Source organism: Sesamum indicum, linkage group LG6, assembly GCF_026168435.1.
Source record: "Sesamum indicum cultivar Baizhima isolate 11 linkage group LG6, ASM2616843v1, whole genome shotgun sequence".
Classification (NCBI taxonomy): domain Eukaryota; kingdom Viridiplantae; phylum Streptophyta; class Magnoliopsida; order Lamiales; family Pedaliaceae; genus Sesamum; species Sesamum indicum.
The window spans coordinates 20,224,853-20,344,945 of NC_142662.1; the positions used below are offsets into that span (position 1 = coordinate 20,224,853).

The window sequence follows — 120,093 nt, forward strand, 5'->3', positions numbered from 1 at the left end:
TAGATCTCACAACCCATTGGATTTAAGCGTTCACCAAGTCTTCAACCGGAATGAGAGATTTAGCTAGACATGCTCATGGACGAACGCATGAAAAGCAAAATAATATAAAAACATAGAGAAATAAAAGAGTTCAAAAGTTGTCTCTTAAAGTGAATTACATCACCTATTTATAATAGCTAGATACCTAGTTCTACTAGGATTAGAAGTAGATTCCTAGTTGAACTAAAAGACTTATAGAGATAAAATTATAATCCTAGTTAAACTTTTCCTTCATCAGAGGTAGTCCAAGCAGTTCCAAACTCTTGCCAGAATTTGAGTTTGAGTCTTGTTTGAATTTCCATTTTGGTGCTTTTCTTCATTTTCCAATTCTTTTGTCCTAATGCTGCAAAATAATATTTAATTAGGAGTATTTGATCACAAAATAGGCTAAAATATTTTACGAAATAAGTACAAAATGCGATTCTATCATTAGTATTAACCTTAGAGGTGTCGGTCATTGGCCTAAGGCTAATCTCTCCCTCCTTAACCCCGGAGGTGCTGGGTTGACTTGAATCAATAGGAGTTTGCACTTCCTGAGACTCAATTGTTGCCGTTTCACCAGAGTCTGGTGATGGCCTTGTGCAATCGGTAGTTGAATCCGACACTACATGTCTAGAGCCCTGTACTCTAAAGGCATGTTTTGGGCCATGCTCCCTCAACTCGTGAGTCATCCTCGAAGGTGACGCCTTTCGAATTGGTTCTCGTAAGTCGTTCCATAGCGAGATGGATGCTAATAAGGAACTCCTTATTGCGATCTGGACAGTGTCTAGATCGGTTCTTTGAATTTGTCCGGCAACTTGGGCATTAACTGCTAGCTGTCCGAACTTTCTGTCAAGCTTCTCGAGGTTTTCTTGAAGGTGCCTGAGTCTCAACATGATGGAGTTTGCTTCAGATGCCTCCATCTCTCGTCAGGAAATCTGCAAGAATATTTTAATGAGATTTTATAACGACAATATTAAAACAAAATATTGGCATTCAGCTTGCCATCTGATAATACGAGCTTTCTCTAATTTTGATTTTAATTTATTCTTTAAGAAAGCTTTGACATTAGTATTATCAACTTGTTGATGTGCCGAACTTTGGCTTGTTGTTCTGAGAACAACCCTCCTGTATATCTACAAGGTTCTTCCCCTATAGTTGTCTTCTTCATGAGCATTGTTGCCCATCTGTAGTTATTGGCGTCTGTATAGACTACCAATTCATTCTCGTCCTATGGTATAACAAGCTTTGACAGGTTACTGCAAACCTGTTTCAGCTCACGAACCCTTTTCGTGTGGATTTCTTCCCATTTCTACTTTGAACTCTCCATTTCTTTTAAGAGTGGTCGAAAATCCTTTCTATATCTTGCAAGCTCCTTAATGAATATATATGCAAAATTAACAACACCCAAGAAGCTCTGCAAATGCTTCTTGTCTTTGAGCACGTCCGGGAAATTGCGGATTTTCTCCACAATATGCTCCTGTAACTCAATCCCTATTTCATCAATAAGAATTTCTAAAAATTCAATTTTATTGACAGCAAAGTAGCTTTCTTTTCAGAAAGTACTAAACCTTTTCTATGGCATGCATCGGAAAATATTGCAAAACGTTTAATATCTTCTTTCATATTTTTAGATGCAATTAGTATGTTGTCAATATAGACAAACATGAACTCAAAATAATCATTGAAAAGATTATCCATTTTTCTTTGAAATATCTGAGGTGCATTAGCTTAACCCATTGGAAGCACATTCCAGATATATTGTCCCTGTGGTGTGGAGATTGCAGTAAATTTCTTTGATTCACTCTCCATCTTAATTTGATAAAACCAAATTTGCAATCGAATTTAGAAAACACTTTTGCCCCTTTAATGCAATCGATTAAGTGTTCTCTACTAGGAATGTAATAACCATCAAATTCTACTATCTTATTAATACCTTGTGACGAAACTTAAGGTGTTTCTACCACTCAGGTGGGGGAGGGTGTCATGGGCTGCCCACGCACTCGGCACCTTTGACGCACACTTCGGCCACTCAACCGTTCTACATGGCCGACCAATCAACCTTCGCTGACAGACGCTGGACTTCTGCAACCTTAGAGTCTTAAGTGTTGGTCTGTATTTTGCTTTGTTACATTGTTTTGTTTTGCTTAGATTGCTTAGGGAACGTTAGGCCTCCTGATGTGCGTTTTTCAATCCTTTTAGTATCTACTGCTCTCACTAGGATTTATTTTTATTAAGCCTATTATAGGGGGAAATGAGTACAAGAAGCTTGGTTTAGTGACGTGTTAGAGTCCCACTCAAGGCGATCTCCTTGCTCTAGCATCGTTGTTTACTGTATACGCACTTTTCAGCATTAATAAAAGCTCCTTTCTGAAATCGCGTGGGCAATTTGTTGTTGTGTGATTGTTACTCCCTTTTGTGATTCCTGTCGGCGCGTTACGTTAGTGCCGAGCGGGAGTGTGTTGCGATTGACAAAAGTAGTCAGCGAACAACTAGCCACATGATGCGCGTTGTGGAAGGCGCCTCTTGAGAAGTGAAATCCATCCATATAATTCCATTACAAAATATAATCCAAAATAAGAGTCAAAGAATTTGAGATCTGTTATAATATTAAACTATCCAAACATATTTCTTTAAAAAGAACTATTATTAGTTAGTATCTGAAATCTCAGCCTTATCTATCGATTCTAATACAATCTGCATCATAATAATAAATCAAATTGCCTTATTTGTCCGGTTAGAGCCCCTAATTATAATCCTCCATATCTTATCTACTTTAATTACCCTCACATTCTTCTCAATCCTCATATACATATGCATCTAATAATTATTTAAATTCTTTCTTGTTCAGAAACAATCCATTTCATCACCAACCACAGAATTAAAAATATATCCATCAGCATATTGTGGAATTTACCAATTAAGATTATAGTAATAAATTTAAAACGATCTGATTACATATTAACTCTTTCTATAAGTATAAATATCTATACATCCACCCTACACATTGCACATAAAATCTTGTCTCACGGATAAAATTTTTGATTTACAAGCAAATTAAATTCAACAAGATTTGGAGATGAAGAATTTCTGTGTCCCCGTTGTTCTATTCATTCTTCTACTCAGTCTTGTTCTCGATTTTGTTGTTGCTACTCAGGGTAATTACGCATGCTTATGAGAATATTTTTAAATATTTGTACGTATGTAGATACATCGATTGTGTCGTATACTACTGGTTCTGATTATGTTCTTGTGTGTGCAGATCCAGGACAATCACCAAAGGGCGTGTGCACCATACAAAAACCGCTGCCTGGTTGTAAGGAGGATTATTGCCAGACGTATTGTTCACATGCCCTACCATACAAAGTAACTTCAAAATGTAACCCCCAACAGGACATTTGCTATTGTTCTTACACTTGTTATACTCCACCCTTCAAAATGTAAGTTTTTGGACTCGATTTGAACTTGATTCGATTAATGTAAAAACAATAAAATATACTTAAAAATATAAAATTATTTGAATTCAATTTCGTGTTTACTCCAATTAATGAGCTCGATTAGGTTAATAATCCGAACGCAATTTTTGATGCTCGATAATAATTCAATCAATCATAGAAACGGATATTGAGTGGCTTATAAATTCCAAAGCTTCTACTCTATAGCACAATGTACCTTTTCAATACAAAAAATCATAAAACTCATACAAAATTAGTATATATAATGCCTTATGAGACAAGAGTGCAATTGCGTCGTATAATCTTGAAAAAATATCCTACACTGGTAAAAATTCGTTTCAATTTGATTTGTCAAACTTGAACAAACTAAATTTGAATAAAATTGTCGATAACCTTTTGGGCTCGGTTTGAACTCAATTCGATTAATGCAAAAATAATAAAATATACTTAAATATATTAAATTATTTGAAATCAAATTCGTGTTTACTCCAATTATTAAGCTCGATTAGATTAATAATCAAATGAAATTCGAATACAATTTTTTATGCTCGATAATAATTCAAACAATCATAGAAAAGGATGTGTTTGGCTAGACTTTATAATGAGATCTCTTTTCTCAACTTATATACACAATAATTTACTTAACAAATGTTTTGCAACTTGTATACAACTTACACAGCTAAACTACTAACTCTAGCTCACGAATTCTATCCTGTGAGCCTAATGTTGTCCAACAACTTATTTCTTGTAGCTAAAACTTCAGAGAACAGCTTATTTGCTTGCTTTTGAATGCCCTGGATTGAATTTTCCAGCGTCTCCAATCTCGTCTTCAGTTTCTCCACGGCTTCGTTGTACCGTCCAGGAGAAATAGCCACACGCAGGCGCTCCATTGCTCTGTTTACCTCTTCCACTTCTTCCATAGTTCCCTGCTGGATTTCTGTCACCTCGTGGCAGAATCGTGCTTCCAGAACTGTTATCAGGGGATCATCAAACCCTCCACCGAATTTTCTTACTTCCATGTATGGTTTAGCGTCACCAGAACAACCTGATAAAACTAAACCAAGCGCCAAGAGCGCGATTTTCTTGGATACCATCAAAGCCTGGAGAACCACCAATTCCTTCTCACAAACAGGCCTTTCTCCCATCGTTACTGACCCTTCAAACCTCAAGTCCTTTCCAGTACTTCTTCCCGAGATGTTCTTCAGGCTCTTGGCTGTTTGGGAATTCCTGATCAGGTTCAGGGCATGAGAAATTGAAATCTTGGCCTGGCTGAGATGAGAAACGAAGGAGTTGATTGAGTTAAGCTGGTCCAGCAAGCTCAACGTGTAGTTTAGATACTCCTCGGTGGCTCTCCCACCCCATTGGCTCATCGGGTAGTCTATTTCCACCACCAGCTTCGCGAAAGCCCGGTTGCCGACATCTATCATCTCAAAGCATTCCTTGAACCCCGTCAGGGACAGGAACTTCCGCCCTGGATTTTCACGCTTGGACAATATTTGGTTGACAAAACCCGAAACTTTCGACCTGAAACCACTTAAAGAAGCCCATAAGGCCTCGGAATTCAGATGATGATCCTCCAGCCTGGATCCAAACTTGAGGGTTCTTCCAAGTTTCTATACTAAGAGTACCATTATATAGCAAACAAAACAAGAAATCAAACAAACATTTGGTAGGTGTTTTTGGTGTATGTGTGTGTGATCATTATATATATATATAGAAGAGAGAGATTGGAGTAGATGGTTTTTGTGGAACAAGTGGGGGTACTGAATGGAGCCAGACAAGTATCAGCTAAAGTATACATTCTGGTGCACTAGTTAAAGAGAGTTCCTCATTGTTTCAAGCTAACGATGAATTATTACACGTATTCAATTATATAAGTTGCTTGCTGTATTAATCTTTAGTTTTTGGGTGAGATAAGTTTGTTAGATGATTGTAGTATATTCAGCTTTTCTACCATCATTTCAATAACCCTGTCAATGAAATTGTTTTGTCATTACAAGTTGCTTGCATTTCTGACAGTAAAGTTCTCTGCTTGAGGCAAATGTTGATTTATTCCCTGATCCCTTGTTCTTACTTCTGCACTACATATATGTGCTTCTGTTGGTGCTTATGCATAATATAGTAGTATTGATCACATTCTCCATTTATCGATACTTGCATGTGGTCCCATATCGATAAACATATTAGTTTGCTTGATGGGAAATTTATATGCAGTCAACCTCTATTTCTTTTAATCTTGCAAAGCCATCGTTGCACTAATGTACCCTCAAGAAACGGAGAAATATTGTTAACATTTTATTTTTCCTTTCGGCTATTGTTCAGAAATCTTGCTTCATTGTGCTTGCCAAGCGCATTCTGCACAATTGAATGTTACGCTTGTGTGAAACTTGCCTTGTTGAGGACGCTTGAAATTTCAAGTTATCGCGGTTGGTGAAATATATTTTGGGTTGCATTCTTCTATCCATGTGTTGATCTACACAGCATTCTAACCGAACTCATACATATTCAGCATGCTGGTTGCACTTTAACTGTCAGGCATATTTGTCATATTTGTGGTGGTTCGTATTTTACACCGGGACGTAATTTCTTAATGTCTCAGATGAACTGAGATTCCATTATTAATCTTCTTCATGAATATTTTGAATATGAAGGTTGTTTAGTAGAATTACTGAAGAGCTCCCCTCGCTTGCTCTCATGTCTTTATTCACATCTTATCCACCCCACCCCACCCCACCGGTGGTTCATGTCAGTTAAGGAAACATCGCCATTGTCCAAATCCAAAGCCTCTGTTTTGACACAAGAATAAGACAGACAAACAGACAGGCAGGTACTTCATCTGGGGGACCATTTGGGATTTCATTCTATCACAAAAAATTCTGTTTTGCACTCATCTTCAGAGTATGGTAGTGGAGACCACCGAGACAGCACAAGATGCAAGGAAATGCACCTTTCGATCCCAGGTAGACATTTACTCCCTTATACGATAGAACTGTAACGATAAACTCACCCTTTAGACATTAGTTACGTCTCAAACAAATTATTTTACATTGATAGAAAAACCTTATAATATCGAGTTCAAAGAGATATACAATCAAAAAAGATTGTTACGCTGATCGTCTTGTCCCGTCAATCTATTGATTAAATCTGTATCAGATGTTGAAATAGGTCAACTTGAAGAAAAATTTAAGGTGTGACAAGCACAAAGCAAACAGGGCTGTCTTATTTGTCAACTGCATTGTTGCTTTCAGTACTAGAAACAAACGGAATAAGTTGGAGTTTGCTCCATTTTATATTTCAAAAAGAAAAAGGATTGATCATATTTGAAGGCAGCTTCTTACTTTCAAATGGCCAATAACTGGTAATTCCATCTGTAAACACTTGATCTCTCCCTTTCCCCTCAAAGGCCTGTAATCCTGTCAAGTTGCTATCGTCGGTAGAGTATTGATGAGGCAGAATTATCAAAAGACGAAAATATTCTTCATTAAGAGTAAAAATGGTATTCCAGCTGAGATATGCTATTATGACAAAAATCGTGCAGAAATTAGGGATTCCCGTGCAAGATCCATGGCTAGGATCCTGGAGGCTCATCCGCCGTGCGATCTGGAAGCAGGATTAACGTTGGACCATCTGATCTGAAGATGGAGCACAAGATCATGATACGTGTATACACCATATATTCAATGTCCATCTTATAAATATATTGTCTGATTCATTAAGAGTTAACTCACTTTCATACAATGAAAATAACTATTTAAGTTCGCATATTTCTATCTCAAGACGATAATTAACTTGGACGTCAGAAGGTCTTCGTAGGGGACGAATCCGACTGGCCTGATTATCTTCTGTGATCCTCAGATCCCGTTGATCCGTTTGGCGAACGTGATACGATCGAGATCGTTGTTCGAGGTCCAATCATCTGAGCCGGTTCAAATATCGTAAATTTTTATACTCAAAATATCGGGATTGGCAATTTTAATTCTGTATGAATTCATTATTTTGTCCCATAATTTAAAAAATTTGGCATACTGAGGATAAAAGCAATAGGAATTTGCTAAATGGTCGAAAAGTAAATTTAATTAAGTTGGCCACATACATGTCCTGTGCACACTTTTTCAGCCATTTTAGTGATCTTTGATCATTTTTATTCTTAATATGCCAGAAAATATAGGACAAAATTATCAAAATAAAAATAATAGAAAACTAAATTAATTGCCGCATTCCATATTATAGGGCTGACACTGTAATTTTTTCCCTTGGTCTGCAGTTATATAAGACAGACTTTGAATTGAAAATCCCATTCATATCTTTGTTTCTCCTTCAATAATCACAAGGAGAGAGGGTTTCCTTTAATATTGTATGGCTTATAAGTTCCAAAGCTTTTACTCCATAATACAATGTGTCTTTTTAATATAAAATCATAAAATTCATACAAAATTAGTATGAATAATACCTTATGAGACAAGACAGCAATCGCGTCGTATAATGCTGAAAAAAATATCTTACCCTGGTGGAATCCGTCCATATAATTTCATTACAAAATCTAATCCAAAATAAGAGTCAAAGGATTTGAGATCAATTCTAATTTTAAACTATCCAAACATATTCTTTAAAAAGAACTATTATTAATTAGGACCTGAAATCTCAGCCTTCAAAACTATCGATTCAAATACAATCTGCATCATAATAATAAATCAAATTGCCTTATTTGTCCGGTTAGAGCCCCTAATTATAATCCTCCATATCTTATCTACTTTAATTACCCTCACATTCTTCTCAATCCTCATATACATATGCATCTAATAATTATTTAAATTCTTTCTTGTTCAGAAACAATCCATTTCATCACCAACCACAGAATTAAAAATATATCCATCAGCATTTATTGTGGAGTTTACCAATTAAAATTATAGTAATAAATTTATAACCATCTGATTACATATTAACTCTTTCTGTAAGTATAAATATCTATACATCCACCCTACACGTTGCACAAAAATCTTCTCTATTTTTTCAATGTTTAGGGGAATTGGAAGGTGGTAAGGATACCCCTTTCGAGGGACAAAACAAAAGAAACCTTTCTCAGCTCGTTTAAGGCGATAACATTTGGCAAAAACACGTGCTATTATAGAGGAACCATGAAAGCGAAAAACCATAAAAAAAATTGGCCAAAATCCTAAAAGAGTTGGTGACAATTTGGTTTAGAGGAACCCAAAAAAGACGAGCAACCTTTGAATAAAAAAGTGAGATGAAAAATGCAAATCTGAACATAACAGGGCCGCAAGAAAACACAAACAATTTGGAGGAGGATGAAATGAATGACTTATAGGGGAAGGAGTATACACAATAAAGCAGGAAGGAACTTGAAACTCTTGGAGCAGCTGTTCAATGGAGGAGGTTTTCAGAGTAGAAGAGCTCCAGTCTATCAGTGACTGAAGCACCCTCTCCTCCTCTTCCTCCTCCTCCTGGTGTGAACTCTTCTCCTCCTCTCTATGAGAGGATCTAGACACCCTCTTCTTCTAGGAGGAGACCTATATACCCTATCCTTCTCAAAGGAAGATCCAGGTGTCCCCTCTTCCCTTTAAGGGGACTAAGGACCCTCCTTTCCTCAGGGGGAAGATCCCTCACCCTCATTTTTGAAAAACACAAGCAAGGTGCGAGTGGATCAGCCTGGGAATACGCAAGAGAAAGTTGCGATAATAAATTGCGTAAATTAAAACAAAAATACAATAGAACCATAATTCCAAGGGGTGTACCCTTGGAGTTCTCGGACGTTTGATGTAGTTAATAAAATTAACTGGGCTAATGATTGAATAAAATATAAGAGGTACTAGAACGTAAATCAAGAATTGCCTCTTTTGTATTATTTACTTTGAACCACCTACATTTGATGTGTTCACACAAGGCTTCAACATAGAAGCCTTCTAAAATTGTATCCACACCACACTGGAATTGGGATCTCTCAATTCTCTTTCCTAGAAGAAAATTGGGGAGAAAAATACACACTAACTGTGTATACAAGAGGGGTTCGACCGAGTAGAATATTAGGAAGTTGGAAATTATTTTTCTTACTTGGATATGCATTCATTAGTCATTCCAAATGACTAAAACACATATATATACCTTGAATGGATGCATTAAAATATGGCTAGGTTCATTTAACTATCCATAAGGTAATAAAATCCTTTATTCCAAATACTGTTATATAAGTTCAAGTGAATCCCCTTGACAGCCGGCTCATCAATCTCATTTCGCATCATAGCTCTTTTATTTCGCATCACAGCTCTTTTATATTGTACCATCGCTCTTTTCATATTACATCTTTTTCATATCGCAGCATCGCTCTTTTCATTTCATTTCTTTCTCATATCGCATCAAAGCTCTTTTCATTCTATTTCGCCTTATAGGCTTTTCAACACATCAAGGGGTATTCACGCCACAATTACATTCAATTTCCACAGATCACCACTCTTGTAAGCAACTAGTAATGTAAAGCAATATATCAACATATTCTCATTTTCAGACATCCATAACACATCAAACAACAAACATAATATTTCAATGTATTTTCTCATTCCACGTACACAATATCGTCAATCAAATCAAATTATTCACCACTCATATATTTTCAAATAAATCAATGTCAGCATGAACCACAAATTCATATAATAGTATACCACAAATAAAGAGGACATATATAGATAATACTAATTATTTACTTACCTCGACCTTACAATGCTTTTGTCTATCCAATAGGTAGTGGTTTGGTCTTTTCACTTTACTCCCGTATCCTATAATGAGTTATACCACACACAATTAATATATCGAGAATATCGTAATTTCTTTTAAATATAAGATTGAATATCATTTGTACAATTTCTAATAATTCTTTAATATTCTATTTCTATCGAAATATAAATCTTCGTATTTCCTCTTTATTAACAGATCATTTATTAAATATAATTTTTGAAATATTTCTATGAATTTTCTATCAATTTCTCGTTATTATACTCTTTAATCGAACAATAATTCATATAATTGCGTGTTTGGTTAACAATTCCGATGGAATTGTATAAATTAGCTGTAGTAATATTCAAATCTAATAAATTTAATAATCTAATTGACCAATGATATCATTTTTATATCTAATTTGATATTTAATTCGACACTATTTTAAATAGCCAAACTCGTAAAATATTCCAATTAAATAGTACACCGCTTAATATAAACAATATTTAATAAACGGACTAATTAAATAATATAATTATATAAATTTATAAAATTAAAATAAGAACTTTACCTTCTGCAGCGAACTATCGAACAGATATGAAAATTGCACAATTTGATAAATATCAAATTGTGAGTAATTGAACTCATATATATATATATATATATATATATATATATGTAGGGGGTGGGGCAGTGGGTGGTGGCCCACCCCCAAATCTTTTTCTCCCCTTAATTCATTCATATATATATATATATGTACATATGTTATTTTTACATATATATATATTATTTAGTACTATATATTATATATATAATAGTATTATTATTATTTTATTTATTTAATTAAACTTTTCACAAAATACCAGTTACGTCCTTCTTAATTTCTTAATTAATATAATTTGCTCTCAAATATTATAACGAGCTCCAATTTAGCCCGTTCAAGTTTTATTATATTCTAACTATGGAGCATAATTTATTTACTAATTAACTAAATTTCATAAAAAAATTACCAATTAATCCCCCAATTATATATTATAATCTTTGGGGCGTCACATTTACTACATCCATACCGACTTCTCAAATTTTCGAAAATTCAGTATATACACTTTCAAAAAAAAGAAAGTGTGCAATTAAATTAATAGATCAAGATATTTCAAGTAAAATTTATAGACCCAAATCCGCCTTTATTTTTTGCTTGATGCGGCATGTGGAACGTGGACTAAGTGGCACGTGCGACACAAATTCCAACAACCTTTGGTCGACTTTTGACCTGAATGGTGAGTGGCGATGGAGTCCGATGGAGTGTGTGGCGAGTTCATCCCAACGCCGTGGTGGTAGGAGTCCGGTGGGTGGTGATGGCGGTGCCGAGCGCTAGGGCTGTGCTGGCAGTGCTCAAATTGGCAAAGTGAATGGGTGGAGAGAGAACGGATTCAATTGTCGATGTCGATTGAGAGAGGAGAGGAAAATCTGTAATTGTAAAATTAGGGATAAACTTATGGGCTATAGGCCTATAACTTCTAAAAAAAAAACTAGATTCAGTCTATAAATTTGTGTTTTTACACAGATTCAAGGTGTAAAAGCTCATAACCAAACATTGAAATTTTTTTTGCCTATCTCGGGAACGGGCTAAAATACAAATCCAAACACAGTGTAAATCTTTTAAGTACACTACATCACCTTGGAAAGAACGGGCTCTTTCTCTCTCTTTTTGAAGCATAGGCCAAAAATTTTTATTCCACTTTTTCATGATTTTGTGTTCTCCTTGAATTAGATTCAAGTTGAGAATGAGGAGAAATCATTTGCACTAATTGATAGTGCTTAACGGTTTCAATTTCTTTCACCGAATCCAATTTTTTCTAGTAAGAGGGTCAGATCTATCTTTCGACGAGTTGGTGTGGCTTTACTTTATGTTCTAATCTTAAGTCCTCTAAGTAAATGGATCCGAAAAATAAGAGGAGTCAGTGCTTGTAGTTATACAAGAACAACGACGAGGGTAAATTTCTCATTATATTTCCACCACTTTGCTTTTCTTGTGTATCTATGGTCGTGGTTCGTTTTATTCTGTACATCGAATGCTTAGGAAAGATGAAAGGTACGCCTCTTGATCGAGATTTTATAGGGTTTAGTCATTAATTTTTCATATTTTTCGCTCTTCCGCCACGCTTCCCGGGTCGATCTGCTCCCTTCACCATCTCGAGGTCCTCAACTTAGAACGTTTCAAATCAACCTTTAGAAGTTGGTTTTACAGCTGCCAAACCTATACACAACTCAAGTCTACAGGTTTAACTTTTTAGTTTGTGTGCATTTTTTTATAATATTGAAATACCATTCAAAGTAAGTGGTAAGCACAATAAAACACAATGTCAGTTTAGTGAACTTTTATCATATTCATCAATTAAATGATATTTTGATATAGATTATCGAATAGAAAATAGCTTTTCTAATTGGCTTTTTGGTCACCTATTCCAATAACGTCAATCTTCCACACCCAAAATTTGTAGTAAAAATCTATTTGTTACGAATTTTGGGTTGTGGCTACTATTATGTACAGTAGCTAACTTTTTTTTTCCTATAGTGTCTTCTAGAGATTATCATAATATCTGAATATAGGAGATTACTATCATCTCATGATGGATGATGAATTTCTTCATATAATGCACCAATGTCATATATATGTTCTGAGTATATTAGTATATGACTAATGATTAGTGTTATTAGTCAATTAGTCTATTTTATAATAAATAGTTTATTTAGTAAATTCAATAAAAATATAAGTGCTATTAATCTTTTCTTTTTTAAATTTAGCTGATGATTGACAATGCACTATTGAGTTTTTAATGATTAATTCACGTGAGACATTATATTTTAATAATTATTCCACTCAGAATAAAAGAAAAAGGAAAAGGGTTGAGTTCACCTACTAAGCCATTTAACCTACTTTTTAATTATTAATATTAATATTAATATTATAATTATGATGAAGGAGAAGAAGAATAATCATCATTAGTCTCTATTTTAATAAGACAAACACCATAGTTGCACACAGCTTCAACTGATTATACAAACTCCAACCTCCTCTATTTAGCTTCACTCGATATTATTGAAACGGTCCAAACTCTGTCAAAAAACCTAACCTAATTACTTTGTCAATTTTAAGCCCATGATTGTGATTTCTTGCAGCAATTTATCATAAAAACACACGCAAACCGACTAGTTAGTCTACTCATGACGGAAGGAAAAACAATGAACGAAAAAACAAGTGCTCCAATTAGAAGGATTCGGCAAAAAGAAATAGGTACGTACTACGCCAGTGGTGGGGATGGGTGGCGGCGAAATGACGTAAAGTACTTTTAAGTGTGCAATCATGCAATAACCCAATTGGTATTTGAAAATCACATTTTGATTGCTGAATTATATACACTCCTGTTCTGTTCACCAAGTATACGAACGAATGATTCTTATATTCCTCAAATTTAAAAGGAAAAAATATTATTTTTGTCCGTTAAGTATACCTAGTTTTAATTTTAATTCGATAACTATGTTCATTTTTGTTTAGGTCCAATAACTTACGAAATTGCTTACTTTTAGTCATCTTGCAGATTTTCGGACAATTTTATCCCTATGACTGCATATGAACTAAAATTGTCTTTCAAAAGTTGCATAGGGGTAAAATTGTCCGAAAATCTGCCAGAGGACTGAAAGTAAGCAATTTCGTGAGTTACTGGATCTAAACAAAAATGAACATAATTATCGGTTTAAAATTAAAATTAGGCCTACTTTGTGGACTAAAATAATACTTTTCCCAATTTAAAAATAAAATACATATTGATCATCTATTCACTCGACATACTGTAAATCAAGATGTACCATTATACCTTAAGGCACTGTTATGTTCATATGATAAAATTAAATGTAATGGAATTTGGTAGGATGAGAAATTGAATGATAATTAATTTTATTTTTTATTATATATTGTTTGTTTGAGGTATTATATGTGTTATATGCCATATGATAATATAATATAGTATTTGGTTTAATGAGTTATAAAGTATGCTTCAATGTAAAAAACCTACTAAGGGCATCCTTTTCTAAAATTATTTTTATTTTTATATTGTATCTTGTGAATGATTAAAAAAAAATTTAAATTATTTATCAAAATAAAAATTAATTTGTTAAATATTTTATTTATTTTATTTTCATGAATACATATTCAATTTTGCAACTCATCAAAATTCAATTGTTTTTAAAAGTCCCAAAAAAATAAAATAGTATTTTCTTATTATATTTTATTATCTAATTGTGACAATTTAAAGTACAGAGAGTGGAAGGACAAATGGGGAAAGATAATTTTAGTATAGGATTATAATAATTGATGGACTGTGTATCCTATCTAAAGATGGAATTCATCATCCCATAAATCCTTATAAAATAATACCAACTAAATGCGTGATTATGCATGATAATTAATTTTATCATGTCTAATCACATAAACTAAACGTGATGTCAAGTTATTAACAATTTATATTGCATTTGTTTTACGGTATCATTTTTCTTCAGTAAACTTCTTTTACTATCCATAATTTATAGAAATACTAGAGTGCGGCCTATGCTATGTAAGAGTTTAATCTATTTATTATTAAAATTATATTTTATATGAAAATAATTTTTTGAAAGTTAATTGAAGAAAACTCTTAAACAAAATTAAAGTTTATTTTCGTAATATACTGCATCAATATTAATAAAATTTATAGAAATTTACAATTAGAAGAATATAAACAAACCCATGTAGTTGGGTTTCACATTGGATGGTGGCTACAAAATTAATTTTTTAGGGTTGGTATGTAACGTTTTAAGTCGAGGATCTCGAGACTAGGTATCAAGAGTTCTATAAGGACTTGCATTAATTATATTACTGTGTTTCATCAGCGACAGACATTTGACGTTTATGCAATTTTAGTGGTTGGTTCAGAAGGTCGCCAGCTGACTAAACTGACTCGGGAAAATTATCATATGAGCCTTGGAGGTTTGGTCGGTATCACTGGAATTTTCGGGTTCGATAGTACGGGAGTAGTTCTCAAATTTGAAAAAATCATGAAAGTCATGTGCACACGATACATGCATCTTGGATATGACGAGACATGATCATGTCGCAAACATGACTATTATAAGCATTGTCCAGCACGGTCAGAATGAATAGTAAGGACGATGGGTTTCAAGAAAGTATGTGATAGCAAACACAGTCTCGATTATTAAGCATAGATACCTAGTACAGGATGAGAACTGACACCCTTTTATGCAAAATAAATAGCAATTTACCTATCTATATTTTTAAAAATACTGTATTTTCAAAAATACAGTCCTCAAGCAAAATATGCAAAACCAAGTCTAAGCTAATTTCTTCAAATCTTTCTATCTGTTTTTTGTTCAGATTCAACACCACCTTATTCAGATGGCTACGAAGTTCCCACATGTAAAGTATGTAAACTTAAGAAATCATTATATGGTTTAAAACAAGCTTCAAGACAATGGAACCAACAATTCCCTAAGAAAATAACTGAATTTGGGTTTGTAATCTCCCCATGATCATTGCGTGTTTGTTAAACATACTCAGTCTTATTTGATTGCCCTTTTGGTGTATGTTGATGACATACTTGTGGGCTGCACCTAATGATGAACTCGTTATGGAGGTAAAGCAACATTTAAATGACTTATTCTGTATCAAAGACCTGGGAATTGCTACTTATTTTTCTGGGGCTTAAAATTACACATTCTGCACAAGGGTTGACAGTTTCACAAAATAAATATACATTAGACATTATTAGGGATACAGGGCACTTAAACTATAAAGCCACCACCACACCATTACCTGCAGGATGCAAACTATCTGTAAATGCAGGTGTTGCATTGGAGGATGCATCCAGATATAGGAGGCTCATTGGGAGACTCCTATACTTAGGAGTTACACGCCCTGACATATGTTATGCAGCCCAACAATTGAGCCAACACTTGTAATACCCATGCCATCATCATTGGGAAGCTGCAATGCACCTCATAAGATACTTGAAAGGGACAACTTCGACAGGTTTGTTTTTCCCAATTGATAGTAAACTTGATCTAAAGCTCTTATGCCAAGATACAAGAAAGTCTTTGACAGGCTACTGCATATTCATGGGAGAAAGTCCTGTGTCATGGAGAACTAAGAAGCAGACTACAGTGGCTAGGTCCTCTGCTGAGGCCGAATATCGAAGTATGGCTACTACAACTTGCGAAATAAATTGGATAATGTACCTCATCAAGGATTTTAAGGTTCCAGTCGCACCCCTGTGCCATTTTATTGTGACAACAAAGCAGCCTTTCACATTACCGCGAACCCTGTATTCCATGAGAGAACAAAGCACTTAGAGATTGACTATAATGTGGATTGAAATAAGTACAAGGAAGGGATCATCCAGCCTAGCTACATTGTCTCAAAACAACAAGTAGCTGATTTGTTCACTAAAGCTCTATCTGGAAGCCCCTTCCTCTATCTACGTTCCAAGCTAGGCATGGTTTCGCTAGACCCAAGCCTAGCCTGCGAGGGGAGTGTTGAAACTGCACAGAAAACAGATAGAAGATGTGAAGAAATTGGCTCAGACTTGGTTATGCAAATTTAGCTAAGGAAGAAAGAGAAAATGCAGTACTTGGCTGCTGTATGAGCGTTGCAATTTCACTTGTAAAAGTGTGTTTCTAAAGACATGTTTCTTTGTATACGTTGCTAGATAGTTAAATTAGTTAGACTGTTAAGTTAGGTAGGTTAATTAGTTCCTCATCTTCTTCCCCTTTCTTGATATGTATATATATATGCACAACTATACTGCTGCAAAAAGATACTCTGTAATTTCTCTTCCTTCAAACAAGAAAATGGAATTCTTCTTCCCCTCATACATTCTCTCGGTTCTCAACATGTCCTATATTTTGGATTTGGCTCTCTGAGTCTTTAAACCACATTCCATTGTCTTTGTCATAGTGTTGTATATTGGCCTGTAATATTATTTTAAGGAGTTGTGTACTCCATCTCTGTAATAGTTGAAATAGGAATCCTCATGCTTCTACTGAAGGATAAAAACCCAACAGTGGTATCAGAGCCTCGTCTTTGATTTTTCGCCTCGGTGGAGGTAATCTTCTCTAAACTCCTCCTTTACTTTTTTCGCAAAATATTATTGCTAATCTATTGACTGTTTTTGGGCGATTTCTTGCTTGCCGACGATATCTGTATTTGGCCGATATTTTTCGACTGCTATAATTATCGGATTTTTAGGCGATAATTATCTGAAAATTCTACCATGTTTTTTGTCGAAATTTATTGCTAGTTCTGACTGCACTTTGTGCAATTTTTTTTTTCTAAAAATATCCTCTATAATTGTGCGAAATTATTCTCTGCTTTGTGTTATTATCTTACTGAAATTTTATTATCGCTCTTAACTGTGGTTTAACTCCCCCTAATCTCCCACCTGGTCGGACTCCTGAGGTCATCGGGTATCTGGTCGGGAATTAGGATGGAAAAGGCCTTGGTGTAATCTGGTATTACTGTGATAATTTTTTGGACGTTTTTGCTAAATCTGCTGTTGAAATTGATTCCTGCATTTTTGTGTTTTTTGCTGCCATTATCACTAGAATCCTTGCCAAAATCTTTCTGTCTCATTCTGGTATATTTTCGTGCTTGACACACACACACACACACACACACACACACACACATATATATATATATATTTGTTTAATAAACTTTGAGTTGAAAAGGAAAATATCCTTTCTTCAAAAATTTTGAAGTTTCTTTTTAAAAACTTCTGAAAAACAGGAACTGTTGAAATTTTAAAATTTTAAAAAAAATAAAGTTTCTAAAATTATTACTAAGTTGTTTTTTAAATTATGGCCGATTATAATTTTCAACCTTTGGATGGTAAAAGTGATTTTTTGATTTGGGCAAAAAAAAAATGAAATGAATACTAATCCAACAAAAAGTTTTTAAAACAATTGACGGCAAATTTGCCGAAGGGGTTTCAGAAGAAAAGAAATTAAAAAATGACGAGTATGCATATTCATCTATTATTTTGAATTTGTTTGACACTGTTTTAAGAAAAGTTGGAAAACAAGTTTCGGCAAAAGATTTATGAAAAAGATTAGAGGAATTATATACAGAAATATCCTTACCAAGTAAATTATTTTTACTCGAAATGTTTTTCCATTATAAATTGCATTCGTCCAAAAATATATATGAAAATGTAGATGATTTTACAAAATTGATTCAAGACATTAAATTACAAAGTGATAAGAATATTGATGATTATTCTTGTTGAATGCAATCCCTGATGATTATAGCAAGGTTAAAGCTGCCATTAAATATGGTAGAGATAATATTAGTCTTGATACCGTTATCAACGGTATAAAGAGTAAGGAAATTGATTTAAGGATTAATAAACCGTATAAGAAACAAAATGAGGTAAATTTTGTTAAAGGAAAACCAAAATATAGAAATTCCTTTCATAAAAGACATAGCAAAGAAAGGAATAAAAATCACTGCAGTTCCGAGTGTAGTCATAACGAATAAGAATCTAGGGAAGAAAGAAATAAAGATAGGAGATGCTAAAATTGTGGCAAAAAGGATCACTTTATAAAAGATTGTAAAAGATCAAAACAATTTAATAAAAATAAAGAAGAAACAAACTTAGTACTTGAAGAAAAAGAATTAACTATTTATTGATTTTGCATCAATCCATAATTCTTCACCTTGTGATCGCTATGTGCTAGGTGCATTAAATTTTTCGTAGTAAATAATGCGTCTTTGTGACTTTACCTTAGTGGCAAATCTGTCTTTTGTGTCTTGCCTAAGTAGCTAAGTGTCCTTAAAAATGAGCCTATGTGGATGTTTAATTTTGCTTATGTGGTTGTGTGATTGTGCCTTAGTGGCCATATGTGTGTGCTTGAGTGGCTAATTGGGTCTTCGTGAAATATGCTTAAGTGATTGGTTGAATCTAGGTGGTTTGTGAACCTTTGTGGCTGAATGTGCCTCAATGGCAATATGCTATATTTTGATTTTTTACTTAGTATTAATTACTGTGTGCAAATTGTTAAAAGTTCTTAGTGTTAATTAAAAATTGAGTTGTGCGTTATACCTCATGATATCATGTTGCTAACACCTCTTTTGCAGATAAAAATGGCTGTGATGAATTGCCAGATCCAAAATGCTCCGGATCTTGTTTCCCTAACGAGTCTTGGCCCAAGGTGAAGCATGTAAGAATAAGGTGGCCCATGACCCATTAATTATTAGTAGGCCCAAAACCCGCACCCACTTGAAAGCCCACGACGCGACCCACCACCGACCCACCCCGACCCGATTACTACTTAACCTAACTCTTCTCTCTCTCATTTGTTTCAGTCGTCCATTTCTCCCTCTTTCTCACTCTTGACATTAACTCTCCCTCTTCTCCTTCTTCTTCCTCCACATCCCTCCTCACTACTTCAACCCCTTAAAAGGGGATCTTGGCCTCCAGCCATTCAACCGATCGAACACTCTCTCCTCACCTTCTTGAGTGTCTTACTAATAGTTCTAAGTGAACTATAAGTTGGGTCTCAGTGATCAGTTGATTTGTCGAGTCTCAGCGACCAAAATATTAGAGGTGGTAGATTACCTTAGTGGTGCAGCCGTGGGTGTGTTTGGGTGCGGTGTCTTGTGAACGTTGTCCCTATATTTTGGATTGGCTCTCTGAGCCTTTAATCCACATTCCAATGTCTTTGTGATATCTATTTTATTTTTCTGAATATTGTTGTATATTGGCCTGTAACATTATTTTAAGGAGTTGTGTATTCCATCTCTGTAAAAGTTGAAATAGGAATCCGCGGGCTTCCGCTGAATGAATAAAAACCCAATAATTATTATACACATAATATATATATATATTAAAGGGAATATAAAGATACATTTGGTATAACCAAATTCAATCCAAATAAAAATGGCTATAATTAACTAATTATTTTTCCGGCCAAAATTTGGAAAAGTGGAAACTGAGATCTAGTGAGCTAGTTGGTAATGGAAACATCACAGATAATCTTGCTTGTGTGCCTTTTGCTGTTCATCTGGCGGTGACTGTAAAATCTTCTAAAGTGGCGTCAAGTAATTAAGCTTTTCAAAATCGTAATATTATTCCATTAGCCTGTGAAGATTACAGCAAAAGAGAGCAAGAGATTGCGATTGCTTCGATTCACATCGACATATCATCTGCTTTTGTGAATTTAAATCATGAAAAAATATGAGTAAATGAGAATATAAATCAATAAGTTACCTGAATTTTTATCTGATTTGCGTAATTTCTACTCTTTTTTTGGGGGGGCGGGGGGTGATCGGCCAAATATTACACTTTTAAGATTGCAAAATTCAAACAGGTGCCAAAGAGTCATTCTTGAACGCGTTTGTTAGCACCAGCAGATTTCATTAGAAACAACACAATACAAGACAAACAACTACTTGTTTCTCACTTTTATGGTCACAATAAGTTTTGAGTTAAATTATAGGAGAAATTTTTACTCTCCTAAATTAAATTTATATCACTTTTGTCCTCATTCGTTATGAATTGGCACTTTAAGTCTTATAACTTACAAAAATTAGCACTTTTGGTTCTCATGCACTTTTTCATTTACAATTTAACGATGTAGGTTACGTGTCTAGCCTTTTTTTTCAATAATAGTATATGAGTGTTTCATATGACCTACTTGATTTACTTGTGGAAATATGATTTTTTTGTGTTGCTTCTACTTAGTTTCAACTTATAGATAAATGAGAAGAATATGATTCAATTTTTGTGAAAAAAGAGAGAAATCGCTATGTCTTTTACCCTAATTTTCTTCAAAATTTATTTTTTCCGTCAAATTTAATTATATTTTTCCTCAAAATAGTCCCAAGTTGGAAAACAAATCAATTTTCTCTCCAGAAAAAATACTTAGTGATCAAATGCTAGGCACGTATGCTACATAGTCAAATTATAGATAAAAAAAAAAGTGGATGAGGACCAAAAGTGTTAATTATTGTAAGTTACAGAACTAAAAGTACTAATCCCAAAATGAATAGGATTAAAAGTAAAACAGGCTTAATTTATGAGACAAAAAATATTACTTCCCCTAAATTGAGCAACTTCCTCTTAAAAAAGACTAATATGAAACAAATTCCTACGAGAAAAAGAAAAAGCAATTTAAATCCCTTAACATAGAAAAAAGAATTAATTAATATTAATATTGAAGTTACTTGAACAAATTCGTAGAATCCAATAATATATGTATTTTATTTTATATGATTTTTCTATAATCCTATTTTTAAAAAGACAAAGGAAACGCATGACCCATTTAATCCATACATCCCTCTTAGAATATTGAGATCGCGTCGCTCTATTTTTATTTAAAAAACTTTTGTATCTATTAATACTTTGACAAATTAATAAATTCCAATTAATCCCAATAATCATTACTTGCAGCGCTTTTACTACAGACAGTAAATATTTTATTAGTAACTCAACCCTCGGATATTTGTTATATTAAACCCAACATTGCTTCCACTCAGACCTGCACTCTCATCTCTCACGCACTGTCGCTCTCTCTCCCCCTTTCCCCCCTCTCTCTGTCTCTCTCTCCTTGCCTCCCTCTTCTTTCTCTCCTCCAAACAAACAAAAGCAAGAGGTGGAGTGAGAGTTGTACTGCGAGCCAGTGTCTCCGATGTCAGGGAATGGCAGTGTAAGCAAGCAGAACTCCACGGGGAAGAAACTGGATCGTGGGCAGAGAAAAGGGTGCACGAGGAGTTGCGATTTCGGGATGCATAAGATCAGGTGGGAGTTCAGCTCGCCGATGAGATATCTCAAATATCTTGGTGGGAAAGTGGCGGCGGTGGTGGTGCGGAATAGATGTGCACCGGGGCCGGTGTCCAAGTCTCATCATAATCAATACCCCAAAGAAAGAGCAAAGCCAAGCGTCGCTCCCGTCGATTCTCAAAGGGCTGAGGCCATTCATGATTGCATAGACTTCATAAATTCGTCTGCATCATTGCCGAGATCTAATTCAGTTGCTCGTTAGATTATTAAGTTCTTGTCTGCTTGTGATCATGTAATTAAGTTTGTGTGTACTGTACTCAGTCTATCCCCACTTCTCCCTACCAAATCCGAGTAAAACAGAAAAAAAACTGAATAAAACCGAAAACAGCTTTTTCTCAGCGTATTGGCGTATTGGGAAGGTTTCGTGTTTGTGCGTGAGTGTGGTGTTTTATCTTTTTGGTATAAAAGAATTTGATGGTCTCGACTTCAACACGTCTCAGACCTCATGTTCCTATTTCATCTTTTGCTGATGACTGTTTTCTATTTTTGAAAATTAATAACAAATCGATTAATAATTTGAAGTTAATAATTTCAAGAATTCAGAAAAGTTTCAGGACAATGGATAACTGGGGAAAATCAATGCTCTTTTTTCCCCCATACTCCGGATATTAAAGCTCATATAATTCAATATCTCAATCTATCCCCCACCGACTTTAAATAACAAATATCTGGGAATTCCTTTCACAACGAATCGAATAAATAAAGAAATGTTCTATGAAATTGTAAGCAAAATTGAAAATAAACTGAGAATCTGGTATAATAAAATGGGAAAAAATGCAAGCGACCTCCTCTGATATCGCAAATGAGCAAATTACCCCTTATTAAAAAATAAATAGCAATTTATCTCTTTATATTTCTTAAAATACAATAATTTATCTCTCTATGTTTTTAAAAATGAAGCAACTTATCTCTCTATATAAGTAGATAAATTACTTCATTTTAAAAAGTACAGAGGGATAAATTTCTATATATTTTTTATAGGGATATAATGTGCTCATTTTCAATATCATGGGGGCTAAAATGCTATTCATCCAAATAAAATGTTGTTATATGCAGGAAGAGCCTTACTACTTAAAACTAGCCTAACCATCAATATTCACAATCATATGAACATTTTTAAGATTCCAAACATTATTATTAAGAGTTTGTGCAAAATATATAAAAACTTTTTATGGAATGCCAAACTAAATCAAAACAAATGTCACTTAATTAAATGGGATACTTTTTGCTCACCTAAAGCAGAAGGACTTAATACTGAAAAGCCACATCTATTAAACATAGCCGTCCATCTTAGACATAATTGGTGTCTCCATATAACGGATAATTCACTTTGGTTCAAAGTTTTGAAAGCCAAGTACTTTCCCGACACTCAATTTATTGAATCAGAAGTTAAGACACATCATAGTTGGTTTTGGAAAATTATGCATCAACACATTCCTCTGATAAAAAAAGCAACCTCTTGGAACATAGGAGATGGTACATGATAAATGTTTGGACGGGATAAATGGTTAGAAAAATAAATTGGCGAATTTTAATAAAATATACTACCATTAAATCTGCATAATCTTAAGCTAAATGAACTTATTAGGAATAATAAATGGGACCTACAACTAATTTCTCATTTTCTTCCAAATGAAATTATTATTGATATAATATCTATTCCGTTACCAATAACCCCTCAAAAAGATTAGAAAATGTGGAATATCAGGTAAATTTTCAATAAGTACGGGATATTCTTGGCTATTCAATGAAACCAAATCTCTATCCTCACCACATCTTATTTGGAAGTCTTTATTATTTCAGTACCATTATATTCGTCAGTGCATTGCAGATATTCGGAGGATTGTATGGGTCCGATAGCCTATTCGATCGTGGAATATTGCCGTAGAGTGGATGCCTCTTAAATGGAGGGGGAAACACGTCATCAACGCCTCATACCGCGCATTGTTGGCGTCGTTAGTGTATCACTTGTGGCAAGAACGGAATCAACGGATCTTTCAGCATGCTAGCCGTACATATAACACACTTGCTAGGATTGCAATTGAGAAGATTAGACATGTCATACTTAGTCATGCTATACATATGACACACTTGCTAGGATTGTATACGTGCTCTTTACTGACTTTGTAGGATCCTTAGTTTAACGAGGCCTCGACTGCTTGAATCGTATTGTTGTATCTCTCTTTTTATCTATTTATGAAATTTACTTTTATCAAAAAAAATATATATTTGTACTAAATAAGATATTTATCTGTTTTCTATGTATTGATATTTAATATCTTTATACGTACTATAAAACAAACTATGTAGAAAAGGATATTTGGTGGTTTTAATTAATCTGATTCCAGTTACAATGACAATACGTATTCTAATATTTTAATCAAACAGAGTAAACAATATATAATTAATTTCGTGTTATCTTGTTTTATATTTATTTTTAAATTATCATATCACTCATTTATCCTATTCAATAAAGTAAAATGAGGACTAATAGTATTGTTGATGAATGAAGAAGATTCAATATACTAATGCCACAAGAATGTCCCATAATCTCCATAAAGAGAGAAGGTTATTAACCCACAATATTATACCCCAAGAAAATATAATAGAGTGGGAAATGTGATTCATCCTTAAGTATCCATCTTTTGATTGCTGTTGCATGCATAAAAATCGGGAAATAGTAGAAGGGTAGTAAAAATAGGCTGAAATGCTGGATCAAATAAAACTATTAACCAGACAAAGATTCATATATTTTAGGCACATTTGTCGGTCGAGGGTAGGAGCTCTGTCTTCCAATTCTTATCTGCATGCCATTGCTCCTATTATACTTTTCCATCATCAAAAAATCTACTAATGATTTACATTAGAAATTTCTGTCTTATCTGAACTTAGGATGAGGTTTTGTTTTGTGATTCTTGATTTTATGGTACCCTGGTTAGAAACCCAACAAATAATTTATTGATAAGGAAAGATGGTTGCCAATGCTTATGATGTTCAGGTTTTTCTCTGGAAAATGATAAAATTATCGTCGGAAACTTGTGTTACATTTTCGATAAATTATCCATATGTTTCTTTTTCTTTGTTGTGCATTTTCCTCTTGTACATGTCTTTTCCCTTAGCTTTTTGGGTTTTGATTTATTCTATTCCTCTTGTTGTTTGTACTTGTATTATTTTGTGCATCTCTTTCAACTTTGGAAATGGCAAAAAGTGTAAAGACAAGGACGACGAGCAGAACGATCGGAACACCAAGACTGCAGCAGAAGATTCTACCCTCGATAGGAGTAAAACGTCTTTCAAGCGGGTTCATTCTGTTCGGCGAAGAAGAGCCAAAGATATCAGTAAAGAAGATAACACGCAACATAATAATGTTGAAGAAAAGGCTGCAATTTCATCAACCAACTTGAATAATCATGACATGGTTGATAAAAATGCCTTGACGGAAGACAGCCCTAAGGAAATCCGAGAGGTGGAAGTAGATAAATCACCTGCTAGCAATACTAAAGGTTCTTGTCAGAGTTTAATGCATGAAAATAGGGACAAAAGTTTGAAGGGCTTGGATGATGAGGAAGAGGTCACAGATAATAAGAATTATAAGGCCACTCAAGGGAACGAAGACGACCAAAAGACCGCAATGGAAGTGGGGATTTCAAACATGGAAAGGAGCAAAAGGCTAGAGAGTTTGATCGCTAGGCGAAGATCAAGAAAATTATTGAACCTTCAAATTAGAAAGACACTGCTGAACAAGGATAAAGATGATAAGTCGGGTCAAATTAGTTCTCTTATTATACCTAAACTTAACAATCCTTTTCTCTATAACTTAGCTACACCATTTTCCCCTGGCCCTGGCTCGGCCCCTTCTGTTTTGATACCGATGAGGAATCCCTTTGACCTTCCTTATGATCCACAGGAGGAAAAACCTGACCTAACAGGGGATAGTTTCCAACAGGAGTTCATGTCAGTTAACAAGGATGTGATGTTCTGTAGGCATGAGAGCTTCACCTTAGGGTCTTGTATACCAGGAAGACTTGACGACAACCTGGAAGAAATATCAATGGTCCATGACTTTGGATTTATACAAAGAGCTTCCCCTATAGGACATCGATTCTCCAGGTCGAAAAGTGAAGTTGGTACGAGAATTTTTTTTGTTTTTTGTGTGTTTCTATATATGTACTTATCAAATTTCCATGTTTATTTTGCTTTACTATATGTTCATATATTTTGATGCTAATGGTGATGAAAGCATGTATGGTAATTTATTACTATGCTCAAATTAATGTGACTATTCATATCATATTACTCTATCTCTTCTTATAATAATGTACTTCTGTTGAAAGAGTTTACATTCATATAAAAGAAGGAAAAGGTTTCTGTTATTCGGAAAAGAATGATTATTGCCTAATGTTGTATTTGTATCTGATCACTCCTTTTGTTTAGTATTTTAAGTTTGTTTGCTATTAATTCTAGTCTTTTAAATTTATTCGTTTTAGTTTTAGCCTGATAAGTTTTAAAATTACTTAATTTTAGTCCTTTAACCAATCTCGAACAATTTTTATTCCTACACAGGTTTTGAAAACCAATTTTAGTCCATATATTCCATTCAGTTTGCATCTCGTACCTAATGCTGGCCTAGAATGATATAAGAGTCTAAGTTTATTGAATAAATATTTGTTTATATTACACTTAGAGCATTAGAATAAACTATTAACTTTTATCATAAAAAAGGTAAAAAAGTCATTAAATTAGACTAAAAGGATCAAATCTATGCAAAATTGATAAATAAAGGATTAAATCTAATATTGCTAAAGATAAAAGATCAAAATAAATTCAGATCAAAATTATAGGACGAAAATTTCCTTTTTTCCTTCCATAGTAACAAATCCACCCTATTTGTTTGGACAATTTAATGTTGCAGCGAAGTATACATTCCTAAATTCTCATTTCGAATTATATTTGTGTGGATTTCAAATTCATTTAATATGAAATTATTTGAAGAAGAAGAAGAAGAATTGTTTCATTGATAAAAAAGAAAAAGAAAAAGAAAGAAAGAAAAGTAATGTCAAAGTATGTCCTTGCCATTTTGTCAACTTGCAAGTCTTTAGAACTAGCTCTTGTCTATATAACTGAATAATGTTCTATCTTTTTCATGATAGATAGGGCATATGCCCCGATGGTGGAGCAAGGATCATTTGAAGAGTTTCAATCTAAGCCATCTACTGAGTATCCTGTTGATCACATCAAGGAAGTCATTGAAGTATATGACAATAGCACTCAGGATCATGCAGAACAGAACAGTGATGAAGTTCAAATAAAACCAATCCCGGAAGAAGTTTTGAGCCCGAGCTCAGCGTCTTCGTCTGAAGAGGATGAACCAATTTTCAAGTTAGATAAAGAAGCAATACTGAAATCTCTCTCTTCTATGGCCCGTAGAAACATCGTTCTGGAACCCGAAAATCATGACCAGACAGGAGACAACTTGAATGATGTAACTTCTCACTTTGAGAATACATTACGTCTTCGTACTCCTTCCTATTCCATTGCTTCTGACTTGCAAGTTGAGGTGTCTGAAGTTAGTTCTCCCCCATTGACAATCGACGAAAACTTCTCGTACCAAGATGAGGTTGCTTCAGCACATGTCAAGGACATGGAAACGAATAGTACTTGTGATATTGGAGAAATGTGGGCAGCCTCGTCTCACCAATTTGGAGCAGATGAAAATGAAGTAAACGAGGTCAAAAAACAAGATTCAGACGGACATGGATTTTCAAGAACCAACAATCTTGAGGGTTTGTCAAACTCCACGGAAGAATCATTGAATGAAAAGTACTGTATTCAGTCGTCGTTGCATTCACCATCAAATGTTGTGCTCCATAAGAGTTGTCAAGCCGAAGCTACCAATCCTCATGAGAAGGTTCATGAAACATTGGAAACATCAGTTGATTCGATTATCTCGCAGGGCGACTCACTTGAAAAAGTAGCATTCCCTATACATGAGAAGAAACAGCAGTCCGAAATCAACTTAGATCCCCCGACATTACATGAAAATGATTCTTCAAAGCTAAACGTAAGTCCTATGTAGAATTAATTAATTACATCTGTGTTCTGAAATTATATATATGTGCTTAAAGTAAAACTAGAACCTTACATTTTGCGCAACTGAATCAAAATAAAAAGAAGTCAACTTAATTTCATTTTATTCTGTCATTATTTCCTACATTCTAACTATTTGCATCATGTAATATGAGTCATACTATATATATAGGCTTAATTTATTGTGATTTTGGTCTGTAATTATAGGTATTTGGCATTTGGTAGTAATTCTATCCATTATTGTTGTAAATTTTGTGATTGGGGACATACTTTTGGCAGAATGTTCTAAATTTGCCAAAATTCGACATGTGCAAGTTATGTGCTGATTTAAATTTCGGGACACATGACTTGCACGTGTAGCTTTCTGGTCAATTTTTAATTTTCTGATAAAATTAAAATATTGTTAAATCTCGAATTTTTATCAAATAATGAACTAACCGCAAGTTTTATTTCTTAGAAAATTGAAATGCCAAATATACATAATTACATGATCAAAATCTATATATATATATTTATAGATATATGCTTGCTTATGTTGATTATAAAAGAGGGTCGTAGGGAAAACTAAAAGAATTGTATACATGAACCATTTCTTCCATTTGGGTAATGTGTTTTAAGAGCCAAAAGATTTTGTTGAATTTTATATTAAAATTAAGCTCTTAAAATATTTAGATAGATGAGATATTAGAGCTATTAGAATAGCTTATTTTAATATATTTAGCTATTAGAATTTAGAATCATAAAATAAATATTCTTGCTTTGGTGAAAAAGGTCCATTATACTAAGGATAAAAGTAATACTTACAACACAGTGAAGGTATTTGTCTCTTGAATGTTAAAATTAAAGAGTTTAAAAGATCTCACGAAAAAAGATCGGTTTTTAGCATAATTTTTTTAAAGAGATTATAAGATCATAAATATTTTATTTTGAAATTTTATAAATTCTTTAGAAAAATATTATTTACCAAATGACTTTATAAAGGTTGTAAGTTGTCCAACATCTTATAAGATTAGCCTAAAGTTCTCTATATCAAGAAATCTAAATTTTTCGAAAATTCTCAAATTAGCATGTTACGTACACAACACATATTTTTCCAACCAATTTATGAATTATTGGGTAAAATTGTCTTGAAATTGCAATTTTTTATTTTCATTATACGACCAAATTACCAAAAGTGATTTGAACAAAATCAAAATTACCACTCTTATAGTTAAAGGACTAGAATTTTAACTTTCACTATTCTCTATATGTGTGTGGAGAAAAAGATATTATTCTATAATATTTTGAATATGCATGTCGTCAAGAACATGAAATCCTTCCAAATTTTCAATTTTCCGCACTCTAAAACTGCAATGACATGAATAACGTGAGAATAAGGATTTATTAGAGCTGCACCTCCTACATGGCAGGAATCATCGGAACCTTCTCAAGTGGCTAGACTGGAAGTCGACGACGCTGAATCTATTAACAAAGAGAAAATTCCTGAAAGTGGCATACAACCACAAGAAGCTGCCAATAGTAGCTCACAACTACTGAGCGGTCATGAAACATCCAGGGAGATGGTCAATCAAACAAACAAGACTAGCTCTAGACCCTTCAGCAGCAATGATGAAGTCTCTATTGAAAACTTCCAAGCTGTAGGCCCAACTGCTTCTAGCAAAGATAAAGATCTCGACACCAACTCACGTTCATCACGGTCTACTGAAAAGGTATCTTTATTTTTGGTGCTTTATATAGTCCTTTAAACCGACATTATTTAGCACATACTTATATTCTTTAGTGAAATGAGCACTCAGGTAGTTTTTTAACTTGTGTATACGTGAATATGGATTTATTGTAACTTTATTCTATAACTAGAGGTGTTTAGCATTTTGGTTCTTTAAAAACTAGAATTTGCAATTTGGTCCTTCACTTTTGTAAATCTCATTATTTAAGGACAAACTTTGCCGGAAACTTGAAAAGTGGCTGGAAAACCACGCGTGCAAGTCATGTGTGTCATCAAATTCAAGTTGGCACATGATTTGTACATCCCAATTTCTGGAAAGTTTAGAAACTTTGTTGAAATGTGTCCTCATGGCAAAAATTACAAAAATAGTGGACCAATTTGAGAATTCCATTTCTTAAAGCACCCAAATGACAAACATCTATTCCTTTGTTCATTGATACTTGCACAGGAATTGTCCGAGCATCAAGAGAAGGTCATCGGAGAAGTAACATGTGCTGATAGTTATATGAATCACAGTGAAAATTCAGCCCTACTTGAAGAAACTAGACATGAGGACTCTTGGAAGAAGCCAAAGGATCACGAAATACAAAACAACTCGACGAGTTCAAATTGTTATATTGGTGCACTGAAAGATGAACTTCCAAAATTTAGTGGAAATGAAACTCCTATTGATCTCTCAGGAGTAGTAGAAGCTAATGATAGCTCCAAATGTCATACAAATAATAGCAAAGACAAACATGATGACAATTCACATGTTCCAATGCTGGTCGCCGAAGGCACATTAGAAACTATTAATACTTCTGAAGGTGAAATGGAGCAGCCAATTCCAAGTGCCCAAGAAGTTGTACTACAGTAGAGGTATGCGACAAATTTGACATGTGCTCTCTATCTATTTTCATTCATCTGATTTTCCCTTTTCACCGGACAAAAAATGGTGAACATTAGTTCTTAATTATGTACCTGTACCTCGTGATATGTTAGTTTGTTTTTTTGAGGATTTTAGTTTTATTTTTTTTAACTCATCGTATTTTATAATTAAAAGAATTTATAATTTTTGTTCTAAATCTTAATTCCGTTAAATTTTAGATGGAAACAACACGTAGCAAGTGCTCTATGGGGGGGCGGGTTGTTTTACTTCAAAAATATAGTAGAATTAAGGCCTGAGACTAAAATTATAATTGTTTTTGGAGTTATAGATATAATATGATGAGTTAAAAAATATGGGATCAAGACCGCAAACAGACTAACTTAGGGTAAATACCAATATATTTCATGTGATTTGGCAAATGAACAAATTACCCCCTATGAAAATAAATAGCAATTTACCCCCTGTATCTTTTTAAGTGAAGCTATTTACCTCCTTAGATAGGAAGGAGAATTGCTTCATTCTAAAAAAAATTGGGAATTGAATTGCTGTATTTTAAAAAATATGGAGAGGTCAATTGCTATTTTTTCTTTTATAGAAGGATAATTTGCTCATTTGCAATAGCAATATGAGGGTTGCTTGCGTTTTTCCCGACTAACTTATGTAAAATAATACACAATTTTTTTTTGAGGTGCATATCCAATAAGTTGCCTACTGTCATAGCCTCACTAGAAAAAATATGATTTTTCGCAACGACTAATCAGTATAGTTAAAAAAGAAAAATCGTGGCGAATGCAAATCAACCATGACTTCGTAGTGGTTCTTAGCTGTTGTTTCTGCAGGTGTAGCAACTAAATTAGCCATGACAAAAATCATGGTAAATGTTTTGTCTATAACTAAAAATCATGGCGAATATTGATTAATGGTGGTAAAAATTTATATATTTTTGCTTTGATTTTATTTAACTGTAACTAATAGTAATGATTTATCATAATTTTTAGCTATAATCATTTATAATATAGCAAAAATTCAGTTTTGTTATTGTGCTCGAGGGAGCATTCAAAAGGCAAAACTTAAACTCCAAAATTCTCGTAACTTTGGTAGGTATTTAGTTTATTTTAGTGGTTATGCCTTTTTTTTTTCTTCTTATTGTTTTTTAATATCTAACGTGTTTTAGCTCGGGAAGCAATTGGTATCCTTGTGATATAAAAAATAAGTAAAAAAGAAAAATTTGTAAAAAATAAAATAATAAATTATCTCCTGCATTTTGGAAAATGAAGCAAATTACGCCCTCTATCTATACCATTGAAAGGGAGTAATTTACTTTAGTTTTCGAAACATGGGAGGTAATTTATTAATTCTTTTTTCACAGGGGTTTATTTGCTCACATCACAATGAAAATAAATTGCGTTTAACCTATTTTAGCTTCATTCGTTTCAGGTATATATATCCCGATAATTTAAACTATTTCGAGATTATCAAATAATCATATTAAGAATTCATACACACTTGGAATCTCATGTAAATTTTCCATCTCCTTGATTATTGAAGTTTAGAACTCTTATGTGCAACATTTGGTGATATATGCAGAACCCACAAGTTCATCAACCAGACTTATCAAAGACGACAAAGATATATAGTTCAACAGCCAAAGAAGTGATACTTCAAGAGTTGAAGAATCATCTTAATCCTCAGTTTGATCAAGCTTGCAGGGCTCGAACAATAATCCATGACAAAGATTAATGTACTTTTGTTGATGAAATAGATCATGAATTAATCATCAATTAGTGAAAGCATCTAGTACGTAGTAGAGAAAGGTAATTGTTCCAATTATGTCTTGAGGGAATTGTAACATATTTTAGGACTTAGATGTACATGTTAATGCAGATTAATTAAAAGAACTCCATTGCGAGTTTACTAAAGAGTTAAATGCATATTACCCCTTGTATTATATGAAACGAGCAAATTATCCCCATGTGAAAAAATAATAGTACATTATTCCCTTTGAAAAGAAAAATAGAGCAATTACACCCCTCATGTGAGTTCGTGTAATTCAAGTGTTTTTTTCTTTAATTTTTTATTTTTTTAATTTTTTATAATGAAATTACATTTTTAGCCTTATTTAATAACCATTGGATCCAATTTGAATTTAAGGTTCAAATTGAACTAGTAAATCGGTCCATATTTAAATAAATAAATAAATTAAGAAAATATAAATGCAATATCTATAAAAATATATATTATATATAATTAATAGTTATATATATATATATATATAGAGAGAGAGTGAGAGAGAGAGAAACAGCGATCGGAATGGGGAAGGGGGGAGAGCTGGGCCAGGCGACGGGTGGGTGAGGGAGGAGGGCGATAGAGATTCGCCAGTTTTGGATACAAAAAGCTTGAGGAGAAAAAGGTGCTAATTGTAAACTGTAACTTTTTTCTTGAATTATATTCTTTTTGGAGTTTATGAGTAACAATACTCATGTTATTTTATGGGTTCTTACAATTTCATTGTGGTTTGTACATTTATTCGGCAATGTAGTTTTGATACAGGCTTTACCTTCCTTTTTCATCTCAGTTCTTTTTCACTCTTGATTCATGGTAATCCTGTTGGGGGGAGGGGAAGGTGGGGGGGCGTCGGCGAGGAGTGGGGGTAAAATCAAGGGGGAAGATGGGGGGAGGGGTAGGCGGAGGAGAAGGGAGGAAGGTGGGGGGCGCCGGTAAAGGGAAGGGGGGATGGGCTATGGGAAGGAGGATGGGGGCAAAGGGAGGGGGAAGGTGGCAGGGTGTCACGGACGAACTCTTTTGTCTCGCAGCAGAATATATATTTTGTCAGTGCGACATCTCAAGTTACACCCAACCTTCGACCAGCCTTCGCACATCTCAGAGTAAATCGACTGTCCGTCGCATGTTCTCGACACTGAAACTCGCTAGCACGACATCTGAACGCATCCCTGCGCAGCACTACATGCCCTTGCGCTCGCCTATCCAAAATACACATGTTCGGCAAGGCTCTCGGTACGCACACCTTAGCGTCTCTTAGCTATTGCCCCAGACTAGCTACTCTGCCGCCATACGTCTTGCCCACAATCTCGAAACCTGTCGATGCATCCCTCGATGGCAAGGAGCATCATCGCTCCACCTCGGTATTACGGCGCTCCGCAGGCGCCCGCAACGCCCGTCTCATGCCCAACACACACTCGGGGCATCCTCGGCTCACGCCTTTGTCGTGTTCGTCTTCTATGCCTCGCCCGAGTAGGACCGCATCTTAAGTCCGAGGCCCATTCGATATGTCGACATCCTACCTTGATCCCTCACAGCATGCCCGACATACCTTCTTGCCTTTCGGCGTGGCGTCACAAAATGCCCATAGTGCAGCGTCGCCCCACGACAGCTCATCTTAGCCAATGGACCCCCATGGACGGTTAGAACTCGATAGCGCGTGCCATGAGTTGGATCACGAGGTCTTTGAGTGCTTGCCTCGATCACCCATTCACACAAGAGGTGTTGTCCCTGATATCTCACAGCCCGGGGAGCAACCTTGGGCGTCACACGGAGCTTATCGATCGCTTTTGCGCCCAACGCAGGCCATCCTGGCCCTTTGCCGCCCTTTCAGTTCCTATGCATTTTGGGGACTCTAAGCACTTCTTTGAGATGCCTAGAGCCGGCTTTTGAAGGCTCCCATCATGCTCGAGAGATGCTCATTTAGTGCCGGTGTTGTCTAACGTCGCTGCCGTCTTGCACGGGGAAGGTTGGCTGGAGCTCACCACTACATACCCAGGTTTAAAAATATTTTCTCTTGTTCCATGAGTAGACACTTGCAATGGCCGAGGAGCGCATCTGCGTGCCGGCCAGTATTCCCTAACCGCCCGCACGTCCTCCGCAAGTCACTGCCGTCTGTCTTGCCCAAGGAGCGGCCAGTGACACAGGGGCAGTGTAGGAGGAAAAGGGAGGGGGCGGTGGTGGACGGTGGCCGGTGAGGGTGGGTGGGGTGGGGTGAGTTTTTATTTAAAATAAAAAAGCATATATTATTAAAAATATTATATATTTTATAGAAAAATTAGCATTTTTCTATTTAATAAATATTTATATATATTATAATTATCAATAAATGTTATATATAATATATTATATAAAAATAACATTTTATTTTTAAAAAATCATGCCAAGTCGCGAGAGGAACGATTACATTACACGCCTCCTTCTAAGGGAGTAAATTGTTTCAATTTTAATAATATAGGAAGATAATTTGATTTTTTTTTCATAGGGAAGTATGTTGCACATTATCCATATCACATGGTAGTATACATTTTTCCGGTTTACTAAAGTATCACGGTAAAAAGCACTATTAGATATAGCTTAACTTCGAAAGTAACAACGTGCAGAACATTTCTAACAAATCTTTCATATTTTTGGATTCCATTGAATTAGCACGAAGGACTATTTTTCACGTACCCTATATATGAGTAAAAATACAAATATCTGATCACATATAATAATCATAAATGTATATATACATATATACAGATATATGGAAACTACACCTTATAGCAATTTTCAACTCTTGAACATTAGGTAGGGTTTATGGACTCATTACAAAATAAGCATCGATATTTAAAATAGAGTTTGAAGTCTCCCAACTTAATGTTGGGAAAAAGACTCCTTTAGGATAAACATTGGCTAATAGAATTTGAGTCTTTCAAATACATAATGCATAAGGACTTATCTGGATAGACCCTATATGATATGGAGTTTGTAGTCTATTTTTTTTTTTTTTTTTAGTTTAAAAGGAGAGTAGATAAGGAGATTAAAAGGAAAGACATCTATATCTTTTATGGATCTACGGATAAATGATAGTGAATTTGAAGTTCAACAGATCATACATTTGCAAAGTGTTGCAAATAGGCTACCAGAAGCGTTGCTAGATACCAAAAAGGTCACAAAATCACATATTCCGGCTGAAAATGTTCCAGCTCGCTTAGAAGTCCCTGAAGCGATTTTTACTCAATCAAAGGCATCTGAGTCACAAATACGCCGGAAGTGTAGTAGACCACTTGGCTCTAAAGATGCAAATCCTCAAAAGAGAAAGGAACATATCGTCTCAATTAATCATGATGCTAATGTGAACTAGTTCATCTCTAAGGATAAAATCCCTAAAACTGTTTTATTTGAAGACTCTAAAAGTAATGAGTAAGATCTCGAGGACAGTTACGAGATGTCTATTAATTATGCTCATAATAGCTTAGGTTGATATCAAAAGAAATTGAAATGAATGATATTTTTGCCTATTCTGTAGCCATCGAAATCATGGATGAAAATGAAAATGATCCTCAAACTATGGAGGAATGTCGGCATCGAAATGATTGGAAAAATTGGAAAAAGTCCGTACAAGATGAGATAGACTCACTAAATAACTCCAATATTAAAAGGTGTCAAACCAATTGGCTATAAGTGGGTGTTTATACGAAAGAGAAATGAACGAAATGAAGTTGTAAGGTACAAAGCTAGACTTGTGGTCCAAGTCTTCATTCAAAAGCCCGGAATTGATTATACTGAAATATATTCACCTGTAATGGATGCAACCACACTTAAATTTTTAATCAGTTTATTAGTAATTGAACAGCTACAAATGTAGCTCATGGATGTGGTAACTGCATATCTGTATGGGTCATTGGATACAGATATCTATATGAGAATCCCTGAAGGATTAAAAATGCCTGAAGCATTACAGTCAAAGCCTCGTCATATGTACTCCATCAAATTGAAAAGGTCCTTATACAGACTTAAACAATCAGGACGTATGTGGTACAATCGTCTTAGTGAGTACTTAATAAATAAAGGATTTTTCCATAATCAAATAAGTCCATGTTTATTCATAAAAAGGACAGAGTCAAGATTTGTAATTATAGCTGTGTATGTTGATGATTTGAAATTATTAGATCTCCTGAAGAGATTCGACAAGCAGTTGATTACTTAAAAAGTGAGTTTGAGATGAAAGATTTAGGTACTACAAAGTATTGTCTTGGCCTGCAGTTCGAACATACTAAGGGTCGAATTTTCATTCATCAATCGAACTATACAGAAAAAGCCCTTAAGCATTTTCATATGGACAAAGCCCATCCATTGAGTACACCTATGGTAGTTCGATTGCTTGATGTTAATAAAGATCCGTTCCGTCCTCCAACACATAACGATGAAATTTTGGGTCCAGAAGTACCGTATCTCAGTGCAATTGGTGCATTGATGTATCTTGCTAACAACTCATTCGTAATATTGGCATGCGACACCTGTAAGATGTCTACTTAAATTGAGGGGGAGATTATACAACTGTACTATTTTCCTTAGTCTTAGTTTCTATCCTATTGGGTTTTTTCAAGTAAGGTTTTTAACGAGAAAGGATGTATATGATAAAGAGGTATGCATTCAAGGAGGAGTATTATATATAATATGTAATTATGAATGCATAAACCTCTTGATATTCATTTTTAATACCCATTATGTTATACCCTTTTGTATCCCCCATTATGATTTATAATTATAAATAGTTATAGTGTATCTTGTAACCACAATTTTGGTGGTCTATAAATACCACCATCTATTTCATTTGTAAATAGACTTTTGGAGAGAATAAGAAAGTGATTTGAAGAAAATGCACATATTGTTTTCTTTATATTCTATTAGGAGTGATGCCAATAAAATTAGAATTTCTCTAAGTTTATAACACAAGTGAATAAGTTTGAATTAAAGTATGATTCTAGTTCAAATTCCAGCACATAATGAAGTCCTTTATAGTTAGGAATCAACCCATATATAAAGGGTGGAATGGACAGCCATGCATCATCATTCCACGAAGCCAAAGAATAAAAAAGTTCGGCCATGCCCCCTTCTCCTCTAAATTATTTTGACTGGGGTTTTAATTTTTCACAAAAGTTAGTCGTCTTATTATGATTTGATAGAATCGAAGATGAAACTCTACACCAAATAAATATACACGATTAGATTGTATTATACATTCCATCTTTGAGATTTAAAAAGTTATGATTTTAGATATACTAGCATAAATTTAAAAGTCGGTGGGCATCGGAAGGTGGAGATACCATTAGAAGAGCAACTCTTAGAGCTCTGGATAATTATGACAGGGACGTTGATGATTAAAAGACCACTACTGAATTTGTATTTTTCTTTGGATACAATGCAATTATAAAGTATTCTAATAAACAACCAATTGTGACTTTGTCAACATGTATATCGGGGTACGTCGCTACAACTGCAGGAGCATGCCATGCAATTTGACTAAAAAGTGTTGGATGGAACTTTATTTTCCACAAGGTGAAGCAACTATAATTTTGGTGAAAAATGAATCAGTTATTGCTCTTGCTAAGAATTCATGTTGCATAGTTGAAGCAAACATATGTATGCAATGTTTATTGTATTGGAGATTGCAATGCTAACAAAGAGATTAAAGTCGAGAACTTCAATACTCTTCACACAGATATATCTACAAAGATCCACAAGAAAGATACTCCAGCAATATGAAAATTAAACTTTCTTGTTTTTAGCAATGACAATATTTACGAGACTTTTAGACGTGTTTCAGGAATGCAAACCATTTTCATTTTGAATAAACCACATTTGGAATTAAAGCTCTATGGATCTTGCTTCAAATGGCATATTTGCATCCTATTGAAATTTTCTATAGAAAATTATGGCTACCTTACTAAAGACCAGCAAAAATTGAGTTTGTTGTTTAGAATCATATTTTAAATTTAATTCGTGTACAAAATTCGATGATCATTAGTAGGCATCTAGGCCTATAAAAATACTTGCAACCTGATGTTATGCAAGCGAACAATGAGATACAATTTAGAGGAAAAATTTCTAAAATGTCGTCTTACTTCTTCATCAGGAGTGTTGAATCCATTGGAACCTCCAATAAAGAAGTGCACTATGGGCTACACCTACTCTTGTAAGGAGCACTGCCCTGGAGAGTGCACTCTTGTTGGTGGCACTCCCAACCATGACAGAAGAGTGCGCTTCCAAGAGAGTTGTTGATTGGTTTGCTGGAGGAGCGCGCTCTTGGAGGAGTGGCTTCTTCTCTAGAGTATCTCAGTCCTTGGGGGCTTTTGCCCTACTTGAGATTTGCACGCTCCTATTCAAGGGACTAGTCATCACTCTGGAAGAGTGTGGCTATCAAGAGGCGACATTGTTGGAGGAGTGCGATCTGGAGGTAATGCTCATCATCTTTCTAGAGGAGTATGCTCACAACGGGCACACTTATGCCTTGTTCCAGCAATGGATCGCTGGGGAAGACACTCATTGCATCTGTGGTCATGGTTCGGATATTGTCCGATTTGTATTTGGATTGGTCCTTACCAATCTTGTAATATCAACAATACCTATTATTTTCTGATAACTGGAACCACAGCTAAGCACATGATCAAACAAAACAAAGTAACAAAGGCAGTAGATGCTCCATGCAGGCTGTCATGTTGAGTTTTGTATTGTCTGCCTAAGAAGGATGTTATATCCATGAGTAAACGTTAATTTTTCTTTCTCATTCTTTTCTCATAGGTAGGACGACATACAAGAACCAGGCATACCTCAATTTCCCAAAACCTGTTCTAAAAAAATCATTTCTTCCTACAGAAATTATCTCTAAATTTTTCTCTGTTTGCAGGGCTCTGCATCAATTTGCACAAGAAATCATGCACAGGTCAGTTGACATGTTCAATGAATTTATACATGAATCTCTATACGATTGGGGAAAAAAAATGTCAAATGTACAACAGTATATGACTAGAACTTAGTCAATTACACAACAACTACCACATTCACAGCAACACGATAGACCCAGAGCTGTGACAATGAGACAATTTCTTGAATAACATCAACCTTTTTTTCTTTTCGACATTATGATTTTTAGAAATATCATTTCGTATCTTCAAACATGCATTTCCAGTAAGTAGACTGTACAAATGGACTATATTGGTGTCATTGGATCCATATACAAGGCCAGAAAAGTAAGACGTTCACCACCCAGTTTGTTACCATCATGTGTGTCCAGTCAAACACTTTGGCAAGATAGAATTTGCAAGGACCATGGCTATGCTTGCGAGAGGGTAGATAATTCGAGCGAACATCTCATTGTAGATAATGGAGCTCTGGACAGAAATAATGTTCTCAAGGTCCTGTTTGCAGCGGGAGGAGAGACCCTTGTTTTCCTCTGATGAAGAATGTAAGCTCAGCTGGAGCAACTACCAATTTCAACCATTCTTGCAGCTCTTCACCTTCTACTTTCTCTTTTTCTAGAATCATATTGTTGCCAGAAGATTATTATTACTCCAAAATATTCTTGTAAGAAAATATACTCAATATTTTCCGTTTCTTCCCTTTTTCATTCAAAAGATAAATGCTAAAACCCATTCAAATTTTCTGAGACTGGGAAAAAGATGCTCCCTAGTCCTAGATAAATGAAAACCCTCAAGAAAAGCAATTCAAATCCATCTTAATTAATTTGCAAACCCCACCGCCCTTTCTAAGTCCATCCAGGAACTACCAAATGAAAGGCAATGTCAATGCAGTAGAGGAGATAATGAATTTCTGTTTTCTGTATCAAGTATCCCAATGCAATATTTTTGTTGCGAAATTAACTCTCCAATCTTTTCCACAATTCATAGGAAGATAGCGTAGTAGACTATATCTTTCTGATTGGGGGAACGCGAAGGACGAAAATTGAGATAAAGTTGAGCAGGTTTCTACCAGATTTCAAGCTAGGATACTGCAACTCCTTATCTTAGTTAGGCATGGTTTTGATGGAAAATAGAAATACCGCGAACTCAAGACACAAGACTAAATAAGCACATATTTTTTGTGAAATAACATGCTTGATGCACAGGGTTTTCCTTATAATGAAGAAGGGATAAAGATGGCAATCACGGAGTGAAGTAAGATTACATTTTACTTTTTATTTAATTATCCACCATACTTAGCATAATTTGTTTTCTTTGGCTAACTCCCTTGCATGAAATTCAATGGCTAATTTTATCTTTTGAAGTGCTTTGAGTACGGAAAAATTAAGTAGGTTCCTTCAGAAGCATAAATTCTTTTCAAGGTTCTCAGAGCTTTCACTGAATAGATGTCAATGAAATACAATGACTAACCAAGCAGTAATGTATTACCTTCCAGGTGAGCTCCAAGACCCTCCAAGACAGTAGGATTTGCACGAACAACTGAGAGTGCTACATCAAGTGCGGATTGCAGCAACGACTTCACCTCTCTCTGAACAAGATCCACCAGGTGTCCCTATCAAGTTAAAACTTAAAATCACTACAGATGCCATGGATTAGCAAAAAACTGAATACGGGCCCAAGTAAATTAAGATGAGACACAAAATGTATAGTAGTACTTGCTCCCGCCCCCACAGTGAAGATCCTCCGGACTCATCCATTCCACCACCAGAAAGAGTTGCCAATGAAAGAGGGCCTACGGTCTCGTTCAGACCATATTCGGCCACTGCTTTGTATGCCATATCTGTTGCTCGTCGTATATCGTCAAGAGCACCTGTCGATACACGTCCAGAGTAAATAACCTCTTCTGCTGCACGTCCGCCAAGAAGAGTAACAAGGCGCCCACGCAACTCATCAACGAAGAGCAAATACCTATCTTCATTTGCTGGCGGCGTGTACGTAAATCCTAGTGCTCCTCCAGATCTCGGCAATATGCTTAGCTTCTGGTGAAACCAAAGTGATGCATAGATAAATCATGTTGCTACTTTTTGGTTCATTAAGACCCAAGGAATCAGGAGGGACTCATTAAAGAAAGTTTGAAGATAACTAAATAACAACGATGCCTGAATGGGCAATTTCACACTTGTATATCTTTCAAAACCTAGTGCCAAGCAGCACCATTAGTAAAGTTGACATTTCACAACATGGTAACATATGAACAAATTCAACTTTATCGAGAGATTAGGACATGCACAATAAACGCTTCAAAGCTAGATGAGACTACATCATTGAGCAATGAAATGTCCTTCAATGCAATTTGGAGTGCAGCCAACATCCCAACTAATATAGATGAGGGATTATGTCTCTTGGACTGGTTGTAAGCATTGTCAATCATTAAAGCCCTTCTCTGGGATGACTTCTTAGTAAAGGAACCTCCACATTAGGATAGCTTTAAAACTGGAAACTACAGAAGCCAAAAGGGACAGCTTTTGTTTCTCCACTGCCGAGTCTTTTGGCCCTCAAATTCTAAATAATAATGGTAATATCATAATAGTTTGGCAAAAAGGTCAGTTTTCTCAAGCTCCAGGCACATTCAAAGAATTGGCTGATATCCAAATATATCGGTAGATACTTATCCGCGGCGGCCCTTGCCCATCCTACAGCCATCAATAACTATTATTCTTCGAGTACATAGCTGATAGCATGAGATGATATAACCAATATGATAATATTAGGGGCGTATCGGGATATTATGGTAATAGAATCCGATAATATCATATTATCAGAACGTTGTATCCGATAATTAAATCTACACTTCTTTTTGGAAACTCTTCATAATATGATTTACGTAATGTACTATTACATGTATAATGAATATCTTCTTATTACTATTGCTAATGAACTATTTTCTTGTTACAAATTCAAGTTTGCGAGTACTGTTTATTAAAGTTTGTTCTAAAACCACTTAGTATATACTAATGAGTGGTACTTGGATTTGAATTGTAATTTTACAAAATTTTTAGTGTTTTTAGCATCCTATAATGCATCCTTTTGGTATCGCCAATAATATTCCAATAGGCCACATCCAACCAAAATTATTGCTGCTACTTTGAACTATGGCTCCAGGAGGATCACTACTGCCACCTTCCCCGAACCCCAACCAAAGAAATCACTGATTATCAATGCCTATCATTTCTTGTATGTTCTTATATATTATTTCAATAACCAAATAATCCACCACCAAACAGGGCCTAATCCAAGCATAGGGAAACAAGGTGAAAAAATCAAAACATTAAACTTAACTTATGAAAAAAGCCCAATGAAAAGCAACAGCTTACTGTAATTACCTCAACCCGAGGTTGTCCAGAAAGGAGATTTGCAACTGCAGTTCCCACAACTGCATGACCAGCTTCGTGCCGTGCAACAACAGCCTTCTCACTGCCCTGCAACTTGGCTGTCTTCTTCTCAATCCCCTGTAACATGACCCAAACTCCTAATAAACTTCAGAAGCTATAACCAAACAGAGCCATGGCAATGCCACAACTCAGGGAAATGTGAGAATGATTATTGCTGTAAGAGCTTATCTGGCCTGTTTACATTATTTCAAAACAATCAAGTTCAAGATAGATAAGGATTAGCTAACCAAATGGGTCTTTCACATTCAAAATTAATATACAAAGTCTATTTCCAAAAATTTACTGAATATACATATATATATAGATATAGATATACACACACCCAAAAAGAACTACTTTTACAGTTTTCATTGCTCTTTCTTCCTATCTCCAGATATGAACCAAATTCAGGTTGGCAAAGAGCTTTTGTATAGGAGAATAAAGCAAGAGCAATTCAGTCAAAGCTCTATAGGAGCATAATTAATGATTCTTCGATATACTGAATAATTACATTATCTCACACAAATGCAGCTAGGCTCTCCTCTTATTCATTCCTGTATTCTCCCTCTTTCCCATAGCCGTTTATTTCCACACTTGAGCATTGAATAAAAAAATTAAAGAAAGTATCCAGCAGAGATTTCCACCTAGGCTCATGCAAGTATTAGCTAGATGAAGCCCCGCCTAAATTGTCATAAGCCAAGCCAGAAGCCTCAGGTCAGATCATTGGTCCATTTGCACCTTCTGTACTACATGTCATGCATTCAGCACAACAGAACAATGATGTATAACTTCAACTGCTACTACATACATTCTTTTGGTTAATTACAAGGATCTCCAATGGAAATTCGCAAAAGATTTATTTTAACCCTCCCTTTCATTAACCAAAATCTCGAACCTAAATTTCCTCTCTTGAAAGACCAAAAAACAGTACTAAAATGACTAATTTACCCTCACTTAAATATTCAAAACATAAAAGAAAAAATCTTTAAAATATCTAACATGAAAAGAATAATTATCCACTCCTACAATCAATATGAAACTAGAACTGAATGACTGAAACCTCCCTATTACCATTACAACCACTGTCTTCATCTAAACCACTGCCACCACCTCTGTTGTCTATCCCAAATTTCAGTTCCATCTCAGATAAAGATCAATGCCAAGTTGCCATGGTGGAGCCAATGCCAAATAAAGATCAAAAGGCATGTGCAAAGGTGGTGAGCAATAAGGAGGCGACTTGGGTGACAATCATGAATCAGGTTTGTTTGGTTTTGATTTTGAAGACTCCGAAATCAGGGAAAATTTTAGAGTGGGGGCTTTTTGGTTCCGTAGAGTTTATGCATAGAGTTTTAGTTGTTTTGGTTTACTGCTGGTGTTGCTGTTACCATATACCCCTTTCTTACACTTTGTTTTCTGCACACTTGTTTAAGGTTTCCAAAACATTTGGGTGTGTGTCTGTCATGGCAGGTCAAGCACCACCAGCATGATGGCCTTGGACATTGTGGGATATGTGAGCCATTGTGGGATATGTGAAAGCAAGGAGATAAGTCCGAGAAGTCAGGGAAGAAAGTGAAGACAGAACATAAAAGTATTTTGGTGTATATATATACAAACAATTGATTAAAGGGGACCGAACATGAACTAGTAATTTGACTGCCTTCACCTGCATGAACCCAGAATCGCTAGTAATTGCTGCTCAGCCATACGGCGGTGACTTCTGACATGCATATTTCCAGTCAAAAAAAACTAACAGAACTAATTAAGTAAACAAAGAAAATCTAGAGGGTAGATTTTGCCAATAAAATCATTTTTTCTTTTCTTCACAGAAAGGTAGTACTCCGTGAGAATCAAACCTAAAGAAACAGAAAGGAGAATCAAAATCTATTGAATCCTAATAAAGAAAACAAATAACATCAAAACATGATTCACAAGGCAGACACTATAACTTTGTTCCAATTGCATTGAGCTGAAAATGGAAGCTCAACTATGATTTGTGAAGAACCGTAATAGAATCTCATCATCTCCACTGAAAGAGTACACTGCATGCTAGAGAACCTAAAAGATTTCACTAGATGCCCAACTAGCAAACAAGTTTGAACAGCATTCCATGTCTTATATACTAACTTTCACCACCAAAATTTACATTTACACCTTACAATTTTCAACTCCCAACTTCCACAATCCACCAGCACATCTATATTCAAAAGAATGGCATATTCCATAGCGCAAAGAGGAAAAACATGAAGTGCATTATTTACCGCTATTGACCGCTCTACTGCTTGAATGAAATCAATTTTCTCCACCTCAAATTTATTTTTCCTTCCAGCCAATAATGCAGCTTCATTTACCAAATTTGCCAGATCTGCCCTGCATGATATCAGAAAAAGCACTTTAAATATGTCTTTAAGGGCAACAACACATCAGGAAGTCAAATGGTGAATAATTACCCAGTAAAACCTGTGGTCATGGATGCAATATCACCCAGGTCAACATCCTTGCCAAGAGGAAGTTCTTTCTTGGAAGCATGTACTTCTAAAATGGCTTCTCTTCCAGCCCGATCAGGTGCTTCTACCTAAACACAAAATTATGCACAGAAAATTGGAAAAGAAACAAGCAGAATTTTAGATAAGAATCCCAAAGTAGGCCCAGTTACCATAACCACTCGATCAAATCTACCCGGTCGGCGGAGGGCAGGATCTAAAACATCTGCTCTGTTAGTTGCTCCAAGGACAATCACTGCTGAGTTACTATCAAATCCATCCATTTCCTGCAGTATGTTTTCTGGAAAGCTTATCAGCCCTGAGCAATATTAAAAAGATGCTTAAGGAAGAAACGATAGGTTTCAAAAATCATACAGTTAGCAGCTGATTTAAGGTTTGTTCCCGCTCATCATTACTAACAATCCGGAATCTACCATCACGACTCTTGGCTACAGCATCTATCTACAAAATGAGGAATTGCTAATGAGAAGATGAAGATCATAAATGAATATTCCTAGAGAGCCTACAGGTTACGGAAAACCCAACAGAAACAACGACTGGGGAGGATGAAGAGGAACCTCGTCTATGAATATTATGGAGGGAGCCTCCTTCTTGGCCCGTGCAAAGAGGTCTCTGACACGAGATGCTCCCATACCGACATACAGTTCTACAAATTCACTTGCTGAACAACTGATGAAAGGAACATCAGCTTCTCCAGCAACAGCTTTTGCTAGAAGTGTCTTACCTGTTCCTGGTAAACCAACCTGTACCACAAATTACACAACCAGAGCTGCATCAAGATTATAGTGAATTTCATATATCAGGGAGAAAGTATCACAGAGAAGGATAGTTTAGCACTAATTATACAGACAAAAGAAAGTGAGATGAAACCAGATTAGGACCTAACACATTCCTTAGCGAAAGATCTACTGAATGCGCAGTGAGATGCCTCATAAAGACAGTGAAGAAATATATTCTTTTTACAATAGATCATCAGGAATCTCCAGCAACATTGAGCATCTTTCAGCAGGCAATCAAAGTTTACTTTTATGTTTCGCTATACTGCTTTCTGCTGCCAACGTGCTAGAAAATAACTCACCAAGAGAACACCTCTAGGAGGGCGTGCACCAAGTCTTATATACCTGTCCGGATTCCTAAGAAATTCCTGGCCAATAAAATGCAGAAGATCAGACAATGACATAAAACTCCTTACCTATAAGAATAGAAATCCATGGTTAAAATAATACCAGTTTGTTATGATTTAGTACATAATATCAAATATCGAGGAAGGTCTAACATACCACGATCTCTTCTAGCTCCTCCTTTGCCTCATCAACACCAGCAACATCAGCAAATGTAATAGTTTCCCCTTGTTCAGAAACTTTGGTCCCCCCAGAATTACCAGACTTGCGATTTCTAAGCTGCCCTGGTGTGTGCTGTATAATTGCAGGCTACATTCAAACTGTGTCCATAATGTTTTCTTTCAGAAACAAATCTACACATAATGGATCATACCTGAGAAAAGCTTACAGGGAAACGATGAAGAAGACCAGCTAGCACTGCAACGTAGAACACAGCTATCTGTAGAACAGAAAAAATAATGAACCATCTCATAAGGATGTGCCGATCTGTGCAGTCATGGTGCAAGTCAAATAATAAACTAGATGTTCACAGAGGCAACTGACATCATCCTTTAGGAGATACCCTGGCATGTTACACAATCAGAACACACACAAACACATAATCTGCAGTAAAATCCCATAACTTACATTAAATATTTTTCTCAAAAGAGCAGAGGGTAGCTGAAAAAATAACTTTGATTTATGGATGACATCTTAGATAAAATCTAATATAAGTTTTGCCACCCATTTCGTGTTCTCATATCATGTAAACAGCTTTATCAGAAGGATAAGGTTAAAGTGAATAAAATGGCCATGCTTGCATGGCTCACACGGTTCAACTATTCATCAGACTCCAAGAATCTGATGTGTCATCGTAAGACTAATGAACAAAGTTAACTTTTACCAGGAAATTAGATAAAACTAGAGCAACATAACATCTGTATCTTTCAATGATTTTCCACATTTCAGAGCCAAGGGAACGAAGGAACAGTGCTTGTACAGCTAAAGTATCAACAGTTGAGAAAGTTCAGGCAGACAACAAATACATGGATTAGGATTCATTCTATCCACAAGATGAATGCAACAAAAGAAGACTCATGCATTTTCAGCGGAAAAACTTGCGTCAGTACTCAAGCTAAAATGATGTGCACATGATGATGAAAGGTTATTGAATCGGTTGGATTATACCAGATGAGCATGTGAACAAGTGGAGATAAGATATTTTAGAAGGTTCCCTAAGTTAATTCAAAAGGATAGAGCCATCATAAAAGTTGAGGTGGACAGAAGTCTGAAAAATGGGAAAAAATTAAACAAAGAAAAATGCAAGATGTTGAAAATCATGAATTGATTCTCCAAAGAATTGTAAAATCACAACAAAATCATAGTGATTTTTGTTATATCTATATGATTTGATTTTGGAGATATTTTCTCTATTTTATATTATCCACATATGTAATTCACCTATATAAACAGGTGGAGCTTATATCATCAAATTTAAGAGAGAATAATATGATTTATCCCTTTGAGCATTTGCTCGTGGACGTAGGTCATGACCGAACCACGTAAATGTTCATCTTGTGTTTCTATCTTCACTCATCTAAAATTCTGACATGGAATAGACCAGGTTTCTCGCAGGTTTCTTTCCTTTGTTCATTTCCCTTCATCTTCTCTCCTTCCTTTTCTTCCTTTTTCCATTTTTTTTTTCTAATCTTCTCTCTGCACAGTGCACAGAGAAAACAAGTCCTTACCTTTTTCTCATTGAAATTAACTATAATTTGCTTAAGATTTTTTGAATGTTCTGTGAGTTTGCTAATTTCATGAAATTAAATGAGCTTAGTGCTAAAATTAAAAGATTTTCTGTAATTTAAGAGCTCAGATTCATGCATTTCCTCAAAATTTGCTCAATAGGCCAGACGCTATAAGTTTATGTAATAAACTTCGTATTTCAGTATTTCGCTATTAACTGGACTGAAATTTAAGATTAATATTTGAACTATTGAAATTTACAGATTTTGTTGATTAATTAGAATTTTCTCGAAAATAATGGAATTCTCATGTGATTGCTCGTCACTGACGAACAACATAATGTTCAGTAATTAGCTTAACTGATGTGAAGACTAATTACCCACTGTGCTAGGTTGAAGAATATCAAATGCTAAGGCCTCAAACAAAATAGTGTGAGAAGGAATTAAAAACTTATTAATGCTCAGGTCGCCAACAAAGTCAAGTGCAACAGTTTTTGCTTGTCTTTGGTATACTTGTGAAATTCATAGATATACTGAACCTGAGGTTCAAGACATATTCAGCATTGGTGCGTCTTGGGCCCTTAACTACTATGGAAAGTGACAGTAATAAAGCTCAGAGCAGCCATATAATGTGTCCTAAAAATTAATATAAATGCATAGTCAAACATTTCTGAAGATATACGCCTAAAGAATCCAAATAAGTCTCTTTATAATGGTTCAACACGAATGCAAAAACACTGATCTTCATAGGTAAGAACATTTAACAACATGATATTCCCAGAAGAAAGCAACTTTCTGATACTAATTATTCAACATTTGGTCATAAAACAACCAAATAATAGTCAATCCACAAGCAAATCACCCAAAGATTTCAAAAAAGAATAATAATAACAACTTACCAATGCAGAATTCAGGAATCCCCCAGACCTCTTATCTGGAGACCCAAATTCGACATCATTCTCTAGCATCTTCTCATAAGGCGTCTTGATGTCACCAGGCCTCGTTGTTGTGTAGACTACCCTTTTCGTAGCAGTCACACTCCTCAACAAAGAATCCGAATCCTGCAACTTATTCACCTCACTAACAATACTCTCCACAACGCCAGCTTCTCTCTTTAGCTTAAACATAATGTGTACCCCATCAACCTCCACCTTCTGCACTTGATTACTATTAATCCTACTCAAAAACTCGCTATAAGGAACACTGACAAACGTTGTAGGAGTCCTTGGCTCGGAGCCTGGTAGCGGAATCCCGGGCCGGAGCAATCTCATTACAAACATAACAATTCCTAATTGTATAAGCAAAACACCCATCTCTTGCGCTTGAATTATCGGTTGCCACCTCCATTTGTTACTATTATTGCCCCACCAGTTGTTCTTTCCCTGCTTTTCCCTGCGGCCCGAACTCGAAGCGGCTCCCTGCTTTTTCGGGTTTTCGGGCCCGTTCGTTTCCGTTTTATCAGTCGTATCAGTGTCGTGCTCGCGAGGACTGTTCGCATAAATTTTGGCGAATTTCCAGTTCAGATGATTCTTCAAAAAGTATCCACGAAGCTTGGAAACCCTAGGCTGCAACCGAAAAGAGACCGTATCGTGGAGTTGACGACTGGGCCTTCCATGGAAAGCTCTATATCGACTGCAGACGAAGGAGAAATTGTTCAAATAGCTCGGATTGTTGTGTCTAAACGCGGAAATTCGTCTATAGATTATCGTTGTATCCATCGCGGCAGCCATACTTGGAGGAAAAAAGATCTAATTAAAAAAAAAATCAACTAAATTTCACACAACACATGGATATAAATACATTTACAGAAAGGAGGAGATTTTTTCAGTTCGCTGAGATGTGTGGGAGAGAAAAAGGGGATGGAGAACGGCAATACGGACCGTTCGATTTGCCGAAGACGGTGGTTTTAGACCGTTAAATAGTGCACGATTATGTTTTCGTTTTATCCGAATTTTTGTTCTGGTTTGTTTGTGGAGTTGTCCGAACACAGACTCTGATTTGTATCATTCTGAGGGAAATTTGCATCAAAACCCCAATGCGATAATTGTTTTCCCTTTACATAGAATACAAGGGCAAAAATGCATTTTGCCTCATGTAATATTGATTTTGTGCGAAAAAATTTCTATTAAAAAAAAGAACAACAATTTATCCTTTATATTTTTGTAAACTAGCAAACGAAGGCATTTGGTAGGTTACCATTTAGTTTGAACAACTTTTAAGATTCAATTAAATCGATTACTAGCTTTATTTAATTGAAAATAAAGCGAAAAACACCCCTATAATGTGATGCACACGCCTTTTTTACAAGATTTTTATGAATTTAAGAATAAAAATTATTTTGTATATAAATATATCCATAACATATTCACATTTATATATATAATATTAAATATTTATAGTATATATACACACATATTTTAATTTTTCCCAACCCCCAACCCCTGCCACGTCCAGCCACCTACCCCTCCGCCGAACCCTCTGCCACTACCAGCGGCGTCCTCCTGAAAGGAAGTGGATCAGCTCAATAACACGGTGGAAGTGCAAAAATGCATAAAATAAAAAGAAAGCTAAATAGCATAAAATTCTCCTGTATTTTAAAAATTCAACAAAAAATCCCCCTATATTTAAAAAATAGGCAAACCCCCCCCCCTTATTTGTTAAATATAGATTAATTGTCCCTCTCTGTTAAGTTGACTTAACGGCATTAGGGAGGCCTAATCCAAGAAAAACAACAAAGCCTAAAGGTTGCCCGCCCCAACAACCTGGAGGGCTAGATTGCGGAAGATGAAAGACGGAGGCCCAAGGTATCTCTGGACTCAATTCGTCATCGCAAACCAACTAAGACAACCAGCCTAAAGGGCCACAAACCTGACAAATCTTCCCTCTCCACGTGGCGTACAGTTAGCCCGTTAGACAACCGCCACATCAGACCGTGTTAGCTTTAGGGACACAATTTAAACAAGGAAGGTCTCCTTGAAGACTAGGACTCCCTGGCAGCTAAGGCTCCCCAATGGTGCGGGGTCTCCCCTGACAAAAGGATACTTCCATTGGACATATCCAATTATGGATAAGAACATTTTGTCACTTATCCACCCACTTTAACCTATCTTCCCAAAAATCTAAGAAGAGGGATATATCCCCAGCAGGTAGAGGCATCCCCTATATATACATGTTTGATCCTCCATGCGAGGGATGGCTCCTTAACTCTAAAAACACTCTTTTTAGCACTCATCAAGCATTCTCTAAGTAACTCACAATTTTTTTATAATCTCATCATCATCTCTCAATCTCTTATTACATTTATTTATTTTCTCATCTTATTTCTTATTAAATCCAGTACTAATGTGGGCCTCAGAGTGCTAATATGTTGTTTTGCAGGTCTCTTTTCCTTGGATCATAAACGCTCCAGCATCAATCCTAAATGATAGTCCAAGCCCATTGAACCAGTGCTATTTTTGCACACATCAATTGGCATCATCTATGGGAAAAAGAATTGAAGACTTGAGTAGCAATGGAAACACCCAGCAACACACCAAATAAGTAGAAGATCGTGGAGACAACTGATCCCAGGCCCTGCAGGTCATGACCGGGACATCCCTAGCACCCTCTAGTGGAGCGTCGGTCCCAAGTACGCTGATCCGTTGCTTGAGCCTCCACAACGTAGCACCTCCTCCGACACTTCTTCAGGAGAGTTGTCCCCAGCGCTCATGGGAACTATTTGACAAATGATTTTGGCGGCCATTTTTTAGAACAAATGGCGACAATGGTCCCTACTCCTGTGGCAACTCCATCTGACGTGGATGCCCCCAAAGAAGAATGCAAGAGGAGTCCCCCAATTCCTGCACCCCCAATGGTAGGAAGTCAAGGACCCCCCTGATAAGCCCAGTAGGAGGTCCCTCATCAATGGCTCGCCCATGTGGAGTGTTTTTTGCAGAAAGGCCTCCAAGACGTCCACTACCAGCTTGCTTGGACACTTTCGGAGGAATAATAGGATGTCGCCTTCACAGAAGCGGTAATGGCGGACGAACTCCTATGAACTGTCGTGCTCCAACTGTTGCTAAGTACGATGGTACCACAGATCCAGAAGAGCATCTCTTGCACATTAAGAATGTGACACCCCCTCCAAAATTACATTCAGTTCCGGAATAAACTCACATTTAACCCGGCAAGACATCTAATATAATCAATATTTTATATATACCTCAAATGAATAAATACTTCATCAAAAATTTGGTATAATATTCTTCACTATAACATATGAAAAACGATAAATGAGGTGTTTCTAGCTATTACAATACTTGAGATACTAATTCAGTTATAGTTTAATATTCTTATAAATATGTAGTAAGAACTCCTAACTCGAAATGGCACTACTGACCCACCTACAAGTCTAACAACTGGCTTACACTCTAGCTAAATGAGCCACTGTTAGTTATTTCCTGAAAAATACGTGGCAAAGAATGAGTTGTCAACTCAGTAAGTATACCTAATTAGCCTATATATATTGTAGCACCCCCAGTCGCTACTAGGGCTATATCTTCCCTAAACGTCATACTTAAATTAAGCCCTGTATCCAAATATATAAATATGCACATAATCATCTAATCAATATGCACACGTAATTCCAACATCATAACAGGTATAATCAACCCATAATATTATATATATATAGATACATCAAACACCACAAGGTGATAATCACAAGTAATCCCCATGCTTTTACGTTCTCTTTAGATAAACAAAATGTGATTTGTATTCTAACTAACAATGAGAGAAAATGGCATACTGGCCTGACCTGCCTGAATATAGCGTTTAGACCTAGCTTTCGACAGACAAACACCTCAAGATTTATTCTTGAAAAAAAATATCAGTAAAGGGGTGAGCCTGCCACTCAGTAAGTAAATAACCAGCTCTATCTATATATGTATTTCAAATATAGCCCCAAACAAGATAAGTAGGCAATATGCATGGAATATAGTCAATTTAATCCCAATATAATCAGCTTTATTACACCAAATAGCATCTCGCAATAAGACAATCAATTAAACTTCCCTTTTGCTTACCAGAAGGTGATATCGTATTTTTCCCGTCAACTCAATCTCACCGTTATATAAGTTCAAGTGAATCCCCTTGACAGCCAGCTCATCAATCTCATTTTACATCATAGCTCTTTCAATTCGCATCATAACTATTTTCATATTGCATCAAAGCTCTTTTATATGACATCATAGCTCTTTTCATCTCATTTCGCCTTACAGGCTTTTCAACAACATCAAAGGGTATTCACACCATAATTATATTTAATTTTCACCATTCCCAGATTTCCACATATCACCATTTTTATAAAGCAACTAGTAATGTAAAATCATATATCAGTATATTCTTATTCTCAAACACTCACAACACATCTCACAACATACATAATATTTCAACGTATTTTCTCATTCCACGTACACAATATTATTAATCAAATTAAATCATTCACCACTCATATATTTACAGATAAATCAACGTCAGCATGAACCACAAATTTATATAACATACTACCACAAATAAACAAAACATATATAGATAATACTAATTATTTACTTACCTTGACCTCACAACGATTCCATCTACTCAATCTATAATTGTCAGTCTTTTCACCTTATCCCTGTATCCTATAATGAGTTATATCACATACAATTAATATATCAAAAATATCGTAATTTCTTTTAAATATAATGTTAAATATTATTCGGACAATTTCTAATAATTCTCTAATATTTCAATTCTATCAAAATATAAATCTTCGTTCTAGTTCTTCTTAATAACTAGACACTTTAGGCTTCATAAAAATATTTATAATTCATCAAGTAATTCGTAGGAACTTATTTAACCAAATCCCTTATATATTTATAACTATAGTTTTTAATAACATTCCTAAATTAAGCTATAATTAAAAACTTCATTTTTCCTCTTTACTAACATAATATATATTTAATATAATTTTTGGAATATTTTCATAAATTTTCTATCAATTTCTCGCTATTATATAATTTAATTAAATAATAATACATAGAATTACGTATTTGGTTAATAATTTTCATGAAATTGTATTAATTAACTATAGAAATATTCAAATATAATAAATTTAATAATCTAATTAACCAACGATATTATTTTTATATTCGAATTTATATTCAATTCCACACTAATTTAAATAGCCAAATTTATAAAATATTTCGATTAAAAAGTACATCACTCAATATAAATAATATTTAATAAATAAAATAATTAAATAATATAATAATATAAATTTGTAAAAATTACAATTACAATTACAATTTTCGTACCTCTCTTTCGAAACCCGCCGACAGAGATTATTGCAAATTTAATGTGTGCGCGCATTGTGTTGTGTATGTGGGTGTGTGTGTATTGTAATTGAGATGGGAAAGATGACGCGGTGGGGGTGGTGGCCCACCAGCCCACTCTCAACTTTCTCTCTCTCTAATTACACATATATATATATATTATGTTCTTATATATATATATATAATATTATTATTATTTTATTTATTTAATTAAATTTTTTTCAAAATTTCCATTTCGTCCTTCCTGAATTTTCTTAATTAATATCATTTACTCTCAAATATTATAATGAACTCTAATTTAATTCGTTCAAATTTTATTATATTCCAATTATGGCCTATAATTTATTTACTAATTTACTGGGTTTCATAAGAATTTATCAATTAATTCTATAATTATGTATTATAATCTTTGGGGCGTTATATATATACACATATAGCACGTACAACAAAAGACCAATTTCATGCAGTGATACCAATCAACCAATATTCATTATTTAATCACAAAGTACTCAATGCCTATAGTCATGCAAAACCAATACGAGAATTGAACATCAACTACGACATAATATTTGATGTTATATTTAATTTTCTTGGGGGCCTGCTTAATCAAATTAGAATGCATCACCCAATGGCCTTTACCTGTTATCATCATCTCAACCACAATACTTTTTTCTTTTTTTAGTCCCAATTTCACACAACATATAGCTCATATGATACCCCATTATCACTGATACCACACAGCACACAGCTCGTATTGAAGGATCGCGTGGTACGATCCGAGAATACGCTAGCAAAAGCGATAAAATAAAACGCGTAATAGTAAAAAATTAAATGCAAGAATTAAACGAATCCAAGGGGTGTACTCTTGGAGTTCCCGGGCGTTCGATGTACTAAAATAAATACGATTATGTGGCTGATGCAACATCACTAAAATCTAAAAATACAAGGGTGAAAAACGATACCTTTCATTTTTTACGATCGCTTGAAATGTCCTTCACTTGAGGTTCCAATATAGCAGTCCTCTAATTCGTCTACACCACACCGGAGTCGAGATCTCTACGTCCTTTTTCCTAGAAGAGAAGGAGAGAAAAAATTGCACTTTGTGCAAGAAAGAGAGGAGGGCGACTGATTGCTAGAGGAAGAGGAGGCGAAAATTTTTTTTGTTGTGTAATTGTGATTATAATTATTTCCCAAATAATTATATTTCACATATATATCCCTTGTTTGATAATTAAAAGAATTTCTAAATACATTGTATTACCTACAAGGTATATTTATCTTTATTCAAAATAAAGAGACCTCCCAAAATGGTTAGAATTGCACTTTTTAAAATTACAATTTGCTAGCCATTTATTTCCTTCCATGAAATTTTTCATGGGCTCAAAATTAGTTGGCTTGATCGATCTTTACCTTTAAAAATCACAAGCCCAATGAATTTTTATTTAAATTCTATTTAATAAAAAATTCTATTTAATTAAGCTCAACTTGTATTTAATCTAATTAAACGCATAAGCCCAAATTTTCCTTATTATTTAATAAGTTTCAAATTATTAAATTACAAGGGCAAGCCTAATATAAATTAATGTCATTAAGTTATTTTTGGGCTTTTTCCATCCAATGGATCTCTTTTTGTACGTAATCCAATTACTTGTGGAATTAATTCTAAATTAATTCCTTATTCCTTTTCAGTGATTTGTGTGTGACTCTTTAGGTTCCTTTCAACTAGATTTGAGCTAGTGTCTAATACTATTATTAATTAAATTCAATCTAATTAATAACTTTATATTAACCCTCAATCAAGAGAGCCCGTTACCATAGGTGGCCGTCTAGCAACGGTCCATAGCACTAGAGACTAGGTGAATTACTGTGTGAACATTTAGGCTCTCAAGTCCATACGGTACGGTCCTTCCGTCTACCGTCTTTCGCCCATAGCCTAGGGCATGGAATTAGGTGTCTGTTTTTATCCTGGACTAGGTGACTATGCTTAATACTTGAGATCGCGTTACGCCAAGTTTCTCGAAAAAGAAACCTCTTTTTTCTATTTAATCAACGACTGTTGCCACAGATTCATAATGCATGAACGCATCTTACCTCTGTCACATACTGACAGGGGACGGATCCTCTTCCTAGAACTCACCGTCCTCGCTACATACTCCTGTTACACTAGACAAGGCTTATGATGATCATGTCTGTAACACAATTACCTCTCACACAGATCCAAGATACAGTCATCGTATGTACGTGACTGTCGTGATTCCTTAAGTTGAAGGACTATTCCGTACTATTGAAGCCGGTGACTTAAGTCATACCGACCAAGCCTCTTAGGCTTTCGTATCATGATCCCCGCTAGTTGGTTCAGTCACTTGACCACCTTATCAACTAACCCACTGAAATTGCATAGACGTCCAATGTCTATCATCGATGAAATGCGGCACTCATCCAATGAATGAAATACTCAGTACAAGTCACAGTAGGACCCTCGATGCTGAGTCTCGAGGTCCTCGATTTGGAACACTTCAGACCAACTCTCAGAAGTTGGTTTCATAGCCATCATCTGATGCGCAACCAAACTACATGGGTTATAAAGTGGTCTGTTGGCATCTATTGTGACATCAACACAGTGCTTAACGTAATTTGATAAGTACAACAGATACATGTGCCAAAGACGAATACTCACCATATTTGATGGGACAATATTAATTAAATAAAGATTGCTTGAGTGGTTCTCAAAATCGCCAATCTAATTGGCCTATCGTCACCTATTCCAACAATCTCCCACTTGACCTTAAAGCCAATTACTCATGTTTTCAGATTAATCTGATTACTAGTAATCTGCGATATTGGTTAGGTCTTATAGGTCTACTGCAGTTTCTGATGATGTCATGCGGTCCAACTGCACATTACATCTTCCTATCATCGCTTCAAACAGATGATGGTGTCTAAGATTTTTTCTTGTACCTACGATGAGATCTCGGGTTTTTTACCTTGTGCCATAGCTTAGTTGTCATCCTCTAAGGTGACTACTAGCACGGCTATGCTAGGTAGCATACCCAACAATCGAGCATTGTTTTTCAATCTTAACCATTTTCCAATATAAAGTTTAAAGTTGCCATACATTCCAATTTTTCATGATGAAATTCCTTATGGTATTCCACTTGGAACCTTTCCAATATAAGTATAATACCAATCGGGTCGGGCAAGTGGGTGGAGTCTGTGGGCTGGGTGTGGAGAATGGGCTAAGGAGTTGAGTGGGCTGAGCTTTCCAAGTGAGAGGCCTTAACAATGGGCTTGGGCCTATTAATAAGGTCATGGGCCATTTTTCTCAATAGAGATGCGAAAATTTTTGTGGAAAATAGAAATTATGCAGATGAGACACACTCTTTTCAATTTATTTTTAGCAAAATTTTGAAAAGCAGACACTGTTTTAATAACCCATACAGAAGCTGTCCAACGTATCAAAATGTCATTTCAGCCCGAAAATTGAGTTTTTGAGCAATTTTGTAAACCACCATATTATTGTCAGATGCCTTTAGCCAAATAAGAGAGAGCCACTGGACAGAAATCTTTCCATTGTTTAAATACACAAACTTTGAGAAGTCAAGTTTACCCCAGCCAATGGCAGACATAATTTCCAGAAGTTGCTGAAGCAATCTACATAAAATGCAATAGCACATATATAAACCAGCTCTTGATTTAAAATAACAGTCAAAACCAGAGGGTGAACACTGATCATGCTGCTATTGTAGTGTCAATAGTTTTCGTCGAAAGGAATGGCTAATTCATGTCTCCTAGTTCACTCTAATATACACATTCATACTATGCATGACTGAAATCTGTCTTTCACATGAACGAACCAAACTCATGGAAATTATTCGGTGATACAGTTCTAACAAACTACTTGCCATAACCGAAACAACTGACAGTGGAAAATACCTTGACAGAGATAATAGAGAAGGACCACATACTTGGTCAAATACATGCGTCTTCGAACACCTTTCCATATGTGGTACTAATGTGTTAATCATAGACTTGGACTTTATCTGTGAGGTCCATACTTCGAGGGTCACTGTAAAGCAGGAATAGGACCTTCGTTTATGTTTCAACAAACTAACAAGTATCTAACATAGGGGTAAGCACATTATGGAACCACACCACATAAGCACCAATATGTTTCGGATGAGAAATAAGTAACAAAACATGAGATGGATACAAACACTTTAGTAGACACTTGGATTAACATTAATTTCTCAGCAGCCAATGCGAGCACACGATACGTCCAACATTATCAGTTACCAACTGAGTCAAAAATTTTAATGACAAAACAGAAATCGGAAGCAAGAAACAATTATGTGATAGGTAAAATGATTTGCTGAGGTGTTACAGCCAGAACTGATACAATTGTCAGAAACTAAATTTGAATGTTGGTCTCGACAACTCCAGAGTCTTTCACCAGTTTTCTGGTAGAGCGACTTTGTAAATCAACCGACTAGACGACAGCATCATCTGATGAATCAGGGTTCCCTTCTACCTCAGTTCCTGAACACAATGTTGGAAAAAGGTAAGGGCAACTAATGTTAAATATCTCAAAAATTATTCCATCAGACCCTCCACAACTAAATATGACATAAAGATCAGTTTTATAGAGAAGTATAAACTTCTAGAAGCCAATGGAAACAATTTTCAAATGCATGAGTTCATGAATCCCTCCTAAAAATGAAACAAAATACTAGGAGAAGAAGAAAAGAAATATGTCATCTTGATAAGTACCGCTTGCTACTAACCCTATGAATAGGATTGCTTAAGGAGTTGAGCAAGTATTCTATAGATGAGCTTTATGGATATAAGTTTTCATTCGTCTGAATTTCTAGCTTGTGCACTGCCTCACTTCTTCTACTTCTTCATGCATTCTATTTCAAACTTCATTATAATATGTTTTCCTTGAGCATCAAATGTCAATGTGACTACAGAAACGTCAAGAGACATCTTCTCCTCCTTTGTAGATACACCACATAACTCCCCACAACCACAAGTTCTCTTGTATTTGTTTTGCCCCCTCAATATTACCCACAACCACAAGTTCCCATGTATTTTGTTTGCCCCGCAATATTACGAAATCTAAATCTATCTTTGCAGCTGATGCTGCCACGATGTATCCATTCCAGTTTCTGAATTCTAGTTTCAAAGCCATCAATGAAAAATGACCAAAAATATACTTTTGCAAATTCCCAGTCATAAAAGGACATGAACCTTGGGTTTGTTCTAGCATTAAGAAACCATTTGTACTCATAACTCAATTAGATAACTCTCGAATAACTGAAAGGAAAAATCTTCAGTCAATTTCATTTATTGAGTAGTCTTTACCCCCTTTTGTTTGTCTCGTTTAAAATTTTATTTGGATCTTAAAACCTGAATAGGAAAGGAACATTGCTTTTCCCCGTTTCATCTTGTAACATCATCCCTCCATGTCACGTCAACTTTCAAGCGCATACAAAAACCGGGCACACCATTTACAAGGAATTTACTAGTCTCCACTAAGATAAAGAAAACCAATTTGATGGTTTTGAAATTCAACTAAAGGGCAGAGTCCATACCTGTAGCAAAATGAAAATGTTCTAAGTCCAAATAATTAGCACCCTCGTTCGCGTTGTTACTTTCCACCTACCAATCTGGCCGTGGTTTGTGCATCTTTTAGTAAATCCTTTACAGCTTTGTTTATTTTGAGTTACCTTTTAGTTTTAGAGAAGAACTCCTAGTCTGCTGCACCATTTATCCATTCAGGTTTTCTCAACAAAGACATGATATTTGACACGAAACTAACCATTCATTCATAATGCCATTGGTTTCAACAAACTGCCATCATGTCTAAGCATGTAAATTTTCATATAATTACTTAGCGACATTTTTACATAGAGATTCTGTTTTATGAGTATGATTATGCCACTTTCAATTCCATATGTTCCCAACAAAATCTCATAACATAAGATAGTAAACTTTTCAAAAGCAGCAAAGAGAATGTCATATGTCACAATTTCCACACAGGGGAACTTCAACTTCACCACCAACTAACAAATATAAATTCCTCATAATGTAATAAAGTCCTGGTATACGACCATTTTCTTAAGCACAAATAGTAACCATAAAGAGAAAAAGAGAATCAAAAATAGCAAAGGTGAACTCTAAAAACGAGCATGAAGTACAACATCATTATAAATTCCTCTTGAAATTTCATAAGCTCTTAAATTAGAAAGAAGTTAACCTTCATCAGCATCTTCCACTTCTTCAAACTCGTCCTCTTCTTTATCCTCCTCACTATCAAGCCCATACCGCTCATTCAAGAACTCCACAGCGCCTTTGGTGAGAATCAATTTCTCAGAATCCAAAATGTCGAACAAATTCAGAGTTCTGGGCGTCAACAGCTTCAGAGTCCCAATATTTCTACTCGACAGTCTCACATTATCCGAAACTTCTGTCATCAAAAACATGGATTTCTTCTTCGGATCCAGCCCCAGCCTGTTCATCATGCCAATGAACTCCTTCGTTTTCGGCTTCTCGAATTTATCACCAAAATCCTCAACCACAACCGTGCTCTCAAACGCACTGGCAAGAGCGGTGGAAATAGCGAGCCTCTTCTCCTTCTTGTTAATCTTGACGGACCAGTCTTTCGGCTTGGGGCCAAAAATGACACCTCCACCTGGGCGAAGGGGAGTGCGCTGGGAACCACGACGAGCGCGACCGGTTTTCTTTTGAGGATAAGGTTTCTGACCTCCACCACGGACCTCCGCGCGGGTGAGGGTTGAAGCAGTGCCCCGGCGGCTGTTCGTTAGGTCAGTAGTGAGACCGCGGTGGACGACGGCGCGTGCGGTTTCGGGTGGAGCGGACTTCAAGTTGAGAGTGGCGGAGCCCACTTGGTTCCCTTCGAACGAGAGCACGGGGAGAGTTGTTAGCTCAGAATGGATAGTGGTGGAAACTCGTAATCTGGAGTGGGACTGGGGTTTGAGGAAATGGAGTTTTGTGGAAGAAGGGTTTGAATTGGAGAGAAAAATTGAGGACGAAAAGAACGAAATTGATGAAGGTGATGCAGCTGCCATGTTTAGTATGGTGCTTAGAGAGAGATTGAGAGAAAGAAGGACGTTATCCTATTATCCTTTCCCCAACTTAGAGTTGAGGTGGTTTTCACTTTTCACCCGGGGTGTAATGCCTTCAATATCTAGGCTTATTTATTTAAATAAATAAATAATTTTAATTTTATTAATAATTCTAATGCAAGTGAGTGTCATCAATGACTTGTAACTTTTTATTTTTTATTTTATATTATACAGAGTTTTAATTTTTTACTTGAAGTCGTGGATGTCTTTTGTTTTAATTTAAAAATTATATTTATTATTTATTAGTTAATAGTTACCAATTTAAATATTTTATTAATAATTATAAATTTAAATATTTTACTAATTATAATTAAGAATAAATTTTAAAATTTATTATTTAAAAAAAATACAATTTGATTGTCAAAATGTGTTTAAATCATTAGCAAATGTACTAGTTATCAAGTAGTATAATATGAATTGATTCCACAAAAATTTAAAAGAAATAAATACCAAACTATAACTAATCTATGATTATCTAGAAAATCGTGAATAAGGTGATAGATTACTACCACGAAAAATAATTACTAAAGAGAATAAGTTAAACGAATGCGATGGAGAAGATTTCAAAAGTGAATGAGATGTTAAGGCTATAGATCCACCTAATTAATCAAATGAATGCAAAATCAACAGACTAATCTAACAATCAAGTGTTTTCATATACTAAGATTCTTCCCATGTTAATATGATATACTTTTTTGAGCTATACTAAATCTATTACTATTGAGGAGTTAGTGGATTTGTCCTTTCTAAAATTCGTGATAATAATGTATTAAAATTTGTGAAACATGGTACTCACTAATTGAATGCGAGTCTTGGTGCAAGTCTCTATAGGACTCTCGATGCCCATCATCGAGGTCATCGACTTGGACGTTTTAGATCCAACCTTTTGGCAATTGGTTTCATGACCGCCATCGAATTGGTTTGTGGGCTTTATTGTGATGCTCAAGTAAACGCAAACATATAGAAGGAGCACAACAAAATAAATGCCAAAATAAGTGAATACTCATTTTATTCTCTTGAAATAATATTACATGGTATCGAGTAATTGTTAGAATAAAGTACACCTAGACCAATCTAATTGGCTTTCTTGTCATCCATCCTAACAATCTCCCACTTGCACTAAAGCCAATCGCCCATCGTCCTCAAGCTCATCTTGTCAAGATATTGAGTATGAGCAATTTGCGACACCAGTTTAGTTAGTGGATCTACTGTGTTTTCTACTAAGTTGACTCGGTCCATCTGCACGTCACCACTGCTCACAATCTCTCTAAATAGATGGTACCGTCTAAGAATGTGTTTGAAATGGTGATGAGATTTCAGTTCTTTTGCTTGTGGTATTACCGCGTTGTTATAATAGAAGATAACTGTTAGAATATGTGACCTGAAAGCCAATTAGATTGGCATGCTTGTAAACTATTCTGACAATAACTTGATTTTGTGTAATATTATTCAGTGAATAAAATGAGTATTCACTATTGGTATTTTATTTGTTGTGCTCATTACATTTATGTTTCGTTTCTATCAAACATCACAACAAGCCCACAGACCACCTTGAACAGACGTGTAACAGTTGGACTGCGCAAGGATAGTGGTCATGAAACCAACTGTTTAGGGTGGGGTCTGAAATGTTCCAAGTCGAGGACCACAAGAATGGGTATCGAAGCGTCCTATGGAGATTTGCATTAAGAGTCGCGCATTTGATGAGTGCCGTGTTTCATCAACGACAGACATGGGCGTCTATGTGATCTTAGGTCGATTGACTAGGTTCGAATCGACTGAATTGACTCGCGGAAATCGTCATATGAAAGCATTGGAGGCTTGGGCTGTATGACTTGAGTCCACGAATCCTATAGTACGGGAATAGTCTTCAGACTTGAGGAATTACGATAGTCACGTGCATGCGGTGACTGCATCTTAGATTTGTACAGGAGGTGATCGTGTCTCAAATATGATCATCATAAGCCTTATTTAGTGCATGTGAGTTCCAAAAAGAAGATTTGTCCCTGTCAAAATATTATAGAGGTATAAATTAAATTCAATTTAATTAAAGCTCACTTAATTAAGTTCATTATATATTTAATTTAATTAAATTAACCCTTTATAAATAATAAATTTTATTTATTAAATAATAAGTTTTATTTATTAAATAATAAGGGCAAGCCTAATATAAATTAATTCAATTAATTTATCCTTGAACTTATCTATCCAATAGATCCCTCTCATATATAAGTAATTCAAATACTTATAGAATTAACAATTAATTCCTCGTCCTTTCTCGGTGATTTGTGTGTGACTCTTTAAATTCACCTTTCAGCTAGACTTGGGCTAGCGTCCAACACTATTATTAATTAAATTTAATTTAATTAATAATTATCGATCAACTCTTGATCAAGAAAGCTCGCCGCTATGGGTAGCCGTCTAGCAACTGTCCATAGCACTAGAAACTAGGCAAATTTCCATGTGAACTTTTAGGCTCCTAAGTCCATACGGGTACAGTCCTTCCACCTATCCTCTCCCGGCCTTAGTTTAGGATATGGAATTGGGCGTCGGTTCCCACCCTAGATTAGGCGTCTATGCTTAATACTTGAGATCGCGTTGTGCCAAATTGCTTGACATAGAACCTCTTCTTCCTATTTGACCAATGACTATGACCACATCTTTATACAACATAGACACATCTCCAAATGCATAGGAGATACCTCTGTCACGTTTTGACAGGGGACGGATCCTCTTCTTAGAACTCACCATCCTCGCTACATACTTTGACTGCACTAGACAAGGCTTATGATGACAATGTCTCAGACACGATCACCTCTACGCACAAATCTAAGATATAGTCATCGCATACACGTAACTGCCATGATTTCTCAAATATGAGGACTACTCCTGTACTATTGGAGCCGGGGACTTAAGACTGACCAAGCCTCCAAGGCTTCCATATGAAGATCCCCGTGAGTCAGTTCAGTTGATTCGACACATAGCCAATCGACCCAATAGATCGCATAGACATCCCATGTCTGTCGCTGATGAAACACAACACTCATCAAATGAATGCGACTCTTAGTGCAAGTCTTAGTAGGACTCTCGATGCCCAGTCTCGAGATCCTCGACTGAAACATTTCAGACAATCCTAAACAGTTGGTTTCATGATTACACGATTGTTAAAGTGGTCTGTGGACATCTGTTATGACGTCTAAGCAGTGCTTGACGTAATCTGATAAGCACAATAGATTCATGTGCCAACGACGAATTCTTACCTTATTCATCGGGACAACATTGCTTAAATAAAGATTATTTGAATGGTTCTCAAAACCACCAATTCAATTGACTTTTGGTCACCCATTCCACCACACAGACCAATTGGATAGCCCATGTAGTTGGGTTGTGCATTGAATGACAACTATATGAGGGTTGAAATGTTGGGCATCGAGAGTCTTATAGAGACTTGCATTAAATATTGCATTCATTGAATGAGTGTCGTGTTTCATTGGTGACAGATGTAGGACATCTCTGCAATTTTAGTTGGTTAGTTGATAAGGTTGTTAGCTGACTATACTGACTCGTGGGAATCTTCATATGAAAGCCTTGGAGGCTTGGTCGGTATGACTTGAATTCCCGACTCTGATAATGCAGTATTAGTCCTAATACTTGAGGAATCATGACAGTCGCATGCATTTGATGGATATATCTTCGATCTAGCAAGAGATGATTGTGACTTCGATGTGGTCGTTATCAGTCTTGTCGAGTGTAGTCAGAGTACGTAGTGAGGACGATGGATCCCAAGATAGAATCCGTCCCCTGTCAGTATATGACGAATATATCTTCTATGGGCTGTTAGATGGTTTAGACTCTCTAAAGTTATGGCCATAGTGATTGGTCGAACATGAAATGATTTGCTATGTCGATCAATAGAGTAAATGCATTTCGAGTATTCAGCATACTTGCCTAGTCCAAAATGGGAATCAACGCCCAATTTCATTTCCTAGACTAAAGTCAGGAGACGGTGGATGGAGGGACTATACCTGTATGAAACTCAAGAACATAAATGTTTCAACCGACAATCACCTAGTTTATAGTGGTATTATCGTTACTAGACGGCCACCCATGGTGACGGGAGTTTTTAATTAATGATTAATTAAAAATAATTCATTAATTATAATTAATTAATTATTTGTGTTGGACACAAGTCCAAGTCTAGTTGAGGGTAAACCTAAAGAGTCACACACAAATCACTATAAAACTAGTAGAATTAATTTGGAATTAATTCTAAAAGAACCAAATTAATTTAATTGGATTAAATGAATTCAAGGAGAATATAAATGATTGGATCATTTATTTGGAAAAGTCCAAGAATTAATTAATTGGATTAGTTAATTTTGAGCTTAGCACCTTTAATTAATTATATTAATTTATTGAGTTTGGTTTAATTAATTGATTGAATTAATTAATTAGTGTCTGGGCTTATGTTATATTTAACTGAATTAAATAATTTTTTTTTATTTTTATAAAGTTTTTAAATTAATTGGATTAACTTGAAATCCATGAATATTGGTTGGATTTGATTTAATCGACCGATCAAAATCGGTCCATGGTTAGAAGTCAAAGTTCAAGGTTGAGTGCAAGTTGAGAAGGAGTTGAACTCGAGAACGCTATGATGGCTTAGTGCTGCAAAAAGTTTGCATGTATATGTGCAGTGGTTATCGTAGAATTAACTTGTAGTTTTGAATTTGAAATTCATACTACACACTACACAAGTTTTTCTCAACCACTTGGCTTGCATTAACACAAAATCCACGAATTTCCCTCATATTTTCTCCATATTTTGAGTTCTTCTATAATTAGATTCAAGTTAAGAACAAGAGAAATATGTATACACTAATCAATAGTGTAGTACAGTTTCTTTTCTTCCTCGATCTAGCATCTACCTAGTCGTGGATCTACATTTCTATCCATAAGTGTGGTGTGGATAAGTTAGAGGGATTCTAATTTGAATTTTAAAGTGAACGGGAAAGGAACGAAAAGGATGGAGGCTCGAAGAAGAGGCTTGTTGGACGAAGCCCAAAATGGAGAGCCCAAAAGAACAAAGAGGCATTACAAGGCCCATTAGAATAATAATGGGTTATAACTTTGTAATAGTGTAGGCCACCTTAGATTGACCATAAATCCACTCTGGGCTCAGTGGATCGCATAGGATTCGGCTAGTGATCATCCAAGAGGTCGTGCTAGGATTGTTTTGCATGTGATGTACTTTTAATATTTAATGTATGATGTGTTTGGAATGTATTTATACTCAATAATTAAAACTGAAACATACAAAATCTTATAATGATGAGATCTTTGTGACAACAAGCTTGACTCTCACTTGGATGGTCAAAAAATTGAATATCAGGCCGATAATGGATTAAAAATCAAATTGTTTGATTAAATTCAAGTCTTTTCCATCCACAACAATGTGGTGCAAAAGCTACTTTCACCCATTTGTAGTATCACAAATCTTGTCTTAGAAAGATATATCATTAAATAAGCTAGTCAAACTTTTGGTATGCAATCAAAACATAACAAAGAGGCTAAAAGTAAAAAGGCACCGTTTTAGGGAGTGATGTTGGTTGGTCCTCATAAAGGTTATCATTAAATAAGCCATCTAAATTTTTTGTATGCAATTAATGCGCGATAATATCATCAATTTAAATGATGAATTTGGACGATATACAACCTGTAAGTATAGAAAAAAACCTCGTCAGGAAGAGTACATTTTAATGCTTACAAACTACTTAAACGTCTTATTTGCAATCGATGTTGAATGCATACTGATATCATCAGCACCTTAAATAAAAGGATTGAAGAAGGACATATTATCTCATTTCCAAAAATAGTATCAAATGATACAACATGCAATACAATTGCCGCCTTATTGCATAAACTATTGTCTATAAGCTTAATGAATCTCGCAAGTTTGTCATTGAAAATACACCTCATTAGAATGTATAGACATTTGACCAGCTAAACTCTTGGTGTATAATGATATGGGAAGTGTGCCAATATCATCATGGTATTTTTCTATTTTCTTTTTGTCCTATTTTCCCCTCAAAATGCTTCAGATTTTCAGTCCAAAAATGTATTCCCTCGCTTCATAAAGTTCTTCATTTATGAATTGGCTTCCCAATAATATTTTCAAAAGACAATATCATTATTAAGCATGGATTCTACCCCCTCAATCCCAAATTCTCATTGGATTCCCAAAAATATTTTCAAAAGACTTATCTACAAAGCATGCATTCTACCCCCTCAGCTCTACTTCAAAAACTCTCCTCAACGATTAGAATTAAAGTAAATTAGGGCTCACATTATCAATTTGAGCATAGATTTTTTGTAATTACTGTAGGGTAATCTAAAATGAGGCCCCATATAATTTTTAATACACAAACACCTCAAATTTTTAATTAAAATGGTAAGTATACTCTTTAATATTGTACTTGTAATTACAAATGCAAGTTTACATTAGTATTCCTTTAAATACATTGAACTAATATTTTCAGAAAATGTAACTATAATGTGGAAAAATTGTAGTTTCGATCTCATACGATATAAGTTGTTGGACTTTTGATTCCACGATTTACGAATTTAGTACATTTGGTTGTACAAACAAAAAAATTTTTAGCATTTGTAACAAAAATACTCGAATTTTTTTTATCTTTTGAGATCAAATATATCATAAATTTTTATACTTTGAGATAAAAAATACAACTTTTTATTTTATGAGGCCAAATATACTAAATCCATAAATTGTGGATCAAAAAATGCAACACCTCTGTCCTGTGGAACCCAAAATGAAATTACTCCTATAGTGTTGTAACAAAAAAAGAATCTGTGTTAGTTTATGTGGATCTCAACTCCAGGTTGTTAACGTAATTTAACCATTAGTTTACAGATCTCCAAGTAAAACACAAATTGAATAAAATCTTGTGAAAGGCCAAATCAAAGATGGAAAATAGAATCAAGAATTGCTTTCCAGAGGTTCGCAGATCAAAGCATCGACGGCCCCCCCTTCAGCAGCCCCACCCTTTTCTGTAAAGCACAAATTCCAATTCCTCTGCCACCAGTCCACCACCCTTTTCCGCCCATTGCTATATTCTTAGACGTGTTCCCCCCAATCTCCAGTCAACTTTGTCTGCTTCCCGAGTTGCATTTTATGGCGTTTCACGACACCCTACTTCATTGACGAGTCCACTTCACCAGAAAATGAGAGAAAACCGGGAGCCCACTTCGTGCCTCGTCGTCGGCAATTACTGCCACGACGTTTTGATGAAGGATGGCGTCGTATTAGCCGAGTCCCTTGGTGGTGCCGCCTCCTTCATCTCCGCTGTACTGGACGGTGTTTCTATCCCCTCCACTCTCATAGCTAAAGTGGGTTCTGATTTCTCCTACTCAGTCACCCACCCGCCACTCGTTTCCCCTCATTCCAAGACAACCCTCTTCCACGCCCATTTCTCCTCTCAAATCCAGCGCCACGATCGCGTCCTCAAACGGGTGCACGCCTGCGAACCGATCACCCCCTCTGATCTTCCCCACTCCCGGCGGTTCCAGTTCGGCTTGGGGGTTGGCGTAGCCGGAGAAATCTTGCCAGAAACGCTGGAGAAAATGCTCGACATCTGTGATACAGTTTTCGTTGATGTTCAGGCATTGATCCGGGTCTTCGATCCTGCCGATGGAACAGTGAGTCTTGTTCACTTGAGAGATTCCGGCTTCCATCATTTGCTCAAAAGAATTGGGTTTCTGAAAGCGTCGTCAGAAGAGGCGACGTATATTGACGTGGAGGAGGCAAAGGAGGAGTGTTGTGTGGTGGTGACGAATGGGAAGGATGGGTGTACTGTATATCATAGGAATGTGGAACAACAAATTGCTCCTTTCCCAGCTGTTCAGGTGGATCCTACAGGCGCTGGCGACAGTTTTCTTGGCGGGCTTGTTGTAGGGGTTGCGCATGGACTGGCGGTGCCGGATGCTGCCTTGTTGGGTAACTTTTTTGGGTCGCTTACAGTTGGGCAAGTTGGGCTTCCCAAGTTTGATTTGAGATTACTGCAGGTTTGTAGTGAGATTCTTGCCCTTCAACCATGTGTTGGTTGTTGATTTTCAGTTACTTTGTTCTTGAATGTGTTGCATGTCTTCTCTATCAGGTTGGAATCAGAATAATTTGTTGACATTTTAATGTGGGATAGACCTACGGAAGTATTAGTTTAAGTAAAGTCGAATTCACAATCAGACTGGTGGATATTTTACGAGGGGATGATTTTATAATTGGTATTGCTTGTTTGTGAGAGTCAGATTCTTTCATTAAATGTGATTCTTCACTTTGTGTGACTGATGAAATCATATTGGGACTTTTTTCTTTGTTATGTAGTATTCTGGGTGCGTTTTCTTGTTTTGTCCTATGGCATAGTCTCCGTGGTTTATTTGCAAGATCTACTCTCTGTTAGGAACAATGCTAGATGTAGATGAGGATTTGAGAACTTGTTCCTTTTACCATTAGATGTTGAGCGATCACAATTGGCACCATGAAGTAGAGGGATATGTGACAGAAGTATAAGCAGATATGAAACTCTACAGGCTATTGCTTTAGGAACAGTGATGATACTGATATTGGAGTTGCAAATTGAGATCCTATAGCGAATCATGGGTCCGGGGTCAAAATGTAAATAACTTAAAGTAGGAATCCTCACGATTTAAGTCAAAACCGTCTAATACTAATTATTGCATGTTACTGGTATCGGAGGTGCAACTAAAATCCTACTTTGGCGAATTGAGATTCTGGATAAAGTTCGATTAACTGAAAGTGTGGAATTCTCATAAGTTCAATTAAAAATTTTTGCTTCCAATGTTCCGGTAATGTCAATTTCAATATAATAGCAGGATAACAGCATAGCTTATAAGTGGGAAATAGGCTCTTCCAAATTTGAACGTTTTACATAAAACTAAACCACAATAACCAGAATTAGACATGGCCGTTTATTGGCAAAAAGTTGAGGTTCAACATTCTGTCATGGTTATGAAGCTAAAATAAAGACCTGATCACAGATCTCTATCCCAAAACCTGCTAAGAGTGCTCAGGCTTTTGACCAGATTGGCATATTTTCTTTAGATGTAAAATGAAATAGATGACTTAATATGCGGGTGTTAGATGAAAACACACTAACAGTGGTACCCTGCAAAGGAATGTAGGATTTGTGACAGCCAATTGAAATTTTAAGGGCCTTGTAGGAGCATGTCCATATTCATCTAAACAAAATGTCATGTATGGATGATGAGCTTGTACAATTTTGCTAAAGATGTTTGAAGTTGAACCAATTTGAAAGCCTACGAGCTCTGTAAACATGCCTGGAAAGTATTCTTATTGGCTTGGTAGCAAATCAAATTTGAAGCTTTCCATCTTTTTTGTTTGCTGAAGTTCTTTATCTACCCGAGAATCTTGAATGAGGACATTGTTTAACAATATGTGCAGTTTGCTCATATAAGAAATTAAAAGTAAATGGTGAGGATGAGGGCTACCATAAAAAAAAATCTGAAAATAGAAGTGAAAGAGTACTACAAGATTCTCGAGAGTTTTTGAAAACCCATCTCTAGTGGACTTCTAAATTTGTGAAAGTATTATGTGTTTGGTGATTAATTTTGGATAAACTCTTGGAATATGTCTCATCTCTAGGATGCATTTTAAAAAGTGTCTGTTTGTGGCTTTCGAAATTTTTTCTTGCACTTCTACTGGATGCTCACTAAATTCATATCTGCCAGGCATTTGGCAATACTTATAAACACTAGCCTATATTGGAAAGCCAGTCCTGTGGATGGACTTATTACTTAAAGTGGTCAGAGGTGGAACTAAACCAGTTCGTGATCATAGAGAATGGCAGGAAAAAGGAGCTGAAAATAATAGACTGCCTGAAGAGTTTAGGCAATTCTTGGAGCTATATTTGAATGAAGAGATTTGGAGATTTAATATTTACTTTTGAAGCTTGAGGTACTAAAAATTTTGTGGTACAGAAAACACAGATATAGAGTGGTGGCCAATTAAACTTATAAGTTCCAATCCTACTAGACCCCTTAGCTTGATTAGGCATTCATATATGTGTAACTGAGGGAAATGGGATGCATAATATGAAATTGCATACAGTTCTACCATGATGTAGATTTGCTGTAATTCCTAATATTGACGGGTATTTTCTTTTTCTCGGAGTATGGCATTGGCAAATTGTTAGATCTTTTGTCTGTATGTATGATTTTCCATGTGCTTTAGTCTCAATCTCCTAATCATGGTTTATAAGATCAACATTGCTAATTGTATTCTCCTTTTTTTAATCGTATAATATTATATAATATTGTGTTTATGTATCTCATCCCGTTGATTCTTATTTTCTTCGCAAATTTGTTGCGGGAATATACCAATTGGTTGCAAAGAAACATGTCAATGATGTAAAAGTTTGCCCAAAGTATTTGTAGTCCAATTGATCTTTTGAATCATTTAATGATGGACATATTTATGTCTTTCTTTATACTTCATGATGCTATCTATTTGGTGTTTACCTACTGCCAGATTAACTCTCTTTTTTCCCCCCTTTCTGATACATATATGTTCCAATTTCCTTACTAGGCAGTTAAGGATGAGTTGCAGAGGAAAAGGTTGAAGCTGTTAGACTGTTGTGAAAGAGAAAACGACAAAATAGTGTTTGTGAAGCCTTTAGATCATGAAGAGTTCCACACAGCACTTATTGAAGCCAAAACTTCACCAGCAGTTCCTATCCAGCAATGCCAACGGGAGTTGCCCAGTTCACCCAGAGTGGCAGAACATCACAACCACCTCGTCTGCAGTGGTCAACATAACGTGTTGTTGGGCAATGCTTGCGAAGAACCAATTAAGTCAGTTGATGGGATCCCTGATCAAGCTGTGTAACACCATCCCCCACCCAATGCTCAATCACCAAACTTGGAAAAAATAAAAAAAGAGAAACAAAACGGAAAGGCAGAAAGAAAAGGAAAGATGAGAAGAAGAAAGAGAGACTTGGCCCGTAAATGTGTTTGTCTGAGATACACTGACTGAGCCTCTTCTGCTGGTAAACTTTTGAATCCTTCAATATAAAAGTGCAGACTGTAGACTTCTCATGTGATAATAAGACTGTGATCATCCTTGGGCACTCGATTATTATCTTAATCGACAGGAATCAAGAGCGGAAGAAAAATGCAACGATGTCGTAGTCGTAGCAGGAAGCAGTGTGATGATTGTTTAGCATGTCGAGGGAATGAGATAGCAAGAGCTAACTGACGGTTCTTGTAGGAATACTGCAAAAACTCGAGAACACAGCTGTGGTGCACAAGCACTGTGATGTTGTATGAGACAAGGACAATAAGAAGGTATTTAACGTACTAGTAGCATATTGGGAATCTGTAGTTCTTCTCTTGTGTGACTGTATTCCTTCGTTTCTGGAATGTTAATATTGTATATTTGAAGGGAGCAAAGAGGTTCAGTGCATCATTGCAGATTGCTCTTATCATTTCGTTTTGAGAAGGTAAGTAAAAAAGGACGCAGATGCTCAAGATGCGCAGGTTGGAGTTTTCATGGCATACACAACTGAATAAAAGATTATAATTTTGCTCTCCGTTTCTCAGTTTCAGTGGTTACAGATAGGGGTGTCAATGTGGGTTAAGCTCCATGGCTTCAATCCAACCTAACTAGTTTTGGGTTGGGTTGGATTTGATTTATTATGATTTAGAATGGGTTGTTATGGGTGGGATTTGAATAAAATTATATTTCATGAGTTGGATATGAGTTCTTAATGGACCTAATAAGGGTTGATTATGGGTTCAATCTAGGGGTGGCAGATGAGTCTCGCGAGCCGGCTCGATTTTGAGCTCGACTCGAGTTCAGTTATGACTGTTCACCAGTTCGTGAGCTGGTGAATATATTTTTTTATTTATATATATATATTTTTATTTTTGAATGTGTTATATATTTAATATTTGATCAATTTTATAATCAAAATTGACCGTATATTATAATTATTAATCAATATCATACATTTTATTTTGGTTAATAATAAGTTATGGTATTTTTATTTATACATTTAATCTTTATACAAAAATAAATTAATCAACAACTTAGTAAATTATAATATATTTTATAATTAAAATTATTATTTAATATGATATATATAAACTTTATGTTACATTTAAGATTCTACATTCACTTTTGTTATAGATGGCTTTGTAATTAATTTTTCAAGAGAACAAGCCGAACATATAAAATCACTTTTAACAAGGAACTTCAGGTCCTTTAGTGGGTGTCCATGTGAATTTTCAATGATTCTATACATCATTGTTTTACCTGAGTGGCCAAGTCTATCATGCCACAAAGTAAAAATACTTTGATCAACTAACTTCGGGTAAGTGATACTATGTATTTCAATGGAGCTTATTAATGTGCCATATAAACTAGAAGCATATGTTCTCATTCTTCCTAAAACTTGCTTCTGGCCAGTTTTATATCTTGTAAGGTACAGATATTCGACACCGTTTTCATTCATGTTTCAATATGAAAACTATTTTGTCGAATGCCCTTGAAACTCAATAAGTTTATTTGTGATTTACTAGAATATAATGCATCATTAATATGTAATCTTGTTCCTTCAAGTAACAAGATTGTAGCTCTTCCGGAGCCTTCAATAAGATCACTAACTCCTGAAATAGTACTCACGTTTGTTCTTGTCATTAACAAGTTTGAGAAAAATTTCTTGTTTTTCAGAATTGTATGCGTAGTTGCACTATCAACAAGGCAATGCTCCTTGTCATTGAGATTTGTAATGGCTTGATCCATTCTATATAAATGAAATATACATATAATAAGTAAAAGAAAAAACTTCATTCATAAAATATAAAAAACATTACAAGATTAAAAGAAATACCCTACAAATGAAAGTAAACATAACTTAATAATGGAAACATACTAATAACATATGAGATAAATCTAATCAACAAGCATGTCAAAATCCTCACTAATGTCACCAAACTGTAAGGGCAACTCAGGGAGATTTTTATCATTATTTTCAATAGACTGAAAAAAATTCGATGCATCCATGTGGGCATTGTCTGAGATTCCAACCTCAAAAAAATTAGTCTCAACTTGTTTACCCTTCGCTTTCACAGAAGTCTGGTATAATTTGACAAGATGTTGTGTCGTACTACAGGTACGGACCAATGCCCAGACATCCCACATCTATAGCAAAGATCTTCATTTGTGGTTTTCTCTTATTGATTCTTTGCCTTGTTTCCATTGTTCTTCTGAATATTGGGATTAATCCATGTATTATGATGATTTCCATAACCATTACCACGACCATAAGAATGGCCCCGTGGTGGGCTATGGTAACGACCACGCCCCTTTTGTGAAGAAGTAGCATTTGCTTCAGGCAATGCCGCTGAATTTTTAGGAAGTGGTTTGGAACCAGTAGGTCGGGTGCGATGGTTACTCAATAAAAGTTGATTATTTTCTTCTGCAAAAAGTAGAGATGAAATCAACTCTAAATAGTTTTTGAACCCACGTTCCCTGTACTACTGTTGGAGTACAAGGTTGGATGCATGAAAAGTAAAAAATATTTTTTCCAACATTTGTTCATCCGTCACATCTTCTCCACATAACCTCAATTTTGATACAATTCGAAACATCTCAGAATTATATTCAGCAATTATTTTGAAATCTTGCAGTTGCAATTGTATCCACTCATATCTTGCACATGGTAAAATTACAGTCTTTTGATGATCAAATCGATCCTTTAAACTTTCCCAGAGTTGAAAAGGACTTTTGACTGTTAAATATTGAGACTTCAGGCTCTCATGAAGATGATGAAGAAGCAAAATCATTGCTTTAGCATAGTCTTGCTCGGAAGCAATAGTATTTTCTTTTATTATTTCTCCCAATTTGCTACTTGCCAAATGTAGTTTGGCATCAAGAACACATGATAGGTAGTTTTTTCCAAAAACATCAAGAGCAACGAAATTCAATTTTGTGAGATTGGCCATTAAGCTACAACAAGTTAATATGCACTTTTAGCATAATATTCAACATATACATATAAGTAAAATAATATGTATTATACATGATATAACGTAAAAATGACATTAAACATTACTAACATTAAGTAACATATAAGTTATTATGTAATTAGTATGAATTATTATGGCATGCATACATGAAATTAAATATATTTAAGTATGGCTTAAATCTTATAATGTTACAAATAGCAATTAAATGATATTCATGCTAAAATTATTTTCTTAACAAATAAATTTTGTTGCATATAAATACACTAGCAAAACATACAAAATACATACATGGGCATATGAAAGAAAACTATATAGGTAAACTAAGTTAATTAAATTAACTTCAAGTTAGTCATATTTTAATAACAATAGCTATACTATGATATCAAAAAAAATTATCACGAATCAACTAAATAAACAAAGAAGCGCCGGGCTTCTTGATCAAGCCATTATCTCAAAACACTTCAGATGGTGAGAAAATCAAAACATTACACTTATCATCGCTTCATGGATGATATTGCACATAATTGGTACAAAATATTTCACTTACTACTGGAGATGATTTTAACTCATTACTTACTTCAGGAAGCAATGAAATTTTATAGAACACATCTACTTCAGGGGATTAAATCAAGAATTGTATGCTTACTTCTGGAGGCAATATCACATCCAGGGATAAAATCAAGAATTATATGCCTACTTCTGGAGGCAATATCACATCCACTTCAGGAGATGAAATCAAGAATTTATATATATAAATATATATATGTCTACTTCATGAGACATTGAAATATATATAATATAATTACTCATATTTTATTACGAAATAATCAAGAATAAAAATAACTATGATATTGTAGAGGTAAACAAACAAAGAATCAAAATCATACTAGAAAAATTAACATTCTACCTTGATCGAGCGTAACGTCGTGCTGATAACGTGTTATAAACTTAGATAAATTCTAAGTTTATTAGCCTATCACTCCTAATAGAATATACAGAAAATAATATATGTATTTCTCCAAAATCACTTTCTTATTCTCTCCAAAAATCCATTTACAAATGAAATACATGGTGGAATTTATAGACCACAAAAAATATGGTTACAAAGTACACCATAACTATTATAATTATAAATCATAATGGGGAATACAAAAGGGTATAACATTATGAGTATTAAAAATGAATATCAAGAGGTGTATGCATTCATATATATATGTAATAGTAGTTTATATTTATAACAATAAATTAGAATTTTATACTATATTTTGGTATATTTATAATATAGTATACATTATACAATCTATTTTATTACTTATAAATTTATATAAAAAATTGGTGATTCCCGTTATTTAATCTAATAATAATAATAATAATAACAATAATATAGTATGCATTATATAATTTATTTTACTACTTATAAACTTATGTACAAAATTAGTGATTTTCATAATTTATAATAATAATAATAAAAAAAAAACAGTTTGAGCTCGAGCTCGTCAGATTGAGTTCGAGTTTGAGCTTGAAGTTGCAGAAGCGAGCTCGAGCTCGACTCGTTGCCACTCTTAGTTCAATCCATGAAATAGAAGAATAATTAAAATAAGAAAAAGACAACGCACTTTTTTGTAAAATTGTTGCAATTTGAATTTAAACCCACGACAATTCATTTGAAAATTGAGAAAAATAAAGCAAATCAACATGCACATTATAATAAGGGTTAAATACATTTTGCACCTCTAGACTATGCATTTGGTTGCATTTACACTCTTAAAGTATGAAAGGTAATAAAAATACCCCTAACAAAATAGTTTAGCATTGATAGGACAAAACTGACTTTCTCACATTGTTAGAATAGGTGAACAAAAAGCCAATTGGATGGGCCTTTATGTAATCTGTTCCCACAATTTTGGTGTAAATATAACATTGTTTATGAATAAAGTGAGTATTCATTATCTGGCAATTATATTTGTTGTGCTCATTGATTATGTTTATAGCATCACAACAAAGCCCACAAACCAAATTGTACAATCTATATAGTTGGGCTGCGCATTGGATGGTGGCCATGAAACCAACTTCTGAAGGTTAGGTTTGAAATCTTCCAAGTCGAGCACCTCAAGACTGGGCATCGAGAGTTCTGAGACTTGTACTAAAATTACATTAATTGGATGAGTGTCGTGTTTTATCGGCAATAGACGTTGAACGTCTATGCAACCCTCAGGCTAGTTGGATGGTGATCCAAGAGCGTATGGAGAAACAATGTTTGACATTGACTCAGATAAGTGGCTTGAGGCCATGAAATCCGAAATGGACTCAATGGGTTCAAATCAAGTTTAGACCTCATGGACCCACCTAAAGGCGTTAAGCCAGTTTGTTGCAAATGGGTCTACAAACGTAAGCTTGGAGCTAACGAGGAGTTTACGCCTTCAAGGTTAAGCTCGTGGCAACAGGATACACTCAACGACCCGGGATCGACTTTGAGGAAACTATTTAGCTGTGGCAACGACCAAGTCCATTTGGATACTGTTCGCTATAGCAGCATGGTATGACTATGAGTATGGTAGATGGACATGAAAGCGGTCTTCCTGAACGACTTTGTTGAGGAAGAGATCTATATGGATCAGCTGGAAGGTTTCACCTTTACTAGAGAAGAACAGAAAGTTTATCGTCTCTAAAAGGTCCATCTATGGCCTCAAACAAGCTTCCTGAAGTTAGAACACACGTCTTGACAAAGTTATACGGGAATATGATTTCTTCAAAAGCGAATCTAATCCTTGTGTGCGTACAAGAAGATCAGTGGGAGTTCAGTTACGTTCCTTGTACTTTATGTTGACAAAACTTGCTCAATGGGAATAATGTCAAGATATTGGAAAACATAATAGCGTGGTTGTCCAATCAATTTTCCATGAAGGATATGGGTGAGGTTTCCTACATCCTTGTTATCAAGATCTATAGGGATAGATCTAAAAAGATATTGAGATTAACCTAATCCTCGTACATTGACAAAGTCTTGAAAAGATTCAACATGGATAACTCAAAATGAGGATTCCTTCCAATAAGGCATCGGATTAAGATGTCAAAGAAATAATCTCCCAATACTGATGAGGAACTTAAACAAATGTTGGACATCCCCTATGCTTCAGCCGTGGACAATATTCAGTATGTTGTCCAATGCACTAGGCCCGACCGCATACGCTTTAGGCGTAACGAGCAGATTTCAGGCATGTGCTGGTGAAGCACATTGGAGTGCGTTCAAAACCGTACTTAAGTACCTAAGAAGGACTAGGGATATATTCTTGATCTACGATGGTAGAAATTGATACTGGTGGGCTACAACGACGCTAGCTTCCGGTCGGACAATGATGATGTCAAGTCTCAATCAGTTTGTATTCAAGCTAAATGGTGGTGCGGTGACTTGAAAAAGTTCCAAGCAAGCTACCACGGTGGATTCCATCACGGAAGCTGAATACATAGCAACTTCAAACGCAGCTCCACACCATACCGGAGTCGGGATCTCTATGTCCTCTTTGCTAGAAGAGGAAAGAAGAAAATTGCATCTTGTGCAAGAGAGAGAGAGGGCGGCTGAGTGCTAGAGGAAGAGAGGGAATTTTTTTTTTGTTGTGTAATAATGATTATAATTATTTTTCAAATAATTATATTTCATATAAATATATCTTGTATGATAATTCAGAATATTTGTAAATACATTCTATTATATACAAGGCATATTTCTCTTTATTCCAAATAAAGAGATTGCACTTTTCAAAATTACAATTTGCTAGCTATTTTTTTCCTTCTATGAATTTTTTCATGGGCTCAAAATAATGGATTTGGCTAATTTTTACCCTTAAAAATACAAGCCCAATGATTTTTTTATTTAAATCAAATTTAATAAAAATCTATTTAATTGAGTCCAACTTGTATTTAGTCTAATTAAATACATAAATCCAAATTATCCTCATTATTTAATAAGATGCAATGTATTAAATTATAAAAATAAGCCCCATATAAATTAATGCCATTAATTTATTCTTGGGCCTTTTTCCATCCAATGGATCTCTCTTTGTAGGTAATCCAATTACTTGAGGAATTAATTCCAAATTAATTCCTTCTTCCTTTATGTTGATTTGTGTATGAGTATTTAGGTTCACCTTTCAGCTAGACTTGGGGTAGTATCTAACATTATTATTAACTAAATCAAATTTAATTAATAATTCTTGATTAACCCTTAATCAAGAATGCTAGTCACCATGGGTGGTCGTCTAGCAACGGTCCATGGCACTAGAGATTAGGTGAATTACAGTGTGATTATTTAGGCTCTCGAGTCCATACAGATATGGTCTTTCCATCTACCGTGTACTGACTTTAGTCTAGGGGATGGAATTAGGTGTCATTTTCAATCCTGGACTAGGCTTGTATGCTTAATCTTAAGATCGCGTTACACCAAGTTTCTCGACATAGGAACCTCTTTTTCCTATTCGATTAACGACTGTGGCCACAGATTCATAGAGTATAAACATATCTCCAAGTGCATAGGAGATACCTCTGTCACATACTGCTAGGGGATGGATCCTCTTCTTGAGCTCACCGTCCTTGCTACATATTCCAACTACCTTGGATAAGGCTTATGATGATCGTGTCTGTGACACAATCACCTCTCACACAGATCCACGATACAGTATCGTATGCACATGATTACCGTGATTCCTCAAGTTTGAGGACTACTCTTTTACTATCAAAGTTGGGGATTCGTGTCATACCGATCGAGCCTCTAAGGCTTCCATATGACGATTCCTGCGAGTCAATTCAGTTGATTCGATACCTAGGCAATCAACCCACTAAGATCACGTAGACACTCTGCGTCTGTCACCAATGAAATACGGTACTCATCAATTTTGCAACTCTTAACGCATGTCTCTATAGGACTCTCGATGCCCATTCTCGACGTTCTCGTCTTGGAATGTTTCAAACACAACCTTTTGGTAGTTGGTTTTATGCACTCTATCTAATGTGCGGCCCAACAGCATGATTGTCAGTTGGTCTGTGAGCTTTGTTGTGATGTTTAAGTAAAATGTAAACATACAAAATGAGCACAACAAAATGGATGCCAAATAAGCGAATACTCATTTTATTCACTTGAAATAATATTACATGATATCGACTAAATTGTCAAAAAAAATACATCTTCGGCCAATGTGATTGGCTTATGGGCATTTATTCTAACAATTTCCCACTTGACCTAAAGTCAATCACCCATTCATTATCCTCAAACCCATTTTATCAAGGTGTTGAGTATGAGCAATTTGCGACACCGATTTAGTCAGTGGATTTGCTGCGTTTTTTGCTGAGTTAACTCGGTCCATCCGCACGTTATCTCTGCTTACCGTCTCTTTAAGTAGATGGTAGTGTCTAAAAATATGTTTGGAACGGTGGTGAGATCTCGGTTCCTTTGCTTGTGCTATTGGCCCGTTGTTATCACAAAAGATAACTATCGGTTAGGCAATGCTAGGCATTACACCCAACTCTTGGATGTAGTTTTTCACACAAACCGTTGTTCTCCAAATTATAGCGTTCAATTCAAAAATAAGTCAAAAGACTCTTGAATTAATGTTACTGAAGATCTGAGTTGACATCAAGGAGATTAAAATGTCAAGTTCCACCTTCGAAGTTGTCGAAATTAAAAATCATATTTTAAAGTGACTAATGAGAAATTTTAAGTAGAAATTTTATACCCACAAAAATACAATCAAATCCAAAAGTCATTTATAATATTTTTCTTGTTCAATAAATTTAAAAACACGAAATTTGCGTTACACCCCCGTACCTTGCTTGTGAGCCTCAATTTTTCCTCCAATTCCATGTCAGAGGAGGTGCTGCGGCTATTTATGCCAAATCGCCATTATTTTTTCAAAACAGCTACAATTCTACGTCAGCAAGAAAGACCAAATACCAGTATATGAGTGGCCTGTGCCACTTTTCAGACAATTGGAAAATATTCGGGACAAACGTGCTCTAAATTCATGAAAATTTTGCAAGGTTATTTTGTAATCCTAACAAAATAAAATAAACAACGAAAATACCAAATATGCATAATTAGACGATAAAAAATGCAACTAAGTCAAAATTAAAATAGAAAAACCAAAAATCAAAGAGAAGTTTTTAACTTGTGTTTTTGCTTTTCCTTCACTTTTTTTTCTTTTTTCTTTTTTTCGGTAAATGTAATTTTCATAAATATGAAAAGAGATAATACAACAATCATGAATTAGGTAGTCTTTCCCTCGACAGGTCAAGGGATACGCCACAATTTATAAAGTGCATGTGTACTAACAGAGCTAGCTAAGGTAATGGTAAGTATACGCTGTCTAACATCCTCCACAATTAAGCTAGCTACAATATTCAGGTTCCGCTCAGTACGCTCGAATCATCTAAGATTTCTCTCTCTCCATATATTGTAAATACACGCACCCAGTAATGCACAATAAGCCACATTGACGATATATTTACCCATCCACCTCCTTGCAGCCCACTCAACATCCATTGTCCAATCTCTATTAGGCCACGCAAAACATACAACTTCTTCCCCCTCTTTATCTGGGAGATTACATTTTGATCTATTTACAAAAAAACTAATGATTATCTATGAAAGAAGACTCCTTAAATCCATGAAAGACATTGGCCAACTAAAATCATTTCTTATTTTGTGAAAAATGAAAGACGTTAACATACTCAAACTATATTCTTAAATCATCGATCTATCTCCCAATCTCATCCTCTCCAACACCCATTTTTCTTTCTTTTTCCCCCCTAAGTGACAGTACACCAAAACTACAGCTCACACTCACACCAATAATACATCATATCACAGACTTGTAGCACTTCTCTTAAATTCTTTTATTTTATCCAATTTTTCATCATTTTGGGCAATCTGTTAACATATATCTCGACAACACGTAATATTACTTGTTAACTCAACTAAAACGGCTGCCCTATCACCTTCGTATCCATGCATTCATCCCCTGTTTTTTATGTTATATTATATATAGAATAAATTGCAATTTATCTATCTGTGTTATAGAAAATAGACAAATAATTTCTTTATGAATAATAAAATAATAATTTATCGCTCAGTGATTTTTAAAATATAGCAATTTACCTCCCTATGTTTTTAAATTGAAATAATTTACTTCCTTAGGCAGGGAGATAAATTATTATTTATTTTTTGTAGGAGGTAATATGCTCATGTTTAATATCATTGAGGGTAAATTGCATTAAACCCTATATATATACACATACAGCCTCTTAATTTGTGTGTCTTCTAGCTTTAGTGTTGTTAACTTGTTAATTTGTCTCTTCTTTCGTTTATTTATCATGGTAAATTATCACAAGTTTTTTTTTAAAATTTAACATAATTATAAATATCCTTTTGTTATTAGAAAAGTTATCAATACTTTTTTAATTTTAATTGTCGTCCAACAACTACTAATCTATTAGATTCCCATCCAATTTTTTGTGGTGATCTGATCAAAATGCTCTAGTGGACTATAAATTACACTTTTACTTATTTTTTCAAATTTTGTATGGACGAAGTGGACAATTAATATCACATTTTTAAAAAAGAAATCATTCACATTATTTGATTTTTTTTTTTTAGAAAAAATAGATAAAAAATACAAAATTGATGATTCCGAACTTTCATTTAAGAACTACATAATTTCATTAATACCATGGTATAATTTCCTTTATCTTTTTCTTGAAGCTAATGATGGACAAGGGTCATGTCGTGATCAATCCATAAACGCTACTGTCAAACCTCAGGATGAAAAAGGGCAAAAGCAACTTTTAAAATATTGAAGATTTGCCACGTCTGATTTTGGATTTCCGGTGGAGTAAGAGTGAATCCAGAAATGCGACAATGGCGTACCACTTCAAATTAGACTATTATAACGCTTTAAATGTCGGTTTAATATAATTTTTTTGGTGTGATAGTGTAAATGAGCAAATTATGCTTATAAAAAAAAATAATAACTCACCCCCTTGTATTTTTTAAAATGAAGCAATTTACCCCTCTTGACAAGATGATAAATTGCTTCATTTTAAAAAACACAAGGAGGTGAATTGTTGAATTTTAAAAAATTCAGGGGGTAAATTGCTAATTTTTTTATAGGGGGTAATTTACATATTTGTAATATCATAGAGGGTTAAATTGTATTTTTTTTCCTTTAAATATAATTGAAAAAATTTTAATTCATCTCTTCAATTTATATCTAATTAAAAAGAAATTAATAATTATTCCTTATAAAAATATAAATATACTTTTGATGGGGTGTCAGTGTATTGTATGTCGTAGTGTACTTATATAAAAGATTTATTTTTAAATAAAAATATATTTTTAATTATAACTACAATTTCAATATAAGAACTGTTTTTGTAATTAGGAGTAATTTTCAGAGGATGCCAATTCAATGTATTCTGATACTTATTTAAAGATTGATTTATAAGATCTAAATAAACATAAATTTAGAAAAAAATTCAAGCAATCTCCTTGTGATATTCAAATGAGCAAATTATCCCCTTATAAAATAATAAATAACGATTTACCTCTCTATATTTTTTAAAATACAACAATGTACTCTCCTATAATTTTTAAAATGGAGTAATCTACCTCCCTGTATAAGGAGGTAAATTGCTTCATTTTAAAATGTACAAGAGGGTAGATTGCTATAATTTTTTCACAAGGGGATAATATGCTCAATCTCAATATCATAGGGGGATAAATTGCTATTCACACCATAAATTTGATAGGATTAGATAAGAGATCTTTTGCATTGGACTTTATTGCCAGTCTTTTCTTTAGATTTGAGTACTTTCTTGTATTTAAATATTTGACATTTTAACTAAAATTTTATCCCAAGTAAAATTAAAAATATTAAATATTATCAGTAGTATAAATTAAACAAAAATCAAACTTATAATATAGCCAAATTCTAAAAATATTTGCTTTTTAAACTATGGTCAACTGATTTAAAATTTATTATTTTATCAAAATTATAATATAGATGGAATAATAAACAGCTGGGATATATATAAGATTACATCAAATATTAGGAGAACTAAATATATATAATTTTAAACATTTGAGGATCTATTTATATTTAAATCAAATTGCAGGAGAAGTTTGTGGAACAGCTAAACTCTTGAATAATTAGTTAATCACTGAACATGCAATTGAATGTTTTTTTGAGTTTTACTGAATGTGTGGGTATTTGTCTCATTTTATATGAGTGTAGTCGTGAAGTCAGAATCTTGATTTAGCCGTATCATAGTTTGATTAATTAGTTTAGTAAATGAAAATGTTGAATTCATAAAAACAATAAGTAATATATTAATCATGGCAAATTAAAGAAATACAATGATACAAGTACAATTAATTCTTATAACTATTATTTGGATAATGAGGGGTGGATTGAAATTTACAAATAACAAATTTCATGATCTCGTAATAATAAATTTATTCATTCCTTGAAAATTAAAATTACATTTATGTAATCATAAATTTCAAAAAAAGAATCAGAATCAATTTTTAAATCTAATTTTGTTTTTTTCCTTAAAGGCTTGAATAAAAAGGTAACAAATAAAATCATGAATATCTAATTAAAATTCGAATAATAAACATTAAAATTTCCGCATAAATAATAAATTTCTTCGGATGGGTTTGGACATTCTTTTGGGCGCTCTTTACACGAACCGAAAAAATAATCTAAATAAATAAAATTTATTTGATCTCATAACGAAAAAAAGAATTATAAAATTATCGAAGGAAATGAGTGGGTCGAAAATCGAAATACATAAATTGAAAATCAATAATAGATAACATAAAATAAGAGGAATTTTGAAAAGAATTATAACATGTTGAGAAAATCACAAGATAATAAATGTTTTTTCTAATGAGTATCGTGTGGTTCCAACTAGTGAAAAGAGACAAAAAATGAAGGTTTTGAAGAAATCATTTTTTAAACAAGTTGACGTGAATTTTTTATTATTATTTTTTTCATGGGCAAGAGAAGTTCCGGTCTAAAACTTGATAGGTTAATAACCTAGATCGGAGCTAAGCCCTTTTGGCTAACGGGTCTCGCTCGTCATGTATGAGTGTTTGTCTCATTTTATATGAATATTTATCTCATTTTATATTAATTATTATAATTTATTTATTGTTCCTACTTAAATTAATATATTATTGATTAATTTACCGAGATATTTGATGTAATCATGTGTACAATTACTACTTAGAAAAAGAAAACTACAGCTGGAATTATTTATTACAATAAAACAATATCATTAAAAATATTAGATGTAGGTTTTTCAAATTTTGTGGGTTCTATATGTAATTTGTCAAATCAGTAAACATAAGATAGTTTTTTATAATTAATACTTAAAAAAATTGATTATATATTTACCCCTATTAAAATACTAATAGACAAAATCTTTTCTCAAAAAATGGGAAAAAATAGAACACAACATGAACCTTCAACTTTTAAGAAATAAACCCGCTGTATTTTCAGAAAGTAGCATTGCCTTTTTGGTAACAGTTCAAACAGTACAAAAAGAATAATTTTTTGGAACAGGTTTTGAGATGATTTTCAAATTATTTGCAACTAGTTGTCAAATTTTGCAAGACCATCCTCACTAAGCAAGTCGGAAAAACTGTGTAATGGATTTAATAGAGGTGTAAATGAGTCGAGTTCGATCTTTTTGTTGGAAAAATTTTACTTTCAAGTAATCGAAACAACGTTTCGAAATATTTCAATCGGATTTAGAAATCGAAAATAATTAAAGTCACGTTGGAACAAATAACATAAAGCAATTAGAAAAGCTATTTATGACAAGTGATTTAAATAAAAAACTTACAACGAGAATTGTATCATAACAATTCTCAGTCCAATTGAAGTTGTTAATTTAACCGAATCGCAGAATTACTGCTTGCCTTGAAGAAAATATACGCCCCGTATCAGTAGTGCACCGAGTTCAACGTAATTTCTCCCAAGATAAGACGGTTACAGTTCTTTCAGTTTTAGCAATATACCGAAAAACACCTCGAACAAACACTCAAAAGCTTGTTACTGAAACTAAGTTCAAATTTCTAAAAATATAGGGAGAGAAACCGAGAGAGATGTTTTCAAAAGAGAGATTGAGCAAGAAACTTGAAACTTGTTTTGATTTTTGTGTTTTTCCAAATGAGAAATGCATGCCTCTATATAGGCATGGCCAAGACCCATTTCTAATTGTAGCAATTAAAATCAACCATGATTGTCTTTAAATCACAATTGAAACAGCCATGAACGGCCGAAAAAATTTTTCTGTGACAACAAAGAAATTAAGAGGCCATTCAAGTTCCTCTTCAATTCTGTGAATTTCTATTTTGAAATTCAAATTCAACAATCCCCCACAAACTCATAGATTTGAACTCAGTTTTTTGTGATTTACTTTCAACAACGGTACCTTTCGGTTTGGACCACTGTCTAAGTTATTTGATGTCAGTTATCACCAGGTCAAATGGAGTAAAGCCTTAAATTTGAGCCTGTGAGTGAGCCAACATTTGTCAGTAACAACAAGCCACGAGCTTTGTGTTGATCTTTAAGGTTAACACTTAGGCCATGTGTCATGATCCTGTTCATAAATATTTTCAGGAAAAACCTAATTCCTTAGTTGCGGCCAAACAACGACATTCACTAGTTGGGCGTCTCCAAGGATGCACTGCTGGCATCTCGTCTTATAAGACTCGACCCCATTCCAAGATAAACTCTTACTATACTTGCAGTAGCAGCACCGTCTAGAATTTCAGGGACAAACTCTAGATATAAAGTATCAGTTTATTTTGGTGCTCTGACATACCCTTACGACTTGTTAATACCATATTGAACCTTTTTTGTGGGATCTCCACTTAGAAGGTTGGGTTGCCTTCATAGATACATCACTGATGGATTTTCAGTCTCATCCCCAATTTAGACTTATAAACTTGTGATATATTCAATCCTTTCATCAAAGGATTAGCCACATTGTCCTTTGTTCCCACAAAGTCAATGCCCGTTACTCTGTCTGACACTAATGCCTTTATAGACTTCAGTTTAACTTGGATGTGTCGTTTGGTCTTTTGATTGTATTTACAACTACTCATCTTTGCTATTATGGTTTGGCTATCACAATATACAGCAATCGGTGGAAGAAACTGACTTACAATGGGAAATTGTGAAAACAACCCAAATAGCCATTCTGCCTCCATACCAATCGTTTCTAACGCATATAACTCGGCTTCAAATGTAGATCGGGTTATCAAAGTTTATTTTGCAGACTTTTCGGAGACTGCAGCCCCACCTAAGGTAAAAACATATACTAAACACCCATTATTCCAAGAGTTTTTGGCTATCTAGCTAGCATCACTATATCCCTCAAGAATAGTAAAGGATTTGCCATAATGTATGGCTAGTGACACCGTGCCCTTTAGGTACCTTAGTAATCTATCCAAAGCACCCCAATAGATTTTGTCAGGACAACTAGTTTATCTAGCCAGTTTAGAGACAGAAAAGTATATATCTGGTCTTATGCCATTTGCCAGATACTGTAAGCTCCCAATAATTTGGGAATACCTTAGTGCAACGGGAACACCATTTTCATTTTGAATAAAGCTACAGAAGGATCATACGATGTCTTAGCAATTCTACTATTTTGATAACCAAATTTCTCAATTATCTACTCACATAATGAGATTGAGAAATGGTTATTCCATCAGTTGACCGAGTCAACTTGATGCCAAAAATCACATTAGTCCATATCCTTTATTTCAAACTTATTTTTCAAAAGTAACTTGGTTTCGGTGATTATATTTAAACATGATTCTATTAATAGAATATCATCTACATATAGGTATGGAATTATTATTTTATCTCTTTTAACCTTACAATATATACACTTATCATTCTCATTTACAGCAAAGACAAACGCAAGAATAGTTTTATCAAACTTTTCATGCCACTGTTTAGGTGCTTGTTTAAGTCCATATAGAGACTTAACAAGTTTATAGACTTTATGCTTGTTGTTATGAGCTACAAATCCCTCGGGCTGATCCATGTAAATCTCTTCCTCGAGTTCACCATACAAGAAGGCTGTTTTCAGATCCATCTGATGAATCGGGAGACTATACACTGAAGCAAGTGCTATAAGCACTCGAATCGTAGTCTATCGAGCTACTGGAGAATAGAGATCGAAATAGTCTATTCCCTCATTTTGTTTAAACCCTTTAGCCACCAATCTCGATTTAAACTTATCTATGGTCCCATTAGGTTTCAGTTTCTTTTTAAAAATCCACTTACACCCAATAGTAGTACACCCCAGAGGGAGATTGACTATCACCCACATTCCATTGGAAACAATGGAATCCATCTCACTTTTGACAGCTTCTTTCCACTGTTGGCTTCTAAAGAAGCCATAGCATCTTTGAAAGTGATCGGATCATCCTCGATGTTGTAAGTGACAAAGTCACTTTCAAAATCCTTGGTAATCCTAACTCTCTTACTTCGTCTAGGTTCATCTGACTCCTCATGAGTCTGATTAGACCTTCTAGGACTAACCCCCCATATTTGACATCTTTTCCACATGTTCAGGAATAGATGTAGAGGCAAGTGAATCATCAAGCTGAACATTTGAAGGTATTCCTGTTTTTAAAGGAAATATATCTTTTAGAAATACAGCATCACGAAATTCGACTATTGTGTTGACCTCAATGCATGGAATTTCTGATATAATAACTAGAAATCTTATGACATAACTTGCCTCCACATAGCCCAAGAACATAGCATCGACAGTCTTAGGACCCAATTTCTTTTGTTTGTGTTCTGGGACTAGCACTTTTGCTAGCTAACCCCACACTTGAAAGTATTTGAGGCTTGGTTTCCTACCTTTCCACAGCTCGAAAGGAGTACACGTATTGTGTTTCAAAGGGACTCTATTTAGAATATGGCAAGCCGTATTCAAAGCTTCTCCCCACAAATACTTTGGTAACCCGATGGTTAGTAGGAGACTGTTAATCATGTCTTTGAATGTTCTATTCTTTTGTTCAGCCATTCCATTATACGAAGGGGAATATGGAGGAGTCTCTTCATGAACAATGTCAAGAGTTTGACAATATTCATTGAACTTACTCGACTTATACTCTCTTCCTCTATCAGACCTTAGTCTTTTAAGTTTCTTACCAGTTTGGGTTTCTGCTTCATTTTTAAACAAAATAAATTTATCTAAGGCTTTATCCTTATTTTTCATGAGAAACACATAACTGTAGCTACTGCAATCATCTATAAAGGTGATAAAATATCGTTTGTGGTCCCTGGTCAAAACTCCATTGAACTCATAAATATCTGTGTGAACTAAACCAAGTATTTCTGAATCCCTTTCAATTGACTGATAGGGTTTTCTAACTTGTTTAGCTTCTACACAAACTTGGCATTTGTGATTTCATTCAATATTTTGACTAGGAATTAAATTAAAATTCATCATTCGTTTGATTGAATGAAATTTAAATGACCTAACCTACTATGACACAGAGTAGAAGATTCCACATTCAATATAATAGAATCCAGAAATATCAATAAATTTTATTATTTTCAACTCGAACATTGAACAAGCCATTGTCTAAATAGCCTTTATCGACAAAAATACCAAATTGTTGAATTATAACTTTATTAAAGTTAAAGACTAATTCATATCCCTCCCTAACTATTATAGAACCAGTAATGATGTTTCTTCTAACAGTGAGTACATGATGAACTCGTTTTAGCGACAGAATGCGCCCTGAAGAAAACTTCAAGTCCACGCTTCCTATCCCAAGTACTTTAGTTGTACTGGAGTTCCCCATGCTTACCGTTCTTCCACTGATGGCCTAATAAGACACAAAGAGAGATTTATCAGCATAAATGTGCACATTCAATCCAGTGTCAATCAACTAATCATACAGTTCGTAAATAGTCAGGAGTTCGGGTTGTACAGATACATACTTGCCAGTTGCTCCTGAGGTACTAGCACCGCTAGAACCTCCCACAACCATGTTGACAGTTGTTTGCCCAATGTTCGCCTTTTTATTAGGACAAAGTTTGGCCCAATGCCCAACCTGCCCACAGTTTCAACATGGTTTGTTTGCTTTTGATTTCTTATTTTGGAGGCCTTGCTTTTATTGATGGATTTCGAGTTCGAATTAATCTTATTCACTTTATGTTTCCCCACTATAAGATTGGCCCTAGGTTGATGTACAACAGGCATCTTGCGGGTTTGATTTCTATGTTTTTTTCTCAATACTGATAGAAATCATAAGTAAGAAATAACATATTGACACAATCTCTTTTTTTTTTCTCAAGGGTTTGCCATTTATTGTTAATTTTATTGGAGATTCTGTTACATTTAACCCTTAGGCTATATTTAGATTGCTAGATTTGGATTTGAAAGAAGAATTTGGATAAATGATTTCAAATAACTTCATATCAAAAGAATTTAATATCTATTAATATTTAGTAGAACATAGTTCAAAATTAAAATCGAAAAATTTGATATTCTTCAAATTTAAAATTATTTTTATTCAAATAAACAAAAAACATATTAATAGGAATTCGAAATCTGTACCTTCAAATCCATGAGACGTGACCTTAGAACAAAGAAAGGAAAAGTGAGAAGTTATGTTTGGAGCAACATAAATTTGACTTAGTCTGATACAGCTCTTCTTCAAGATGTATCTTATACGTCCAATAACAGCTTCGTGTGTAAGCTGCAAGAAATAAACTTAACCAAACGCATCCCCATCTGCATTTCTTGAAGTCTTCCTAATTAAGTATCCATTAATCCACCAAAATCAAATTAAAAATGACTGAGTTGTGAGGCACACTGAACAACCCGTTTATAAAGGTCATCTGCATTGTCCTTCACTTCCAACAACAACAACAATAATTTTCACAAACAAAACACACATACACACACACACACTATATTTATATATATATATATAGAGAGAGAGACAGAGACAGAGACAGAGAGATGGCTGCATGGGTTCGAGTCTTGCTGCTGTTTACATGCTTGCTGCCGGGGATGGTGGAGTCCGACCTCCGTCGTTATAAGTTCAATGTACGTATAAAGATATGGATTAATATCATCATGTCTATATGTAAGTATTATGCATAAGATATATATGAAATCATTCTAATATCTTGCATGATGAATATGTTTATTGAAATTAATTTTATGACAAGTATCATTATAGGGTGAATTACATTTCTCGAGATTTGATTCAATTATACAAATAGTATTATAATATATATTAATGACGTTAATATAATTTTCATTATTCAAAAGATGTTTCGGGTTTTTAAACGAATATTACAAAAATTTTAGCAAGTACTTAATGGTAAAAACTTTATAATCTTAATATTTGTCTGCTTAAAGTATTTTATTTTATAGTATCTTATTATGAATTACTAACAGTGCCCTTAAATTTTCATCAGAAAAAGTTAACTTGAAGAATTAAAGGGGAACATAAGTTAAAAATTATGGACTATAAAGTCAACGATTCAAATTATTAGGCATTAAAATCACTAGAAGAAAAGATTTTGTTGCCTATATTTTATTGGCAATGGGTTAAAAGTACTATTATTAATTAGGGTAAATTACAACGATTTTTCTTGAAATTTGGTATAATTATGAATATACCCTTGTTGTATAAAAAATTAACAATACTTCCTTAATTTTAATGGTCGTCTAACAATTAGCTCAATCCGTTAGATTTCCATTCATTTTTATAGTAAACCGACAAAAAACGCTCTTATGGATTAAAAATTATAATTTTATTTAGTTTTTCAAAAATATTTTTTTATGGACTAAGTGGATAATTTTTTTTATAATTTTTAAAAATTTTCATCCATTTTTTTTATAAGTTTTAATTTTAAAAAAAAAAATATAGTAAAGGGCAAAACTGATAATTTTATATCTCCATCCAAGGATTACATAATTTCATCAAACATCAGGCGGTATGTGTAATTTTTCAAACAACGAGGGGGTATTCGTAATTAGACCAAACATTAGGGGAGGTCATTGTAAGTTACCTTATTAATTATAGTTCTTAGTTTATCTATCATGACAAAAATATTTGTCATAATTATTTAAAATATTTTAGCTAAACTCGCGAAAATTACGGCCAACAAAGAATGTGTAGCTCTGGTCCATAACTATTTGTTATGACTATTTATTTTTAACCATGACAATTAATTATGGTTAAGTGTTATAGACAAAATTATATTTTTGATCCTATAATTTTAGGTTATTAGTACTTTTGGTCCTATAACTTATTCTATTCACACATGTAGACCTTTTTATATGAATTTAGTTCTGAACATCTTACACTTGATCTTTTTTTGACAAATTTAGTCCTGTGTCGGCAATTTTGATCCCCTTTACACTATAATAGATCTCATTTTTTGTCCTGTAACTATGAGCTAATCGTTGGGACCAAAAAGTTAATAGAGGACTAAATTTGCCCAAAAAAAAAAGATTAAATATGAGATATTTAGGACTAAATTTATAAAATAATAATAATAATAAATAAATGCGCAAATAAAGTAAATTACAGGATAAGAATCCCTAATGACCTAAAATTATAGGATCAAAATATAATTTTACCAATATTATACTTGTTGCAGTGAGTGGTAAAAATGACTTAGGCAAAATTGTAAAATTGGTCCCGTAAGTATAGGGGGTGGCAGAGTTGGGACCGTAACTACAGGACTGACAATTTTAGTCCTGTAAGTATTGATTTTTTTGGCAATTTTGGTCAAACCAAAATTGCCCAAAAATGCGACGGAGAGATTTGGGGCTTAGGGTTTCCGACGTCCATGTGCGCAATTTAAACACCTAAAAGCTTGCGTGGGTAATGTCGTGGCTTCTTCTTCCTCTCTCACTCTCTCAGCCATCCTCTCTCACTCCACCACCCCGCGCCATGCCTCCTCTCACCCCCCCTCTCTCTATCCCTTCTCCGCTCACAAATCCGCTTCCTCTTCCGCTGTTGTTTCTGTTTCCCGCCGCCGCACCCCCCCCCCCCCGTCACCCTCCTCCCTGTCCGCGCCTCCACTGTCGTCGAGACCCTCGAGAAAACAACTGACACTGAGCTCCTTGAAAAATCCATCAACACTATTAGGTTCTTATCAATTGATGCTGTAGAGAAGGCCAATTCCGGCCACCCTGGTCTGCCTATGGGCTGCGCGCCGGTCACATATTGTACAAAGAGGTGATGAAGTACAATCCTAAGAATCCCTGTTAGTTTAACCGTGGCCGCTTTGTGCTCTCTGCTGGACATGGGTGTATGCTACAGTACGCACTTCTTCACCTAGCTGGATATGATGCCGTCAAGGTCGATTCTTTCTTTTATAATTTATTTCTCAACTCATTCAGGAAGGGATAAAGAGAAGGGGGTGAGAGGAGGCATGGCGGGGGGTAGTGGAGGGAGAGAGAATGGCCTGAGAGAGAGTGAGGGAGGAAGAAGAAGCCACGTCATTAGCCACATTATTGGCCACGCAAGCTCCTAGATGTTTAAGTTGCGCACGTGGACGTCGGAACCCTAAGCCCAAATCTCTCCGCCGCATTTTTGGGTATTTTGATCGGACGGACCAAAATTGCCAAAAAATCAATACTTATAGGATTAAAATTGCCATTCATGTAGTTACGGTCCCAATTTTTCCATCCCATACTTACGAGCAAATTACCTTATGATAAAAAAAAAAATAAAACAATTTATCAGTCCCTACTTTTTGAACTGAAGCAATTAAACTGCTTCATTTTAGAAAATATAGGAGAGTAAATAACTACATTTTAAAAAATACAGAAAGGCACGTAAATTGCTAAAAAAAAATTTCATATATGGATAATTTGCTCATTTAAAATATAGAAAAAAAAATGCAAGTAACCCCCTTGTGATATCGCAAATGTGCAAATTACCCCCTTATAAAAAAACAAATAGCGATTTACCTCCCTGTATTTTTTTTAAGATACAATAATTTACCTCCATATATTTACTAAAATGAAGCAGTTTACCTTCCTGTATAAGGAGATAACTTGCTTCATTTTAAAAAGTATAGGGGGTAAATTACTATATTTTTTTCATATGGAATAATATGCTTATTTTCAATATCACATAAAGGTAAATTGCTATTCACCCATTTAAAATATCACAGAATAATTGCTTGCATTTTACCCTTCAAATATATATAGTTTGAAAAATAATGTGTTGATCTGAGGTAGATTGTTTAAGGGTTGATGTTGTGAATGGAATGGTGACTGGTGCAGGTGGTGATGAGGAACAAATCAAGATTGTGCTCGAGCAAGCCAGTAGTGACTGTGAATGGGCGGTTCCCGGGTCCTAACATTTACGCTAGGGAAGACGACACTCTGCTCATCAAAGTCGTCAACCATGTCAACTACAATATCAGCATCCACTGGTCAGTTACTCCACATTTTTTATTCGTTTTCTGTAACCACTTCCTTGAAAATAAAATTTTACAAAACACTTCCTATCTATTTCTACCATATGTCATCGGTGAGGATCCTTTTGGTGTCGAAAATAATTTTGGTTTATATTTTTTTAAAAGGAATTAAATTAATTAACCATTTTTAACGTACCTAGTTTGTGTGGTTGTGCATTGTATATTATTTCATTACAAGATATATAACATTTAATCATGGTTAATTGTCATAGTTAATAATAAATAGCCATATCATTTAGTTATTAGCTACGACTGCACAACGGTTGTTAGCCGTGATTTTTGTGAAGGTGGCTAAAATATTTGTCATGGCTTAAATATTTTTACCACGGCTTTTAGTTGTAGCAAATAATTTTTCATTGTGGGAATAGCTAGTTTTTTGTATAGATTTTATTTAACCGTGGTTAATAATAGTTATTTTATTATATTTTTCTGGCCATAGTTATTAATATTGTAGCCAATAGTCATAATTAATATTTTTATTTTTTTATATAGTGTTATTAAATTCAATATCAAATTCACCCTCACTTTTATGAATTACTTTCTTTTTTTAATAATAAAAAAGAAAATACTATTTCTTTTATAATTTCATTTTTGTTCAAAATCAATGATAGGCATGGGATAAAGCAACTTGGGACAGGTTGGGCAGATGGACCGGCGTACATTACACAATGCCCAATTCAACCCGGGCAAAGCTACGTGTACAATTTCACAGTAAACGGGCAGAGGGGCACTTTTCTTTGGCACGCACACATCCTTTGGCTGAGAGCAACAGTTCACGGCGCCATCGTCGTCCTGCCCAAGCCCGGCGTTCCTTACCCCTTCCCCAAACCACATCAAGAGGCCGTCTTCATATTAGGTGAATCCCATGTTTATCCTGTTTGAAACTAACTTCATTTTTAAAAAATTGATGGGCAGAATGGGTAATATAAATGAAAATAATAGCGCTTGAATTATAATGTACAATCACAACATGGTTTTTTGACATAATTTAATTTCAACAGTGATCATTACAAAATGACGATATAATAAAATTAGAAAAAATTGCAAGCAATTCGCCTGTAATATTATAAATAAGTAAATTATCCCCTTATAGAAAAAAATTAGTAATTTACTTTCCTATATTTTACTAAATGAAGCAATTTACCCACTGTATTTTTTAAAGTGAAACAATTTACCTCTTTAGATAGAATTGTTATTTTTTTTTTTTCATATGGGGTAATGTGCTCATTTGTAATACCACAGATATGTAAATTCCATTGCATCTGCACAATCACAAGGTGAAAACGGGTACTTAGCTTAATCGATGAAATTGGGACTTCATTACTATGAGTTTATAAGTTCAAATTCCATAAATATAACGATATTCACCTACTTTAATAATCACTATTCATGAATCATAATCTTTTTATTAAATATTGGTAATTAATGTGTTGATTACTATACTTATTAATATTTAAAATCCATTAAAAGAAATTATAAGTAGATTAAGGTTGTCCAGACAATAACCAACATTCAATAATTTTAAGAAAAAAAATTAAATTTTGTGAAGTTTTGGGTATGATGCAGGTGAATGGTGGAAATCAGATGTTGAAGATGTGATAAATGAGGCCATGGATTTGGGGGTGGCACCTAATGTTTCAGATGCGCACACAATCAACGGCCATCCTGGACCCATCTCCAGTTGTGTTGGACAAGGTGACCCTATTTTACTTCTTTGTCGGATGAGATTCATGTGGGATAGATGATTTTATTTTTTTTAGACTGATTAAATTTATTACTAGTTTTTGCTAATTTAGTCCAAAGTTTACTTCGATGGATTAAAAATAGTGTTAATTATAGTTAGATCCCTCAAAAAATATAAAATTATACTTACATCCCTCAAGAATTCTTTGTTAACACATGACCCCTTTTTGTTAAAATTTGAACGAAAAATTATAATGTTAGTAAAAACAATTGCATAATGTTTAATTCAACCCCTCATATAACGTTTTTGTGTAATAATTTTGTAGTTGTGAAGGAAAAATGTAATGATATTAACCATACTATATATTACATTTATCCTTTTATAAGTACAAAAATGTACATGAAAATGTTAAATAAGGGGCAAAATAAAAAAATTACTAGTCTTTTTTGCTCACATCAGCATTTTTCATCCAAATATTAGTGAAAGTCGATCAGATATAAATAGGTTATAAAAACTTTTAAAACAGTTGGTCACGGATGATTTAGTCAAAATAGAACTAAATATATGTTAAAATTTATGAATATTTAATTCAATAAGTGCATTTTTCAGTAATTTTCGTGCCACTTCCAAATTTAAAAAGAAGAGTTATTGTTAATAGCAGCACTTTACACGCCCCGGTGAAATGGTATGGGCTGGAAAACCCCTCAACGTTTTAAAGAGCAACCCACCTCCCAAATTTAGGGTGAATAGCAATTTACTCTCGTATGATATTGTAAATCAGTAAATTATTTTCTATAAGAAAAATAAAAATTTATTTTCTTATATTTTTTTAAAATAAAGCGATTTACCTCCCTGTCTAATGAGGTTAATGTTTTATTTTAAAAAAGCACAGGGAGGTAAATTGCTATTTCTTTTTCTTCATAGGAGAATAATTTTGTTCTTTTGCAATATCATATGAGAGTTGCTTGCATTACCCCAACTTTATGAATTTTTAGATAAGAAGCTTAAAATTGGCAATTTATCAGTAAGTAAGGGGGGAAAATTAATTTTATTTTCTAAAAACTTTTTTTTTTAATTTTTAATTTTGCAATTTGGTTCCTCACATATAAATTTTAAAAAAATATATAACATTTTTAATAGAAGAATTTACAATAGGACAATTATTTAGATAATAACTTGATGAATGATATATAAATATAATAATTTTGTGAATTTGACGAACTTGAATTTTTCAAATAAAAGAGAACTTGAATAAATAATTTAGAGAAAAAAGTTTAAGGAATAAAATATAGAAAAAATATTAAAATAAAAAATCTTCTTAAATTAGAACATAATAACAAATTGAATATATTAGTTAAAATGTTGAATGATGGAATATAATTTCAAAAACTTTTTTGTTAACTTCTTTTGCAATCTTTGTTAATTTTTTTTCTTCAACTTTATTCAACATTTGTTTTTTTTTTATTTGAAAATTACAAGAAATCTTTTATATTTACAAAAGTTATGTTGATGTTTCATTGGTCAAGTTATTATTTAAATAATGCCTAATTATTAGTATTTTCTATTAAAAATAGTTATATTTTTTTAAAGAAATTATATGCAAGGGACGAAATTGCAATTGAAAATGAAAAGTAAGGGATTAAGATAATCTTTTGTAAAAAATGAAAATTTTTATAACGGTAATATGGGAAAATCATTAATTGAAAGGATTAATTTGAATTTTGAAGTGAATTGAAAAGACAAAAATCATTTTGAAGTTGAACCCAAATGTCGGGGACTAAAATGAATTTTACCCGTTAACAATTGCATTATGCATGAGTAAGGCCCGTAAAAGCTCAAGGCTCTCGATCGGGCTGGGTTGTTTTTTCTTAATCCACTACTTTTTCAAGGGTTTAATGCTATTTTTTTAAGTAATATTGTGAATGAGCAAATTACTGTTCATGTAAAAAAATAGCAATTTATCCTCCTGTGCTTTTTAAAATGAAGCAATTAACTCCCTGTTTAAGGGGAGTAAATTGCTGCATTTTAAAAAATATAATAACGTAAACTGTATTATTATTATATTTTTTTTTTATAAAGAGATAATTTATTCATTTGCAATATCATATGAAAGTTGCTCGTATTTTTTCTAATTTTTCAATAAACTTTTGAATGTGCATAAAAGGAGGGTTCGATCTGGGTGTGATGCCCGGGAAAACATACCTGCTGAGAGTCATCAACGCTGCACTAAACGAAGAGCTATTCTTCAAAATCGCGGGGCATAAGCTGCGCGTGGTGGAGATTGATGCCGCCTATGTCAAGCCTTTCGACACCGACACCCTTCTGATAGCTCCCGGCCAAACCACCAACGCCCTTCTCACCGCTGATCTCCCCATTGGCAGGTACTCACAACTTATTTCTTCTCATTCCCAAATCTCATAATATTTAATTTCTTCGTAATTTTAAATCACATATCTCATTTATTTTCATCTTTCCAATAATATTTTTAATAGAAAATTCGTAGTATTTTAGGAAATTTTCAATTTATGGTTGTAAAGAGAAAATATCAACCATAAATTTAAATAAGAATTGTTATTAAATGTAGATATTATATAATGAGTATTAGTTCTAGATAAGATTCAAATGGTTGTAAAATAAAAATACAAATAAAAAATTCAAAAAGAAAAAGTCGTGCGTGTGTTACACGCACAATGAATTTTGCACAATTTTAGGAATATACAAGTTAAATTGAACTTTTATTTTACATAGGAAGACTTTTTGCTCATTAAACATAACATATAGAATGGTAATGCATCAAGTTTGGGGTGGGTTTAACAAAACCCAGGACCCAAACCACAGGAAATTTTTTTGACCTAGTCTCGATTTGGAACTAAGACAGGGACCTAATAAGTTGGACCCGACAGACTCGATTAAATAAAAATATTAAAAAAATCTCTTTTTAAAAATAATACTATCAGAATTTTAAAGACATTAGACAATAATATTATTTAAAGGTTTTTATTTTTTTTATGAATGTGTACATGCATGTTCTAGATTTTAAAATATTAAAACTTTATATGCATTAACTTATATATTAAACCTATATAAATTATTTATATTATTTTTTTAATTTAAAATAATATAACTAAGTTTTAAAGGATCAGGTTAAGGTTAAGGTTAAGGTTAAGGCAAATGGAGCCCAAAACACTAAGATTCGACCCAAGACCACATGGGGACCCATTTAAGACTTTAAACCCATCCCAAATGGGGTGGGTCCAAGTTTCAAAACTAACCTGGATCCACTCCCATTCGTAATTACCTCTTTAATTTATTTTTTGGCTATTCGTGTTGACTTTTTATTCTTTTATCGCATTCTTTCACTTAGAGGATTCAAGTGTAGAATTCCTCTAAAGCTAGTCCATACCACACTGGGAAGATGAATCTAATTCTCTTGCTAGAAAGAATTAGATCCTATTGAAGAAATCAAAATCGTTTTGCACTATCAATTAATAAGCAAAATATCACTTTTGGTCCCACTAAATAGGCCCTTCTCACTTGTAGTTCCACGCTTTACGTGTTCAACACTTTTAGTCCCAATTTTTTTTAACACAAATGGTCCTATTCCGTTAACAACTAACGGAAACGGCACGTGACAAGTCACATGCCGTTAGTCAACTGGGGCAAAATATTACTTTTGGTCCCACTAGATAGGGCCTTCTCACTTGCAGTCCCACGCTTTAAGTGTTCAACACCTTTAGTCCCAAAATTCTATTTTTTTTAATATTAATGATCATGTTCTGTTAACAACTAATGGAAAAGGCACGTGGCTTGGCAGCTAGGGAAAAAAACATAAGACTATGCTTGTATTTAGTTTTTGGAGGAAAAAAAAGACGCCAAAAAAATATTGTTTTACTATTTATATATGTAAATAACCCACAAACACCACACAATATTTTTATCTTTTTTTCATCACTTAATCTTGAGAGCAATAGGCTAAAAGATATCACAAACATCTCAAAATACTTCAAATATTTTGTGATATTTTAAGGAACAAAATGTTGCAAGGTACTGTAAGACTTTTGGGGGATGTTTTGGTATATTTTGGGTTTGTAAAGTGGTAGTACTTGGCATATTTTAAGCATGCAAAGCTGCACTTTAGAACACAGTTCATTAATGATCAAAATCAGTGGATTTCATTATATTTTCTGTTTTTTTGCAATTTAGTGCTTTTGTGCAATTTTAGTTTTCATTTTTATTACTTTTAGGATTTATGCTTACACATTTAAACACGACATAAACTATAATTACTTGCAAAAAAGGCATATCCATTAGTCCTTTTACACATAATTCATCATTACTAAAAGGTCATCTAGTAATGTATAAGAACATCTTTTTACACATAATTCATCATTACAATAGCATTCAATATTTGAAGTATTTTGGGATGTTTGTGACATCTTTTGGCCTATTGCTCTCAAGATTAAGTGATGAAAAAAAGATGAAAATGTTGTGTGGTGTTTGTGGGTTATTTGCATATATAAATAGAAAAAAAAATACTTTTTTGGCGTCTTTTTTTTTCTCCAAAAACTGAACACAAGCCTGGTCTTTGTTTCTTTTGCCAGCTGCCAGTTGACTAACAGCACGTGACAACTCACATACTGTTTTCGTTAATTGTTAACGGATTCATGACTATTTCTATTAAAAAAATAGGACTTTGGGACTAAAGGTGTTGAACACGTAAAGCGTGGGACTGCAAGTAAGAAGGGCCCTATCTAGTGGGACCAAAAGTGATATTTTGCCCCAGTTGACTAACGGCACGTGACGTTTTCGTTAGTTGTTAACGGAATAAGACCATTTCTGTTAAAAGAAAATGGCATTTTGGGACTAAGGGTGTTGAACACGTAAAGCGTTGGACTGCAAGTGAGAAGGGTCCTATCTAGTGGGACCAAAAATGATATTTTGCCCAATTAATATAAACTGATGCGTACTAGAAATTCGGCCACACCATAATGGTTGAAAAATCTTCAAGCAAATCTTAAGATTATCAGAGAACTAGCCCTGTAAAACAGAGGTTAGCATTCCAATGCTTAAGTCAGTAATGAATTAGAGAAGAAATAAAAGGAAAACTTGAATTAAAGTGAGAATAATGGTAAAATATGATTAAGGATGATCAATATTTACGTGGAGTGCAAATTATAAGCTTCAAATATCCTGAAAATTGAGCGAGAATGGTCCAAAAAAGTGAGAGTTTGAGAATAAGTGTTTTGTTATCATAAACCTGCACAAGACATCTATTTATAGACTTGTACAGAGTTGGGTACAGGACAATTACTAAGTTCCATACGCCATTACAAATCTCTTTGAGATGATTGTTATCTAAAACAAACCGTTTGAAATTTGGATAAACATTAACTGAGATACGTGAACTGGACTGAACTCTCCCATATCTGCCTGAAAATTCTGGAATTGGTTACTTGTTGATTTCCAACTCATTTTTCACCAATTTACTTGAAACCAGCTGGAGATATTTTAGTATGATATGTACAAATATGTTAACAAGTTATATGATATGTCCTCCCAACTGTATGGTGACGTGTTCGGCTAAAATGAGCTTATTTCTTGAACCTGCCAGTTCAGTAAAGTAGCAGATACGCCTATGGGCCTATCTTCCCTATTGACGGGTTTTATCTTTCCTGCTGGTGAGCCAGTTGGGCTCTTAGCCAGCTGGGCTAATACGTCTAATTTGTGGACTTGGCCAATAATTTTAGGGGGCATCATAAACGATTTCTTCTTATTCTTAACTTGATATGCTACAAGAAGAACTCAAAACGAAAGAGAAAAAGGGTAGAAATTCGTGGCTATGACTGTTTTCATGAGAGAGCAGACTGAAAAAGATGAGGATAAAGGATTTTGTGTGATAGCCTTTTTATGTGTTCATAAGACCTAGTCTGTTGAACTTCTACACAAGCTCCACAAAACATGTACTAATTATGCATAATTAGCCTATTTAACCAAGTGGGTCTCTCCCAAAGAGCCCACTCCACACCTCTTTTTAGAAAATGTGTCCTACACTTGATCTTATCCAAATTCGGCTTGGGTTTAAATATTTGGACAAGGCTTGTTATAATTTGTCCCATAAATTAAATCAATCTTAATAATAATTTATTGGCTTTATTACTTAATTCAATTAAATAAAAATACTCAATAGAAAATTCATGCAAATACTTAATCTAATTAAATATACACAAACCCAAAATATGCTTAAATAATAAATTCAATTTATTAGTCGAGCACAAATATTTTATTGGTCCAACTAATTAATTTAAGCCCGTCTCCACTAATTAATAAATCCAATCCATTAATTAGACACGCTCATCTAATAATTAATTAGTTCAATAGATTAATTAGCCCAAGCTCTTTTAAATTAGTCCTATTAATTTAAAAAACTAACCTCAAAATTTAATTAATCCAATCAATTAAATTCTTGGGCCATCCATTAAGTGGATTGTTCCAAATAAATAATTCAATCATTTATTTTTCTCTGTGAATTAATTTAACCCAATTAAATTAATTCGTTTCTTCCAGAATTAATTTCATCACTTTCATAATGATTTGTGTGACACTCTTTAGGGTTATCCTCAATTCGACTTGGGCTCCTGACCAATAAAATTAATTAAATCTAATTTAATTAATTATTTTCAATTATCCCATAGCAAAAGATGCTCGTTGTCATGGGTGACCATCCAGCAATAGTTCATGGCACTAGAGACTAGGTGAAAGTATGGTCCTTCGGTTGACTGTCTCCTAACCTTAGTTTAGGGTATGATATTGAGCGTCGATTTTCATCCTTGACCAGACAACTATACTTCATACTCAAGGTGTGTTTACTCTATTGATCCGATTTAGGGAACCTATTCTTAATTGATCAAATTACTTTGGCTAAAGACTTTGAGAATTTAAACCATCTTAGAGCGCATAGGTGAACTACTATCGAATACTGACAGGGGAGAGGTTCCCTCTTGAAATGCATTGTCCTAAATACATTCGCCAACTGCACTAGACAAGGTTTATAATGACCATATCTTGCGGCACAGTCATTGCTCGTCAGATCCAAGATATAGTTTTTGTATGCACGTGACAGACATGATTCCTCAAGTCCTAGGACTAATCTCGTACTATCAGAATCAGGAATTCCAGTCATACCTACAAAGCCTTCAAAACTTTCATATGACGATTCCCAAGAGTCAGTTCAGTCAGTCGATTACCTTCCCAACCAACTCACCCACTAAAATTACATAGACAACCTATATCTCCTGCAGATGAAACACGGCACCGCATTACTTAGCACAATTCTCTATACCCTCGATCCCCTATCTCGAAGTCCTATACTTAGAATATTTTTTACCGACTCGTAGAAGTTGGTTTCATAGCTGTCAACCAATGCGCAACCCAACTTCATGAGTTTAGTCTTTCAATATATGGACACTTATTGTGACATTGAAATACTGTTCAATGTAAGTAGTAAACACAACAAAAACATGAGCCAATAATAAATATTTATTTTATTTATCTAATCAATATTAATTTAATAAAATTGACGAATAGATCCCAAAACAATCAATCCAATTTACTTTTCTAATCACCGATTTTAACACCTCCAATTATTTTAATGTCCCCACCCCCAAAATAATGTGATAATGTGAATCCAACTGACTTAGTCTATCAATACAAAATTTTGTCCTACCATCTCAAACTTTCACTTTTAGATCCATCCTTAGTCATATTTTCCCGTAACAAATGCATAATTGTGGTCAATATTATAAACTTTTGGATTAGTTGGTCTGATAGTGGTTGATGTTAATTAACTTATTATGATGTTCAAGTGGTACTCAATATAGTATTGGTTGAACGTGGCACATTCATATATATACATAAAAAAAATCACAATAATTGAATATTATTTAATAAAAAAATTATCGTAAAAAAAAGTTATAATACAAAAATAATTATGATAAAAAATAAATACTTATAAAAGACAATATTTGAATTAAATAAGAGAAATACAAAGAAGTATTAAATAAAAATAAATAACTATTTAAAAACATTTTACCACTTATACATATGAGGTATGTGGAGTTAGTGAGTAAAAAAAATAAAAAAAATCATACAAAAAGATAAAAGAGATATAAAAAAAGTGCTCTTCCTTAATATTTAATAAAAATTAGAAATAATGGAGACTGAGTTTGGGGTTTTGGGGGGTGGGGGGTAGTATTGGGCCATGTCTCCAATTGTTTTAATTCTCTTGTTGATAACGTATATCTAAAGTAGCTAAGCCCAATATGCCAATATAAAGATTTAAAGGCCTTCAATTTATTAAAATGGATTAGTGACCCAAATAAATTAAAGTAAAAGAATATGAAAATGCAAAATATGAAATGTAAGAAGCTTAAGAATTTAGGAAAAAAATGCAATTTAGCTCCATGTAATATTATAAATGTGTAAATTAACTCTCTATAATTTTTTTGAGCAATTTATCCCGCAATATTTTTTAATATACAATAATTTTATATGTATTTTTTTTAAAATTAAACATTTTACCTCTCTAGATAGGGGTAAATTGCTTTATTTTAAAAAATATAAGGAAATAAATTACTATTTTTTTAGATAGGGAGGCAAGTTACTCTATTTTATAGAATATAGGGAGGTAAATTAATAATCTTTTTTTATAGAAGAATAATTTGCCCATTTGCAATATCCCAAGAAGGTAAATTACATTAAACCCTTTATTTATATGAAATAAAATCTAACAATGTATAAATAAGAATAAAAATATTATTTTATAATTAAAAAAGATAAAAAATTAAAAAATGACGCGTGTGATACAAATATGACATGGAGAGGATATTTTGCTATATTTTTAAAAATTATACAAAAATTTTAGTATTTTATTTTTCATAGGAATACTTCAAACATTTTCACTAATATACGGGGCAAATTGCCCTTTACCTTAATATATTAAATGAGAACTAGTCGATTTTCCATGATAATACTTTACCAATTTTTCGACCCCTCAACCTTTCACGTGGGGAGTCATCCTCGGAAAATAATCCATTTTCTTGTTGTAATAAATGAAAAAATGAATATCTTAGTTTCTATTAAACAGTGATATATATAATATAAAATATAAATGATTGACAATAAATAGTGATTTTTGTCTTCCAAAAATACAACATTAAATATAAAATATTTATATATATACATATTTCTATATAAAAATATATATAAAAGATATATAATTTGACAATGAACAGTGATTTCTGTCTCTCAAATTCTAACATCAAACCTGCACCACTTATTTTAAAATATTTTAAATTACCCAAAAACACTAATCCGAACATAAAGTATTTTTTCCACATATTATTCAAGTTCCAACTCTTCATTCCATTCCTCTATATATAGGTACCAAGTTGTGGCCTCCCCATTCATGGACTCCCCCATCGACATCGACAACAGAACCGCCACCGCCACCTTGCACTACACAGGCACCCTCCCTTCCACTCCGGCGGTCCTCACTGATCCGCCCTCGCGCAACGCCACCGCGACAGCCACCAAATTCGCACACTCCCTCCGCAGCCTGAACTCCGCCGAGTACCCATGCAGAGTCCCCCGCGAAGTCGACCATCACTTGCTTTTTGCCATAGGCCTCGGCCTCAACCGCTGCAGCACCTGCGCCAACGGATACCGTGTCGTCGCAGACATAAACAACGTGACGTTCGCCATGCCCAGCGTCTCCCTCCTCAACGCGCACTTCTTCAACATCCCCGGAGTCTTCACCGACGATTTTCCGGGCGACCCGCCTACCCCTTATGATTACACGGCGAGACGGGTGGTGAACATGGGGACGACGACGGGGACGAGGTTGTATAGAGTGAGGTATAATGCTAGCGTACAGGTGGTGTTGCAAGGGACGGGGATGATATTCCCTGAGAACCATCCGATTCATTTGCATGGTTTCAATTTCTTTGCGGTGGGAAAGGGATTGGGGAACTTCGATTCGGAGAAGGATACCCGCAGCTTCAATCTTGATGATCCTGTGGAGAGGAACACCATAGTGGTGCCATCTGGAGGATGGGTTGCTATTCGATTCATAGCTGATAATCCAGGTAAGTTCTTGTGATTTTTATTGGGTTTTAATGCAATTTACGTCCTGTGCAACCCTAAATATTTATTAAAAGAATAAATAAAAGGAAAAATTCTTGTGAAAAAATTTATATAAAAATCCCGTTGTGGTAAAAAGAGAGAAGCGAAATATCTCCTCACCCGAAGGTTCGTTTTGCTCTTTTCTTGTTTTACTAGGTGATTTTATTTTTCATATAATTATTTTTTAATTTTAAAATTTCTTAGGAGATAAATTGCATATAACTTTTTTGTTGTATATATATATATATATATATTTTAAGGAACTGCGACAAAATTATCATTATATATAAATAATACAAATATTCACATAAATATTAATTTGCTGTGATTAATTGTTGTCTACTTGCCACGAAATAGACAGTCGGAATGCTGAACTCACCATTTTTGGGGTATTGTCAAATGATTCGATCACAACATGAGTTTTGAGCATGTGGTATCGACAAATACAATTAACAACATAACCATATCTACACATATATTAAATGGTAAAATTATAATTTTGATCCCATAATTTTAAGAAATGATATTGTGAGAGCATTCAAATATATTGAGGTGGTAGATTAATTTATCAATAACGTTCCAATTTTGTAATTTTAGTCCATTGACCATGTTGATGCTCAAAGTTGAGGATTTTGCCATTTTAGAAAGAAAATCTTGCTTGCTTCTGAAATTCGGTACTCATCAAATTTGTAGGACCAATTAATTATTTTCATCACTTCTTAATTTATAGAATTAAAATTAAAAAAATTAGAATTAATGTGCATGGTTGATAAACTTTCATTTTTAGTTCATTTAAACTGAGAGATGGTGTCAATTATAATCCTTTAGCTGAGCATCAATTTTAGACATCAAATAAACACGTGGCTGTCGAACAATGATGTTTTAAGAATACCATCCTCTTAAATTATAAATGAAAAAAATAAAATTTTGCATATATTAAATAATAGCTACTACCCATTTTCAGATATTAAAAAAACTTAAATATTTCAGAGTTTGACGTGGTAAAATGAAGTGCAAAATGGATATATAAATGTGTGCGTATATTTTATTCTATATACACTAGACTTTATTTTTCTAACTTTTGCAATTATGTGATTTATAGGGGTGTGGTTTTTGCACTGCCACTTAGAAGTACACACTTCATGGGGACTCAAGATGGCATTTATTGTGGAAAATGGGAAAGGCCCCAACCAATCTCTTCTACCACCTCCCAATGATTTGCCAAAATGCTGAATTTTCACATCTTATCTCTCTCTCTCTCTCTCTCTAAATATATATATATGTACGTATATATTAGGGTTCTTGTTAGAGTATATTGCTTCAACTGCGGATGAGAGAAGTGGTATTTCTGGAGCCCAATATAGAACCGGGTCAAACCGGGCCGAAGGAACCAAAGATGTGCAAAGTTGGCCCAATTGATCATACTTGGATTGGAGTCTAGAGAGGTATTTTTGTGTATTTTACTGTGCAAAACTTACTTGTGTGGAAGTATTTTCTTTATTGTTATGTTTGGAGTGACAGATTTGGATTGAAGGATGTTAAGTCAATAAATTAAATTTATACCTTGTGACATGTGATGCATTTGAAATTTATTTAAGATGAACCCATCTAAAATTCTTACTTATTTATGCAACTAAGGTGTATCAATGTGTGTTATGTTACTTTAATATTAATTACTTATTTATTGTAATAGTAGTTGTTAGTTAATTATATCAATTTGTTGTTGATTATTAGAATATTAAATATTAATAATTAATATTAATGATATAATTATAATCATTTACTTAAAAAAGTCAACTTCAATTATAAGTTCATATCCGTAAAGATGCAAGGCCAAGTTTTAATTGATATGTATCTAACCTAATGTAAATTTATTGTAATATCAAGGGATAATTATATTTTTCTCCAATAAAGTTTTGTATAGTTACACTTTTTTGTGATTTTGAAAATTACATTTAGTACCTCTAGGGTTTGCTTGCGTCTAATAAATAAGTCCATTCGTTAGTAAAAATTCAGTGAATTTGTTGATATTAACAAAAATATTGAATGAAACTTGATATTTACCTTCGATTAATTTATTACTGATTTATTGCAGGTCAAAGTTTTTTTTATGATCATACACCTTCACACCTCAATGCATGTGAGAAGGTGTATCTTTACCATTATGATAAAAAATTATTTGACCTGCAATAATCAATAATAAGTCTATCGGGATAAATATAGTTTTTTTTGTTAATATCAGTAAATTTGGTAAATTTTGACTAATGGAGGGATTATTTGTTAGATAGAGGCAAACCTCAGGAGTGTTAGATGTAATTTTTTAAACTACAAGAGTCTACGTGTAATTACATCAAACCTTAGGGAAGGAGAGTGTAGTTATCCCTAATATTAATGTATTATAGTGTCTGATATTGATCGAATCAATATTTATAATATATTAATATTAATGTAATATTTAATCATTATTTCTATATAAAAAGAGTTAATTATACTTAGACCCATCTTAAAAATGCTAAATTACATTTTCTTCCAATAGAAATTACTGTTATACCCCCTCAAAATATTCTCAATTCACACCCGACCCTCTTCTATTAGGATTTGGACGGTAAATGCTGATGTAAAAAATACATAAATTTCAATTTTTCTCTCATTTTGTTATGTATATTTTATATTTATAAAGGGATCAATATAATATGTATATATATATATATATGTGAAATAAGTTTAACATCATGATATAAAAATATTAAATGAGGGGTAAAACTGAAAATTTATATAATTTTTTTACTAATATTAATATTTTTTTAAATTGAAGAAAAAATAGTTTCATAAATCTTAGAGAAGATCTAACTGTAATTAACTAAAAGAAAACAAACAAAATTCATTTCTAGCTTCTCAAGCGCATTAAAATTAAGGTTGATGTAGAAACTTAATGGTGGATAAATTATCAACTTTTGAGCTTGAGATCAACTCATCTTTTATAATATTTAAAGCGTAAATTACATCTAGCTAGTTGGAAGTTTGATAGAATTATGAATAGTCCTCCTTTTTTGAGAAATTATATAGGAAACATATTTTAAGGTAAGTTTTAATTGTTGGAATGGGTGGTGAAAAGTTAATTTGATTGACTGTTTTCTATTAAATAATATTTATCAAAATAATATTGACCGAATTGACAAAAATAGTAAAAATTCATCAAGTTGGCATTGTATTTTATTGTCGACTTACATTGAAAAGAGTTTTCACGTCACAACAAAATTCCCATAGAATAAAAGGTTAAACACGTGAGGTTGGGCTACGCATAGGTTTCGCAACTATGAAACCAACTTCTAAGGATTGGTTTAAATGTTCCAAGTTGAGGAGTTAGAGACAGGGCATCGAGGGTCATATAGAGACTTGCACTAAGTACTGCAACCGTATTTCCTAAGCAAGAGACGTAGGTCGTCTCCGTAGTTTAGTGAGTTAGTTGGCTAGGTAGTCAGCTGACTGAACTGTCTCACGGGAATAGTCATATAAAAACTTTGAGGGCTTGATCGGTATGACTAGGATTTTTTATTTCGATAATACGAGACTAGTTCTTAAACTTAAATAATCATAACAGTCGTGTGTATACGAAGCCGTATCTTGGATATGGTGACCGGTGGCTGTATTGTTAGGCATAATCTTCATAAGTCTCATCCGATGCAGTCGGAGTAAGGTAAATCCAAGATAGAATTTGTCCCTTGTCAGTATATTACAATAGTGTCTCCTATACGCTCTGAGACCCCTTTATGACCCACAAATCCGTCGTCATGAAGACTGAATGAATGGGATAGGTCTCTCGGTTGAATAAGTGTGGTGAATGAGGACTCGAGTTAAAGTATAGATGTCTAGTCCAAGGATGGGAACCGATGCCCAAATTCTACGCCCTAAACTAAGGCCGAAAGACGGTTAACAGTAGGACTATACTCGTATGAATTCAGAGCCTTAATGTTCACGACGCTATTCACCGATTCTTAACATTCACGACGCTATTCACCGAATCTCTAGTGACATGGACTGTTGCTAGATGGCCACCTATGATAACGGGTTATTTCTAGTTGTGGGATTTGAAAATAATTAATTAATTATGTTGGTCACACATGCCCAAATCTAGTTGAGGGTGAACCTATTAAACAATCTTTATCAAAATAATATTGAGATGATGGATGTGGTAAGATTTCATCAAGGGCATTCACTATGTTTGATTTTGTGTTTTAAGATGGGCCAAAACACCAAACCTTGTTTGGTTTTATGTCTGCACACCTTCACTAGGTGTGCAGTAATTTTTTTTTTTTTTTCTTTCTTCTCTTTTTCTTATTTTTGGAGTTCTTTTCTCTCTCTCTCTCTTCTTTCTTTTCTGTCATTGTCAGCTTTTTCTCTTTCTTTTCTTTCTTCTTTCTTCTCTCTCCTTTTTTAATTGTTTTTTTAATTATTTGTATTATATGTATTATATATTATTTAATATATAATATATGTGACATGTAATAAATAAGTAATACTAAAAAATAATTATTAACTTATGAAACCATTGATATTAAAGATATTTACTATCAATGCTACTTGGTTAAAATATTTAAAACTTTTCTACCAAACAAAAATATTGTAGCAGTTGCGTACACTACTGACAATATATCAGTATTATATACCTAATTCGTATTTTTATTACTTCAATTATCTATTAAAATTTATCAGTTCATATATAAAAGTCTAATGAATGTATTTTCAACATGTTATATAGTGCATTTAACGCTTGATTACAATATTTTTCAACTTAGACCATTTAAATCTTTTGTACTCATAATTTTTCCTATTTCAATGAAATATTTGAGAAATTTGAAAAATGAGGACAATATACCAGTAATACATACTTAATTCTAAATTTTTTTATTTAAATTTTATATATTATGTTTTTTCATTCCAAATATAAAGTCTAACAAAATCATTTTGGAGACAATACTACAATGTATTTAATTATGCATTAAAATTATAATTATTATTTAAAATATAAAAAGAACAGCCTCAATAAAAAAAGTTACTTAACATAAATATATATATTATATTTCACTAACAAACAAAATACTATATACATACACATATATATTACTAAATATATATATTAAAAGACATGATTTGACAATGAACTGTAACTCCTGTCTCCCAAATTCCAACATCAAACTTACACCACTTATTTTATAATATTTTATATTATATCAAAATACAAATTCAAACATACCATATATCTTAAAACACATATTTACTTATCTCTATTTTTCTCTCTCTATCTCCTAAACACCAAAACAAAAACACCCAAAATATTAATCCAAACATAATGATTATGTTTTATTGTGCTTTCCATTAAAGTTGAACGGGGTTTTCATGTCACAACAGAATGCCCACAGACCGAAAGGTTAAACCTGTGGAGTTGGGCTACGCATAAATTTGGCAACCATGAAACCAATTTCTAAGGGTAGGTCTAAAATGTTCCAAGTACAGGACTTCAATATAGTGCATCGGGAGCCTTATAGAGACTTTCACTAAGTCTTGTACTGTGTTTCATCAGCAGGAAACATAGGTCGTCTATGTAGTTTTACTGGGTTAGTTGAAAAGGTAGTCAACTAACTGAACTAATTTTGCGGAAATCGTCATATAGAAGCCTTGGGGGCTTGGTCGATAATACTGGGATTCTCATTTCCGACAGTTCGAGGTTAGTTCTCAGACTTGAGGAATCATGACAGTCGTGTGCATATGAAGACTGTATCTTGGATATAGCAAGCAATGACTGCGTCTTGAGGCGTGATCATCATAAGCCTTATCTAATGTAGTTAGAGTATGTAGCAAGTTCGTGGATTCTAAGATAGAATTTGTCCCCTATCAGTATATGACAAATAGAGTCTCCTATTTACGCCCTCAAAAATCTGAGGCCACAGTGACTGAATGAATGGGATAGGTTTCTTGGTTCAATCAGTGGGATAAACGAGGACAAGATTATTAGTATAGATGCCCAGTCAAGAATGGGAACCAACGTCCAAATTTCATGCCCTAAACTAAGGCAGTTGAAAGTAGCACCGTACTCATATGAAATTTGGAGCCTAAACGTTTATACCGCTATTTACCTAGTCTCTAATGCTACAGACTGTTGCTAGATGGCCACACTTGGTAATGGGTTTTTTTTGTCACAGGAATAATAAAAATAATTAATTTAATTTAATTTAATTAATTATGTTGGTCACACTGCATAGGGGTGGGCGTCGAATCGGGATCATCGGGTCGGGTACCCGTGTTGTCGGGGTAGTGTATAACACTATTCGGTCTCGAACGCGAGTAAGGCGGGTACCTGGTTAGTCGGGTACCTGACAGTGTCGGGTTCGAGTAATTTTATGCAAGTTTAATATTTTTTATTATTTTTATTATGAAGCAATGAAATTTTATTCATAAAATAAATTACAATGGCAAAGAATCACAAGAGACATTCAATTTTTGCAAACATCATTAGCAAACAACATGAATAAAATAATGCATCAAGTCATTACATTCTAATCATCAATTTACAATAACATGGGAAGTACTAGATCCAAAATAGTCCAAACTCCAAAGTATTCTAGTCAAATATCAATTATGGTTGAATCAACTCCCAATTTTGTCAGCTCTATAAGAAAACAAACAAAAAAAAAAGAATTGAGATTAATATAAATAAAAATATATAGAATTTAATATAATTGAGATTAATATAAATAAAAATATATAGAATTTAATATAAAACAAAGCAAAAGAAAAAATAAAATGTACCTTGCTCAAATATTTCAATTTCACTTAAATCTTCTTATATGCTTATTGGCTTGGAATCTTTACGGATCCAATCTTGAGCACAAATAATAGCTTGAACAATTTTAAGAGATAGTGAATCCTAAAATGCATCAAGAACACGACCACTAGTGCTAAACGCGGCCTCTGAAGCAACAGTCGAGACAGGAACTGCTAATATATCTCGCCATGTTTGAGAGAATCGAAAACCTCTGAGTGTTCACTTTCCATCATTTTAATATATTAAACTTTTTCCTATACTCTTCGACATCCTCACTGAGATACTTTTCTAACTCTGATTTCACGTGATCTTTTCCCCCTGTCATGTACATCATATACTCTTGTTGTAAAGAAAACCTGCGAGTCTCGTTTTCTTCATCATGCATAAATATTTCATTTAACGAGGAAAAAGATGAAGAAACATGATTAGACGATGAACCCAGGCTTTCTAAAGTTCCTTGAATAGTGTGTTCATATCTTAACTTGTAATCATTGAACAACTCATGAAGACCATCCCGTACTCTCTATTTCATTGCATCACTTTGTCCAATACCACCATATAATTTATCAAAGAAAAATTCTACAAACCCCAATTTGTGACGTGGATCAAGTATCACACCATAATACAAAACCATATTCATCTTTTCAATTGATCCCCAAATACTTGTCAAATTTTTCTTGCCATATCACTTAATTCAACATCATCACTATTCAACCATCTTCGGAGAAGCAAATCAACTTCACATATTTCATGAAACACAATATTAGATATGATATATGAAGTACCGGAAATGCACAACGTGAGATTGTAAAAATGCTTCAAAAACTTCAATAGCATCTTTGCCCTATCCCAATCGGATTCAATAGGAACCCCATCAAATGGTTTCTTTGGTCACCTATTCCAACATGATATTGTCATATTTGGTGCATGATTGCTTGGAGTATTTTCATATTGTTATTGGTAACCGGATTAATATATATGAGCACAAAGCCCTTGAACCTTATGGATGGTTTATTTTTTCTGTTGGTTTGGAGCCTGGGTGCCTCTTATTTTCTCATATAATCGTTTTTAGCCTAATTGTTTAAGACTTGCTTTCTCCCTATTTATGTACTCCCCCCAACTATTGGTTGAGGTTTCTTTCCAATTTGTAATGAGAGTAGATAGTTTGGAGAGGTTTACTTTTTGTTGTATAACAATATGTAAGGAACAAGCCCAGACGATATAGGCCCATGGAGGAGGTAATGAGTTTTGGCCCATGGAGAAAAGGCTTGAAGGATGGAGCCCATGATAGAGATCAAAAGAATATAAAGAGGTGTTACAAGACTCATAATATGTTAATGGATTGATAACTTGTAATAGCATAAGCCTACCCTTAGACTAACCATAAATTCACTGCGGGCTCAGTAGGTTGCATAGGTTTTGGACTTGTGATCGTCCAACAGGAGCGTGCAAGGCTATTATTTCCCATCGGATGCATTTAATTAATGCTTTAAATAGTTTTTAGTATTTAGCATGTAAGATATTAACTTTGTGATGAGGTTTCGGTCAAAGTCTAAAAACTCTCACTTGATTGGGCTAAGTTAAAATATTGAACCCTAAAATAGAATTTAAGCAAAAGGTTGTTTTTTCAATGCGTTTCCATGCATTTCCATCTACAGTAATGTAATGAGGAAGTTGATTTCACCTATACGTGGTCTCACGAATCGTGGCACGTTTGGACTGAAATGAAGCTGCACTATTATTGTTAATGAAGTGAATACGCTTCTGGTTTCATGTTTCACGAGCCGTGGGGGGGCAGGGGGGATAATTCATCAATATGGCACTGTGTTTTGTTGTGCTTACTATTAACGCTGAACGAAATTTTCATGTCAGAAGTACTATAGCTGTGTTTCATTGAAAGGAGACATATGTCATCTATGCAGTTTTAGTGGGTCATTGGCAAGGTAGTCGACTAATTGAACTGACTCACGAGAACCTTCATATGGAAGCCTTGTGCACTTGGTCGGTATGACTGGGATTCCCGGTTCCAATAGTACGAAATTAGTACTCGGACATAAGAAATCATAGCAATCATGTGCATACGAAGACTATATCTTGGATATAGTGAGCGGTGACTATATCAGTGATAAGCACAATGAAACACTTTACCAACTTGTTAAATTCTTATCGTATTCATCAATTTAATATTATTTGATAAAAATTAAAAAATAATAAACAATCAATCCAATTAGCTTTTGATCATCCATTCCAACATTCTTTTTAGGCTTGTGAAGGAATTTGGCCCAAAAAATTTCAACTCCACAGATTATTCCATATGTGCGATTTTTGCACACATCACCAATTAATATTAATTCTCATGGAAATTTTCATAGCGCATTTTTGTTCATATATTATTTACTCTTCGAATAATTAGCTAAATATTGAATTAGTACCATATATTTATTTGAGAATATATCAAAATATATATCTTATCGCGATATCAATTAGTACATACCTTATAATTTTCCTTGTTTATCTTCTTGAAAATTTCTTTTTATTCCCTAATTTATTTTAGTATTATAGGACGGTGGTTTTCTTAAAAAAAAAAAAAAAAAGAAACTTGAGCATACGAGGGAGACTTATCTGAGTCAATTTTATTTGTTTTTATTCTCTCAGTTATGTCAACTGATAAATTATTAACTTTATCATAATAAAAAAATACAACAAGAAAAAAAGGTATACCAAACATTTCAAAAGAACTAAAATATTTCACATATTTCAACAATTGCTTAACAATTCTTCTATTACTATTATTATTGTTCTTATGTTACACTAATATATTTAATACTTTTTAATTTGGTGAATTTAGATTCGAATATTCAGTATTTATAATACAAATATAGGTACATATTGACGTGGCATATAATACGTTCGATTCCCATTATGCATGTTATTCGTCCAATATGAACGAAAATTCACATGTTTACCTTTGAAAATATGCCTAACTCACGTTGCACATGTAATTTTAAAATTTATAAACCACTCAAACTTCTCATTTTTTAATCGATTTGGAATTATGCCAACATCACTTTTATATATAAGTATCACGTCATGCAAGGTATCGTCTGTTTTAATTGAACTCTTAGGTGTTTATTCTTAAAAATGTGTTTAATTAGGAAAAAAATATGTTGTCTTGAATCTTATAAATTATTCAAACTACTCGTTTACAATCAATATAAAATACGTGTAAACATTATAAATACAATATATATATACACATATATAAGCAAACAAGAAGAGTTCAAACAAAATCCAGTCCAAAAATGTACGAACTATGAAACCAAACCAAAAATAAAATAAAAATGGCTGCTTTCCATTGTAAAGTGAAATTAAATAATGGAAATTTAAAAAAATAAAATTGGTGGAAGTGAGAAGATATTTATTTATTTAATGAGTAAATTTAATTTAGAGGAGTGGGAGTAATTGCAAGTTGCAGGGCACCCCACATGAATATGATGCACACGCTTACCGGAGTGGGCAGAAGAAAACAATCACACAATGTCACATGGGGACTCTGTTTCTTTGACTTTTTAGCAATTGGAGAACAAAAACCCATAGGAATCTTTCCTTTAATGGAAACAAATTGCCAACTATTATTCTTAATTTATTATAACTCTAAATAAATATTATATTTATTAATTTATTCAATAAATACATATTATTTATTAATTATTATATATGTAGTCCCCCATCCATCATTTCCAACACACACCACCACCACCATACCATTATTTTGTTATTTTTATATTTACATATTTATACATATATATATAAATATATATTGCCCTTTTGACCCTTTCTTGTATCAAAGGTCAGTTACATTTTTTATGAATATAAAAATCGAAATTATAGGGAAAAAAAAAAAGAAAGGGTATTTAATTTATGGGTGCAACAACTTTTTTTTTTTTACAAATTTGAGGGGATTTAATTATGAGTTTCGGAATTTGGTTATTTCTATATCAGGTTGTGTCTGGTCGTCTCAATATTTTTTGATATAGTATGAAAATATTCATTTAAAAATATTTTCTTGGCTTACAGCTCGTCTTTTGAAAATAATTTTCTAAGAAAAAGATCGATTTATCAACTTAATTAATTCGTCGTATTTTCTAATTTACGGGCTCGAATATGTCCCAAGCGGAGATTCTTCTAAAATATTTTAAAAGAATGTATATTTATGAAACATTTATATTAATGAATATATATTTCAAATGCCAATGAAATTTAGCTTAATTGACAAAATTGAGGCCCCATGTCTCTAAGATCATGAGTTCGAACTCCACCAGTATAGTTTACTTCAATAGTAAATGTTGTTCTATTTTAATAATATGTGTTGATTCAGTACAATTACTTAGAACTATTACTGATTAACATATCACTTCAAAAAATAAGAAAGAACGAAAATTCCAAACAATTACATGACTGGTGACTCAAAATCTTCTTTTCTTTTTTAATTTTCTCTATTTTCTTTCCCTTTTTTTTTGGTAATGTTATTATTGAATAGCAAGTTGGTCCTCGCAGACATGCCCTAATATTCTCTAAAACCTTACATTAATTAATTAGTAGGATTAGTACAGTAATTAACGTATAATATGACTGCTGTCGTTTTCTCAATTGATTTTTTTAAAATTTCCAAACATACTTTTGTTTCAATATTCAATCAAATAATAAAGCAGTCTGTGGGCTCCTCCTGAGTACAAAAACTTAATAAAATTACGTGGTGTTATCCTAAAAGTTAAAAGACGAATTAAAACATATGTATATAAATAGCTTTCCCAAAGAACAGGAGCTCTCAAACCCTCATCTTACTGTTCTTTTATCAATGTTGCCACACGTACGCATTTCGCCTTAACACCCCCCCCCCACCCCGCCCGCCCCACCATATATATATTAATATAAAAATAGAAGGTATTTTTAATTCCCAAACGATGATTTGACACCGTTGCACTAGTTTTTCTAATACTTTTAAGTTGATTTTTTTTCTTTATCTTTTTTTCCCTCTTTTTATTTTAAAATATGATGTTTAAATTTATATATTTTACTTTTATTTATAGTATATTTTAAAATATAATTATTTATTATATGCATGCGATAACAGATAGTGGATATATGTGTGTGTATTTTTGTTGGAATCATGTCAACTTCTTCATTAGCTTATTTATGGGTGAAAATAGTGCATCTTAAAGAAATAAGTTAACCCCACTAAAGATTCTTTGCCGACTAACCTTATGGCTTTTTACACGTTGAACTTTAAAAGTAATTATTAATTGAATTTTTACATATATATATATATATGTGTGTGTGTGCGCGTATGGCTTTGTGTGTCACTATAGTTAAGACACGCAAATGCAAGTTAATGCACACATGTATATGTAAAATGCATAAAGATTTTGTATTACCTATAAGTATACCATGCTAGTATGTGTACTTAAATGTATACATATACTTGATATTGTGTGTATACGCATATTAGCATGTGTTATGGACGCGGGTTTGTCGATATATCCATTTTTCCTTATTTGTTCAATAATAATAATAAAGAAAAAGGATGAAAAGATTGAAAGCAATCATGATTTGTATTAAGGTCAACAAGGTGGACTGGGGCTGGCGGGTAAAAAATCGGAAGTAGGAGGCATGGAGGAGCAAGAATGAGTCACGTCTCAAGCTTGGATTAAGGCAAGATGATTATGGACGTAGGAGATATTGAAAGTGGGCGACAGACTAGAGGAGATGGAATAACCCCAGATTCGGGAGGCACCCCTTATCCAACTATTCCCCCAAGAAGAGCAAGCACTCCTGACCCTAGCTAAAGTGAATCTAATCTTATAATTTTTCATTGAAAAATGATTTGAGAGTCCATAGATCTATAAAAGAAACTATAATGCTGCATTGTGGGCGGAACCATTATCTTGAAAGTAAAATTTTGATAGGAACGAGGTGCAATTATAAAAGTCGTTTCACTCTCCAAGGTTAACAAAACACACACTTTAATACGTCCACTCGTGG

General features: G+C 34.1%; 7 protein-coding genes across 10 annotated transcripts; 4 read left to right on the forward strand and 3 right to left on the reverse strand.

The window, feature by feature from the left end:
- Positions 1-4,180: 4,180 nt before the first annotated feature.
- Positions 4,181-5,617, reverse strand: LOC105164219 (protein BPS1, chloroplastic-like). Its single transcript, XM_011082830.1, has 2 exons — positions 5,609-5,617; positions 4,181-5,086 (listed from the first exon to the last, which is right to left on the reverse strand). Exons 1-2 carry the CDS (start codon positions 5,615-5,617, stop codon positions 4,181-4,183), a joined length of 915 nt encoding a protein of 304 aa, XP_011081132.1.
- A 16,321-nt stretch (positions 5,618-21,938) lies between these two features.
- Positions 21,939-22,292, forward strand: LOC148787893 (josephin protein-like protein). The gene has a single exon (XM_088881433.1). The coding sequence runs from the start codon at positions 21,939-21,941 to the stop codon at positions 22,290-22,292; it is 354 nt and encodes a 117-aa protein (XP_088737559.1).
- Positions 22,293-24,965: 2,673 nt separating this feature from the next.
- Positions 24,966-32,638, forward strand: LOC105164014 (uncharacterized). Its single transcript, XM_011082558.3, has 5 exons — positions 24,966-26,217; positions 27,241-28,151; positions 29,587-29,886; positions 30,352-30,761; positions 32,359-32,638. The coding sequence occupies exons 1-4, from the start codon at positions 25,062-25,064 to the stop codon at positions 30,757-30,759; spliced, it is 2,775 nt and encodes a 924-aa protein (XP_011080860.2). The 5' UTR covers positions 24,966-25,061; the 3' UTR covers positions 30,760-30,761; positions 32,359-32,638.
- Positions 32,639-39,486: 6,848 nt separating this feature from the next.
- Positions 39,487-50,247, reverse strand: FTSH9 (FTSH protease 9). Of its 2 annotated transcripts, XM_011082556.3 has the most exons (13): positions 49,135-50,243; positions 46,885-46,950; positions 46,671-46,805; positions 46,469-46,534; positions 45,948-46,133; positions 45,745-45,831; positions 45,543-45,656; positions 45,337-45,461; positions 45,148-45,256; positions 42,842-42,967; positions 41,174-41,497; positions 40,947-41,070; positions 39,487-40,073 (listed from the first exon to the last, which is right to left on the reverse strand). In XM_011082556.3, the coding sequence occupies exons 1-13, from the start codon at positions 49,963-49,965 to the stop codon at positions 39,949-39,951; spliced, it is 2,418 nt and encodes an 805-aa protein (XP_011080858.1). In that variant the 5' UTR covers positions 49,966-50,243; the 3' UTR covers positions 39,487-39,948. The 2 variants fall into 2 exon arrangements, with proteins under 2 accessions (XP_011080858.1, XP_088737788.1); XM_088881662.1 differs by lacking the exons at positions 39,487-40,073; positions 40,947-41,070 and having other exon boundaries at positions 41,190-41,328; positions 41,427-41,497; positions 49,135-50,247.
- An 8,544-nt stretch (positions 50,248-58,791) lies between these two features.
- Positions 58,792-61,764, reverse strand: RPL4 (ribosomal protein L4). The gene is made up of 2 exons (XM_011082555.3): positions 60,845-61,764; positions 58,792-59,124 (listed from the first exon to the last, which is right to left on the reverse strand). The coding sequence occupies exons 1-2, from the start codon at positions 61,674-61,676 to the stop codon at positions 59,075-59,077; spliced, it is 882 nt and encodes a 293-aa protein (XP_011080857.1). The 5' UTR covers positions 61,677-61,764; the 3' UTR covers positions 58,792-59,074.
- A 6,929-nt stretch (positions 61,765-68,693) lies between these two features.
- Positions 68,694-73,248, forward strand: MIK (pfkB-like carbohydrate kinase family protein). 3 transcript variants are annotated; one of them, XR_847975.3, is made up of 3 exons: positions 68,699-69,812; positions 72,370-72,829; positions 72,935-73,248. XR_847975.3 is itself a non-coding variant. In XM_088882114.1 (2 exons), exons 1-2 carry the CDS (start codon positions 68,973-68,975, stop codon positions 71,538-71,540), a joined length of 867 nt encoding a protein of 288 aa, XP_088738240.1. In that variant the 5' UTR covers positions 68,694-68,972; the 3' UTR covers positions 71,541-72,340. The 3 variants fall into 3 exon arrangements, 2 of the variants coding, with proteins under 2 accessions (XP_088738240.1, XP_011080856.1); XM_088882114.1 differs by lacking the exons at positions 72,370-72,829; positions 72,935-73,248 and adding an exon at positions 71,514-72,340 and having other exon boundaries at positions 68,694-69,812; XM_011082554.3 differs by having other exon boundaries at positions 72,370-73,248.
- An 18,509-nt stretch (positions 73,249-91,757) lies between these two features.
- On the forward strand, positions 91,758-108,852 carry LOC105164010 (laccase-4). The gene is made up of 7 exons (XM_088882049.1): positions 91,758-91,961; positions 95,169-95,320; positions 95,977-96,221; positions 96,932-97,060; positions 99,214-99,430; positions 106,488-107,191; positions 108,331-108,852. Exons 1-7 carry the CDS (start codon positions 91,875-91,877, stop codon positions 108,459-108,461), a joined length of 1,665 nt encoding a protein of 554 aa, XP_088738175.1. The 5' UTR covers positions 91,758-91,874; the 3' UTR covers positions 108,462-108,852.
- Positions 108,853-120,093: the final 11,241 nt, after the last annotated feature.

What these genes read in the sequence shown, in the direction of transcription:
- LOC148787893 (XM_088881433.1), top strand. Translation starts at nt 21,939, where the DNA reads ATGTCAGGGAATGGCAGTGTAAGCAAGCAGAACTCCACGGGGAAGAAA.
- LOC105164014 (XM_011082558.3), top strand. Translation starts at nt 25,062, where the DNA reads ATGGTTGCCAATGCTTATGATGTTCAGGTTTTTCTCTGGAAAATGATA. An exon ending in CAGGTCGAAAAGTGAAGTTG is followed by an intron (nt 26,218 to 27,240) that starts GTACGAGAATTT and finishes TTTTCATGATAG; the next exon opens with ATAGGGCATATGCCCCGATG. An exon ending in ATGATTCTTCAAAGCTAAAC is followed by an intron (nt 28,152 to 29,586) that starts GTAAGTCCTATG and finishes CCTACATGGCAG; the next exon opens with GAATCATCGGAACCTTCTCA.
- FTSH9 (XM_011082556.3), bottom strand. Translation starts at nt 49,965, where the DNA reads ATGGCTGCCGCGATGGATACAACGATAATCTATAGACGAATTTCCGCG. An exon ending in TCCCTGTAAGCTTTTCTCAG is followed by an intron (nt 46,806 to 46,884) that starts GTATGATCCATT and finishes GCAATTATACAG; the next exon opens with CACACACCAGGGCAGCTTAG. An exon ending in GATTTGATCGAGTGGTTATG is followed by an intron (nt 45,462 to 45,542) that starts GTAACTGGGCCT and finishes TTTTGTGTTTAG; the next exon opens with GTAGAAGCACCTGATCGGGC.
- RPL4 (XM_011082555.3), bottom strand. Translation starts at nt 61,676, where the DNA reads ATGGCAGCTGCATCACCTTCATCAATTTCGTTCTTTTCGTCCTCAATT. An exon ending in AGTGGAAGATGCTGATGAAG is followed by an intron (nt 59,125 to 60,844) that starts GTTAACTTCTTT and finishes CATTGTGTTCAG; the next exon opens with GAACTGAGGTAGAAGGGAAC.
- MIK (XM_011082554.3), top strand. Translation starts at nt 68,973, where the DNA reads ATGAGAGAAAACCGGGAGCCCACTTCGTGCCTCGTCGTCGGCAATTAC. An exon ending in TTGATTTGAGATTACTGCAG is followed by an intron (nt 69,813 to 72,369) that starts GTTTGTAGTGAG and finishes TTTCCTTACTAG; the next exon opens with GCAGTTAAGGATGAGTTGCA.
- LOC105164010 (XM_088882049.1), top strand. Translation starts at nt 91,875, where the DNA reads ATGGCTGCATGGGTTCGAGTCTTGCTGCTGTTTACATGCTTGCTGCCG. An exon ending in TCCGTCGTTATAAGTTCAAT is followed by an intron (nt 91,962 to 95,168) that starts GTACGTATAAAG and finishes TGACTGGTGCAG; the next exon opens with GTGGTGATGAGGAACAAATC. An exon ending in GCTGATCTCCCCATTGGCAG is followed by an intron (nt 99,431 to 106,487) that starts GTACTCACAACT and finishes CTCTATATATAG; the next exon opens with GTACCAAGTTGTGGCCTCCC.